This window comes from Lissotriton helveticus, chromosome 7 (assembly GCF_964261635.1).
Source record: "Lissotriton helveticus chromosome 7, aLisHel1.1, whole genome shotgun sequence".
NCBI lineage: Eukaryota > Metazoa > Chordata > Amphibia > Caudata > Salamandridae > Lissotriton > Lissotriton helveticus.
In genome coordinates, this window is record NC_136068.1 from 1,252,486,689 (window position 1) to 1,252,608,584 (window position 121,896).

At 46.8% G+C, this 121,896-nt stretch overlaps 1 long non-coding RNA gene across 1 annotated transcript; it reads right to left on the minus strand.

Annotated features, from left to right (window-relative positions):
- Positions 1–50,621: 50,621 nt before the first annotated feature.
- Positions 50,622–111,442, minus strand: LOC144767318 (uncharacterized). The gene is made up of 4 exons (XR_013598145.1): positions 111,380–111,442; positions 105,374–105,426; positions 105,211–105,272; positions 50,622–51,040 (listed from the first exon to the last, which is right to left on the minus strand). It is a non-coding gene; the product is annotated as an uncharacterized LOC144767318 (long non-coding RNA).
- Between the last annotated feature and the right edge of the window lie 10,454 nt (positions 111,443–121,896).

The window sequence follows — 121,896 nt, forward strand, 5'->3', positions numbered from 1 at the left end:
ACCTCGAAACACGTGTCCAGGGATGGCCAACGCGACTGATTTTTTCCTCAAGACCCAGGCAGAGGCGCACTCGCTGATGCTGACTTCAAGGACCACAACGCTTTGGGGCTACACGCTGGTAGGATAAGTAGTGAGCGACCCCTTGGACTTACTTTTACATTCAGGCTCCCTTGAGCCGGTGGGGCTGACGAGCCCGGGTTACGCTCCTACGTGCCACGAGCGGTACCAGACCTGAAGATATTTTTGGCAGCCTACGCAGCACCCCTATATACATTCCTACTCCCTGCTGACGAGAGGCAACAACCTCGAAACACGTGTCCAGGGATGGCCAACGCGACTGATTTTTTCCTCAAGACCCAGGCAGAGGCGCACTCGCTGATGCTGACTTCAAGGACCACAACGCTTTGGGGCTACACGCTGGTAGGATAAGTAGTGAGCGACCCCTTGGACTTACTTTTACATTCAGGCTCCCTTGAGCCGGTGGGGCTGACGAGCCCGGGTTACGCTCCTACGTGCCACGAGCGGTACCAGACCTGAAGATATTTTTGGCAGCCTACGCAGCACCCCTATATACATTCCTACTCCCTGCTGATGAGAGGCAACAACCTCGAAACACGTGTCCAGTGATGGCCAACGCGACTGATTTTTTCCTCAAGACCCAGGCAGAGGCGCACTCGCTGATGCTGACTTCAAGGACCACAACGCTTTGGGGCTACACGCTGGTAGGATAAGTAGTGAGCGACCCCTTGGACTTACTTTTACATTCAGGCTCCCTTGAGCCGGTGGGGCTGACGAGCCCGGGTTACGCTCCTACATGCCACGAGCGGTACCAGACCTGAAGATATTTTTGTCAGCCTACGCAGCACCCCTATATACATTCCTACTCCCTGCTGACGAGAGGCAACAAACTCGAAACACGTGTCCAGGGATGGCCAACGCGACTGATTTTTTCCTCAAGACCCAGGCAGAGGCGCACTCGCTGATGCTGACTTCAAGGACCACAACGCTTTGGGGCTACACGCTGGTAGGATAAGTAGGGAGCGACCCCTTGGACTTACTTTTACATTCAGGCTCCCTTGAGCCGGTGGGGCTGACGAGCCCGGGTTACGCTCCTACGTGCCACGAGCGGTACCAGACCTGAAGATATTTTTGGCAGCCTACGCAGCACCCCTATATACATTCCTACTCCCTGCTGACGAGAGGCAACAACCTCGAAACACGTGTCCAGGGATGGCCAACGCGACTGATTTTTTCCTCAAGACCCAGGCAGAGGCGCACTCGCTGATGCTGACTTCAAGGACCACAACGCTTTGGGGCTACACGCTGGTATGATAAGTAGTGAGCGACCCCTTGGACTTACTTTTACATCCAGGCTCCCTTGAGCCGGTGGGGCTGACGAGCCCGGGTTACGCTCCTACGTGCCACGAGCGGTACCAGACCTGAAGATATTTTTGGCAGCCTACGCAGCACCCCTATATACATTCCTACTCCCTGCTGACGAGAGGCAACAACCTCGAAACACGTGTCCAGGGATGGCCAACGCGACTGATTTTTTCCTCAAGACCCAGGCAGAGGCGCACTCGCTGATGCTGACTTCAAGGACCACAACGCTTTGGGGCTACACGCTGGTAGGATAAGTAGTGAGCGACCCCTTGGACTTACTTTTACATCCAGGCTCCCTTGAGCCGGTGGGGCTGACGAGCCCGGGTTACGCTCCTACGTGCCACGAGCGGTACCAGACCTGAAGATATTTTTGGCAGCCTACGCAGCACCCCTATATACATTCCTACTCCCTGCTGACGAGAGGCAACAACCTCGAAACACGTGTCCAGGGATGGCCAACGCGACTGATTTTTTCCTCAAGACCCAGGCAGAGGCGCACTCGCTGATGCTGACTTCAAGGACCACAACGCTTTGGGGCTACACGCTGGTAGGATAAGTAGTGAGCGACCCCTTGGACTTACTTTTACATTCAAGCTCCCTTGAGCCGGTGGGGCTGACGAGCCCGGGTTACGCTCCTACGTGCCACGAGCGGTACCAGACCTGAAGATATTTTTGGCAGCCTACGCAGCACCCCTATATACATTCCTACTCCCTGCTGACGAGAGGCAACAACCTCGAAACACGTGTCCAGGGATGGCCAACGCGACTGATTTTTTCCTCAAGACCCAGGCAGAGGCGCAATCGCTGATGCTGACTTCAAGGACCACAACGCTTTGGGGCTACACGCTGGTAGGATAAGTAGTGAGCGACCCCTTGGACTTACTTTTACATTCAGGCTCCCTTGAGCCGGTGGGGCTGACGAGCCCGGGTTACGCTCCTACGTGCCACGAGCGGTACCAGACCTGAAGATATTTTTGGCAGCCTACGCAGCACCCCTATATACATTCCTACTCCCTGCTGACGAGAGGCAACAACCTCGAAACACGTGTCCAGGGATGGCCAACGCGACTGATTTTTTCCTCAAGACCCAGGCAGAGGCGCACTCGCTGATGCTGACTTCAAGGACCACAACGCTTTGGGGCTACACGCTGGTAGGATAAGTAGTGAGCGACCCCTTGGACTTACTTTTACATCCAGGCTCCCTTGAGCCGGTGGGGCTGACGAGCCCGGGTTACGCTCCTACGTGCCACGAGCGGTACCAGACCTGAAGATATTTTTGGCAGCCTACGCAGCACCCCTATATACATTCCTACTCCCTGCTGACGAGAGGCAACAACCTCGAAACACGTGTCCAGGGATGGCCAACGCGACTGATTTTTTCCTCAAGACCCAGGCAGAGGCGCACTCGCTGATGCTGACTTCAAGGATCACAACGCTTTGGGGCTACACGCTGGTAGGATAAGTAGTGAGTGACCCCTTGGACTTACTTTTACATTCAAGCTCCCTTGAGCCGGTGGGGCTGACGAGCCCGGGTTACGCTCCTACGTGCCACGAGCGGTACCAGACCTGAAGATATTTTTGGCAGCCTACGCAGCACCCCTATATACATTCCTACTCCCTGCTGACGAGAGGCAACAACCTCGAAACACGTGTCCAGGGATGGCCAACGCGACTGATTTTTTCCTCAAGACCCAGGCAGAGGTGCACTCGCTGATGCTGACTTCAAGGACCACAACGCTTTGGGGCTACATGCTGGTAGGATAAGTAGTGAGCGACCCCTTGGACTTACTTTTACATTCAGGCTCCCTTGAGCCGGTGGGGCTGACGAGCCCGGGTTACGCTCCTACGTGCCACGAGCGGTACCAGACCTGAAGATATTTTTGGCAGCCTACGCAGCACCCCTATATACATTCCTACTCCCTGCTGACGAGAGGCAACAACCTCGAAACACGTGTCCAGGGATGGCCAACGCGACTGATTTTTTCCTCAAGACCCAGGCAGAGGCGCACTCGCTGATGCTGACTTCAAGGACCACAACGCTTTGGGGCTACACGCTGGTAGGATAAGTAGTGAGCGACCCCTTGGACTTACTTTTACATCCAGGCTCCCTTGAGCCGGTGGGGCTGACGAGCCCGGGTTACGCTCCTACGTGCCACGAGCGGTACCAGACCTGAAGATATTTTTGGCAGCCTACGCAGCACCCCTATATACATTCCTACTCCCTGCTGACGAGAGGCAACAACCTCGAAACACGTGTCCAGGGATGGCCAACGCGACTGATTTTTTCCTCAAGACCCAGGCAGAGGCGCACTCGCTGATGCTGACTTCAAGGACCACAACGCTTTGGGGCTACACGCTGGTAGGATAAGTAGTGAGCGACCCCTTGGACTTACTTTTACATTCAGGCTCCCTTGAGCCGGTGGGGCTGACGAGCCCGGGTTACGCTCCTACATGCCACGAGCGGTACCAGACCTGAAGATATTTTTGTCAGCCTACGCAGCACCCCTATATACATTCCTACTCCCTGCTGACGAGAGGCAACAACCTCGAAACACGTGTCCAGGGATGGCCAACGCGACTGATTTTTTCCTCAAGTCCCAGGCAGAGGCGCACTCGCTGATGCTGACTTCAAGGACCACAACGCTTTGGGGATACACGCTGGTAGGATAAGTAGTGAGCGACCCCTTGGACTTACTTTTACATTCAGGCTCCCTTGAGCCGGTGGGGCTGACGAGCCCGGGTTACGCTCCTACGTGCCACGAGCGGTACCAGACCTGAAGATATTTTTGGCAGCCTACGCAGCACCCCTATATACATTCCTACTCCCTGCTGACGAGAGGCAACAACCTCGAAACACGTGTCCAGGGATGGCCAACGCGACTGATTTTTTCCTCAAGACCCAGGCAGAGGCGCACTCGCTGATGCTGACTTCAAGGACCACAACGCTTTGGGGCTACACGCTGGTAGGATAAGTAGTGAGCGACCCCTTGGACTTACTTTTACATTCAGGCTCCCTTGAGCCGGTGGGGCTGACGAGCCCGGGTTACGCTCCTACGTGCCACGAGCGGTACCAGACCTGAAGATATTTTTGGCAGCCTACGCAGCACCCCTATATACATTCCTACTCCCTGCTGACGAGAGGCAACAACCTCGAAACACGTGTCCAGGGATGGCCAACGCGACTGATTTTTTCCTCAAGACCCAGGCAGAGGCGCACTCGCTGATGCTGACTTCAAGGACCACAACGCTTTGGGGCTACACGCTGGTATGATAAGTAGTGAGCGACCCCTTGGACTTACTTTTACATCCAGGCTCCCTTGAGCCGGTGGGGCTGACGAGCCCGGGTTACGCTCCTACGTGCCACGAGCGGTACCAGACCTGAAGATATTTTTGGCAGCCTACGCAGCACCCCTATATACATTCCTACTCCCTGCTGACGAGAGGCAACAACCTCGAAACACGTGTCCAGGGATGGCCAACGCGACTGATTTTTTCCTCAAGACCCAGGCAGAGGCGCACTCGCTGATGCTGACTTCAAGGACCACAACGCTTTGGGGCTACACGCTGGTAGGATAAGTAGTGAGCGACCCCTTGGACTTACTTTTACATCCAGGCTCCCTTGAGCCGGTGGGGCTGACGAGCCCGGGTTACGCTCCTACGTGCCACGAGCGGTACCAGACCTGAAGATATTTTTGGCAGCCTACGCAGCACCCCTATATACATTCCTACTCCCTGCTGACGAGAGGCAACAACCTCGAAACACGTGTCCAGGGATGGCCAACGCGACTGATTTTTTCCTCAAGACCCAGGCAGAGGCGCACTCGCTGATGCTGACTTCAAGGACCACAACGCTTTGGGGCTACACGCTGGTAGGATAAGTAGTGAGCGACCCCTTGGACTTACTTTTACATTCAAGCTCCCTTGAGCCGGTGGGGCTGACGAGCCCGGGTTACGCTCCTACGTGCCACGAGCGGTACCAGACCTGAAGATATTTTTGGCAGCCTACGCAGCACCCCTATATACATTCCTACTCCCTGCTGACGAGAGGCAACAACCTCGAAACACGTGTCCAGGGATGGCCAACGCGACTGATTTTTTCCTCAAGACCCAGGCACAGGCGCACTCGCTGATGCTGACTTCAAGGACCACAACGCTTTGGGGCTACACGCTGGTAGGATAAGTAGTGAGCGACCCCTTGGACTTACTTTTACATTCAGGCTCCCTTGAGCCGGTGGGGCTGACGAGCCCGGGTTACGCTCCTACGTGCCACGAGCGGTACCAGACCTGAAGATATTTTTGGCAGCCTACGCAGCACCCCTATATACATTCCTACTCCCTGCTGACGAGAGGCAACAACCTCGAAACACGTGTCCAGGGATGGCCAACGCGACTGATTTTTTCCTCAAGACCCAGGCAGAGGCGCACTCGCTGATGCTGACTTCAAGGACCACAACGCTTTGGGGCTACACGCTGGTAGGATAAGTAGTGAGCGACCCCTTGGACTTACTTTTACATCCAGGCTCCCTTGAGCCGGTGGGGCTGACGAGCCCGGGTTACGCTCCTACGTGCCACGAGCGGTACCAGACCTGAAGATATTTTTGGCAGCCTACGCAGCACCCCTATATACATTCCTACTCCCTGCTGACGAGAGGCAACAACCTCGAAACACGTGTCCAGGGATGGCCAACGCGACTGATTTTTTCCTCAAGACCCAGGCAGAGGCGCACTCGCTGATGCTGACTTCAAGGATCACAACGCTTTGGGGCTACACGCTGGTAGGATAAGTAGTGAGCGACCCCTTCGACTTACTTTTACATTCAAGCTCCCTTGAGCCGGTGGGGCTGACGAGCCCGGGTTACGCTCCTACGTGCCACGAGCGGTACCAGACCTGAAGATATTTTTGGCAGCCTACGCAGCACCCCTATATACATTCCTACTCCCTGCTGACGAGAGGCAACAACCTCGAAACACGTGTCCAGGGATGGCCAACGCGACTGATTTTTTCCTCAAGACCCAGGCAGAGGTGCACTCGCTGATGCTGACTTCAAGGACCACAACGCTTTGGGGCTACATGCTGGTAGGATAAGTAGTGAGCGACCCCTTGGACTTACTTTTACATTCAGGCTCCCTTGAGCCGGTGGGGCTGACGAGCCCGGGTTACGCTCCTACGTGCCACGAGCGGTACCAGACCTGAAGATATTTTTGGCAGCCTACGCAGCACCCCTATATACATTCCTACTCCCTGCTGACGAGAGGCAACAACCTCGAAACACGTGTCCAGGGATGGCCAACGCGACTGATTTTTTCCTCAAGACCCAGGCAGAGGCCCACTCGCTGATGCTGACTTCAAGGACCACAACGCTTTGGGGCTACACGCTGGTAGGATAAGTAGTGAGCGACCCCTTGGACTTACTTTTACATCCAGGCTCCCTTGAGCCGGTGGGGCTGACGAGCCCGGGTTACGCTCCTACGTGCCACGAGCGGTACCAGACCTGAAGATATTTTTGGCAGCCTACGCAGCACCCCTATATACATTCCTACTCCCTGCTGACGAGAGGCAACAACCTCGAAACACGTGTCCAGGGATGGCCAACGCGACTGATTTTTTCCTCAAGACCCAGGCAGAGGCGCACTCGCTGATGCTGACTTCAAGGATCACAACGCTTTGGGGCTACACGCTGGTAGGATAAGTAGTGAGCGACCCCTTGGACTTACTTTTACATTCAAGCTCCCTTGAGCCGGTGGGGCTGACGAGCCCGGGTTACGCTCCTACGTGCCACGAGCGGTACCAGACCTGAAGATATTTTTGGCAGCCTACGCAGCACCCCTATATACATTCCTACTCCCTGCTGACGAGAGGCAACAACCTCGAAACACGTGTCCAGGGATGGCCAACGCGACTGATTTTTTCCTCAAGACCCAGGCAGAGGTGCACTCGCTGATGCTGACTTCAAGGACCACAACGCTTTGGGGCTACATGCTGGTAGGATAAGTAGTGAGCGACCCCTTGGACTTACTTTTACATTCAGGCTCCCTTGAGCCGGTGGGGCTGACGAGCCCGGGTTACGCTCCTACGTGCCACGAGCGGTACCAGACCTGAAGATATTTTTGGCAGCCTACGCAGCACCCCTATATACATTCCTACTCCCTGCTGACGAGAGGCAACAACCTCGAAACACGTGTCCAGGGATGGCCAACGCGACTGATTTTTTCCTCAAGACCCAGGCAGAGGCGCACTCGCTGATGCTGACTTCAAGGACCACAACGCTTTGGGGCTACACGCTGGTAGGATAAGTAGTGAGCGACCCCTTGGACTTACTTTTACATTCAGGCTCCCTTGAGCCGGTGGGGCTGACGAGCCCGGGTTACGCTCCTACGTGCCACGAGCGGTACCAGACCTGAAGATATTTTTGGCAGCCTACACAGCACCCCTATATACATTCCTACTCCCTGCTGACGAGAGGCAACAACCTCGAAACACGTGTCCAGGGATGGCCAACGCGACTGATTTTTTCCTCAAGACCCAGGCAGAGGCGCACTCGCTGATGCTGACTTCAAGGACCACAACGCTTTGGGGCTACACGCTGGTAGGATAAGTAGTGAGCGACCCCTTGGACTTACTTTTACATTCAGGCTCCCTTGAGCCGGTGGGGCTGACGAGCCCGGGTTACGCTCCTACGTGCCACGAGCGGTACCAGACCTGAAGATATTTTTGGCAGCCTACGCAGCACCCCTATATACATTCATACTCCCTGCTGACGAGAGGCAACAACCTCGAAACACGTGTCCAGGGATGGCCAACGCGACTGATTTTTTCCTCAAGACCCAGGCAGAGGCGCACTCGCTGATGCTGACTTCAAGGACCACAACGCTTTGGGGCTACACGCTGGTAGGATAAGTAGTGAGCGACCCCTTGGACTTACTTTTACATTCAGGCTCCCTTGAGCCGGTGGGGCTGACGAGCCCGGGTTACGCTCCTACGTGCCACGAGCGGTACCAGACCTGAAGATATTTTTGTCAGCCTACGCAGCACCCCTATATACATTCCTACTCCCTGCTGACGAGAGGCAACAACCTCAAAACACGTGTCCAGGGATGGCCAACGCGACTGATTTTTTCCTCAAGACCCAGGCAGAGGCGCACTCGCTGGTGCTGACTTCAAGGACCACAACGCTTTGGGGCTACACGCTGGTAGGATAAGTAGTGAGCGACCCCTTGGACTTACTTTTACATTCAGGCTCCCTTGAGCCGGTGGGGCTGACGAGCCCGGGTTACGCTCCTACGTGCCACGAGCGGTACCAGACCTGAAGATATTTTTGGCAGCCTACGCAGCACCCCTATATACATTCCTACTCCCTGCTGACGAGAGGCAACAACCTCGAAACACGTGTCCAGGGATGGCCAACGCGACTGATTTTTTCCTCAAGACCCAGGCAGAGGCGCACTCGCTGATGCTGACTTCAAGGACCACAACGCTTTGGGGCTACACGCTGGTAGGATAAGTAGTGAGCGACCCCTTGGACTTACTTTTACATTCAGGCTCCCTTGAGCCGGTGGGGCTGACGAGCCCGGGTTACGCTCCTACGTGCCACGAGCGGTACCAGACCTGAAGATATTTTTGGCAGCCTACGCAGCACCCCTATATACATTCCTACTCCCTGCTGACGAGAGGCAACAACCTCGAAACACGTGTCCAGGGATGGCCAACGCGACTGATTTTTTCCTCAAGACCCAGGCAGAGGCGCACTCGCTGATGCTGACTTCAAGGACCACAACGCTTTGGGGCTACACGCTGGTAGGATAAGTAGTGAGCGACCCCTTGGACTTACTTTTACATTCAGGCTCCCTTGAGCCGGTGGGGCTGGCGAGCCCGGGTTACGCTCCTACGTGCCACGAGCGGTACCAGACCTGAAGATATTTTTGGCAGCCTACGCAGCACCCCTATATACATTCCTACTCCCTGCTGACGAGAGGCAACAACCTCGAAACACGTGTCCAGGGATGGCCAACGCGACTGATTTTTTCCTCAAGACCCAGGCAGAGGCGCACTCGCTGATGCTGACTTCAAGGACCACAACGCTTTGGGGCTACACGCTGGTAGGATAAGTAGTGAGCGACCCCTTGGACTTACTTTTACATTCAGGCTCCCTTGAGCCGGTGGGGCTGACGAGCCCGGGTTACGCTCCTACGTGCCACGAGCGGTACCAGACCTGAAGATATTTTTGGCAGCCTACGCAGCACCCCTATATACATTCCTACTCCCTGCTGACGAGAGGCAACAACCTCGAAACACGTGTCCAGGGATGGCCAACGCGACTGATTTTTTCCTCAAGACCCAGGCAGAGGCGCACTCGCTGGTGCTGACTTCAAGGACCACAACGCTTTGGGGCTACACGCTGGTAGGATAAGTAGTGAGCGACCCCTTGGACTTACTTTTACATTCAGGCTCCCTTGAGCCGGTGGGGCTGACGAGCCCGGGTTACGCTCCTACGTGCCACGAGCGGTACCAGACCTGAAGATATTTTTGGCAGCCTACGCAGCACCCCTATATACATTCCTACTCCCTGCTGACGAGAGGCAACAACCTCGAAACACGTGTCCAAGGATGGCCAACGCGACTGATTTTTTCCTCAAGACCCAGGCAGAGGCGCACTCGCTGATGCTGACTTCAAGGACCACAACGCTTTGGGGCTACACGTTGGTAGGATAAGTAGTGAGCGACCCCTTGGACTTACTTTTACATTCAGGCTCCCTTGAGCCGGTGGGGCTGACGAGCCCGGGTTACGCTCCTACGTGCCACGAGCGGTACCAGACCTGAAGATATTTTTGGCAGCCTACGCAGCACCCCTATATACATTCCTACTCCCTGCTGACGAGAGGCAACAACCTCGAAACACGTGTCCAGGGATGGCCAACGCGACTGATTTTTTCCTCAAGACCCAGGCAGAGGCGCACTCGCTGATGCTGACTTCAAGGACCACAACGCTTTGGGGCTACACGCTGGTAGGATAAGTAGTGAGCGACCCCTTGGACTTACTTTTACATTCAGGCTCCCTTGAGCCGGTGGGGCTGACGAGCCCGGGTTACGCTCCTACGTGCCACGAGCGGTACCAGACCTGAAGATATTTTTGGCAGCCTACGCAGCACCCCTATATACATTCCTACTCCCTGCTGACGAGAGGCAACAACCTCGAAACACGTGTCCAGGGATGGCCAACGCGACTGATTTTTTCCTCAAGACCCAGGCAGAGGCGCACTCGCTGATGCTGACTTCAAGGACCACAACGCTTTGGGGCTACACGCTGGTAGGATAAGTAGTGAGCGACCCCTTGGACTTACTTTTACATTCAGGCTCCCTTGAGCCGGTGGGGCTGACGAGCCCGGGTTACGCTCCTACGTGCCACGAGCGGTACCAGACCTGAAGATATTTTTGTCAGCCTACGCAGCACCCCTATATACATTCCTACTCCCTGCTGACGAGAGGCAACAACCTCAAAACACGTGTCCAGGGATGGCCAACGCGACTGATTTTTTCCTCAAGACCCAGGCAGAGGCGCACTCGCTGGTGCTGACTTCAAGGACCACAACGCTTTGGGGCTACACGCTGGTAGGATAAGTAGTGAGCGACCCCTTGGACTTACTTTTACATTCAGGCTCCCTTGAGCCGGTGGGGCTGACGAGCCCGGGTTACGCTCCTACGTGCCACGAGCGGTACCAGACCTGAAGATATTTTTGGCAGCCTACGCAGCACCCCTATATACATTCCTACTCCCTGCTGACGAGAGGCAACAACCTCGAAACACGTGTCCAGGGATGGCCAACGCGACTGATTTTTTCCTCAAGACCCAGGCAGAGGCGCACTCGCTGATGCTGACTTCAAGGACCACAACGCTTTGGGGCTACACGCTGGTAGGATAAGTAGTGAGCGACCCCTTGGACTTACTTTTACATTCAGGCTCCCTTGAGCCGGTGGGGCTGACGAGCCCGGGTTACGCTCCTACGTGCCACGAGCGGTACCAGACCTGAAGATATTTTTGGCAGCCTACGCAGCACCCCTATATACATTCCTACTCCCTGCTGACGAGAGGCAACAACCTCGAAACACGTGTCCAGGGATGGCCAACGCGACTGATTTTTTCCTCAAGACCCAGGCAGAGGCGCACTCGCTGATGCTGACTTCAAGGACCACAACGCTTTGGGGCTACACGCTGGTAGGATAAGTAGTGAGCGACCCCTTGGACTTACTTTTACATTCAGGCTCCCTTGAGCCGGTGGGGCTGACGAGCCCGGGTTACGCTCCTACGTGCCACGAGCGGTACCAGACCTGAAGATATTTTTGGCAGCCTACGCAGCACCCCTATATACATTCCTACTCCCTGCTGACGAGAGGCAACAACCTCGAAACACGTGTCCAAGGATGGCCAACGCGACTGATTTTTTTCCTCAAGACCCAGGCAGAGGCGCACTCGCTGATGCTGACTTCAAGGACCACAACGCTTTGGGGCTACACGTTGGTAGGATAAGTAGTGAGCGACCCCTTGGACTTACTTTTACATTCAGGCTCCCTTGAGCCGGTGGGGCTGACGAGCCCGGGTTACGCTCCTACGTGCCACGAGCGGTACCAGACCTGAAGATATTTTTGGCAGCCTACGCAGCACCCCTATATACATTCCTACTCCCTGCTGACGAGAGGCAACAACCTCGAAACATGTGTCCAGGGATGGCCAACGCGACTGATTTTTTCCTCAAGACCCAGGCAGAGGCGCACTCGCTGATGCTGACTTCAAGGACCACAACGCTTTGGAGCTACACGCTGGTAGGATAAGTAGTGAGCGACCCCTTGGACTTACTTTTACATTCAGGCTCCCTTGAGCCGGTGGGGCTGACGAGCCCGGGTTACGCTCCTACGTGCCACGAGCGGTACCAGACCTGAAGATATTTTTGGCAGCCTACGCAGCACCCCTATATACATTCCTACTCCCTGCTGACGAGAGGCAACAACCTCGAAACACGTGTCCAGGGATGGCCAACGCGACTGATTTTTTCCTCAAGACCCAGGCAGAGGCGCACTCGCTGGTGCTGACTTCAAGGACCACAACGCTTTGGGGCTACACGCTGGTAGGATAAGTAGTGAGCGACCCCTTGGACTTACTTTTACATTCAGGCTCCCTTGAGCCGGTGGGGCTGACGAGCCCGGGTTACGCTCCTACGTGCCACGAGCGGTACCAGACCTGAAGATATTTTTGGCAGCCTACGCAGCACCCCTATATACATTCCTACTCCCTGCTGACGAGAGGCAACAACCTCGAAACACGTGTCCAAGGATGGCCAACGCGACTGATTTTTTCCTCAAGACCCAGGCAGAGGCGCACTCGCTGATGCTGACTTCAAGGACCACAACGCTTTGGGGCTACACGTTGGTAGGATAAGTAGTGAGCGACCCCTTGGACTTACTTTTACATTCAGGCTCCCTTGAGCCGGTGGGGCTGACGAGCCCGGGTTACGCTCCTACGTGCCACGAGCGGTACCAGACCTGAAGATATTTTTGGCAGCCTACGCAGCACCCCTATATACATTCCTACTCCCTGCTGACGAGAGGCAACAACCTCGAAACACGTGTCCAGGGATGGCCAACGCGACTGATTTTTTCCTCAAGACCCAGGCAGAGGCGCACTCGCTGATGCTGACTTCAAGGACCACAACGCTTTGGGGCTACACGCTGGTAGGATAAGTAGTGAGCGACCCCTTGGACTTACTTTTACATTCAGGCTCCCTTGAGCCGGTGGGGCTGACGAGCCCGGGTTACGCTCCTACGTGCCACGAGCGGTACCAGACCTGAAGATATTTTTGGCAGCCTACGCAGCACCCCTATATACATTCCTACTCCCTGCTGACGAGAGGCAACAACCTCGAAACACGTGTCCAGGGATGGCCAACGCGACTGATTTTTTCCTCAAGACCCAGGCAGAGGCGCACTCGCTGATGCTGACTTCAAGGACCACAACGCTTTGGGGCTACACGCTGGTAGGATAAGTAGTGAGCGACCCCTTGGACTTACAGTGCTACAATCATGTTACGCCTCACTACATTCAAATGTCACCAGCCGCCACTGCTCAACACCTATCCCTTATACACCTACATACTTGTTTGTATTTGTTCACCCCCTCTGTGTTTTCCCATTGTTTACTTGTAAATTAAAAAAAATTTAATGTATGTTTCCTTCCCTGTACATGCCAGCCCACCTACTACGCCTCTCTGTCATGGCATCCCCTAACAGTGTTATTTATGAGCTTTTTGTCTGCACAGCTGCAGACAGAAAATGCCCATAAACAACTAGCTAATGTTTTAGTGGTACCCAAATCTCCTGCCACGGGGGCCGAGGGCCAGTCCTCGACACTTTAGCTGCTTAAGTGGGGGGTTGACTGCTCCTCAGGCACATACACATATTCGTTCTAATACATCAAGTTAGTTCTGTGGTGCCTTTGCAGTAATTAGGAGTACTGTGCTGCTCGTTCAAGATAAAAGAGCATTTGCAATGCAATAGGTATCGCATTTGCGAGAGTTTAACCTATTAGCATTGTAATTGACAATGCCTTTTATTTATGTTTTAAAAACCAATACATAAATAAAAGGCAGTGCCAAACCTATTGCATTGCAAATGCTTGTTTAAAAACTGTGATTGCCGCTTTGCACTTACCTAAATACTTCTTGCACTTTGCACCTTTGGGGTCTACGATCCCCGGTCCACCACGGTCTTCAGGGCCGCTTATGTGGAGGGACGTAGCTCCTCCTCCTGCCCTCGTCACTTCCGGGGGTAGGGGGCTACATATAACTCATGTGTGTTGCCGGCCGCGCTGAGACAGACTGCCGCGTGCTGGTAAGAAGGCCTATGCTGTTGTTTTAACCTAATTTCATTTCTTTTTAAAAACTGTGATTGCCGCTCTGCACTTACCTAAATACTTCTTGCACTTTGATCCTTTGGGCTCTACGATCCCCGGTCCACCACGGTCTTTAGGGCCGCTTGTGTGAAGGGACGTAGCTCCTCCTGCCCTCGTCACTTCCGAGGGGCACTGCATATAACTTTCATGAGCTGCCGGCCGCGAAGCAGGCACGCCAAAGGCAAGCCCGTCTGTGCCCGTCCGTGTCCGGACAGCGGCCAGGGCCAGCCATGCTGTCCGTTGTGCCTCAAACGACTCAATTATATGTTCCAGAACGATCTTGTGTCCCTGAAAAGTAAATCCTGCCTAGGTATGCCTGACACTAACCTTGGCATTGACATGTATCCCAGCCCCTGCGCGAACTGTCTATTGGTTCCAGAGAACATGACAGAGCATTCGGTTACCAGTAGTAGGGAAGGCTATAAAGCGGAATGTAGCAACTATTATTAAGGTGTGTCTGATCAATTGCAGATCTTTGGTCAAGCATGCAACGGACATATGGCTACTACTGGGGAGGGTAAATGGGACGCCATGTTTTTGACAGAGACATGGCTCAAGGAGGATGCCACACCCGCAATTGCCTTGGCTATCCCTCCTGGTTTTAAAATCTGCTGTGCACATAGGGACGGGTCCAAAAGAGGAGTGGGGTAGCAATTATATTTAGAGACTCATGGGAAGTTAAGTCCTCAGTGATGCCTAAAATGGATGCGATGGAAGGCTTACATGTTTGCCCAAAAATTGGCCCCTCCATTTCACTTTCAGGACTCTTGATTTATAGATCCCCTGACTGCGCAGCTAGCGCCACCTCAGAAGTCTGTGATTATATAGCACAGAAATCCTTGGCATATGCTAATTTCATGGTACTGGGGGATTTTAACCTTGACGGGGATAACCCGAATTGCACCCAGGCTGCTCAGTTGGAAGCTGCTCTTGCTGGAATCAATCTGGTTCAGCAGTTAAAACTTCCGACTCATAAGGCAGGGCACACCCTGGACCTTGTGTTTACAAACTTGCCATCCTTGGATACGAAGGACCCCTGCCAGGTGGTATGGTCAGACCACTATTTGATCCCTTTTTCAATCTGTCTGGACAAAGAAAGGGAGCAGGCCGGCTCACGCATGGTCTGAAAAAGGAACTGGAAGAAGCTTATGTCAAAAAATTTAGGACAGGCACTGTGGTTTTCTGTAGCCCTCAAGCGGACAAAAGTAGATGTAAGTGCCTAGAACGCCAGTGGCGCGCTAACTATAGCGAGATAGCTAAAGCTACATACAAGAAAGCCCTTAAAGAGCTACACAAAAGTATAAAAACGGCTAGAAGAGAGTACATATCAAAGAGCATTAAGTCAGCAGAGAACTCAAGTAGGGAATTATTTAAGGTTGTGAATGCCTTATTTAAGCCTCAAGAACTGCAAACTGAAGGCCAATCCTCTTCCTCACTATGTGAGAATATCGCCGACTTTTTTGATAATAAAACTCGGATCATCCACAACTCCTTCACGGATTATGTTGCAATGACTAAAACTGATATGACTGAGAGTAACCATTCACAAACTTTGCGTAGTGAATTTTCCCTGATTACATTGCAAGACGAATGGCTCTGATCCTTAGCTGCAAATCAGGATCACCAGAGGACCCCTGCCCCCCCGAAACTCTGGAAGGTAATGGCACATTCAACAGTAAAGATGCTGATCCACATTTGGAACACTTCCCTAACAACAGGCGCCTTCCCTGAGGCGTGGAAACACGCCATTGTTCTGCTCCTCAGGAATAAACTTAATGGGGTGCCTGGCTACTTGAACAATAAACGCCCTATCTCTCTTCTGCCAGCCCCCGTAAAAATGCTGGAGAAGTGGGGACAGAGACAGCTATCATCATTTGTTGAGGAATTTGTTATCTTGCATGATACCCAATCTGGGTTCCCACTGGGTTTTAGTACCGAAACAGCCCTCTTGAAGGTATCAGAATCAATAAGAATGACAGTAGACGCAGGGGCATTAGCGATGCTGGTGCTCCTAGTCTTGTTCCGCTGCCTTCGACATGGTGGACCATACAATACTGCTGCATAGACTCGAGGATATCGGCGTGGGGGGGCTTGTTTTGAGATGGCTGAAATCGTTTCTCTCCAACCGGATACAACAGATTGCCCTACAAGCACACAAATCCAAACGCAAGCAGATCTGGTGTGGAGTCCCTCCTTTTTAATATCTATCTGGCCCGCTGTTTTCGCTCATAGCCAATTGGGGTGTGAAGGCGATACATTACGCCGACGACACCCAGTTGGTGTTTTCTTTTAAAGAACAAGCGGATAATGCCTTTAAGAACTTTAAGGATTGCTTGACAGACATCGCCCTATGGATGAACAGTAACAAATTGAAGCTTAACGCCAAGAAAACAGAGGTACTATTTTTTGGAAATACTCTCCCGCCGCCTGCGGACCTATGGTGGCCACAGGAAATGGGTCAAACCACGGCAATCTCTGCAAAAAATTTGGGGTCAAATGGGAGATGGATCTCTCGCTTTCAGCTCAGATCATGCAGGTGTCTTCGACCTGTTTTTGCAAACTGAAAAGCTTACGAAAGTTCATCCATTTACTACTTCAGGACTGTCGCTGAGCCGTTATACATGCCACGGTGACAGCTAGATTGGACTACGCGAACAGTCTATGTGTAGGCTTACCTACATATTTGATTAAAAGACTGCAAATGGTCCAATATGCGGCTGCGAGAATGATTAGGTGAGTACTCTACCGCCATCATATTATTGTGTTTTTATCCAGGAGCCTAAATCAACATTACTATTTTATGCCCTTGTTCGGTTATAATCAATAATATCCCAATAACGGCATAGTAATCATATCCATATTCAATCGTAGCACATGCTGTCACATTAAGCAAGGCTACTTCCCCAGACTCCTAGAAAGCACAACGAGTTCTCTAAACAAACCAAACCTCCAGCAACCTTGGAAACCCCCCTTGCTTTTGTTTTGATTTCATCCTAGAACTCCTGTAAAGCACTGTAAGAACGGCCAGTTCTTAGTGACATCTTTATTGACGTCTTATGTCCAACCTTACGTCAAACCCGGCACCTTTCAGGTATAAATATACCAACGTTGCCTTAAGCAAACACACGGTGGTGGTTTTGGAGCAGAGCAGGGGCGTAACAAACGCCCCCGCAGCCCCCGCGGTGCGGGGGGGCCTCACTCCCTTCATTAAATAAAGGGGGCCCCCTCAGCTCTTCTGAGGGCTGTGAGAGAGGCTTGCGGTAAAGCAAGCCTCTCTCTCCGTCTCGTCTCCTCTGAAGCAGGTGCTGTACTGCAGCCTGCTCGGAGCCCCTCGCCCCCTCCCTCTGACTGAAGAGAAACAAAGTATCAACAAACATTGTTTCTCTTCAGTCAGAGCTGCGCTGGAAAGAGGGGGTGGGGGCCCCAGAGAGCAGGAGGCAGCACCGAGCACTGCTCAGGATGGGGGTGGGGGCCCCTGAGAGCAGGAGGCACTGCTCAGGGCCCTGACAAGGGTGGGAGTGGGGGCCCAGAGAGAACATTCCTCACAGATTCAGATTTCAGCGACTGTGGGGCAAGGCATAGCCAGTGACTGTGGATAAAAGCCATCTCCAAGAATTAAGGGTGAATACTCCAAGGAAGTCTGTGGGTTTTAAGTCCCAAAAATTGTAAATCTCTGCAGGTATTTTACAAAAACTCTTCCAGCCAATTCAGACAAGCAGGCCAAAAAAAAAACTGGGATTTCTTATTCTTCCAGTTTGAGGGGACATGGCCGGGCAGATTGGGTTGAAATGCCCCATTCAGGCAGGGCCAAGGCTGATTTCTGTATGACTAATCCATGTGTGTTATGGCACAGATGGAGCTAAAAAACGACGGAATAGAATTCAACGTGAGTTATTACCAGTGTTTTTAGTGAGTCAGAAGACCATACATTACCTAAATCTCTCATTAGCCAAACATATGCTACTCAAATACAAATACTTTTATATAAAAAGATACAGATATTCAACATATGTGGAATGTATAGAATGTGCCAAAATTAAAACCCTTCTGCACAGATAGAATGACTGAAAGGCTTAAAGTGTCATCCCTTCAATAAACAGGATACACATTAAACAAATCTCACACATCGCCTGCTATAAGTTAATGTACTCATGTTAAATGTAAACTATTTCCCACTTTATACTTTGTGTCACACAGTGTATTAAATGAAGTCTCTTGTGTTCAGGCTTGGCCATAGCTTACTATTTCTCCATTAATATGTTTTTTTTTTAAAAACTCAACTCTGAAAATGTTTATAGCCACAACCTTTCTAATGATAATACAATTCCTCCATAATTACAATAATTCTGAACGTCTCTACCCTTCCAAACAGTAAGAGCTTTCCAAGTCTTCCTTCTTAAAAAATAAGTCTGGTCAGTAACGAGCCACAGACAGGGGCGTAACAAACGCCCCTGCGGTGGGGGTTGGGGGGGGGGCACTCTCTTTGGTAAATGAAGGGTGCAAGGCGGAGGGGAGAAGGGTGCAAGGCAGAGGGGAGAAGGGTTCAAGGCGGAGGGGAGAAGGGTGCAAGGCGGAGAGGAGAAGGGTGCAAGGCGGAGGGGAGAAGGGTGCAAGGCGGAGGGGAGAAAGGTGCAAGGCGGAGGGGAGAAGGGTGCAAGGCGGAGGGGAGAAGGGTGCAAGGCAGAGGGGAGAAGGGTACAAGACAGAGGGGAGAAGGGTGCAACGCTGAGGGGAGAAGGATGCAAGGCAGAGGGGAGAAGGGGAGAAGTGTGCAAGGCAGAGGGGAGAAGGGTGCAAGGCGGAGGGGAGAAGGGTGCAAGGCGGAGGGGAGAAGGGTGCAAGGCGGAGAGGAGAAGGGTGCAAGGCGGAGAGGAGAAGGGTGCAAGGCGGAGGGGAGAAGGGTGCAAGGCGGAGAGGAGAAGGGTGCAAGGCGGAGGGAAGAAGGGTGCAAGGCGGAGGGGAGAAGGGTGCAAGGCGGAGGGGAGAAGGGTGCAAGGCAGAGGGGAGAAGGGTGCAAGGCAGAGGGGAGAAGGGTGCAAGGCAAAGGGGAGAAGGGGAGAAGGGGAGAAGGGGAGAAGGGTGCAAGGCAGAGGGGAGAAGGGTGCAAGGCGGAGGGGAGAAGGGTGCAAGGCGGAGGGGAGAAGGGTGCAAGGCGGAGGGGAGAAAGGTGCAAGGCGGAGGGGAGAAGGGTGCAAGGCGGAGGGGAGAAGGGTGCAAGGCAGAGGGCAGAAGGGTGCCAGGCAGAGGGGAGAAGGGTGCAAGGCAGAGGGGAGAAGGGGAGAAGGGTGCAAGGCAGAGGGGAGAAGGGTGCAAGGCACAGGGGAGAAGGGTGCAAGGCAGAGGGCAGAAGGGTGCCAGGCAGAGGGGAGAAGGGTGCAAGGCAGAGGGGAGAAGGGGAGAAGTGTGCAAGGCAGAGGGGAGAAGGGTGCAAGGCAGAGGGGAGAAGGGTGCAAGGCGGAGGGGAGAAGGGTGTAAGGCGAAGAGGAGAAGGGTGCAAGGCGGAGGGGAGAACAGTGGCGTCACTAGGGGGGTGCGGGGGGTGCGGACCGCACCGGGTGACACCCTCACATGGGGGTGACACCATCTGGTTGCGCCCCCCCAGCAGGCCTCTGTACATGGCACCCCCTGCACTGCACCCGAAGGCCTCGGAGAGACTCGATCCGCTTTAAAAACAAAAGCGAACAGAGATATTTTCTCACCTATACGAATTAAAATGTTCTCATTAGTTAAAGTTTGAAAAGTGTAGTAATGAGGGCCCCCGCCATTTATATGGAAAAAGACACGGTGCTAAAGAGGGGGGGGGGGGCCGGGGAGGGGGGGTATTAACCGCTTGGAAATTAGCTTTTACTTTAGCTGTTTCATATCGTAAAATTCTCACGTCTACAAACTCGCTGGTGCCTTGTACACAGATTTCTTTTTGTATCTTGCTTACTTACATCTACTTTGTTTATTTAAACATTCGTGTGATTAAGTGTCTACTTATATTGCAGTATTATACCTTTATTTGCATTTTGTACATTTTTTACTTACATCTACCTTGTGTATCTAAACATTTGTGTGATTAAGTGTCTACTTATATTGCAGTATTATATTGCCATCTGTGATTAAGTGTCTACTTATATTGCAGTATTATATTGCCATCTGCTACCTCATATATATTTATCCATCTGTGTACATTGTGTAAGTTACACCAATTCTCAATTCTCACTGTTTATTTTTGGTTTGCACAGATTGCTACCTCGATACTTTGGTTATTTTTTACTCACTAGTGTCACTTGTGTACCATGTAACTTACTGTCCTACTTACGACTGCTACCTCATATATATTTATCCATTTGTGTACATTGTGTAAGTTGCACCAATTCTCAATTCTCACTGTTTATTTTTGATTTGCACAGATTGTTACCTCGATACTTTGCACAGATTGCTACCTCGATACTTTGGTTATTTTGTTACTCACTAGTGTCACTTGTGTACCAGGTAACTTACTGTCGACATAGCGCCTTGCGCCTTGCACAGATTGCTACCTTTATATGTTGGCTATTTTTGTTACCCACTAGTGTCACCTGTGTACCCTGTAACCTACTGTCTGCATTGTTCTTGGCACATGTGCACCACTATCGTCCAACCTCCTATACCCACCTTACCGCCACACCGACCTATACCGCCACCCTAACATGGAGCCCATCGGCAAGCACACATATAAAATCAACTACCCACCCACGCTCACCAAAAAAGCCGCTAAACGCTTTAAACACAACTTCCTGAGGTCTCACTCTGAAATCCCCTTTGTTGACACCTACTTCTCACCGGTCAATGGATCTATGAACATCGATATCATCTTCCACACCACTCGCAGAGCCCAATGGAGAAAAACGTTCATCACCTTACTCACTGTCTCCACCACCAGGAAATCTGCTCATGGCTTAACTCTCTCCATCACACCATCCCAACTCTTCCTAGGCAGAACCACCATTAATATTTACAATAACGGGATTGTCCTAATTCAATCATCAGATAGGAACCTGGAACTTCTAGACAACCTGTTCCCCACTTTCAAAGAGAACCTCTCCAAGAGTGGAAGTCTGCAGACCTCCACTCACATCCCCTCCAGTAATATCACCCCGGACTTCACAGCCCCCACCGACAACCCTTCTAACCCAGCTCAGCACCAGAACGACATGCATCCCCTCACTTCCCCCATCACACCAGTCACTCACCCACCTGCTATAACCACCCCACATTCCTCAATCACAGACACAAACTTCTCCCCCTCATACACCAGCCGCCCTCACACCAGCCGCCCCCACACCTACATACCCGGGACCCTCACTCAAAACACTCCCACTCATCCTCTCCCCCCTGACATCACAGACCCCACCCACAACGCCTCTAACCTAGCACAGCTCCAGTTCGACACACATAGCGACAAATCCCACCCTCTGTCCCCCCCCACTCTCAGCCCCCACTCCCACACGCTAACTAACCATGCAGAGTTCTCCACATCTACTATCTTAACTCCCCCTCTCCACGACAGGACCATCTCTAACTCCAACCCCATCTCCCTCCCCACTCTCAGCCTTCACTACCCTTCAGGCTCCCCCATCACCACCATCATACACTCCACTTCCACCCCGCTCTCTCCGCCTGCCACGAATTCCCTCCTCCACGCCACCAACTTCCTCCGTTCTTCATTCACTCCCATCGCCCCCTTACCCTCTCTCCTCCCTAAAACCAACCCAAGCGACGACATCACGGAGCCCCGCATGAACACCAACCCTCCCCCCCACTCGCACGATAGGCCACAGGTCAGTCAATCACCCATGACCTCCACCCCCAGCACTAACACTTATCCCACGCTGGAAAACATTATGTCCTCCCTCCTACAACTCAAAGAAGAAATTCACACCATCAAAGAAGACATGCACACCATCAAAGAGCGACTCACCGCACCCCCTAGACTCGCCTCACTTACCACCACCCCACCTCTCAACTTGCTCTTCTCCCGTCCTGACATCGCTCCTAAGCCACGTCCCTCACACAGGACCACGATCCAGACCCACAATCGCAACAACCGCACCCGCCACACTCACTGGACCGCGATCCCTTCCCACAATCGCAACAACCGCCCCCGTCGCACATGCAACCCTCTTTCGGATCTCGACACTCTCTCCCTCCTCCGCTCCTACGACCCAGCTCCGATAAACCCCACAACCGCCTCGCACCTCCCCATTCCCACGATATACTCAAATCCCCGCAGACCCCCAAATCCAAACAACAGAATTTCCGTCCCGAATAACCTTAGAAAAGTCCCCCTCTCCCTAATACCCTCTTCCTCCCCGGACACACCACGTCTCAAATGCACCCTCCTAAACTGCAGATCGGCTTCTAGACACTCCTCCGCCATCGCCGACCTCATACTAACATTGGACCTTGACCTAATTATCCTGACTGAAACTTGGCTAACCGAATCTTCTACACCTATTATGGACATTCTGGTTCCCCCCAACTACCTCATCAGTAGGCTTGATAGGTCTGGCAAGATAGGGGGCGGAATCGCATGCATATACAGGAATAGCCTCTCTGTTCTGAAAATCTCCGAGCCTTCCCTACCCTCTCCAACATCCTACGAATACATGTGCCTCGATATCATCAGTGATGGCAAACCAATATGTTCTCTTCATGGCATATACCACCCCCCCAGAGACAACCTCATCTTCGTCCAACAAATCATGGACTTGATTTCAACCAACGCTGGAGGACAGCTCACCCAAATATACCTTGGTGACTTCAACCTCCATTGGAACGATCCCAATGATGCGGTGGTAAATAGTCTTAAAAGCTTCCTCAGCGCCCTGGACCTCACACAATTATGCAACAGCCCAACTCACGAGAAAGGTTCTATCCTCGACCTTATCATCGCCAAAGAGGACGCTACTCAACTTGAGTCTATCCAACCCTGTGACTGGTCAGACCATCATATTGTCACATTCCACATCAATGAAAAAGTCAAACTCAACTCGGCTCAAACCTTCAGACCTAAAGTCTGGAAAAGAGACCTGAAAAAACTCAACCCATTCTCCATACCCCCGAACAGCCGAGACCTCCTACTCCCGCCTATGGGCGCAACAGATGTCCAATCCCTGACTGACCACTATCTCAACACCATGACCTCAATAATTAATGAGGCTGCTCCCATGCAGTTAAAAAGAGTCTCCGCTAAAATCTCCAATCCATGGTACGACGGGAGTCTCAATGAAGATAGACGAGCCATGCGAATGGCAGAGCGCACCTGGAGATCAGCTCCCTCTGCACTGCACCTGAAAACGCTGAAGAAAAAGAGAAACGCCTACTTCAGGAAAATAAAGCGCTCAAAAGCAAACTTCTTCAGCCTCCAGCTTGACCAAGCAAAAAACCACCCAAGAAAACTGTTTGAATTAAGCAGAACACAATCCAAGGAACAACCCCAACCTCTCAGTACCCTGCACGAAGCACCCGCCTGTGAAGACTTCGCCGCTTTCTTTACCCAAAAAACTGACAACATAAAGAATGATCTCCGCACTGACGCAAGACTCCACACCACACTCAACTGCATAACACCCACCGAACCTAAAAACAATGCAACATGGTCGACCTTTGAAACCTACTCAGAAGAAGAAATAGGCAAACTGCTCAGCACCTTGAAACCCTCCAATCACCTCACGGATCCCCTCCCTGCTAACGCTGTCAAAGATTTCACCCCAATGCTCCTTCCACTCTGGACTAAAATTATCAACAGCTCGCTCCAAGAAGGAACCATCCCCGACTCCCTCAAAGTTGGACAAGTCACACCTTTGCTAAAGAAACCTACTGCAGACCCATCCGACCTAAACAACTACCGTCCCATTACCAATATTCCCACTCTCGCCAAATTATTGGAAAAATGCGCACAACTACAACTGACTAAACACATTGATCGGTTTGATCTCCTCAACCCCCATCAATCAGGCTTCCGAGCAGAACACAGCACTGAAACGGCTATGACTCACATAATTGACGACGCCCTGCAAATCCTAGATCAGGGTGATACCTGCCTCCTCATCCTTCTTGATCTCTCTTCAGCATTCAACACTGTTAAACATGAAAAGTTACTCGATCTTTTGAACACAAGAATGGGTCTTTCTGGGACTGTTCTCAAATGGTTCACCTCCTTTTTACACAACAGGTCGCAGAAATTCAAGAGTAACAACCTGTTGTCCTCTCCAATACCTGTTTCGTTAGGCGTCCCCCAAGGATCCTCCCTATCACCAACTCTGTTCAACCTAGTTATGGAACCTCTCACCACCTTGCTACAAGCATCCAATGTACTTTTTCACATGTACGCAGATGACACTCAACTATATCTTAAAATACAATCCCCCAATGACATCTTACTCCTGAACTCAACGATCAGAAGCACCCAATCCTGGCTTGCTGACAATCACCTCAAACTCAATGCTCTGAAAACAGAATTCCTGTTGATCTCGCCTCCCGCGAAGATCTCTACCACTCAAACCTGGCTTAAACAGCTAACTGCACTCAATGTCCAACCCACCATAGTGGATTCAGCGAAATCCCTAGGTATAACTCTCGACTCCAATCTCAACATGCAGCATCATATCAGCAAGGCGACTAAGGGAGCGAACTTCCAAATCAATACCCTGAGGAAACTCAAACCCTTCCTACCAGCCAAAGACTTCCAAACTGCAGTACAAGCACTAGTAATCCCGCGAATTGAATACGGCAGCACCGCCCTCTGCGGTCTCCCGTTAACCACTACTGCACCCCTAAGAGCCTCTCTAAACGCTGCAGCGAGACTCATCACTGGATCAAAAAAATACTCGCATATCTCCCCTGACTTGAAATCACTGGACTGGTTGCCTTTTGAAGCCAGAATACATCTGAAAATCGCCTGCATGACACACAAGGCTCTACACCTGAACTCTCCCCGATACCTCACTCAGAAACTGTCAATTTCTGGCGGCTCTAGAAACACTAGAGGCACAAACAATCTTTTGTTAAAACCTCGAAGATTCCGGAAGGAAAAAACCTATAAACGCTCTTTTTCAGGAATGGCACCCAGGATTTGGAACTCACTCCCTCCTGAAACCAGGCTCATCTCCTCCACCACACTGTTTAAGAAAGAAGTAAAAGCTATCTTTATGGCCAAATACACTTGACCTATTAGCGTGGATCTGTAAAGACTCTACACCGATCTGTTTTATTCTGCTCGAACTCTATGACTATGTATTCCACCTGTATTATTGACGTTACTGACTATCTATGCACACATTTATCTACATTTATCTACACCGATCTGTTTTATTCTGCTCGAACTCTATGACTATGTATTCCACCTGTATTATTGACGTTACTGACTATCTATGCACACATTTATCTGTAATATGTATATTATTGATGTACCTGTATTAATTTGCTCCCTCAAGTTCCTACCCTTCCCACTTATTATGTTTAATTTCACTATCCTGTTGGTATTCACGGCATTGTAAAGCGCTCTGATATCTGCAAAGATCTTGTTCGCGCTATATAAAACTTTCAAAATAAATAAATAAATAAATCTTGAAAAGCTTTAAAAGAGAAACCACATGAAAGCGGCAGAGAGTGTAAAAGGGGGGGGTCCTGCGCCCCCCCCCCCGGGTTTAATGTGCGAGAGAGAGGGAGCTAGAGGGAGTAAGAAGACAGAGAGAGAGAGAGTTAGAGTGAGAAAGACAGAGAGAGAGGGAGCTAGAGTGAGAAAGACAGAGAGAGAGGGAGCTAGAGGGAGTAAGACAGAGAGAGGGAGACAGAGGTAGCTAGAGGAAGTAAGACAGAGAGAGAGAGGGAGCTAGAGGGAGTACGATAGAGAGAGAGGGAGCTAGAGGGAGCAAGACAGAGAGAGAGGGAGCAAGACAGAGAGAGAGGGAGCTAGAGGGAATAAGAGAGAGGGAGCTAGAGGGAGCAAGCCAGAGAGAGAGGGCGCTAGAGGGAGTAAGACAGAGAGAGAGGGAGCTAGAGGGAGTAAGACAGAGAGAGAGGGAGACAGAGGGAGCTAGAGGGAGTAAGGCAGAGAGAGAGGGAGCTCGAGGGAGCTAGACAGAGAGAGGGAGCTAGAGGGAGTAAACCAGAGAGAGAGGGAGCTAGAGGGAGCTAGACAGAGAGAGGGAGCTAGAGGGAGTAAGACAGAGAGAGAGGGAGTCAGAGGGAGCTAGATGGAGCAAGACAGAGAGGGATGGAGCTAGACAGAGAGAGCGAGCTAGAGGGAGTAAGATAGAGAGAGAGGGAGCTAAAGGGAGTAAGACAGAGAGAGAGGGAGCTAGAGGGAGTAAGAGAGAGAGAGGGAGCTAGAGGGAGGAAGACAGAGAGAGGAGCTAGAGGGAGTACGACAGAGAGAGAGGGAGCTAGATGGAGTAAGACAGAGAGAGAGGGAGCTAGAGGGAGTAAGACAGAGAGAGAGGGAGACAGAGGGAGCTAGAGGGAGCAAGAGAGAGGGAGCTAGAGGGAGCTAGACAGAGAGAGGGAGCTAAAGGGAGTAAGACAGAGAGAGAGGGAGCTAGAGAGAGTAAGACAGCGAGAGAGGCAGCTAGACAGAGAGAGGGAGCTAGAGGGAGTAAGATAGAGAGAGAGGGAGCTACAGGGAGCTAGAGCGAGCAAGACAGAGAGAGAGGGAACTAGAGGGAGTAAGAGAGAGAGAGGGAGTTAGAGGGAGCAAGACAGAGAGAGGAGCCTAGAGGGACCAAGCCGGAGAGAGAGGGAGCTAGAGGGAGCTAGAGGGAGTAAGACAGAGAGAGAGGGAGCTAGGCGGAGCAAGACAGATAGAGAGGGAGCTAGAGGGAGCAAGACAGAGAGGGAGCTAGAGGGAGTAAGAGAGAGGTAGCTAGAGGGAGTAAGACAGAGAGAGAGGGAGCTATAGGGAGTAAGACAGAGAGAGAGGGAGCTAGAGGGAGTAAGACAGAGAGGGAGACAGAGGAAGTAAGACAGGGAGAGAGGGAGCTAGACAGAGAGAGGGAGCTAGAGGGATTAGATAGAGAGAGAGGGAGCAAGACAGAGGGAGAGGGAGCTAGAGGGAGTAAGAGAGAGAGAGGGAGCTAGAAGGAGCTAGACAGAGAGATGGAGCTAGAGGGAGTAAGACAGAGAGAGAGGGAGCTAGAGGGAGTAAGACAGAGAGAGGGAGACAAGGGGAGCCAGAGGGAGCAAGACAGAGAGAGAGGGAGCAAGACAGAGAGAGGGAGTAAGACAGAGAGAGAGTGAGCTAGAGGGCTCTTGAAAGAGAGAGGGAGCTAGAGGGAGTAAGAGAGAGAGGGAGCTAGAGGGAGCAAGACAGAGTGAGAGGGAGCTAGAGGGAGTAAGACAGAGAGAGAGCTAGAGGGAGCAAGACAGAGAGAGAGAGGGGGCTAGAGGGAGTAAGAGAGAGAGAGGGAGCTAGAGGGAGTAAGAGAGAGGGGGCTAGAGGGAGTAAGACAGAGAGAGAGGAAGCTAGAGGGAGTAAGACAGAGAGAGAGGAAGCTAGAGGGAGTAAGACAGAGAGAGGGGGCTAGAGGGAGCAAGACAGAGAGAGAGGGAGCTAGAGGGAGTAAGAGAGAGGGAGCTGGAGGGATTAAGAGAGAAAGCGGGAGCTAGAGGGAGTAAGAGAGAGAGTGGGAGCTAGAGAGAGTAAGACAGAGAGAGGGAGCTAGAGGGAGTAAGACAGAGAGAGAGGGAGCAAGAGGGAGTAAGACAGAGAGATAGGGAGCTAGAAGGAGTAAGAGAGGGAGCTAGAGGGAGCAAGACAGAGAGAGGGAGCTAGAGGGAGTAAGACAGAGAGAGAGGGAGCTAGAGGGAGTAAGGCAGAGAGAGAGGGAGACAGAGGGAGCTAGAGGGAGTAAGACAGAGAGAGGGAGCTAGACAGAGAGAGGGAGATAGAGGGAGTAAGACAGTACCTAGCACCGTACATTTCCGACAGAGGTGGTCCATGCGGTAAGTCGTGAGGGGGTGACACCATGAGTTACCCGCACCGGGTGACACCAACCCCAGTGACGCCTCTGGGGGAGAAGGGTGCAAGGCGGAGGGGAGAAGGGTACAAGGCAGAGGGGAGAAGGGTGCAAGGCAGAGGGCAGAAGGGTGCCAGGCAGAGGGGAGAAGGGTGCAAGGCGGAGAGGAGAAGGGTGCAAGGCGGAGAGGAGAAGGGTGCAAGGCGGAGGGGAGAAGGGTGCAAGGCGGAGAGGAGAAGGGTGCAAGGCAGAGGGGAGAAGGGTGCTAGTCAGAGGGGAGAAGGGTGCAAGGCTGAGGTGAGAAGGGTGCAAGGCTGAGGTGAGAAGGGTGCAAGGCGGAGAGGAGAAGGGGAGAAGTGTGCAAGGCAGAGGGGAGAAGGGTGCAAGGCAGAGGGGAGAAGGGTGCAAGGCGGAGAGGAGAAGGGTGCAAGGCGGAGAGGAGAAGGGTGCAAGGCGGAGAGAGGAGAAGGGTGCAAGGCTGAGGTGAGAAGGGTGCAAGGCAGAGGGGAGAAGGGGAGAAGTGTGCAAGGCAGAGGGGAGAAGGGTGCAAGGCAGAGGGGAGAAGGGTGCAAGGCGGAGAGGAGAAGGGTGCAAGGCGGAGAGGAGAAGGGTGCAAGGCGGAGGGGAGAAAGGTGCAAGGCGGAGGTGAGAAGGGTGCAAGGCGGAGAGGAGAAGGGTGCAAGGCGGAGAGAGGAGAAGGGTGCAAGGCTGAGGTGAGAAGGGTGCAAGGCGGAGGGGAGAAGGGTGCAAGGCGGAGGGGAGAAGGGTGCAAGGCAGAGCGAAGAAGGGGAGAAGGGTGCAAGGCAGAGGGGAGAAGGGTGCAAGGCGCAGAGGAAAAGGGTGCAAGGTAGAAAAGGGTGCAAGGTGGAGGGGGAGAAGGGTGCAAGGGGGAGGGAGAGAAGGGTGCAAGGGGGAGGGTGAGAAGGGTGTAAGGCAAAGGGGAGAAGAGTGCAAGGGGGATGGTGATGAAGTTAAGAATGTGCCCCCCCCTCCCCGGAACCATTTCTGCGGACGCCCATGGCAATGCACACTACTTTGTGAGAGAGAGTGGAGTGAGAGAGATAGTGGAGTGAGAGAGATAGTGGAGTGAGAGAGATAGTGGAGTGAGAGAGAGTGGAGTGAGAGAGAATGGAGTGAGAGAGAGTGGAATGAGAGAGAGTGGAGTGAGAGAGAGTGGAGTGAGAGAGAGTGGAGTGAGAGAGAGTGGAGTGAGAGAGAGTGGAATGAGAGAGAGTGGAGTGAGAGAGAGTGGAGAGAGAGAGAGTGGAGAGAGAGTGGAGAGAGAGAGTGGAGAGAGAGAGCGGAGAGAGAGAGAGAGTAGATAGAGAGTAGAGAGAGAGAGTAGAAAGAGAGAGTAGAGAGAGGGTAGAGAGAGAGGGTGGAGAGATAGAGTGGAGAGAGAGAGTGGAGAGAGAGACAGTGGCGAGAGAGTGGAGAGAGACAGTGGAGAGAGAGTGGAGAGAGAGAGTGGAGAGAGAGAGAGTGGAGAGAGAGAGTGGAGAGAGAGTGGACAGAGAGTGGAGAGAGAGTGGACAGAGAGTGGAGAGAGAGAGAGAGAGTGGAGAGAGAGAGAGTGGAGGGAGAGAGGGGAGGGAGTAAAGAGAGTAGAGAGAGTAGAGAGAGAGTGGAGAGAGAGAGTGGAAAGAGAGAAAGAGAGAGAGTGGAGAGAGAGAGGAGAGAGAGAGAGTGGAGAGAGAGAGAGTGGAGAGAGAGAGAGTGGAGAGAGAGAGTGGAGAGAGAGAGTGGAGAGAGAGTGGAGAGAGAGAGTGGAGAGAGAGAGGAGAGAGAGAGAGTGGAGAGAGAGAGAGTGGAGAGAGAGAGAGAGTGGAGAGAGAGAGTGGAGAGAGAGTGGAGAGAGAGAGTGGAGAGAGAGAGTGGAGAGAGAGAGTGGAGAGAGAGAGAAAGTGGAGAGAGAGAGAGTGGAGAGAGAGTGGAGAGAGAGAGTGGAGAGAGAGAGTGGAGAGAGAGAGTGGAGAGAGAGTGGCGAGAGAGTGGAGAGAGTGGAGAGAGTGGAGAGAGTGGAGAGAGAGAGTGTAGAGAGAGTGAGAGACAGTGGAGAGAGAGACAGTGGAGAGAGAGACAGTGGAGAGAGTGTGGAGAGAGAGAGAGTGGAGAGAGAGAGTAGAGAAAGAGAGAGTGGAGGGAGAGAGTGGAGAGAGAGACAGTGGAGAGAGTGTGGAGAGAGAGAGAGTGGAGAGAGAGAGAGAGAGAGTGGAGAGAGAGAGTGGAGAGAGAGACAGTGGAGAGAGTGTGGAGAGAGAGAGAATGGAGAGAGAGAGTGGAGAGAGAGAGAGAGGTGAGAGAGAGAGAGAATGGAGAGAGAGAGTGGAGAGAGAGAGAGAGGTGAGAGAGAGAGAGCGGAGAGAGAGTGGAGGGAGAGCGAGAGTGGAGAGAGAGAGAGAGTGGAGAGAGAGAGTAGAGAGAGAAGGGAGAGAGAGTGGAGAGAGAGACACTGGAGAGAGACACTGGAGAGAGACAGTGGAGAGAGAGAGTGGAGAGAGTAAGGGAGTGGAGAGACAGTGGAGATAGAGACAGTAGAGGGAGAGAAAGTGGAGGGAGAGACAGTGGAGGGAGAGACAGTGGAGGGAGAGACAGTTTAGGGAGTGACAATGGAAAGAGAGACAGTGGAAAGAGAGTGGACAGAGAGACAGTGGAGATAGAGTGGACAGAGTTGAGAGAGAAAATGGAGAGAGAGAGATAGAGTGGTGAGAGAGTAGAGACTGACTGACTCAGAGACTGAATACTGACTGACGGAGAGACTGACTGGCTGAGAAACTGACAGAAAGAGAGAGACTGAATGACAGAGAGAGAGAGACTGACTGACTGAGAGAGAGAGAGACCGACCGATTGACTGACATACTGACACAGAGAGAGAGAGAGACTGACAGACTGACTGACTGACAGACTGACTGACTGAGAGAGACTGAATGACAGAGAGAGAGAGACTGACTGACTGAGAGAGAGAGAGACTGATTGACGGAGAGAGAGAGACTGACTGACTGAGAGAGAGAGACTGTGATGGAATTGGGGTCACAGTGTGTATGAAGCTATGCAATGCCTCTTAAGATTGCTATTGTCTACTAATAAAAATGTATTATCAAAATGTGCTCTTTGTAGTTACATCTGTTTTTGAAATACTACATTGTCGCTTTGTCTAATGTTTTAAAACGGAAACGAGAAGGAGCAGTGGATGCACTTTTGTCAAAACTGAACGATGAATGAGCCCGATGTTGTATATCATGACAGGAGTCTGCATCAGGAAACCCACCTAACATTGGGCAAACTTCCCCGGCCTACTGATGGCAGGGACCCTGTAATGAATGGACCACCACCTACGACAGCCTGCTGGCAGACTAAGCCCATCCTTTAACTCCACCATCCAGTGTTACTTATAACGGCTGCATTGGTGACAGCGGCGTAACAATTGCCCTGCATCCCCTGCAGGATGGCGGGTCGCTGGCCTGAGTGACTGGCACGTAGGATGGTGAGGGGGGCCCCCTTCTTGTAGTTTGCAGGGGGGCCCCCTCAAGTTTCGTTACGCCACTGGAGCAGAGCAGCTATCTACTTGCCATAGAGCCCAGCTGATGCGAGAGCCCATGGACGCTGCCCCTCCTTTTTGACGCACTGAGAGAGACGCTGTCTTTTCTCCTGCCGAGAAATCCAGCTCTGGTGTTTCCAGATACCTTCGCGGGTTACTGGGATATCGAGTCCTAAGAGCGAGATACAAGACCTCCTGCTTTCTAATATCCAGGTACGGAGCTGACTAAAACCTTAGAGAGAATTCTTGAGTCAGATTCTTGGCAAAACCAACTTAACTTAAACTGCTACTTACTTACTCCTTCCCACGTATTAGGCTTAGGTCAGGTACACCGGGATAGGCGTATTTAGAAGCACCAGTTGAGTACGTTAGTCAATGTATATAAGTATGTATATATTTTATCTATTTTAAAGTATCTTATGGCTAAGAAACCATATCAATGCTTTTACAGTATTATTTCTTAATCCTTCTTTTACTGTACGCACTTTACTTTACTATGAGTATTGCAATTGTGGCAATTCATTTCTCTTGTATGAGAAAGAAGACTGCTCAATAAACAACAACCTTTTATTGAAAACGCCCGTCTTTCTTTTCTCTGCACTCTGGTGAAACGAAGTATGCACACTTGACTGAGTGAAATAGCTGTCTATTGTTTTCACACGACTCTAGAGATACACTCTTATTCTGAGGGAGCAAAGTTGTCATGTTATATGGTTGTCAGAAGCTAATCCCTTCTTGTCTATCCAGGGAGGTTAAACTCCTCCTCGTTTATTCGAGAAAGTTTCTAGTGACCTCTGAGGTAGCTGGCAAAAACCTAAGTCTAATATAGTCAGTAGAGATCTAGTTGACCTCAGTCCTACGTCTACACTGCTGAATATATTATTCCAATGCGCAGAGCCTATTGGGAATATAGGAACTACACTACATGGCGCCCAACGTTTGGTAAGGCGATAAATCTAACGCAAGACGTTAGAGTAACTCAGTCGTGCTTTTTGACACAGAACCCTTTTCCCGTAAATACTCCAAAAGACGTCTGGAGTGGGTAAAAGGTTAAAATCCGCCGGAACTTAGTAGGAAGAGATTTCTGTGTATAGTTTTTGGTTTAGTCAACTTTGAAGGATACAGTGTTCCAAAATATTGTGCACCTAATCTTTGTTTCCTTGAAACTTGATCTGCAACAAAAACCTTTCTGTCAGTAAAAATGTCAGAAAGTGAAGACAAAAGGGAGGCAGCTAGAATAGCAGCTCAACTCCTAGTGGATGACACAAGTCTCCGAGACAATGACCCGAATGCTATACTCATTCCGGTCAATATAAGAAAAACTATAACTCTTAAACTTATAGAAAACGGACTAACACCGAGAGGTGGAATAGTCGTATTCGTAATTGAGGCCCATGAATATCGGCAGACAGAGGTATTCTATTCATGGATAAACTTTCCAGCAGCAAACGCTGTCACACACGACTTCCACTATTACAAAATAGAGGAACCTCCGGAAGAGTACACCCCTTTCGAGGAGGTGGAAATCCCACTAAATTACCAAGAGCACCTGCTCTGGTTTAATGGCGCCCTAAAACATAACAATCACATCACCAGGCTCGGTCCACTAGGTAGGCCAGGAGTAACGTGGCCGGTTCTAGCCAGCTACAAACCACATCCAGACATTGAAAAAATGTCAAACGAAGAACTCTTAGTTAAAATAAAAGAATTAACAAAGGCATATAGAGAATTAGTTCAATTGGCAACGGAGGACATAACATACCGCCAGAAATTGAAAGAAACAGACATAGCAGACCAACCAATTGAACTTGCCAGAATCATAGAAAAATCCTATGAAGAACTAGGAAGAGATAGTTTGGGTGGAAAACCAGTAAAACCCCAACTAACTGAAAATCCTGAAAAGATATTTATTAAAAATAATCTAAACACTCCAGAAAAAGAGCTGGGATGGAAATAAACAATCCACTCCCAAAGAAAAAAGATTCCAGTCCAGAGGAAGGTCTCCTCGACGGAGAGAAAGATCTCCGGACCTAGGACACAAGTCTCCCCAGAGGGAGCCCTCTGAGAAAAGATACAACCTTAGAAATAGGCATAATTTGAAAAAACCTGATAGATATCAAGATATTGATACACGTCCCTCTCGATCTTTTCAGACTTCCTCGCAGAAATCGGAAAGAAGAGGACGGTCAGAACACAGGGAAGAGCACGTCAAGTACAAAGACAAGGAACCTGCTCAACAAAGTAAAAAGTTACAATTTCCCAAAAAGAATGTAGCCAGTATTAAATTAATCAAACATGCCGAGGATACTGAGGACACAACTGAAAAATGGAGAGTGGGCCCAGACAATGCTAGACAGCGCAGCAGAAGTGACCATAGCTCGCAAGATCCTAATGAATCATCTGGAGACAGTGGGCACGAATGAATACATTCAGGTGGAAACTGCGGATACCAGAGTTAGCAAACCTCATAAAATATACGAAATAACACTGCGTATAGAGGGAGATAAGACTAGGAAAGTAAGGGGTCTATTTTGGGATTACCTTTCCAAAGGCTATGACATCCTTTTAGCTGAGAAAGACTGGCCACCAGAGTTTGTCAGGGAGTGCCCTCATGGCGAAGAAATGATTATGCCTGCCTTCTCACATCATATTTCGATTCATAAAAAATATACATATGCAAGAAAATGGGCAGTAGCTCAAGCTCCTGCATTATATAAAAATCATGTAGGATGGGATGAGGACTCTCCTCCTCACAAAATCCAGTTAAAATGTCAACCAACTGCACAAAGGCAGTACCCAATTAAGCAAGAAGCTAAAAAGCAAGTCAGGGAGATCTTAGATCAACTTGAATACCAGGGAGTGATTGAAACATGCACCTCTCAAATGAACAATCCTTTGTTTCCTGTCTCCAAGCCAGATGATTCATACCGTCTAGTTTTGGACAACAGACACCTTAACTCATGTTGCAAAACATTTGCAGTACAAAACTCACACAGTGCAGCACTAATGAATAACATTGTGCGCAAAAAATACAAAACAACATTAGACATCTCTAATGGATTCTTTTGTCAAAACATTGCACCTGAAAGCAGGTATTTGACCGCTTTCTCAATAATGGGGTCACAGCTAAATTTCTGTCGACTCCCACAGGGATTCAAGAATAGCCCAGGATTATTCTCAGCAAGAGTAACAGAGTTACTACAAATATATGATGATGAGGCATTATCTTATGTCGATGACATCTATCTCACAGATGATGACTTGGACACTCACTTGAAAAGAGTGAACACCATAATACTTGGGTTCGCAGCAGAGGGTTACAAATTCAACTTTAAAAAGTCAGTAATTGCCCATCTAACAGTCCTGTTTTTAGGATATGAATTATCAAGGGAAGGCAAAAGCCTAGCGGACAATTTCTTAGAGAAATGCGCTGTACTCAAAGTTCAAAGTTCAAAGTTTATTATGATTTGGCTCTCACTGAGGGCCACATAAAAAGTACATACGTATTAACAATACAATAAAACATAAAAACAACACACGGCAACAGGACTAAGCACAAATTATCTGCAAGTAATGCAATCATCAGCATCTCCCGTACGTTCATTAATAAATATCTAAAAACTCTTTAAAATATTTACAAATTCTGGAACAGAACATTTCGTTAGGGGGACAATAAAGTGCAAGGAAAAACATTTTTACATTCACAATTCCCAATTGTAAACAAATTGGTTTTATCCATTTTTGACGCATAGGGCGCAATATCGGACAAATGAACAAAACATGGTTAAGATCTTGAATAGCATTATTACATAAATTGCATAGAGGAGAAACTCCATACCATTTTGCTAAGAGTGGATTAAGTGGAAGCAAATTATGACGTAAAAGGTACCATAGTCTACGGACTCCATGAGGAATATTCCAAATTAGATATTGTTGGGCTAATTTTGGTGTATAGGTTGTGACCAGGGCTTCCCTTTCTTTATGCTTCTGTTGGGCAAGCATATCCGACTTGTAACATAGTTCCCAGGACATATTTTTTAACTTCAACTTTAACTCTAGTGGAGAAAGCAAGAATAACGTGCTTTCATCCAGTTCAAGCAGCAGAACCGCTTTTCTAAAATTCTTTACCAGCTGCGAGAACTCATTAAAGTTGCCCAATAATTCCTTTTTTAAGATTGCTCGTAAGGTGCCCGGTTTACCTCTGGCCAAGCAGGCTACCCATCTTACGAGGGCAGCCAACCCCTGAGCCCAACAACTTCGAAGTCCGAATTCCAGCCTGCATGATGATGTAGAGCAGGCAGAATTAAATGAGGAGATTTTCCTTAGTACCTTTCCTTCAATTTTTTGCATGAAACCCCATTGTTTCAAGTCCACTAGTTCCATTCCATAGAGGAGGGTTGCAGGAATTTTCGCTCTAAATACATCCAAGCATAAGGAAAAATGCCTCTTCCCTGTAGCTTTATACAAAGAACATAGTCCCCTTCCATGTGCCATAGCTTTTCGTGAACTATGTTCAATGTGTGGCTTTTCACTGAGATTAGCAGATATTATTTTGCCTAAAAACATGTAGGATTTAACTACCTCAAGTTTTTCTCCGCTAATTGACCAATTATAGCTACTAGATCTGCACTTCTTCTTTCCAAAGATGCACATGATTTTACTTTTAGAGCTATTCATTTTCATAAAATGTGCATCAGCGAATTGATTCAGTGCATGAAGACGGTTAGAGAGACCTTTCGGGGTCAGATCTAAAACGAGTATGTCGTCCGCATACATTAGAATCGATATAGCTGTCCCTCCAATTTTAGGAGCTAATCCCTCACAAACTGCAACAGTAGTTGGTAAATCGGCCATATACAAGGAGAACAATATGGGTGCCAGAATACACCCTTGTTTTAATCCGTTCCGGGAGGGGATCGATCGCGAAAGACCCCTTTCGCCACCTTGTAACACCTTGCACCATGTGTTCAAGTGTAAAGACTTAACTAAATTCAATAGATGTCCCGGCATACCCAATGCCGTCAACTTTCTCCACAACGTTGGACGATCCACCTTGTCAAACGCTGTGGAGAAATCTATAAATGCTACGTATACGCCACCACCCCGTACACGAGCATATTTATCCATGATTACCTGTAACAATGTTAAATTATCTAGCGTTCCATGCTCTTTTCGAAATCCTGTCTGTTCCATGGGTATAATATTATGTAAGTTTGCCCAATCTGTTATTAACACTAATAAGAGTCTAGCAAAAATTTTCCCTATTGAGTCTAATAGAGCTATTAGACGATAATTAGAGGGATTATCCCGATCCCCTTTTTTAAAAATTGGGATTAGGATACTTCCCCGCCAAGATTCGGGGACTGTTTGTGACTTAAAACACGCCAGAAATACTGGAAGAAGAATCCTACTCCAGGTAGTTACATCTCGCTTGATTATAGACATGGGTAATTCATCAGGTCCCATAGCCCCGGAAGAGCGCATGCTCTTTATTACGGATGCTATGGAATGCTCAGTGGGGAGTTCCATTTTAAAATCACTATTAAGCCCTGGATCCCATGAGTCCTCCCCTGCCCCATTTGGCGCATATAGGGATGTCACAAATTGGGTCCAGGCATCTTCCGTAATAACTATAGGAGTGGACGTTATTATAGATCCACATCCTTGCCTTATTAAGGACCAAAAATCTCTAGAGTTTTTACGAGTTGATGCCTCTCTTAACTTGATCCATAAGATGTCTTCTTTTTCTCTTTTTAACTTGGATCTCAATCTTACCCTCCTTCTTTTTAATAGAGCTAACTGAGACTCATTTTCCCCTGATCTATTAAGGTATTGTTTCCTGACAAGTTTATTAATCTCATTATTTAACCTTAATAATGGACTAGGAGAAAAGTATTTCTTTTTGTAATTTCCTGTGATCCTCGCCATTGCGGTGACTTTTTTAATGAGAATTTCGAGAAACAGGAATTCCCTACCTTGCCAGTGGTCAAGCTCCGTTAGTAATTGGGTAAGAATGTTTTGTACATTCTTGTTGTTAGTAAATCCCCAATAACATCTATCTGTATTACAGTTAATAGAAAAACCTCTATTCTTTAGGGACCAGAGGCTAGTTTCAGGGGGAGTTAATGAGACAGTTAAGTTGATAGTTTTATGGTCACTCAGGGGGGTATGCGAGATCACTAAATCTTTAAGAAAAGAGAACATGTCAAAGTCTGTTATTACATAGTCCAAAATAGATTCTCCCCTAGAGGAGCCATGTGTATAATTAGCCGGAGTATCTGAAGGCATCCTGCCATTTATAATAATACCCTCCAGGGAACTAAGTTCCCCGAGAAGAATCTTGCCTCTTTTATTAGTTTTTATTTTAATAGGCAGGAGGGCTTGAGGTATATTATATGCTTCTTCCTTTACTTTGTTTCTAAACATGTCTAAAGAAGTATTAGACACTTTACAATTTAAGTCCCCCACCAATAGTAAGTATGGGGGGTGATCCACCTCTATTAGTTGTTTTACATAGGAAAACATACGTTTTAAAACTATCGTAAAATTATCTTCTGGGGGAATATAGGCATTTAATATTATAAGCGAGGACCGTTGAGCAATGGAGTCCAGGTTAGAAATGGTTATGGATTGGAATAGGTTACTCTCGTCTTTATAATGTGAGAATTGCCATTGTAATGCGTTAGATAGCAAACAGGCAATTCCACCTTTAGCATGGCCTTTTTTAGATGGAGTGGCAGGGGCCTCTAGGACGAAGTAATCATTCCCTCCATATGGGAGAGTTTTACACCATGTTTCCTGAATACATACCACATCTGCATTCAAGGAGAGAAGAAAATCAAATTTCTCAGGGCAATTAGACAAACCAGCGGCATTCCAAGAGACAATTTTTAAACCGGTGTTAAAGATGCGAAACTGGTCGTTGGTTTCCCGAGGAGGAATTAGAGAGAACTCCAGGTAACCAGTTCCACATCGAATTGTCTTCATTTAGAGGATTATCAGTGTTACCAGGTAATGGGAATACCTGGGAAACCATTCGTTTACCTCTGGAGAGCCAAATCTTTAGATCGTTATTACCCAATGAACAATCATCCTGTCCAGAGGTCAACTTTGTGTTTCTTTCAATAGAGGATAAACACAAATTATTATTAACACTGGGTAGCACGTCAATTCCTCTACATTGAAAGGCTTCGGCTTGCTGAAGAACTAAATTAGCAATTATTTTAGAGTAAAACTTTACCCTTGTTCGTTGCCCATTTATAGATCTTATTGGGAGAACTAAATCAATATCATTTGTTAAAACCAACTTTAAGCTATCTATCTCTTTAAAACAATTAAGGAGCCAAGATCTATTCATTTTTAGATCAGAATCAAATAATGGGAGAAAATCCAATGACAGAGTATCCACATATAAAATAGGGCTTTTTGCTAACTGCGGTATTACATTCCTAACTACCTCCGTCTGAGGCCGAAAGATAGGTGCAGCTGGATTAAATACTCTTGTTACTGTCGGCGAATGTATATTATCATCGGTACTTATAGATTGGGGAGCAGGAATATTTACTAGTGGGCATGGAACCACCCTCTTCATAGTTGCTTCAACCGGGGTGCTCCCACATTCTTCATTTATGATACCTTCAACTTCCACCTTATCAGGGATATCTGAAGGTGGGTTATACCCTCTTTCTATGAGAGCAGGTGTTTCAGATATTATGTGTTTTTGAAAGATGATTTGTCTGGGTCTTTTCTTTTTATATTTACGTATCAGTTTCCTATTTTTCCCTCTTGATTTTACTTTAGCAGCTCTGGGAGTCCCAGAGGGACCTTCTGGCTCCTTTTTATCATGTACAAAAATAGGAAAAGGATCACGACCCCCCATGTGAGGCTCTTCAATCACATTTTCTTCCTGCGCAACCAATATTGGTTCTGTTCTCTGTAGCAGAAGAGATGAGGAAGATCGATTAGGGGACTTATGAATATCAGCCTTTATAGTCAATCCCAAAGGAACATTTCCCCTCACCTCAGTTTTGTTATCAGCATCTTTTTGAACAGGAAGAACAGGGTTAGCAGAAGTAATCAAAGGATTAATCACATTTTCAACATTTTTCACATTTTGTGCCAACAGTGCCTGCAATATCTCGGTAACCGAAGACAAAATACAATCAGAGTTTACGGCAAATTTACCCATTAAAAGTAATATGGAAGACAGAATTTGCTCAAGGGCAATGAGTGACTCAGAAATAGGTTTGTCATTTTTTGGATAGCTGGATGATGTGAAAGCACAAATCCCCGATAGATTAAGTTGCGGAGATTGTACAGCACTCTGCGTAGAAAGATTATCTATGGATTTAATAGAGGGCGTGCTGCTATATAATAGCAGACCAGAAGGTGTTTCTCCACTGGGAGTTTTATTAGCCGCTAGATGGGATAAAGATGTCTTATCAACATATCGACCGCAGAGTTCTAAGTCAATGCTAGTAGCTATTGAAACATCACCCTTATCTTCAGCCAAATTATCATTTCCCTTAAGAATATTATGGCCCGAAGATTGCGGTGATATTATCAAAGGATCAGCGTCAGCCACATATACTGGACATGAAGGGAGGTTTACCTCACTAGACTGACTCAATGACCTTTTTATTTCCACCATAGGCTCCAACAAACAAACTCCCTCCACATTAGGACAAAGTTCCAGCTGAGTAAATTTATCAGTATCAGCTAACCTAGGAACTTCTAGGGATTTGTTCAGACTTTTCTCCCAGATTTGTACCAGTTGCATCTGACCTTTCCTGAGATCATTGGTAGCTTGTTTTTTCCTCAAATGAATAGGACCGGGTATTGTACCAGGTTTCTCCATTACAACTTTCCCGGAACGTAGTTTCTTTGCCTCCATGAAGCAGTAAAAGGAAAATCTGGTCCTACAGCGGAATTCCCAGACTTAAAACTGAAGCACCGTTTAAAATAATATGTGTTCACGGGAGGTGAAAACGAGAAACAAGCTTGCTAAAAAGAAACTGTGTGTCTATAATTCTATCGGCGAAATAACATACCCTTACAATATAGTCAACAAGCGCTGCCAAAATGCGCTGACAGATGAATGGCGCTGGGGCGGCTTCGGCGCTTTTTCTTCAGGGGTCGCTCCGCTGCTTCAGGAGCCCACTTCGTCAAGCGCGACCAACAGCAAACAGGAAAAGGTTCTCCACTACTCAGCGGACCTCACGCGCTAATGAAGGCAGGTGAGGGGGGCGTGTCAGGTACAGTTCCTGTTACAGGAGGCTTCTGGTCAGTGATGTTTCTTTGCGACCAGCCGTCTGCAGGCAGTCTCAGGCGAGTGTTTCCCGCGGAGCGGGAAACGCGAGCAGTAGTTTCAACAAGCGCTGCCAAAATGCGCTGACAGATGAATGGCGCTGGGGCGGCTTCGGCGCTTTTTCTTCAGGGGTCGCTCCGCTGCTTCAGGAGCCCACTTCGTCAAGCGCGACCAACAGCAAACAGGAAAAGGTTCTCCACTACTCAGCGGACCTCACGCGCTAATGAAGGCAGGTGAGGGGGGCGTGTCAGGTACAGTTCCTGTTACAGGAGGCTTCTGGTCAGTGATGTTTCTTTGCGACCAGCCGTCTGCAGGCAGTCCCAGGCGAGTGTTTCCCGCGGAGCGGGAAACGCGAGCAGTAGTTTCAACAAGCGCTGCCAAAATGCGCTGACAGATGAATGGCGCTGGGGCGGCTTCGGCGCTTTTTCTTCAGGGGTCGCTCCGCTGCTTCAGGAGCCCACTTCGTCAAGCGCGACCAACAGCAAACAGGAAAAGGTTCTCCACTACTCAGCGGACCTCACGCGCTAATGAAGGCAGGTGAGGGGGGCGTGTCAGGTACAGTTCCTGTTACAGGAGGCTTCTGGTCAGTGATGTTTCTTTGCGACCAGCCGTCTGCAGGCAGTCCCAGGCGAGTGTAGCGGGAAACGCGAGCAGTAGTTTCAACAAGCGCTGCCAAAATGCGCTGACAGATGAATGGCGCTGGGGCGGCTTCGGCGCTTTTTCTTCAGGGGTCGCTCCGCTGCTTCAGGAGCCCACTTCGTCAAGCGCGACCAACAGCAAACAGGAAAAGGTACTCCAAGCACCTAAAATGCTGAAGAGCTTACAATCAATACTAGGTTTCCTGAATTTCGGAAGAACATACATTCTAAATTATGCAGAGAGGGTTAAACCTCTCTATGAATTAATAAAACCTGATTTCAAACCAATCAATTGGACTCAAAAACACACAGACATTTTGAGATCATTGCAAGCAGACATGTTAGCTAAAACAAAATTACAAACACGCGAAAACATACGCAATCCGAGTCATCCCAGGAAGATGCGGATTCACGTACCTGACCTCTAATGAGGGAGAAAAGGTACCAATAGCTTACAAATCACACTTGTACACACAAGCTGAAAAAACATTCAGTATTACAGAAAATATTGTAAATGCGGTTCAAACTGCTGTAGCAAAAGAAAGAGCCCAAGCAAAAGGCAAAAGAATAACTGTTTTAACAGCAGAATCAGCCTTTGAGGCATTAACAAGCCCACGCAATTTGACTAATGTGGCATTAGATCCAAAATGGATCGAATGGGAAAATTCTCTTGCTGCAGAAGACATGAAATACTATTTTGACCCGGAAATGAAAAAATTAAAAAATCTAAAATATGAATTAGAATATCCTCTGCCAATCGAGATTCTACCTCTACAACTCTACGCCTGTGTAATATATACAGACGGATCAGCACAACCCGCAGTTGGAGGTAAACATAATTACAGTGCTGCGTGCGCAGTTGTTAAATGCCGGTGGGACAAAGGAAAATTGAGACCATTGGTAACTATGACTCAATCTGTAAAAGATAGTTCGGATCAACAAACTGAACTACTAGCTTTAAAAATGGCGCTCGATATTGCAGATCGCGAATTCCCCGCACTAATAGTGTGCGATTCGCATTACTGCGTCAAATCTTACAATAATGACTCGCAGAACTGGGATCAAAACGGTGGCACAATCAAGCATAAAACGCTTTGGGAACAGATAGTTCCTTTGCAGAAGGAACTACAAAAGACTCACGTGATCCATAAACTGAGTCATCAGCGTGATGTCGTTCACGTTGCAGGGAATTCATTGGCTGACAAAGCCACAGCGGAAGCAACTAATCCGGCTTCCATAGCCACAAAAAAAGCGTTCAGAAAAATACATAGACGGGGAAACCATGCTGGCGGTAAAAACGTCTTTACAAGGCAACTGTGCAGCACTACCCCTGAACTATCCACTCAATTATACATACGTCATAGATGCAAACTCCGTTCCTTTTGCTCGAATTCCTGGAGTGGGGGATAGAGTGATTCCAAACACGAACAGGAGAATCTTCTTGATTCAAGAAGCACATATGGGATTGGGTCTAAGGCACCAAAAGATTAATGAATCTCTGAAAGAATTACAATCAGAATATTGGTGGCCGGGAATGAGCCTGCAACAGCACAAATTTGCAATAAACTGTCAAAACTGCAACAGAGATCGCAGTGGCGAACCAGTCGGAGTATTGCCATGGCTCTTCGTATAGATAGCATAAGGCAATCTATACGCAAAATCCAGCAGGGAAATGCGTCCCATTTATGTTTAAGACTAGATTCACTTAAAATGTAGACCCCAGCGCTCGGCTGACGCCAGAACTGTTATAAAAGATTTGCGAGTCTATATCGGCACATACACAATTGGCATGCTACATTCTGACCAGGGTCCTGCTTTTAGCTCTCGAGCTTATAAGGAGGCCATGACCAGCATGGGCACTGCATTGCGGTACTCTTGTCCCTTCCATCCTGAGGGAAATGGGATTGTGGAAAGAAAAAACCGGGACATAAAGCAATCTATAACGGCGAGGGTATTAGGTTCGGGTGATGGGTGGGCCCAACATTTAACAAGTGTCCAACGTAGTCTTAATAATCTGCCAAGAAATTATCTAAAAGGTTTCAGTCCGTACGAACTATTGTTCGGGACTAGAATGCATATTCAGGACTTAGATAGTCAGACTTCAGTGGTAGAAGAAAAATGCTTTGATATCAAAGATCGTTTGGCTATTTTACAGGACTTAAATGAAACAAGAAAAGACCTGAGCAACGTAAAGTTAAAACAGCAGCCAACAGCCACTGAAGAAAAACCACCTGTCCCAACAAGGCCTGTCTGGATTCCAAAGATTGGGGATCTGGTCAGAGAGAAGATCGCGGTGAAGAAGGAATTTGGGCCTTCTTACAGAAAAGCAGTACCTGTCTTAGCTGTCAGCGGAACAAGATCAGTTGTACTACCGCCCCTTGCTGGTAAAAAGGAGAACCAAGTTGTATCCATCGATCTGGTAAAACCACAATCATGTGGCCAATAATAAGTAGTAGGCCCAGTGGACTCCCAAGATGTAGCAGAACACCAAAACTTGCTACAATACAAGAGGTTCAAACTGAGAGACTAATCACACTTGATAAACCTGCAGTGAATAAATAAGGACTATGCCACAATGCCATGGAACTTGTGCCTCTTGAAACCCAAATTGTAACAGTTCGTCAAGAAACACCAGTCTACAACGATGTAGCCTCAGACTATGCTAATGAAACAAAAGATGCAAAAGCAAATAAAAATTCGGAAGCGATTCCAACAATTGACAGAACTGCATCCGGCTACTTCATCAATTTTGATGACTTTTCTGAGGATCCAAGCGAGCCTGAAGAACAGCCAACAACAAAAACTTTTCAAGACAAAGTAACAGAACTCTTTCATCAACTCAAAGAAACCTATCTGATTTCTCCATGGATTGAATTTTGGATTTTGTTAGGTGTACTTTTCCTCCTGCTTTGGCTCATCATGGTTCTTTGTTTAGGAAGATTTATTGAGGGAAAATACAGTACAATGGACACAGCAAGTCAGAACATCAACTTGGTCCTAAAGCCTCACAAGTCATCTCACATCGAGAAAAGAGAACTATCATCAGTGAATGTCACAGCCAATCCAATACCCGGTGGTGTAGCATGGAACAAAACGGATTACGAAATCTATGGCCCGGTCGAGCTCTTGAAATATCCACATCAGTTGAAGGTTTCATTAAGTGACTTTGTAAAACCGAGTACATTCTCTGATGATTGGGACTTTGAAAGTATTAATGATATGATGTCAGATTTAGCTATGTCAGCAAAATTTACAGAACATGATTATTTACAGGGTTCATCAAATTATGAAGAAATGTATTGCTACAACCACTATGCACATCACTATTTGCACAAATCTGCTCAACCTAGAAATGTTTTTAATTATAATCAATGGGAACATTGTGCAACTCCACCGAAAGGTAGTTCAAAAATTTTTTGGGGGAAATTCCCGTACTTCTCAGGATTTAACACAAGTGATGCAGAAACGTTTTATTTCAAAATGTTAAATAAGACAGGAATGAAAACAATGCTGACAAATACTAAATTGATTTATTCAGAAACATTTTATGAAAAAATGATTACATTTGGTTTTTGATTTCTGGAAAAACAGCATTGAAACAAAAACCATTTGGGGTACCAAAGATTGGCAGGTCCAAGGTCTAGAAGCATTATTTAGAGCCTGCATGATCCCAGAACAAATAATATTCTTGAATGATACCATTCAATAGACAGCCTGTGTTGGCTTAGCCAAGATAAAAGACTTAAACAAACCGTCTATTCCAAAGCCAACACCTGACAGTAATAACACTACAGATGTTGAGATAGACGTATCCCATATTTTTAACCAAAACAGAACACATCCTGATTGGAAAAACTGGTTGATCTGGCCCACAGACACAAATAACTGTCAAAATAGATTCCTGAACAAAACACAGGGGTTAAAAATGACCAGGCCAGACCCAAGATACTCCCAGAGACAACATCCAGGGATAGTCACAACATACAGTGTAGGAAAACTCTGCCTCGAATGGTTACAGAAATCCACACTGGCTGAAATTAAGCAACACTTGACTTTACTTAAAGACGGTGCTGACTTGCGTGATTTCATAATGGGACCACGCAAACAGCGTCAAAAACGTTTCATAGCGGCCGGTATATACGCTACTTACAATGAAGCTTGGAAAGTGATTAAAATCAAAACAGCAGAAAAAATACGAGAAATTGATCGTATTAATTTGGAAAAATCATTTTCTGTTGTGGACAATGGGTTAATGGCTCTGTCCTCCAGAATATATTCACTGGACAGTATTGTATCCTCTGCTATTGATATCATAGAGCAGGACTTACTAATGTTACAACGCGGTCAGTCCCAATTACGTTCTATTGTACAGCTTGGCTGGACGTTGCAAAATCTGCGTTCAGGCTATGTGCCCTGGCGTTTAATCAACACAACGTCATATCAACACAACATCATTATTCTCTATCTTTAACCTTACTGATACACAAATCAGTTTGGCACAAAAAGGAGCAGACTATACGATTCTGAGCATTGAAAAACTTGAGAGATTACCATTGACAATGTCAGAAAGACCTGTAATTGAATGGATAATACATGGAATAATCACAATTCCGATAACAACTTTCCAATTTAAATACTGTCAAGAGTATATACCAGCGGGCCAGTATGAAAGGCTGGGTAAAGGTTACATTAGGTCATCATGGAAATTGCCTTACACACACACATGTTATAGTGAAAAGAAACAGAATGTATTTCTTAGTGGAAAAAATTGCAAACAATCACTAAGCGGTATACTTCTGTGTCAAGGTATTGACCTACATGGGGCCTGTGAGGGGACTTCAAATAACCTTTCATGTCACCAGCACGGCACACCTGCAACACAAATAGAGCCATTCTTTAGACGACTTTCTAACAGGAGTTACATTCTAATAGTGGACCACAGCTGTTGTGGCATGGTGCCAGGAAACGCCTATCTCATCAGCGTGAGTTCCATGGTCACTTGCTGTATGCAAGCATTGTATCCAAACAGCACTCCAGATACGGAGACTACAATTTGGCCTTCTTTGAATATCTCTTCTATTCGAATTGATACTTTAAGCAGAATAAAGTTTGTCCTTTTACAGACAACAGTGCCCTTGACGTCATCAAAAGAAACGTATGATCTGCAAGTTGCAAGGACAACGGCAGAGATACATACCCTTTTATCAACAAATTGCCCCGTGCATTTCGCAGAAATGCTAAGCCAAATCCTAAATATTTCTGATACCAGTGGTATCCACATAGATTTAAGATAATTTTTTCGGGACTGTTAACACCCTTCGAAACAGTTCTGGGCATTTTTCCTAATTTTGTCCATTCTGTCTTTGGCGGCCTACCACTTCTGTTGGGACTCGTAGCAGGCATTTTATTTTTGATCCTTCTGCTCCGATATGGCAAGCCAAGTCACAGACAAGACTCCAGCAACGATGGAAGAAACGATCCTAGCTATACGCTATCGGGACCGCATAACTAAAGTCCTTGGATTAGCCCGGCTAAGAGATCTGAATATGACCTGGTTTCTTTCATTCAGACCCATCTGGCAGAATTGCATCTTACCTGTGCTTCGATGTATGCTATGCGGAGAAGAATGCGTGTTGGACGTCTGTCTTACACTACCATCAGCAGTACCAATGGATATAGATACTTTGCTAAGTCCGATAACGGCTCATGCATCGTGTTGTCTCCAGCGGAGACCCATTCTGATGACGGCATTCGTTGAGACTTCACCACTACGATTAGGGGGTAGTGAAGTACGAGATGAGAGCAGCATCACCCAGGTACGACCTTCTGTGAGCATTGCTGATTCTGACATCGATGATAGCAATCATTCTCGAGACTGCTCAGTTGCGGCGTTTTCGAACTTGATCGAACTTTCACCTGAAGCCGTAGACAACTTTTTTGCGAGTCTATCTGAAATGATGTTCTCCCCTGAACAAAAAGAATAACTTTTTAAGCAAACAAGCACACAGCGTTCCCTGAACTTTGAATTCGGCCTTCTGCTTTGATAAACAAAAGCTACTGGAAATATTGGAACTATTTTTTCCCCTGAAGCAAAATTATTTTTTTTTCCACTTCCAAAATATTTACCTTTTTCTGGCACTTGTACTCTGCTTAAAGTAGAACTATTCTTAGAGAACATAGCTTCTATTTTTAGGAACTCTAGAGACAATATATTACCTCAGCCTCTAGCACATTTACAGCGACTGTATTTATATGTGATGGAATGGTCTCGACCTTCTTTTCTGTATTAAAGAGCCATTTCATGCGTAAATTTCGCAAATCGTTCAGCTAATCATATATATGCATCTTTTACTGAATGATTACACTGCTTGAAAAGCGTACAGTACCAATATCATTTTCGTGTATTTCGCATACACCATTTCAAATGCAAAAAATTTATTTTGGGGTGGGTTGGAATACACATGCACCTTTAAATGTTTACTATTGCTTAGTTTTAGTAATGATGGACATTAGATTGTGGAGTGGGTATTGTGTTTTTATCCAGGAGCCTAAATCGATATTACTATTTTATGCCCTTGTTCGGTTATAATCAATAATATCCCAATAACGGCATAGTAATCATATCCATATTCAATCGTAGCACATGCTGTCACATTAAGCAAGGGTACTTCCCCAGACTCCTAGAAAGCACAACGAGTTCTCTAAACAAACCAAAACTCCAGCAACCTGGGAAATCCCCCTTGCTTTTGTTTTGATTTCATCCTAGAACTCCTGTAAAGCACTGTAAGAATGGCCAGTTCTTAGTGACATCTTTATTGACGTCTTATGTCCAACCTTACGTCAAACCCGGCACCTTTCAGGTATAAATATACCAACGTTGCCTTAAGCAAACACACGGTGGTGGTTTTAGAGCAGAGCAGCTATCTACTTGCCCGAGAGCCCAGCTGATGCGAGAGCCCATGGACGCTGCCCCTCCTTTTTGACGCACTGAGAGAGACGCTGTCTTTTCTCCTGCCGAGAAATCCAGCTCCGGTGTTTCCAGATACCTTCGCAGGTTACTGGGATATCGAGTCCTGAGAGCGAGATACAAGACCTCCTACTTTCTAATATCCAGGTACGGAGCTGAATAAAACCTTAGAGAGAATTCTTGAGTCAGATTCTTGGCAAAACCAACTTAACTTAAACTGCTACTTACTTACTCCTTCCCACGTATTAGGCTTAGGTCAGGTACACCGGGGTAGGCGTATTTAGGAGCACCAGTTGAGTATGTTAGTCAATGTATATAAGTATGTATATATTTTATCTATTTTAAAGTATCTTATGGCTAAGAAACCATATCAATGCTTTTACAGTATTATTTCTTAATCCTCCTTTTACTGTACGCACTTTACTTTACTATGAGTTTTGCAATTGTGGCAATTCATTTCTCTTGTATGAGAAAGAAGACTGCTCAATAAACAACAACCTTTTATTGAAAACACCCGTCTTTCTTTTCTCTGCACTCTGGTGAAACGAAGTATGCACACTTGACTGAGTGAAATAGCTGTCTATTATTTTCACACAACTCTAGAGATACACTCTTATTCTGAGGGAGCAAAGTTGCCATGTTATATGGTTGTCAGAAGCTAATCCCTTCTTGTCTATCCAGGGAGGTTAAACTCCTCCTTGTTTATTCGAGAAAGTTTCTAGTGACCTCTGAGCTAGCTGGCAAAAACTTAAGTCTAATATAGTCAATAGAGACCTAGTTGACCTCAGTCCTACGTCTACACTGCTGAATATATTATTCCAATGCGCAGAGCCTATTGGGAATATAGGAACTACACTACAATATCTCTCCGCATATCAAAAAGCTCCACTGGTTGCCCATGGCCAGGAGAATTGAATCTAGGGCCCTGACATTTGTTTTCCGCTCCTTACATGGTAAATGTCCAAGCTATTTGAAACAGCGCTTATGCAGCTATAAACAGAATAGGCTCCTGAGATCGAATGCCTTGAACCTACTATGCATTCTGAGGTTCAAGAAAGCGCGGATTGGAGGGAGATCCTTCATGGTTAGGGCTGCTAAGCTACGGAATGCTTCGCCTAACTTCTTGTCACAGATAGAATCTGAGCCACTTTTCAGGAAAGCACCGAAAACCTGGCTTTTTAGCCTAGAACCGAAGGACTAGATTTGCGTTAGGATGTCTTGCTTTAGCGCCGGGACACCTCTGCTTGAGGTAGCTGTTCGCGCTTTTACAAATGCTGTTATTCTCGGCAGAAATTGCAATATTATAGACAGCAGGTTACCTATTTAGGTCACCTACTGTCTAAGGAGGGACGTGCACTTACACCAGATCGCATTCAAGCTATTTTAGACACGTCTGTGCCCTGCACTCAGAAGGAGGTTTGTGCATTGATTGGTCTTACCGCTTTCTGTAAGCAGTGGATTCCTAGTTTTTCAGATATTGTTAAACCTCTGTTGGCTCTTTTGACTAAAGACACTCCAATACCCCTTCCATGGACTACTGAATGCCAGAATGCTTTCCAGCAGTTACACCAAGCTTTATGTTCTGCACCAGTGTTAGGCACTCCAGACTATACTAAGGCCTTCACACAATATGAACACAACAGATATATTTCCCTCTTAGACCGTACTTATTCACTAATGATATAATTTATTTACCTTATTTTAACATTTTATCTCAGATAGTACATTAGTGACAATCACAAAAGGAATTCATTTCATTATTTATTATTTGCACAGGTACTCCTTTCCTTTTTCTTTTTTTCAAACCATTTCATATATATCTCATACTTTCTTTTCTTTTATAGAACAATATTTTACATCTCATATTTTATAACATTCAAAGATCCAAAACATGTTAAATTACATGAACACATTATAAAGTAATTTATATAAATAGAAACAACTTTTTTTTACATTTAATATATTCAAAAAAGGAAAGAAAAACAATTATCAAAGAGATAAACACAATTCATCAGAAAGAAATATTTTTTACAATGATCTCAATAGTATATACACAGTCCCTGGAATCAAACCACTCATACACCAATTATACACACACATTAAAAGCTTTTAAACAAAATCTGAACAGGGATGGAATCTGATTGACAAAGACGATGCTTTATCAATAAATGAATCTCAAAGCAATCGATGAGATTCCGCACTAGAATGGCCGACGCGCGTTTCGGTGGAGCAAGCCACCTTCCTCAGGACCTCTCCAGATGCAGACATACAATACCCAGGAAACCTAGAAAAATGTGCAAAATATCTGTCAACCATACAATTGCATATGCCTCTCCAACATAGTCCTACCCATGTGACCAACTAACATGTATGTGCAACGTTACCCAACACTAAAATTCCAAAAATTGTATATGTACACGAAAGGGATGGTTGTGATCTCTCGGTTTTAGTACAGACACACGGTGATAAGCAACGTCCTTGTGCGTATTTTTACAGCTGTCCTTGATCCAGTCGCACGTGCATTGCCTGGGTGTTTTCGTTCTGTGGCAGCGGCAGCTGTTTCAATTCACCAGAGTGAGGGTATTGTTTTGTCACATAGATTTCTGGTGTTAGTACCCCATGCAGTTGATGCCCTTTTGAACCAAACAAAAACGCAGCCTTTAACTAGTGTATGATGTACCATGTGTCTTTTTTTTATTATTTTGTTTATTTTCAAAATATGCAAAGTATACAGAGTTTAACATAGTGGTGTCCCCTCCCTCCCCCACCCTTTCTTGCACAAAAAATAGAGATAAGGTTCACAATGTTGATCAGGAACATTAAAGTGTACATGAAGAAAAAGAAAAGAAAAAACCAAACATCTTAAGGAAGTGTAGAACTGAGAGGAAAGAGCGAGTAATGAGACAAAAAAAGGGAAAAGTGAGGAAAAAGAGGAGTTAAGTAAGATAGTTAATCGGAGTGTTCAAGCCATGTGGTGATAGGTCCCCATATTTCCAGGCCCCTTTTTCTCCCTTTGCACCCTTTTTTGGCGTACGCCGCTTTCTCGAGATGGTACGTCGCCATTAACCTGGCTAGCCACTGAGAAAATGGTGGCGGGTCTGTATCTTTCCACCCAGAAGCTACACATATCCTCCATACCGTCATAGCTACAAACACCAATGCCCCTCCTTTAGACCGGCTGAGTACATCACATGTCCCTAGCATGATTGTTGTGGGGGTTAGTACATAATCCTGAGAAACAACCTTTCCTCGGAATTCCTGTATTCGGGATAGCACAGAGGACAGTTTCTGACAGGTGGCAAACATGTGGATAGAGTTGGCTCCAAACTCGGAGCACCGTGGGCAGGTTGTTCCCTCACCTGTGCTCCACTTGGCAATTCTGCTAGGAGTTAGGTACAAAAAAAATGGTTTTGAAGGGTTGCACCTGCAGTTTAGCTGACAATAAGTCACTCTGTGAGAGTTCTAATGATTTAAAAAACAGGCTGTCTGGCCCCCAATTTTGATAACAATTTTGATAACCACTTGTCAGCTATTCTAGGAAGATCGTCCGGTGTGTTCATGTTAAGAATTGTATATATAGATCCTATTCGTGGCGCAACCTGAGTTCGTAGCATGCTAATAAGTTTGACCTCTGAGAACCCAGCCACTCCCCCACCTTCCGCGAGAGGAAGCTGTGAATTGCCAAGTGCTTAAAGGCGTCTTGTGGTTTTAAACCATACTTGCTTTGAAGTTCTACAAACGTGCTCACTCTCTCTTTGCGATTAAGTCCCCTAGTTTTAAGATGCCAGCGTTATAGCCTTCTGCTAAGTAGCTTTGATCAAATATGCCAGGTAGGTCACAGTTTAGGCTAAGGGATGTGTAGTGGTTAAGCCTTCAAAGACCATATATCCTGCGTATACTGCAAAACACCTTAAAAGAGTTCATCAGTGTCTTAAACCGGACCCGCTTGTAGTATCCGTAGGATAGCTGTCTAAACAGACAACCACGCGCTTCCTCTCCCAATAACAGCAGAAATGGAGATGGCAATCCAGTCGCAGAAGTGCAGGGATGTGTCGTGATTAATTTGGTACTGTACTGTAAAACTGACGCCCAGTAGTAGAGCACAATGTTTGGCCGAGCCCAGCCCCCCCGTTCTTTAGGAAGTGTCAGTTGTCTCAGAGCCCGTCTAGGCTGTGCATAAGCCCAATTAAACTGTGTAAAGATTTGCTGGAACCTTGATAGCTGTGCCTTGGTAAATTCTAGCGGGATAGAGCGAAAGTAGTAAAACAATTTTGGAAAGTACTTCATCTTGATCACATTGCATCTTCCCACTATTGTCAGATGTAAGCTGTCGATTGCTTTAAGGGATTTCTTTGTTTCAGAGGCCAAAGAGACTAAGTTCTCCGTTACTATGTTATCTAAGTTTGCCGTTATTGTCACCCCCAAGTATTTTGCTGTTGTCACTACCCTGCTGCTGTTCCAGTGGACTTCACTATTAGTTATTATCTGTGTTTTAGAGCTGTTCAGCGCGTATCCTGAAACTTTTCCGAACATCTGGGATTCTGATTCTAGTGCTAACATAGCATTTTCAGGGTCAGGGGTTGTGATGGCCAAGTCGTCTGCGTATGCCAATATCTTGGTGTGTAGTCCCTGTGTGCTCATGGCTTGGATTGCCGGGTTTTTCTCTATTTTCTTAATTAGGGGGTCTATGTAAAGGGCAAAAAGTAAAGGGGAGGAGGGGCAGCCTTGCCTGGTGCCTCGTGATATACTAAAGTTCTTGGAAAGCCTGCCGTTTATCACTACACAGGCTGTCTGATGGTGATACATCCCTTGAACTGCCTGGTTGAATTTTGGACCAAATCCCATCCTCTCCATGATGCCCCACAGGAACCGCCAGGTGACCCGGTCAAAGGCCTTTTCGGCATCTAACAAAATCAGGGACATCGGCTCTCCTGACACCTGTGCGGCATCAAACAAGGTGATAGCCCTCCGTATGTGTTCAGTGGTGCCCTTCTTTGGAATGAATCCATGTTGCCACTCTGAGACCAGGGATTCTATTACCGCAGACAGTCTGATTGCCAGTAGCTTTGAATAAATCTTAGAATCGCAATTTATTAGAGTAATAGGCCTGTGTAAGATCCCATTTCTAAAGGTAATTTATCTTTTTAGGGGAATATGGAGATTTTTGCATTAGACCAGGACGCGGGGGTGGTTCTCCATTAAATATAGCAGTGAGCATTTCAAAAAAGATATGCTTTATTTGCAGCGCAAAGAACGTATACAATTTTACCGGGATACCGTCTATGCCCGCCGCTTTACAATCAGGCAGGCTGGATAGGGCGGCTAGGATATCATCTCACTCTGGCATGTTCTCTAGCTGCGCAGAGTCATCTGGGTTAAGTTGCCTGTGTTCAATGTCCTGCAAGTAATTAGTAATTTCTTGCTCTACCAGGTCATCGGGTTGGATGTTTCCTTCTGTATAAAGGGGGTTGCGTAGAAATCTTGGAAGCCCTCTTGAATCATGTTGGAATCACTAGTTTCTGTCCCTGAAGATAGACGGATTGTGCATATTTCGCTATTGACTATTTTTTACCTTGTTTTGACAGCGAGATGATGACCAATGCTGTCGCCAAATTCATAAAGTGTTTCGCGCGCAGCTGCCCACTTAGCTGCAGTTATCTCCGCGAATATTGCGCCTATTTTAGCCTTTATCAGCGCTACTTCAGCTTGGATGTTCTCCGTCTCAGCTCCATTTTGAACCCTTTGTATTAATGTGGTTTCTGCTTCTGTTAGATTTGTTTGTAGATCAGTTATCATCTGTTTTTCTCTTTTATTCTTCCTAATTGAAAATCTTAACGTTTCCCCCCGAATGCCGGCTTTTAATGTATCCCAAACTATCATGTTCGATGCTGACCCCATGTTTATTTCAAGGAATTCTGAGATCCAGGCTTGCATGTGGATCCGATAGCTAGCATCCTGCAAAAGTGCCTTCTCAAAACTCCACCTAGGGATATCTTTCCATTTCTCAATCCCCCTAATCGTCAGAATAAGTGGGTTGTGGTCTGACATGAAGCGTGGGGCTAAGCTTATTGCGCATTTATCTAATAGGGACGACAAAATAAAATAAAAATCTAGCCTAGCGAATGTTTGGTGTGGAAATGGCAAATATGTGTACCCAGGCTGTGAAGGATTAAGTTTAGACCAGGCATCCCTAAGTCCGTGTGTTTGTGCTAAGTTGATTAAAGCATTGTAAACTAGAGGCTTCCTGCCCTTATAGTTCCATTTGTTTCCTAGTTCCTGGTCATTGTGGTAGGTTGATGTTAAAATCTCCGCACAAAATTATTGGAGTGGGCCAATGGGCTAGCTCCCCGGATATCTGATTAATAATGTTTGGGTCGTCAGTATTGCTACCGTAGATTGAACATATAGTGAAGGGGGCGCTGTAGGAAGACTACATTCTGCTATCACCCATCTACCGAGTGTATCAGATTTAACTTTTGGGCTTTTAATGGGCAATCTTCTTTCAGCCAGTATTCCCACCCCTTTTGTTTTTGCTCCCTGTTTGGTTGCTCCTATGGTTTTATAGCCTAGTGTGTCCAAGAGCTGTTTTTGTAATCCCTCCAGAATAGTTTCTTGGAGACATATGACGTCCCTCCTAGCGACCTTAGTCCTTGGGCAACTTTCTGCCTTTTCCCGCTGTCATTCAGCCCAAAAACGTTAACCGAAATAAACCTAAGGGTTCCTTTATTAGCCATTAGATTTTCTTGAGAAATGACGTGTCAGATAGTCTCTACGACTGAATTGTTCCCCCTTCCTTCTTCCCTTTTTTACCCCTTTTCTCCCCTTTTTTCCCCCTTTCTTTTATTTCCAAAGCAGATCTCAACATTGTCTGTTATCCTTATGTGTAAGTAGGTGAATAATTGTGTGAGGTAGGATGTCCCTGATACGTGCTGTTTCCCTTCATGTGCCCCCCCCTGCAACCCCCCACCCCCCCTTGAAACCCGAGCAATCAGGTATTACCTGAGTGATGGTTACCGTAAGTGAAGCTCAGCCGCCCGCCACACCTTTATAAACATAGAGTTAGAAGCGGCTAAGTGTCTCCCTGTATCACTTGAGGTTACAGTGTATTCAGCTAACTTAAAGAGGGCCCCCCAAGTACTATGCCTTACAGGTGAGTAGGTGAATAAGTGAAGAGCAAGTGTAAAAACCGTAGATTACATAGTTATCAAAAATAATACAGTATAGTTTACAGAAAAAAGCAGAGGCGTTTCATAATGTTTATACTTGTAAAATTCCTTTGATGTTCATTGTCAGAAGCTTTTATCTAGGCCCTTTTTTTCAAATTTAATCTCCTCCAAGTACTCCCCGGCTTTAATTTCAGGCAGAAAAATCTTGGAGCTCCCGTTTGAAAATGACTTTGAGCCTAGCAGGGTTCATAATATAGGCTTCGGCTCCCAACTGCTGTAGTGGGGAAATCAGTTGCCTTAAGCGCCACCTTCGCTCAACTGTCTGATGACAAAAGTCTGGTTTAGCGAAGAAGCTGATGCCATTAGCTGATGCCATTAGCCCCTTTTCTGGAGTTAGGACGGGCTTAATCATAGATGAGCTGTCTCAGTAGAAAGTTTCCAAAATAGACTAAAAACACCCTTGAGTGCCGCTTTCTGTGCTGCTACTACCGTCACGTTGTCTCCTCAGATTGAAGGAGAAGCGGTGAGCCCTTTACACCTCTCGGTCCCAGTCCCAGGTTGAATGTTCAGGGAAAGAGTCCTGCAAAAGCTTCACAATAAATCTTCTGGGGTCCTCCCCTCTTTACCCTCTGGAATACCCAACAGGCGCAGGTTGTTCCTTCGCTGACAGTTTTCTTGCTCCTCCATCTTCATCATTAATTCTCCCAGGCAAGTGGTGTTGGGTTTGCTCTGCTTTTTGACCGCCGTGGCTTCGGTTTCTAGATATTCCGTGCGCCCCTCAATCATGGTAACACGGTCGCCTATATCTGTACATGTTTTATTTAGCCGTCTTAGGCCACCTTGGACCTTTTTAGCTGCACCCTTTGCTGCCCGGTTGGCCGCCAGTTCCTCCTCCTGAAACTCTTTGATAGAGGCTAGTATTGATGCTAGAGAGGGTTCGGCGGATTCAGCGGTGACCGGCAAGCCCTTGATCTTATCCCAGTCAGCTGGCTGTGTGTCCTCTTCCTCGTCCGGGGGATAGGACATCTGTGAGTCCGAGTAGTCCCACTTGAGTTGGCGCCTTCTTTTCCCTTTGCTTTTTTCCTTCTTGACGCGTTGCACCGTTCCAGTGTCTTTGACTAGTTCCTCGCTGTCGCCTTCGCTTGAGCCAAAGCCCCCTTCGTCCGAAGATGTCCCACTGCCATCCGAGACAGAATAGAAATGGTCGGGAAATGGTCGGGCCCTGTGTCTGGGGTCCAGGGTGCTTGTGAACCAGCAGCTGCTTCCAGGCCCTGAATGTAATTGAAAATACTGGATTCAGGCGTAGTCAGTGTAACTTCGGGTTTCGCTGACCTCTGTTCAAGCGAATCTTCATTGCATGTTACAGTTGGGTCTAACTGGTTTGCCTGGTCGAAGTCGGATGGGAGAGACGGAGGGGTAAGGTCTTCCGCTCTGTCTTCCAGCTCTGGTGCGTCCGCAGCGCTGCTTTCTGGTGAGGCCTCCAATTCCACTCCTGCTAGGTCACTCTCATGCTTCTGGGCTAGTGTGGGCACAGGGGTTTTGGTCAGGGTTAAATCCAAGTCCAAAGGGGCCTTCTCAGGGGAGACCGTTGGCGGGGGTTTAAAACTTACACTAGTATTCTGGCTTAGTCCTTTAGTCTGCCCTTTAGCCACTTTAAAGATTTTGGCAAGTGTAGGTGCACAGTTTGCGCTAGTACAGTTTTTGGTAACCCCTGCGTCACCCCCTACCCCGCCAGGTTTTCCCAGCTGTTTCTTAGTGCCACTAACCTCTTACCGGGTGCGACTGCTGCTGCTGATGCTGCCCTCTGATGGAGCCTTGTCTCTAGGCTCGGTAGCGTTCCTAGCTTTGTTCCCCCTCTTGGCGCCTCTGCCGCTCATATCCATGAAGTGATTGAGCCCCCTCTGGGATTCTCCTTCTCTGCTCCCCAAGCTGCAGCCAGGCACCAGCGTTTCCAAAATTGTAAGGGCGGCCAGAGAAAAAAACGCTAGTGTCCAGGTAGGTGCTTTGAGGAGGGAGGCTTTGTCAACCTGCTCCAGAAGGTAGCGATAATCGCGGGACAAAGCACAGGGTTTCCAAAAGTCAGGTCGTGCCAAGATTCCTATTCTGCTCCTCGGCGCGTCTCTCCTCACTGCCTGCCTCGTTGCCTGCCAGCGCCTCCACTCGCGCATCGCAGGCCGCCTAGCCGATCGCACGCAACTGGCGTGAGGCGTTAGGCTGATCGACCGCTCTTCACTTCGGTACCGTCATTGCTCCTGTACCTTGTGTCTTGATGAGTGGCTATCTGTCTCAGTTGACTGACAGCTTGCTTTCTATTCCTCAACAGGTTCGAGAAGCTCTTCCTGACAGGTAGCAGGGTGATGGCCATGACCTACCACCTGGCGACCAGGTCATGGTAAAGAATTTCCGAAGGTCAAATAGCCTGGAACCGTGGTGGCGAGTCCCAGAAACGGTCCTCCTCGCAACTAGAACTGCAGTCTGAGTCACCAATAAGAAGGCCTTGGTACATTCCACCCATAGTAAGAAGGTGCTGTCTGCCCTGGTGGAGCCCGCTGTACTCACCGACCATCGAGACCTCCTGGATACAGAGAAAGGCCAAGCCATATCACCTGAAGAACCTGAGGAAGTCTTCCCGGACCACACGATCTCTGGTGCATCTTGATATCAGCTGCGACCCAGGAGAGAAACTTTGTTGTTGAAAAAGACTGGTTGAGCAACCGTTCTGGGTCAGTAAAAGGCTGAGCTGGTGAGGGGGCGGGTCGTTTGCTTAGTGACACCCATCTCAGCTCTCAGTGAAGAAATCAACGGCTGCCCAGGACTTTGGAGCTCCACCTACTTTGTAGCTTCAACGTTGAGATAAACATGCCTACGGGGAAGATATCGACCGCTGCGAGAATCTGCGACAAGAAAACTATGTTCATTGCTGGGTTCACTTCTATCATGATTATCGTGGCAGTAATAGCTTGGGTTGTACAGGAAGTGGCTCCTGCTCGACAAACGCTGAATGCCACTACTCCAGCCCCTATTGAGCACCATTATTTCTCCCTTCCCTATCATGAGCAGCAGCATAGAATGTCCTCAATCAATAATACTTTCATCCAGATGCTGCACCATACTCACTATGCTACAAATGTCACCAACTTTTGGGTGTGTGGAATGATGTCAGCTCATCAGAAAAAGGGAGGAACACCTTTCATTCCTCTCCCATTCTCTCACAATGGTTCTTGTCGAGCCTGGTTTGTGCTCTTGTGGGCTTCTGAGGTGGCTAATATTACTGATGCTGGTGTAGGGAGAGTGAATTATTATCTTAATAAAGTGTGCTATTCTGATGAGGAAGGAGATCCACAGGCTAAAGGGACTGTATGGGAAATGGAGGAGTATCGACGAGGAAACTCTTATTTGTGTTATGTTTTCCCAAATACTCGAACATCTAAGGGTAATGGATCTCCTGTTATAGCTGTTACTAGAGCCCGAGCAGATTTATGTGTGAACAATGTCGGAAGAATTCCTGTGGGGAAGAGTGACTGTACCCTGGTACTGAACATTGCTGGGGTTAACAACAGTAGTTTTATGTCCTCATACAATACCTACTTTATCTGCGGGAATAAAGGATACTACCATTGCCCATTGGATGGTCAGGAACTTGCTATGTGTCCTTTTTATTGCCACCTGTATCCTATCTATTTATTTATTTATTTATTTAAAGTTTTGTGTAGCGTGGACATGACCCATGTGGGTATCAGAGCGCTTTACATATGTTTAGGTAGACAAAGGAAAGCAGCAAGGTGATAGAAATCATAGAAAAGGTGGGACAATAAACAACGAAAGCAGGATGAAATTGGGAAGTGCAGAGGAAGCAGGATGGGTGAAAGCAACAAGTAGGGCAATATAGATCAACAGCATATCAGTCACCTAGGTCACCTAGAGTCAATTGGAGAAAGCGTCAGGTTCAACGCAGAGTTCATAAGTAGAGTTTGTTCAGTAGTAGAGTTTTGACTTACCTTTTGAAGGCAAGAGTAGAGGAAATCAGTCTTGTTTCCACTGGAAGGGAGTTCCAGATTCTCGGGGCGATGCCGGAGAATGTACGATTGTAGGTTTTAAGCTTATTACATTTCTTGGGCTTGAGCAGCAGAGTGCCGGTGCCCCTAGTCAGTGGTTCAGGAATAGGTTGAAGAGAGTGGGTGAAATGAGGATCCTTGGGAAACACCAAGTGTGCAGTGCCTTGAGGTGGAGAGAGACTGGTTGAATTTGATTCTTTGTATTCTGTTTTTGAGGAAAGAGGCAAACCATTGAAGGACCATGCCAGATTGCCCCATTCTGTGTTCCAAGAGGAAGAGTAGATTGTCATGTTTGACATTGTCAAATGCCGATGAAACATCGAGCAGAATTAAAAGGCAGATTTCGTTTTGGTCCAGTAAATTGAGAGCGTCGTCCACAATGTGAGTGATAGCTGTTTCGGTGCTCTGGCCACTGCGGAAACCCGATTGGAATAGGTCGAGAAGTTGGAATTGCTCAATGTGTTTGTGAAGTTGTTCATGCACACATTTCTCCAGAAGTTTCGCCAGTGTTGGAATGTTTGTGATTGGACGGTGTAGGAGAGTGGGGTCTGCAATCCTATGGTCACCCCAGATTTTTGCTTTTTGCTTCACTGGTTTACGACTTTCCCTGGCTGTGGTCCTGCTAATCAGACCCACAGCCTAGCTGTTCTCTCTCTAAATTGACAACCATGTACTTTAGGTGCATTTACCAATTGGTACTGGGCCACCTTATCAGTTCCTGTACCCAGGGCATAGGTGTACCCAGGGCCTACCAGGGGCTGAAGCATGTATTATGCCACCCCTGGCTGGCCATCTAAATCTGACACAACTGGCTGCATGACAGCTGGGGCAAGGTGGTGTAAACACCCTTTGCTGTAGATATAGTATACCTATATCTCACCCTAAAATGGACACATATATTCCTATCAGTCACTCCTATGGAAGGCCTTATCAATCCTGAAGGCAGAGTGCTTGGAATTATGTGAGATGGTGCTCTGGCATGAGCTGAGCCCGTTTGCAGCTTGCGTAACCATGTCCTAATAGCTGTTCCATGATAACGCTATACCATATACTCTTAAGTGCATTATCAACCTCGCGGTTAAATGCTAACTCTTGTGTAACATTATCAAAACATGTCGAGTAAGGTGTCATACGATTTGGAATACTACCCCCTCGCCAATTCTGGGGACGGGGGTAGCATTCCACCCTTCTAGAGGGACACGACATGTATGTAACTGTGAACCCCGGTTAAAGTTAACTCGAGCCTCAGCATCACAAAATGGATGCTGCCACCACAGACACAAGTCTGACCTTCTACTGCTGGGAGTCCTTCCAGCGAGGATGGCTTGGACAAAGGGTTTCCTGCCTTGGGAGGTGCTAGCACCACCCCAGACAGGATTTTGTGTATTGAGGTAGGGAGGCCTGAAAGGAATGAGACATGCCTGGGGCACACAAGGTGCCCTGTGCATACACCGGTTCAAACCAGTTGCTGGGGCATCCCAGCCCCAGCTCTGGCGGGAAACCGGACAAAGGATAGGGGGTGTAACCACCCCCTTCCTGGTCCCACCCAGGGGAGGGACCTAGTCAGTAGTGCAGCCCCCTTTAAGAGAATAAAGGTAGGAGCTGGTCCCATTCCAAATTAGATTATCCTGAACTATTCAACAAGAAGAAACTCTGGCCTTCGACGTTCTGCTCCACAGAAGACTGAAGAATCTCCCTTTTGGACAAGGAGTGTCCACCCTGCAACTGCAGGCACCATCAAGCGTCCAGCGGCTTCACTTTGTCGTCTTCCCTCGAGGATCCAGACTTCAGAGCCCGACGAGACCCGGATTCCCAGACCTCTCCGACCTCTACCTACATCTACAGCAAAGCTGAGACCCTTGGGTGCGACGAGACATGTGGGACCGGCCATCTTGAACGAACCTGCACTTCGCTTCCAGCACGACTCCCGAGGTAAACTCGACCAAGTGCTTTGGGGACTGAGAAGCCCCAACCCCGAGCAGCCCCTGCACCGAAGATCAGCCCTCCAGCATCCACGAGATCTGCGTGGGGCCCTTCTGCTTGTTTGCTGCTCGACGCGTTGTCTGGTCACTTGCCGGCTGGCTAGTGGCCTCCTAGACAACGAACCTTTGAATCTTCACTGCTGGTCTGGTTGCTCCAGACTGGCCCTTGCTCCCTTCCAAAAGAGGGGCACCCCGGACTCTCCTAGTCCGCACCAGACGCTTTCTTCACTCACCGCGTGGGTTGCCTTTGCCAAGGCCTGTTGAGTCCAATCCCGGATCCAACACCACCGACAGCGAGAGCCTGCGTGGGACAGCTTGTGCCTCCATCCTGGTCGTCAAAGACACCTCCTGGTCCACGTGGCTGCAGAGTTAAGCGTCCACTCTTCACCTGATCGCGACGTCGACATCTGGTTCCTTCCTGGTTCCACTCCAGTCACGGGCTAGTGACTGTGAACATTGTCCCCTCTGCTTTCAGGTCCTCTTCTTCACCAATCCACCCTTGGATTGCACCGGACATCTTCCTCCTGGTCGCCTGCAGCATCTTTTCTTTCAGGCTCCATAGACTTCAACGCGAGAACCCGACGCACTTTGACACCTGTGCACCCGCAGTCCGTGGGTGAGGTAACAAGAGCATTTCGGTGCTCAAGGGTAGTTTAACTGTCCTAGTGTCCAGTTCCACAGTCGTTGTTGTCCTATCTAGTCAGGATTGTCCGTACTCACCTTTAACTTGAACTGTACTGTCCATAGACGTTGTTACGCATCTCGCGTGTGAGTTCACACTCTGCACACGCGTTCCGTGGGCCTCCTATTACTTACCTGAAGTTAGTGTAGCGTGGTCCCATCGATCCTACAGCCTCTGGACAGCTCCATTCCTTTTATTGACTTTCACATTCCAATTACTTAGTATATGGTTTGTCGTGCCCCTAGGGCACCATTGTTATTTTGTGCAACTTGTAGTATTTTTCGTAAGAGATTGTCATGTGCTTAGCCCTCAGACCTCATAAAGAGTTCAGAGGTGTTGTTATTAATAAATAGACTGTTTATTTTCATAACAACCTGTGTGGTGTCCTTTCATCTGGTATTCAAGGGGTTATATTGTGGTAAAACAGCTGGCTTCACATGCCAAAAGAGTTTAGCCTAAGACTGCTTTCTCCATGCTACCATTAGGATAGCTGGTCTATAAGGTTGACTTACAACCAATCACCATAAGGGTTGTTTGGACTGATACAAGGTGATCACTAGAACTAGTGAGCATCATATATCAGGCCAACTTCTCACAGACGGTAGTTGTTCAGGTCAGCAGGGTCAGCCAAGGGTTTATTGAGAATATGGTGCACTAGGCCCCCTGTGAGAAAGTGGCTCTATATATACTGGACTAGAAGGAAGTACAGTGTGTATAGAGTCCACCAACCCCAGAGGTATAACAGAGGTTAAAGACAGAACTGACCTTACTCTCCAAAGTGGTAGCTTGGTCGAGCAGTAAGGCAGTACCAGAGTACAGTGTAAAGCATTTGTTGTACACACTCAGTCAGCAAAAGGTTTCACACACTCAAGAACTGAACTCCAGGCCAATTGTTATTATATCCTCAGATATTGTTGTTTTATTTTTAGAACCAACAGTTATAAAAATCTACTTTTCAAGGTACGAGTACTCTCATGTAAATACTTTGCAGAGGAGCAATAAGTTTGTACACACAATAATTACAGGATAGATAATAAGCAACACAGTTCTGAAACACACTATAGCATTGAGCTCAATGGGTTTTTCATAGGAAAGTACAGTTGATTACTTTATGGATTACTTTGGTAGTTCCAGGACTAGATCTTAGATTCAGTCCTGGGGTCTAAGCTGAAACCAGATTAGCAAAAACGTTTTAGGTACTGTGATGAATTTTCCTGCATATAAAGCTGTTTTAAAAGTTCACACTTAGAAACTTTTCAAGGTGATTCTGACAATGTTATCCAATGGGAGGAAATTCAGGTTACAGGTAAAGTACAATCGTGTTACTTTTGTAACCCAGCAATAGTCTCCTAGGGCCAGCACTGGGGGCTTAACTCAAAACAGGTAGGTAATTGCGTTTCAGTATTTCGTACGATGTTTAAAGAATATTTGCAGCTTTCAAAAGTAGACACAGAAGAAATTTTATAGAAAAGCAGACAATAGGTCCCTACGGAGAAAATACAGGTTACTGGTAAACCCGCTAGGGATTACTTTTGCGGTTCAGTGCTGGGCTGAAAGGTACAGTACTGACTTCTCTCCTGATCACAGGTGAGTATTTTCGATTTCGGACGTTGGCTGATTTCATAGGAATATTTTCAGTTTTCAAAACTTCACACTTAGAAAATGTTCGAGTCAAAATGGGTCAATGTTATCCAATGGCAGTTAAGTGAATTACTGGATTCCAGGTGAGTACTTGGTTGGTGAAGTTAGGGTTCTGGGCGTAGACTCAGGGGTCCCCCAGGGTCAGGTGAATACAGTTAGTTCAGTCCCAGCGGCACAGGGGCGGCCGGGTGCAAAGGTAGGTAGGCCCAATGTTATCCAATAAGGGAAGGGGTGCCTTCGGTTGGTGGCGGCTAGCTAGCAGGCCACGCGGCTCTGGGAGCTGGGCTCCTGGTCACTTGCTCAGGGCAAGGGGGGAAGTAAGATAGGACAGAGAGGTCACAGCCAGCGGCACTTGGGCGGCTGGGTCCAGGGTGCTTTTGAGCCGTTGGGCGCTCAATGTTATAGAATGAGGATCTTGAAAAAGGAACAAAGGCTGCAGGCTCAGGGACGGTGACTCTCCCGGGGTGACCAGCACTTCAAAAGGTAAATTGGGATCTTGGAGCACAGGTAGGTACCCCAAAGGGAGGCACAGGGGGCCGCGAATGTAGTAATTGACTCCAGGCTGGTTGAGGTATTTCATGAAGATTTATTGTAAGATGTTAAGTATCCTGGAATAAGCCCCACCAGGAGCAGTCAGCAGTCAGCTCAGCCCCATCATAACTATGCTTATCTTCAACCCGCACCCAACATTCCGTAGTGCATCACAGTGCAGAGACATTCCACAAGAAGGGCATTAAGTGGGTTAAGGCATACATGGGAATATGCAATAGGTAGAATACAACATACCTCCTTTTCTTCCAAAACAAAACAATTAACAGAGGAGCATTGAAACTAAATTAAATATAATGTAAAACAACTTGACTTTAAGAGTACAAAACTCATAGTGATACAGAGAAGGAAATGAATAAACAATATAAATTGACCCATTCCTTTCCTGTAAACAACGATGTAAAATAACAAGACTAGATAAGTGAGAACTCATACAATAGACTAGAAACTAGATTGAACTGCAATCCCACCAAGTGAATACTGCAAAATTTATATTAAGACTTTTGAGAATGTACAAACTGGAAAACCTTGAGCAAAATACATTTTGACAAACGTTCCCAACAAGCCATACATTGAAATGTGCAATTATAGATAGAGAAAACGGCACAAATAGAAATTGAAAACATCGAGGAGTTGAACTTTGCAATACCTCGTGAGAATGCTAGGCTAATTGAGAAGCGTTGCACTAATTGAAAATAGAGGATAAAGGCATGCAAAAGAATGAGAGGGATGAAGGCATTAAACAGTATGTAATAGCACTTTTGAAAATGTATGAGTTTGAGAATGTGTAAACCTGGAAAACTTCAAGCAGAGGTCACCTGACATGTACAAATCGAAAAATATAAAGGATTGAGTAAAGTGCAACCTGGACAACCTCAAGTAGAAATATACCATTGTTTTCTTACAAGATTACACACATGCAACCTTGTAAGAAAACAATTTGAGAAAAACATTTGACCTGAAAAATGAAAGTCAAGTCCAGGCGTGCATGTGAATTAAAAAAACTAAAATAACAGTAGAACAATTTACAGTAACATTTGAAACCATACATTAGTAAATAATAGCATTTTGAAATTAAGAAGTATACCATCACACTGCACATAGTGGAGCATTGAAGTCCAAGGTAGATACAGTTAACAAGAACATCATGGCAGGAAAACAAAACTTTGCTGGTGTGGAAGAACATGAGGTAAACACCCTGGCTTGTAAAACATGTCCTAGACACACTGTCAGACACGTGAGGAAAAAAAATTCTCTTTAAAAGGTACATGAAGAGAAATAGAGTAAATGTTGAGGCAAAATTAATTCCAGGGAGTCAAAGTCGTGCTCATGTAAACACGCATGACCAGTGGACTAGACATGCACCACAACGACATAGAAGAAAGTAAGGCACTTAAAATATTTTCTTGGATTAGGGCTAGAAACACGAGATAGAACTCGTGTTCAACACTGCCATTATTTGAAGAAAACTTTATTGAGGGTGAACATCTTGAATGAGAAAGAGGACCAAAATCTTGATGTGAGGCGCCAATACTGAGATGGAGACACATTATAGAACTGTTTTGCCGGGTGGCTGTAAGGTCAACCACACACGAAAACCTCTGAAAATTTACTCACTGCAGCAAATGTGCTTGAAATGAAACATCTGCGTCGTAAAAGTTCATGGCTCTGTCTACCCACTGTATAAAATATGTCTACAAATAGAGTTGTCACCCTCCCAGGCACATTTAAAGTACAAGTTAAGGTGCATGTCCCCAACGTGTCTTTAATCTAGTTGATCTAAAGTCCTATGTCAAAACTTGGAGCACTGGTTGATAGACGGGAGGAGGTACTGCAAAATGGGAAGAATAGTAGATTCTTGAGGCACTGTAAAAGTAACTGGTAGGCAGGTACAATGGATGTGTGCAGGAGCACTTCGAGACATGCTTGCCCTCACCAAATCCACAGCACAGGTTGAATTGACAGACTTGACAGGTGAAATGGAGATGGAACTTCTAGAGTAGCAGGGACAAGGAAGTGAAAACTATGATTCAATAGGCTTTGATTCTGGAAGGCGGGAGCTACTGAACAACTTAAAAATTGAATCATAAAGACTTTGGCAGAAAATTGCTGCATAACTTGAAAACAAGAATAGAATTGAACCCTGTCCTGGAGTAAATGAATTGAAAATTGAACTGTACAGACCTTGGCAGAAAAATACTGCACAACTTGAAAACAAGAATAGAATTGAACCTCGTACTTGAGTAAATGAACACAGGCATGCACATTGATAAATAAACAATTGAAATTTACAGTCCAACTAGAAAATGCAATAGACACCCGTGCACATAGAAAAAGGAAATTTGAAATGCGCAATCCCAAATAGAGAAACCTGCAAACATGCATGCAAATAAACTTAAACCATGGAGTAATAGAATTATCACATGCATGTCCATTGATATAATTGATGAATTGAAAGTATGCAAGTACATTGATAAATAAAATACATTGAGAATGTAGAGTAATAGAAATCTTGAGAGCATGTAATTTGAGTAATATGGTATTTGACAATTTGGGAAGAACTTGAAATTTGATAGGACCTGAAGATGGCATGACTTCAAAAAGTACCTTTCAAGACAGCAAAACGTGGTCTTTGTAGTTGATTTCGAGTCAAGGCGTCCCTTTACTGGAAAGAATTAAAAAAAACACCAAGAACTCGAACAAGGAGCATGTACATGAATTTAAAATGGAGTTCACAGTCTACCATACATTGAGAATATAATTCTAAAATGTGATTGGTTTTGCTGCTATGCATTCAACCACCATCAGATGGATGAACTCCCTTTGGTGTTTCATTAATGTATCAGCCTGTTCAGATATACTTTTTCCGACATTTTGACAGTTACTAGAGGTGCGACAGAAGGTTTTATTATCCTCAATTAATTATTTCAAGACATTCGTTCTGCTTGCCTTTGGAAAGAAATCCATATTGAGAAGTGGAAGCGCTCAAAATACTACCAATATCCACCAAGTGTCGCTGTTAACAATAAATTAAGAGACTTTGTTTTGACTTGACTGTGCTTTCCTGTGAAGCTTTGACAACTGACAAGTCTCTGTGCTCAAAGAGATTTATTTTCCTCAGCGTTTTGCAGGACGTCATTTATATAGCACTAGAAACAGTCTCAATAGAAAACACAATAGGAGATCTTGAAGGGTCCTAAAGATAACTTAGCACGTGGAAATTGAAAAGTACTTTTGAAATGTTGAAGTAACGTTCGAGTAGATACGTGTCTTCACTGGGGAGCATCTACACTGGGGAATGACAGGTGATTCCCAAACAACAATAATTGAAAGTGCGTACCTTGCATGTGATTGGTAAATAGAATGAAAACGGCAGAGGCACAAGAGGAGAACGTTGCCAATCACAGTGTGGCGAACGCATTGTACGTTGCGCCGGATGGCTCCTGGTGAAGGCGTGCTGCAATGCGTCCATTATAAAGCTCCGGGTTCCGTAGCAACGGACCCTTGAGAACAGTGATCAGACTGGTATAGCTGAGCATGAAAAAAGAATGCCGGTGAGTGTGCACGTGCCGGGTGAGACTCGTGCTTGAATTCAAAAATATGCACTGCGGTTGACATGTACAATATTTCAAGTGTCTGAGACCGTAAAAGACAAAATTATGTCTTAACAAATCCGGATGCCACCGTAGATCAAATGTACTAGGTAGTTTGTAGAGATATCTTGAAGGTTGGGACTTTTACAAAAAAGATATTGCCATTTCTTCAGACTGCTTGAACTGCCCAAAAGTCGAGGAGAGGACTGGGCCACAATTGAGAAAAAATAGACTTACCCCATAAGTTCATAACTGGATAACTGCATACTTGCTTGATTTGAAGTATCAACGTTGTAAATGTGCACAGTTCTGCTTCGTGCGATGTTTACTTCGTCGAATATGTTCACAGTTGACAGTATTTTGACAGGTCCGTTTTATTGCAGGATCCTATGTAGAAGTTTCTGTTCCTACTTTAGACGCAAGGAGCACTTGAAAATGTCATGTAGGCACTCTTTTGTAGCGCACACAGCTAGACGTCGTGGAAGCAGGAGTTGGCAACTCTTGATTCTTGAGGCAGTTTAACATCATAGTTGAGGTACTGTGAGTGCAGCAGGAGGTGGCAGGAAATGAGATTCAATAACAGGGATGTCAGCCAAGTTTGAAGAGATGTATGGTGTGACTGAACCATCGATTGTCACCAGGCTTGTGAAACGTCTTAAACCACTTGAAGGCATAACAACTGGATGAAATCTGTTACAATCTTGAGATACTGTGGAAACACCGCCACTCCAGCACTGCACTTAAATCTTGATTACACTTGTTCCAAACAACATGGCACGTAGAAAGCAGCAGCAGTTTAAATGTTGAAAACATCCACAGCAGTTTTGAAAATACACCGTAGGTTGTAGAAATGAATCCCTGCCTTTATCATCCCTCTGGAGATATTGTATGAGTAGTAGGTACTAGGAGGCAGCAGGAATTGTAAAGTCTGCGTCTCAATTAAACACAAACCATTAGGGCTTTTTTGATGGATGGGGTTTTGATGTAAACAGGTGTCCTTGCGCAACATCACTTAGCTGGCAGTGCGAGGTAGAAGGGAGGCGTAAGCAGGATGAACTCCCATTTTTGGATTTGTTTGAGATTGAAAGGAACAGAGCTTGAATATCATACAACATATGGCAGGCACACTCAACAGCTAATCCATAAAGCCAAACTGGTTATGTGATATGGTTGAAAAGTCCAATTATTGAGACATGTGAACAGGAATCTGGCACGGAGAAGTTGGGGGCGACCGGTGAAATGGTCACTGGTGGGGATTGGTGCCAGAGTCTTTGTTTGAAGTTGGAAGATAGATAAAGATTTTGAAAGACTTGCCTTCTTGAAGCTTGATTTCTTGAGTTGAACACGTAGGTAAGATCAAACCGTCGCCATCAAAATGTAGTAATTGACTCCAGGCTGGTTGAGGTATTTCATGAAGATTTATTGTAAGATGTTAAGTATCCTGGAATAAGCCCCACCAGGAGCAGTCAGCAGTCAGCTCAGCCCCATCATAACTATGCTTATCTTCAACCAGCACCCAACATTCCGTAGTGCATCACAGTGCAGAGACATTCCACAAGAAGGGCATTAAGTGGGTTAAGGCATACATGGGAATATGCAATAGGTAGAATACAACAGCGGGGCGCCGGGTGCAGGGCTGTCTTTGGGGGTCGGAGAAGCTTAGCCTCGGCTGGTCGCGGTTGGGGTAGCCCCAGGTTCTGAGTCTCCAGGCGTCGGCTGGTTCGTCGAGGAGGGTCTTTGTGCACTTTGTGGACTTTGGGTCCCAGTCGCCGGGCGGACGTCCTCGTGCTCTTGGTTCGGGTTGGCCCGGCCCGGCCCGGGCTAGGCTGGTGCAGAGGTGGCTGGGTCCGGAGCTTCCTGGTGGGCACCGGGTGGGTTGTTGCAGCAGAGCCTCTGCTGATGGGAGTCCCAATCAAAGGCAGGCAGGTCCTCTGGGTGTCTGTAGTGATGTTAAATGAAGATCAGTTCACGTAGGTTCTTGTAGAAAGATGTATTTATTAATTAAGTTGACATGAGGTGGTAGTTCATATATAAGATAAGATGGTAAGAATAATCCTTAGTAAATTCCTTAGTAAATCCCCACCAGGAGCTGTCACCAGTCAGCTCAATCCTCAACTCCTAACTGACACTAGCATCAGAACTTAACATTCCAATCTGTGATAACATTCCAAATGATGACATATGTGAAACAACTAGAAAGCCAACACTACACATCTTCCCCTTATGCACATTTAACAATTGCAACCAAAAACTAAGATGTTAAAGAGCAATTACACAAAATAAAAGGATACAGAAAGGAGGTACGTAGAAATAGGAGTAGAAGATAATTAAGTAACAATGAAGAAAAAGAAAAGGTGAATTATAAGAAAATGAAAATTACAGTAACATCTAAGAGGTGGAAAATCAAGCAAGATCAAAACCAAGAAGAATCAACAAAGAAAAATAATGCAAGATTAGAAGCAAGAAGAATCAACAGAGAAAATCAAACAAGATTAGAACTAAGAAGAATGAACAGAAACTAAATGGAAATACAAAAGACAACACATCTTCTCCCTAAAGGAAAAGAAGAAAACGATAATAAGAATATGGACACCGAACACAAAATTCACGGAATCAGCAAACACACCAATTGGCCAGACTGGCGTAATTGTGAAACAATGAACCGAGTAGTGAGAGGTAGAACCAGGTAAAGCACAAATATGAGAAAGTTAAAAATAAAAAAATGCTCTTACACGAAAACAATTTGAAATCCCAGAATCATAGGGAAAAAAGTGAACATTAACATCAAACAAGAGCATGAACAGAAGAAAGGTTGCCAGCAAGAATAATAAATTCTGAATGAAACCTGTAAAAACGGTTAGAAACTGGCATAATAAACATAAAACAGAGCTACTCGCATATAACACTGAGGAAAAGTTGCCAGAAAAAAAATAATAGGTAGTGAAAAACTGGCATAATAATCTCTCAACAATATCACATGCATATAACCCTGAAGAAAAGTTGCCAGAAAGAATAATTAATTCTGAAAGAAACCTGTAAAAACAGGCAAAAAAACTGGCATAGTAATCACATAACAGAATTACGTGCATGTGACACTAAAAACTTTTAAGTAATAAATGAATAATGACAATTCATGTAACGTACGTCTACGCACATAAAAAGTCTTGAAAACCTTTGCGCAAAGGAGAAAATCATAGAGCTCATATATAATCAATAAAATAAGGTTTAGTGTACTGAACCTTTAAAACTGACGTCCGCAATTAATTAATAAACCGGTAAAATGTAGACAATATAGGTCCACTCATAAGAGAAACAGAACTATTTACTTTAAAATATTCTGTATACCAGAAAAAACATTGAAGAAGCAGAAAAGGATACACCAAATAATCACTTGTACTATGCATAGCTCATAAAATCCAATGTACCAAGTAGAGAATACATGTGAGAACAATAAAATAGGAAACTAAAATAAATAAGGTAGTCACCGTTGACTATAACCATCAATAATACAAGAAAATGGTATAGAAGTGCAAGTCACCATTGAATTATGATAGCAGCTGTGATATAAAACATCTGCGTAAATTTTAAGAAGGTGCAACCTGAATAAAAAAAAACATATTTGCTGCCTCGCCCCGCAAATACAATAATTATGAATAGCTGAACTAGCTGTAAAATATAAATGCCTTTGATGGTGTGCATGTCATCGAAAACATGCATGGCGTTGATGTTGTTGCACTGTCATAAAGCATATAATTAAAATAGAACTCGCTATCAAAAATAAATACCTCTCATGGTGTGCATGTCACCGAAAACATGCAACATTGAAGTAGTTGCACTATAATCACAAATGATGAGAAAGAATAAAACAGTACCTGGGATGCGAGTGAAGGAAAACCACTAAGATTACCAATATCCTAGCAACGTGGTTGTTAGCTAAAATCACGAAGGTCCGGTGGTGCCAGACAAAATGGAGGCACGCAGAGCGACGTGGCGCCAGGTGGTTCAAGACGGGTCTGCGCTCCTCGAAGCTTTTAGAGTGTAGGCACGTCATAGGAGAGAGTGCAGGCGTCATCCCGAAGAGAGGAGAAGCTGGAAGCCACATGAAGATTGCATGCGTCATCAAGAATAAATGACAGCTCCAAAGGTGAGCGCAAGCCCTCTTGCAGAATTTTAAACTTTGTTGAAGGCGGTTCAACTGCCAATGGATGTTACTCAAAAGGAGGCATAACAATATAATAAAATATTTTGTGTTCGGTGTCCATACCAAGATTCATTGTAAATGTTCTTCATACATAGAAAAAAAATGTGCGAGCAGAAAGAGACGCTTTTTTTCTTTTCCTTAAACTTCAATTGCACTTAAAAATGAATTTCGTTTGTAGGTAACAGCGAACGGAAGGTTCGTTTACTTGTAAAGATTTAGAAAGCATCGATAACTCGGCGTTTTTTTAAAATTAACATCCAGTAGAGGGCAGTAATAGATTGTCAACGATCTATGGAGCTGCTCGTTTAGATCTTAGGACATTACATGAAATCATTGAAATTGAGGCAGATGTCAGGAAACGAAAGCAGAGAAGCAGCACACGAAGGAAAGGCTCTTTATCAATACATCAGAAGCAGTCTTCGCTCATCAACAGCTATTTAGAAAACCAACACAGGCTTATTTTCAGGTGCAGCAGTGGATACATTAAAATCACACCTTTATAAATCAGGGACTCGCATGTCAAGTAGGCTTACACATAAGCAGGCTCATAAATCAGGTGCAACAGCTATTAAATCAGGTGCAGTCACTTTTCAAACAGGTGAACCAGTTTTTTAAATCATGTGGAGCAACTTTTAAATCAGGTGCAGAAGTAGATAACTTAAGATTTTAGAAAGCAGGGACTGGCAGATTAGTTGGAGGACGACCAAAAGAGTGGAATGGTCACTGGTGGGGATTAATAACATGCCAGTTTGCTAAGAAGTTGCTTGAAGAAGGAGAAACTTAATTGGTTACCTTGTTTGAAGAAAGTTTATGTTTCAGTTGCTTGTAAATATGAAGAAAGAAGTCCAAAACGTCGTCAATTGTAGTGATGTTAAATGAAGATCAGTTCACGTAGGTTCTTGTAGAAAGATGTATTTATTAATTAGGTTGACATGAGGTGGTAGTTCATATATTTGATAAGATGGTAAGAATAATCCTTAGTAAATCCCCACCAGGAGCTGTCACCAGTCAGCTCAATCCTCAACTCCTAACTGACACTAGCATCAGAACATAACATTCCAATCTGTGATAACATTCCAAATGATGACATATGTGAAACAACTAGAAAGCCAACACTACAGTGTCCCAAGGTTGCTGTCCGCGGAGGTCGCCGGGATTAGGCAGGAGCAGGTTCCAGGATCAACTAGCCAGTAGGGCTGGAGCCAAGTCAGTTGTTGTTGTCCTGTTGTTAGCAGCTGCGCGGCGGGTCTTCTTCTTATTGATCTTCTTTCTTCTTTTGATATCGGGATCTGAGGAAGGAAGGTTCAGGGAGCCCCTAAATTTAGGGGCATTACAGGTAGGGCAAGGGCAGGGACCAATGGGTCCCTGTCCTGGGGTGAGGACACCCCCTAGCCTGCACCGCTCCTGTGGGAGGGGGCAGGAGCCTAGCTGGGATTGGGCAGGGCTCCCCATTTACAAGATGGCCGGAGCCCGGGGTTGTGCTTCACCTCGCCTCCTCCACCTGAGGGGTGGGGTTGGCAAAGGTTGGCACACCCTCCTTCCTGACGTAGTTTTTCCCGACAGTCTTCCCGCCAGAGTGGGGGTAGAACGGGTGGGGGGCCGGTTGCTGGGTACAGCAAATGGTCTGGAGAAGCTCTAGGGGGCGGTATGCCTTTGAAGCTTCCCCCTGTCCATCCTGGGGGCGGAGACATATCACCTCACCCAGGATGTGCATTGTTGCAGGCCCTGGAGAGCGGGGGGCTCTCCACCCAGGGGTCCAGCAACATGTCTGCTGTGTGGCAGCCTCTGCAGCCACTCAGCCCAGACGTGGAATGTAGGTTCGGGTTTTGGAGGGCATCTCTAAGATGCCCTCTCGTGCATTTTACATTAAATCCCACACTGGCATCAGTGCCGGTTTAATGTGCTGAGAAGTTTGGTACCAAACTTGCCAGTCTTCAATGTAGCCATTATGGTGCTGTGGAGTTCGTAATGACGACCTCCCATCACCATATACTCTTAAATGGCATCACTGCACTTACAGTGCCCAGGAATGGCCCTGGGTACTCTAGGGGCACAGGGCTCATGCCCCTGTGCCCTCACCTCTGGCATAGGGCACCCAGCTAGAGGGGTGACTGAAGTATGCCAGGGCAGTGGGTTCTGTGGGCATGCCATGTCAACTCTTGTTTTAGCTCTGTACTTAGGCACTCAGCCTGCAAAGGCAGTGTGTGGGTGCCAGGTTACAGGACCCCTGAGGGTGGCACAATAAGTGCTGCAGCCCTCAGGGGTCTCCTCTGGTCACCATGCCCTGGGTACCTAGGGTACCATTTACTTGGGACTGACAGGTGGCCAGAGGTGCCAATTGGGTATTTTGTTTCAGCATTGCTTTTCTCTTTAGGGAAGGAACACAGGCCCTGGGTACCTGATTGGCAGGGACCCAGGGCACACTCAGTCAAGCACATCAGCAGTTCAGAAAAAAGTGGGGGCATACCAAGGCAAGAAAGATGGCACTTTCTCACACCCGCCTTTAAGCAGTCAGGGATCTCACCTTGAAGAAGTGAGGCGTTGATGATTTTGGACCAGAGGGGTGCTAGTGAACTTATCATTTCTTTAAAGCAGTTAGCGGGGAGGGGATCATTGAAGTGATTTGAGGGTAGAGAGAATGTTGAGGATAGTAGAGTCATTGAGGGGAGTGAAGTGACTCCATGTGGCATTGTTTTTGAGTGAGAGACCGTGAGGGGAGGACAAGGGTGTGGGGACAAAGGAGTCAGGAGAGAGCGGGTGAGTGCGGAAGACCGAAGGTCTGATTCGATTTTGTTTGTCTTTTCGAGGAAGAATTCAGCAACTGCATCGCAGTTTGGTTGCGGGCGAGCGGGGTGCTGAGAGTGGGTAGTGGTGTTGTTGGATTGAGATTTATTGATTTCAAAAAGTCGTTTCTGGCGATTTTTGGCCATTTTAAGTTGGTGTTTGAAGTTGGCTTTCTTTGTTCTAATGAGTTTGTTGTATCTACTTCTTTGGGATCTTAGAGATTTTAAGAAGATCTGGGGAGGTAGAGGATCTCCACTCGCGTTCAGCTAGTCTAGGACTGCGTCTGTCCGCATTTAGACTGTCATGGAACCATGGCTTGGATTCTTTTATGGGAATTCTTTTTAGTTGAAGGGGGGCCGTAACATTTAAGGTGGATAGCATGGTGTTGTTATAGTGGGTAGTGAGGTCGTGAACGTTAATCATGTCAGAAGGGGGCGGGAGAGAGAGATTGCAGCGTTCTATGAGCTCCTTAATGCTGGTGTTATGGAGCGGTCTTTTCCAATGTTTTAGTTTGAGTGGTTGAGCAGAATGCTACAATATGTTGACTTTAATTTGGGATTGTTCTTCTTTGTTGGTGCTGCTTTGAACAGTAGGAAAATCAGGCGTTTGACGTGTGTTGTAGAGGTTGTAACCAATCAGACAGCTATGGCACTTGGAAACCTCAAAGAAGAACTGCAAATAGCGAGGATTGTGGCGTTCCAAAATCGAATGGTCCTTGATGTTGTCTTGGCTGATCGAGGTGGTGCATGTCTCATCAGCGGGAGCAGTTGCTGTGTCTACATCCCTGATCATGCCCCATCTGTTTTTAACGCGATTTCTAAACTGCATAAAATTGCTGCTGAGATTCACCTTGACACTGGAACATGGACTTTATCTGGTTGGCTATGGACATTATTTGTAACTTGGGGCTGAAATCTCTTGACAGTGTTGTGTATATTTTGTACAATTCTACTATTTTGTTGCCTGTGTCTACAATGTGGTCCAATGCTTTGCTCCCTTTGTATTACTGCTTGTATACCTACCAAATGCAACGTTAAAACTGTAAATGCTCAATATGTACTGTACTGGATCAAGAAGTTAATGAAATGATGTGTATCGATTTACAAGATGCTAAAAGGGTTGTCTGTGGAAGTTGGCAGTGACCGCTGTTAGCATGATCTGCAGCCATTTTGTTTGTGGCAGCCATTTTAGTTAGCTATGTGCTTGCCATGTGCTTTTCCGTCCTCACTGTTGTCTGCCCTTATATTTCGCTGGAGTCATCAAGTATAGTTAACTGTTTCAGCACTGAGCTAGAGCCTTATGCATGCTCAGAAAGACTTGTAGTTGTTGGAATTCACCTGTTATAATCGTAACTGTCAGACTATTTTAGCTAATGTCAGTAGTTGTGTAGCTCCTCCCACCTTGTTGACCAAACGATTCTCATGTGTCCATGTATGTACAAATGACTATTTGTATGAATACTTGTACCGCCTCTTTTTGCTTATCCTGCAAATATTATGGTATAAAGGCACCACGGTTACTGCACTCTGTGTGCTGCCTCTTACATTGCCTGAGGGTTGTGTATAGACGTAGTTCCACCCCATGAGGTCTAATAAACCATTTGTTTAATATTACAGCTTCCGTGCCAATTTCTGCTTTGTCAATCTAAGGACTAGTGCGATAAGAAGGGCAAACCCCTGCACCGGTGGGCTCAGTAAGGCCCGTCCCACAAATTGACCTATTCCAAGAAAGCACAAGTCAATGTCTGGTTCGGCGAATCACTCACAGTAGCCAGAAAGAACTGCAAGGTTCCGTAACATGCTTGAAGGCGCTCATACGACTCACAGCCAAATCTCAAATTCAAACAAACTTTATTCAGTATATAGAAATAAAACCATAAAATCCCTGGGCCAGGGCGGTTCGTAAAATGACGGACACGGCGGGAAAGCCCATCCCTCTTTCCCCTAAAGAAGGAATTCTCAACATATGGGGTGCTACAGACCTTACGGAGCTAGAGCTTCAGTGGGTGGCCCTGGGTTTACTGTTAGTGAAGCGCGCAGTGGCAATGCGATGGGGTGCCCCCCGAAGGCCTCTCCTGGTGGGTTGGGTGGCCGAAATGGACAGATACATGCTGGCTGAAAAATCTGTATTCAAGGTTAGGGGATGTCCCAAGAAGTGGGATAAAAAGTGGGGTCACTGGAATGTGTATAGAGGCGAGATCTGTACCTCCCCCTCTGTGGAAAGGGCATTAGATAAGGCTGGACCGAGACGATATAATGATCCTTAACTGATTTATTTCTGTGTATGCCCATTCTATTTGATTATGTATTGCATTGCTTGCTTACTGAATGATGACTCTGCTGTTCTCTGTTTTTTCTTTTCAATAAAATATTAAAACAAAAAAAAACATAGAATCCTTCTACAATAAAAACATTTCGTCGTAAAAAAAATGTAAATACATTTTTGTATCGTAAATTTTCACAAAAGCACCGACATAAATGAAGCGTATCGTTCTATGTTTGCCAGTCTTTACAGTATGCACTAAAGATCGACAGGTAAGTCATACTTTGAATCATACAAAATAATAAAAGAATCTCAAATAGCAGCTTGTCATCATTAAAAAACTTTGTAACAGAATGTGTAATAGTAAAGTGTATATATTAAAATGCAATCTATTCAATTTCACAGTTCAAGATATCCAAATATGTAAGATCCTTTCTTCGTTTAATAGCCATCTGGATGAAAAGGATAACTGTATTACATATTGATGCATTTTCCAGACTACAAACATGAAAAAAACAGATTTGTAAGAACACAACTTATTAGTAATAAATAATGGTCGTAAAATTTGTTTTCTAATGTCACTATAAAAATTGCAGAAAAGTATAAAATGCAGAGTGCTCTGCGGGGTTTCACCATCACATGGCCACCTTGGTAAGTTAGGGCTCCACTTACCCATCTCAGGGAAAGCTACTTGGAAGTGGAGCGCACACAACCTTAATCTTGTAAGATAAAATCTATGTTGTACATTTCTTGTAAACATAAGATACGGTTGTATGCCCAAAGAAATCGGTCCTTCACAGCAAGATCTAACACCCAATTTTGTGCTGAGTTCGGCTACCCTCATTTTTTCTCTAGATTTCAAGAATCTCCTCTTGAGCTCCACTTTACTATAAGTTTGGATGCTCTCAGGATCTTTAAAGTTAGTTACCAGGTTACACACAGTTAATAATCTACCAATGTAATGTAACCATGGTGTATTCCTATACTAATCTAATTTAAGGCAATCCAGGATTATATCTTTAGTAAAGAGTGCTTCATCTTTTGTCCAAATACAATGCCACAGTATGAGGGCAGCCACATTGATCAGATAGCTCATATATAGTGCATCTAGCTCCTTGTGGGCTATATAAATGACTGTTGAGTTTGGGACCGATAATACCCTTCTAAGAAATGTATTCTCAAGGGTTTGTAATGGGGAGATATCTGCCATGCTCCATATTGCTCCACCATAGCAAACCCCTGTGATTCACTTGCTCCCATATAACTTTAAGATCTCACGTATCAGCGTATTGCCTATTTTCTGAGAGAATCTAAAGATAGGCTCGCTTGATCTCACAAATTTTAATTTACAAGAATTTACATGTACAGACCATGGTCCTTTGCTGTTAAAAAGTAACCCCAAGTAGGAAAAAGTAGATGTCCTTTCGATGGGTGTTCCCCCAACATTATGGGTTCTACTCTTAGTTTTAATTTTCCCACATGCCATGACAAGTGTTTTGCTCAAGTTTATTTTTAAATCTTTTTTAGTCATTTGGGGCCAGATGTAGGAGGCCAAATACCGGTCGGTAACGGCCGATTTTGGCCGTTACCGACCGGTATTTGGAGTTTCAGATGTAGGGGGCCTTAAATTTACTGATTCGGTATATTTACAGATTCGGTAAATATACCGAATCTGTAAATTACCGAATCTGTAAATTTACCGAATCGCAAATTTGTGATGTAGGTGGCACTGAAAACAGTGCCACCGGCCCTTAAGAATTTGTTATTTACCATGACATACTATGTCATGGTAATTAATGAATTCCTGTGTACATGCACATCTGTGCATGTACACCTGTGCCTATAGGGCATGTATGTGTGCCACAAGGCACACAAGCCAGAATCAGGGGTGCAACAGGGTGTCAAAGAGACACCCTGTCCCCCTTGCAAATTCGGTAATTTTACCGAATCAGTCCTCAAGGCCCATAGAAATCAATGGCAATTACCGAATCGGTAAATACCGATTCGGTAATTACAGAATCATACAGATTCGGTAAAAATTACCAAATTTTTTCCTACATCTGATTTACCGAATCTAGAATACCGAATCGGTAAAATTCGGTATTCTAGAGTCGGTAAATCAGATTTACCTACATCGGGCCCTAAGTCTGTAAAATTATCTATCAAGAGTTTGAGGCCATTTGCAGTCCTAGATATTAGGACAGCATCATCTGCGTATAATAAAACTGGGGTGACACGTTTACCAACAACAGGGGCATCGGCTTTCAAACTCTGTAATAAAAAAAATGAATACCGTTAATATAAAGAGAAAATAAAAGGGGGGCAAGGACGCAGCCTTGTCTAATTCCTCTAGTTACTTTAAAGTGCGTTGTGCATTCCCCCTTCTGGCCATAGCGTATTTTTGAGGTTAAGCGTGAATATTTATAATATCACGCGGGGGACACATCTCTGCTAATGTTGGCCATAACTTAGCGTGGTTTACCAGGTCGAACGCACTGGAGAGGTTGACAAAACAGAGATGGAGTAAATCTTCTTTAGCAAGTCTGTATTTCCCTATAAGCAGCTCGAGGTTGACGCACTGCTCAACCATTCCAATACCCTTTCTAAAACCGTAATAGGCGTTGGTTAAGATGTTTTTGTCTTTTGCCCAACATTCCAGCCTAGCTAATAAAACTCTGCTCATTAGTTTAGAGGTGGAATCAAGAAGGGCTATTGGTCGATAGCTACCTTTATCGCCTTTTTTAAAAATAGGGACAATCACACTTTCAGCCCAAATTACTGGTAACACCCAGTTAATAATAGCATTAAACAAGTTAACTAAAATGGAGGACCAGAGATCTACATTATGCTTAAAAACATCAATGGGGGCCTCATCCAAATATGCAGCCTTTCCTATTACGCTATGTCTTAAAGCCATTTTAACTCTTCTATGGTTATTGTTTCTATCTGTGGAGTAGATGTTATGATAATGGAGCGACTTTCGTCTACTTCTGCAGACTGTTGCATGGGATTAAAGATATTTAAAAAATGGGTTAGCCAATCTTTTGGCATAACTAATGTGTCGACCTTTGCAGATGATACATCTTTAAACAGAGGTTGGCCTATAGTTTTCCAGAAGAGGAAATATTTCTTAGTCTCGGCTGCCTGGATCAGGTTATCCCAAGCATTCTCCCTAATTTCAGTTTTTCTCAGCTTTAAGGCTTGCTTCCGAAGACTACAAATTTTGTCTCTATTCCTAGGTTTATTTTTTAGTTCTTCCCTCAAGTCCCTATTTAATCTAGAGCAGTGATGGTTAAACCAACGTGGACAATCATCACTGTTTTTCCTGTTTTTAACCTTCGATCCTTAGAAATATAATCAGAGATATTTTGGAAAGCCGAAACAATTTCAATATTACTGGATGATTTGTCCATGCATGTTTTTATGTGATGGTTATTTTTTTGGATTCCATTTTCCACAAAAAACTGTGGGGTCGATGCCTGTCCACTTTATCGCAATCCCATTTTTACCTTGCATTTTGATATTAGTTGCAGCGCCAGTTGTCTTTGCTCTATGATATAATTTGGAGTTTAATATTAGCAAGAGGGGTGATGGTCACTAAGCAAACTAGGTTGTATAAAACATTTATCAACCAGGGACCTACAGTTCCTAGATATTAAAAAGTGGTCAATACATGAAGAGGAACTAGCCCCCTCATAAGTATGTTTAACATGAGCTCCCTCATAGAAACCTGGCTCCATGATTTCTAAGTTGAGTTTATGCATACCATGATTTGATTGTTTCGCCAGAGATTGTGAGGGAAATGGGGAATATGATCTCCAAGAGCTTCTTCATAGCCACATTGGTCCCCTATAATATATTCACATAAGTCGCTATTAAAATCTCCTGCTCAGATTAATATATTTTCACCCCCTAAATCATTCAGGAAACCTTTTTTTTTTAACAAGTTTTATTGCATATACTGGATCGTACACAGCCTTTTTTTTTTGCCACATCCCTGAGGCCGGCGGCATATGTGTTTTCGTGCAATTTTAGAAAGCTATATTTGCCATCAACCCAGCGGGCAGGCAGCGCTATTGTACGAGTTTACCATTCCTGTCAGCAAGTATCCCAGCAATATAATCAATGTCTACTACAATTTTACAATGATAAAAAAAGAGAAACAAACCTTTATTGGTGATGCCAATAATGCAGGAATGGCGCCTGCGCACTGTAAGCGTATAATTCAAAATCTGGAGCGCCAGCCCGCCCTGTATGAATGGTAGTGTCAGTACCCACCAAGAAACCCTGGGTTGTCTTCCCGCCCATATTAATTCTAGTACGGTAGATCGTAATCTTTTTTTAAAATGCACGTTTAGAGGCATGGGAATATTCACAAATAAATAAAGTAATTTAGGCAGTATGACCATTTTTGTAATTGCTATTCGCCCCATCAGGGAGAGCAGTAGTCTCTTCCACCTTTGCACCTTGCCTTCCAGGTAGTCTATCAGTCGGCCATAATTCGCTAGCCATATCTCCTGCATGGACCTGCTCATCCAAATACCTAATTATCTCGTCGCCTCTTCTGCCCATTGAATCGGGAATTTCGTCAGTTAGTGGCATGAGCACAGATTTAGACCAATTTATCTGGATCCCAGTGAGACCCCCATATCTTATCAATTACCTCATTATCACATCAAAATTATCGTTAGGATTGATCACATATATCATCATATCGTCTGCATACATAGATATTAAGAGGCCCCTGGTTGTGAAACCTATGCTCCTCTGCGCATGATGCTGCCTAAGCCTAGCAGCCAACAGCTCTGTGGCTATAGCAAACAACAACGGCGACAGTGGGCAGCCTTGCCTTGTCCCTCTTGTGATGATAAAGGGATCAGATATATTACCGTTCACTCTGACTCGTGGTCCATGCCGCAAAATTTCAGGAGGACCTGACCGCCATTTCTGCCTGGATGGCAGGCAATTGTCTTCAACTTAACTCTACTAGATCTGAGATCTTTCTCTTAAGTAGAGACCCCCATCTCTGGGGCAGCAATTGGTGGCCCCCTGAGCTTGGTGCACCCCTCTACCGAAAACTGTTCTAAAAAATCTAGGCTTTTGGGTGGATAGCGCCCTTACCAATGAAGATCATGCCAAATCTGTAACTGGTACCTGTTTCGGCTTGCTCCGTGGCCTAAACCCCATATTGGGATTCTTTGACCCACACACACGCCAGCTTATTGTTCAAGCCATCGCCCTAGCCAGGCTAGACTATTGTAATGCGCTGCTCCTTGACTCTAATAAGTCTGCGACCAAAAGACTACAGCACACCCAGAATGCCGCAGCCTGTACGCTGTTTGCCCTCTCCAGGCACAGCTTGGTCTCCGGCTTTCTGCGCTGACTTCACTGGCTGCCTATAGAGCAGAGAATCCATTTAAGGTGCTTTTGTCTTCAATCACAAGATGCTCTCTGGCTCGAGCCCAGCGATTTTGAGTGATCCATACCTTCCTTACATCCCGACGCGTGCTCTACGCTCGGCCGGTCTCCATCTGGCACGGGTTCCCTGGTTTCATAGAACCAGAGCCGGAAAGCGTTCATTCAAGGTGCTCACGCCGGTTCTCTGGAACTCTCTGCCTCTTTCTATCGGAGGCATCTCCAATCACCTGGCCTTCAGAACGGCGGTGAAGACCTGGCTCTTTCACTGATGGATAGTTTCCTCTCTCACCCACCTCTCTCTGCTGCCAGCGCTGGGACGTCCCATTCCCGGGACAGCAATGCACAAATTTTATAACATAACATATGCTATTTTCCTAAAGTTTTGTCACACAAGTCCCACACTTCTGAATAATGTCTCTAAAAATCTACCGGTGTCAAATATGGCTTGGAATATTTGAGTGGACAATATCTGATCTTGAGGAGCCGCTGCCTGCTTCTTCTATTACTCAGTCTGCTGAGTGGCTATTGAAATTTTGGTGTAATTGTCAATTTTCTTCTGCTGCAGAAGAGCAGCTACCTGTGGATTCCCTATGGTTTTGATCGAGTACCGAGTATTCTTGATAATTATATAACTAGTAGCATACGTCAAGAGCAATAGCAAGGAGAGGTAGAAAGATCTGCGGTCATGCCACTGTGTACAAATGATTATGCTCAGTGGTTTGCTTAAATAGCAATCTCAGGTCCGATCAAGTGAGAGGCACTTTAACTAGGCGCAAGAGATTACATATCAGTTGCCCGAACCACTCTGCTCTCCTTGTTACAACATAGCCTGTGCAGCCCACTGCTGCAGATGGGGTCTCAGAATGTCAGGCTGTGTATTTAACACTTTGTCCCAGGGCCCTGGACTCCCTCTCACCATTTCATCATAGTGGGGTCTAAATTTCAGTGCTGCGCCCACTGCAGATGCTACTCCACTCACTCTTCAGGTATAAGCTGTCTCTGTGAGCCCATTACACCAGCCTTCCCTACCAACAGGCCTGGGGCTTGCTGCTACCCCCAGCTGCCCTGATCTCAATCAGCTTAATTCAGTTCACCACCTGCTAGGATCCAGCCAGAGTCTGTGATAAGACGCTTCTCCAATATAACACGGACCCCTTTCTCAGCTTCCTAGTCTCAGTTCTGGGTTTAAGCTGTCAAAGGAACTTTCTCCATATAATATGCCTCACTGCTTTCCCTAGAGAGGCCCAGTCCAGCCCTATGGGTTCCTGTCCAGTTCAGCAGCAGCTGCTCAAAGTTTCCCCAATGGCACGGTCCAGCTAAGTGTTTTTGTCGAAGGGAGGGCCTCCGACAGAGCCTTCAGTACTCCACGAAAGCCAAAGCGATTTGCCGGGTCAGCTGGATCATTGCTATATACAACAGGGTTCCACAGAGCTCCTCTAAAGTTTGTCCGCCATCATAATCATTTGTCCCTGCCCCCAATTTTTTCTATTCTTGAATTACTGTTAGAGGTTTTCATAAAGACATCTCTTTATCAATGTTTATGTCGCAATGGCTTTCGATAAAGCCTTTCCATGGTAATGATCAGACTCTCTTGTTTCAATGCTTTTCAAGATTTTCTCCATATCTAAGACCTTCATCTCATACTATGACTCTGTGGCGGGCTGTAATGACTCACGGGGACACGAAGGGAAGGTAAAGAAGGCTTTATTGGTTTTAGGAAATGCCTTCGTCGTACCACGCTTCTGTAATAAGGGAGAGGGGTATCAATGTCTTTCTTGGTTGGGGAAAGTCACTCCTTCCAGAGTTCCAGCCCACTTCTTCTTCTCTCCAGGGTGCTTCTGGGGGATGTAGACACCGGTCCGGAAGTTGTTGTCAGCATAAAAAAAGAAAACAAGGGACTTGCTTCAGTCTCGTGTGAGGTATCTTACAGTGTCAGGAAAAGGGAGTGAGAAGTCACACCGGTGCACAAACATTAAGCTAAACAAATGCTTTAACGTGGTGCCGAATGTGCAAGGGAAAAGGGAGTGTCGGGGTCGATCGAGTGAGGTCTCAGGGTGGTTTAAAACCCTTTCTACCCACCCAGTCTATGATACTAGAACGTACCTGGGAAAGCCACGCTTCCCCTGAAGCGTGGCTGGGCAAAGCGCCTTGACGTTGGCCTCCTGGCTTCTCTGCTCGGCAGGTCGCCTCTGTTGTCAACACGTTTCCGCTCTTCCTCTCCTCCACGCTGTCTTCTGCTCCTTCGCCTCCTCTCATGCCTTCGCTTCCTCTGGGTGAAAAACACACCGGTGTATCGTCTCTTCTGGTATTTACCTCGTCCTCTGCGTCATACCTGGGGGTGGGGTGTGTATCGTCTCTTCCGGTATTTACCTCGTCCTCTGCGTCATACCTGGGGGTGGGGTCATGTTCGAGTTCGGCCCAGTTAAAGAAACAGTGTTCACCTTCTCCTTCCTGGTCAGGCAAAAACATCGCTGGGTCGGAACATCTCCAGTTCTCGGGCTGCTGTGTGGAAAGAGGGGAGTACGTACTGCTCATACGTCGTGGTGTCATATATTGGTAAGTCTTGGTTCCGTCCTGCTCCCCCTGTCACAACCCCCCCCTGGAATCTCCCGATCGGGGAGTGGAAAATGTGACAGAAAGTCGGCACTACCATTATCGACCTACTTACGATGACAGACTTGGAAAGAAAATGGTTGGAGTGTCAAAAACCATCTTAGGACCCATGGATTATGGGAGATGTTACGGCTCATCCATTGTAGTGGAGCATGATCAGTGTATAGGGTGAATGGGTGTCCTTCGAGATAATATCTTAACTTATCTACGGCCCATTTAATCGCTAGAAACTCTTTCTCTATTGTCGGGTACTACACCTCCCTGGGAAAGAGCTTTCTGCTAATGTACAGTATGGGATGTTTTATTCCGTCTGGGGACTCCTGCGACAAACCGGCTCCCACCCCATAGTCAGAGGCGTCGGTGTGACGGATGAATGGCCTCGTAAAATAGGGGGAGGACAATACCGGACTGGTGGTAATGTCTCTTTTTAGGGAGTTGAAGGCTTGCCACATCTCGGGGTAGGGTTCTGATAGGCTATGGGTTTGTACTCTTTCTTGAGGGTGTCTGTGAGGGGAGCTGCAATGTCTGAAAAAGAGGGGATGAACCGTCTGTAATTTCCGATTCATCCAAGAAAAGCCCTCATCTCTTTTTTGGTTCTGAGAAAGGGGGTATCAGCTATCACTCTTATCTTCTCTATCTGGGGTTCAATCAATTCAGGTCCCAGCACATAGCCCAAGTATTTTACTTTCTGGTAGCCTATGCGGGACTTTTTTGAATTCACATGGAGTCCAGCTTCCTGCAGACTCCCCAGAATGACCTGTAGATGTTGTAGGTGACTCTCCCATGAGGGACTGAATATTATAATGTCGTCAAGGTATGCAGAGCTAAAGGCTTGGTGTTCTCTCAATACTTCATTCATTAGGCGCTGGAACGTCGCGGGGGCTCCGTGCAGCCCAAAGGGGAGAATGTTGAATTCATATAAGCCATCCGGGGTGGCGAAGGCCGTTTTCTTCCGGTCCTCTTCTTTTAGGGGTACCTGCCAGTAGCCCTTGGTCAGGTCCAATGTGCTGATGGATTGCGCGTCTCCGAGTTTTTCAATTAGTTTGTCTATGCGTGGTATTGGGTACGCATCGAAGGATGAAACGGAATTCAGTGCCCGAAAGTCCATACAAAATCTCCTACTCCCATCGGATTTGGGCACCATTACAATTGGTGAGGACCATTTGCTCCGGGAGGGTCGGATCACGTCTAGATTTAGCATTTTCCGGACTTCTTTCTGTATAGCTGATCTTTTGGCGGCGGGTATCCGATAGGGTCGTTGTTTGACTATAGTTCCATCGGGGGTTTCTATTCTGTGCTCTATCTTTGAGGTCTTCCCAGGCCGATCCGAAAAGAGCGAGGAAAAAAGAACCAGTACGTTATGAAAGCTTTCTTGTTCTGTTTGTTGAAGACCTTCATTAATCATCAGTTCTTCTAATGTTGAGGTGGACGAAGCCCTCGTGGGTATGGTGAGGTGATTGGCCTTAGGAGGAGGTCCGATCATTTTTTTAGGGTGTTAATGTGGTAGGTTTGCCTCTTTCGGGAAGAGATCTGTAATCTGTATGTCGTTTTTCCAATGGTATCAATCACTTTATACGGTCCCTTCCATTCTGCTTGAAATTTCTTTGTGGAAGAGGGCAATAATACCAGAGCCCAATTGTTCACCTCGAGCCGTCTCCATTTCTTCCCTTTATCGTAACAGACCTTTTGTCTTCTCTGGCTGGCCTCTAGGTTGGAGTAGGCTAGCTCTCTTATCTTTCCAATGTTGTTTTTAAGGGTCTGGCTGTACTCCAATAGGTTTTTTTCTTCCTCCGGCCCTTCTGCTTCCCAGGCTTCCGTAGTCATCTCGAGTAGGCTTCTGGGTTGACGTCCATATAGCATCTCAAAGGAGGAACACCCCAAGCTGCTTTGCGTTGGTCCTCTGATCACATATAAGGCTAAGGGAAGGATGAGATCCCATTCTTTTCCGTTCACCGCAAGCATTTTCTTCAGGGTGGACTTGAGGGTTCCATTATAGCGTTCCACCAGTCCGTCGGTCTGCGGGTGGTATACCGACGTCTGATCTGGCGCAGATCCAAGAGTTGGCACACCTCCCGCATTAACCGAGACATACAGGGGGTGCCTTGATCGGTTAAGATCTCCTTAGGGAATCCTACCCGGGAAAATAGCTCTAGGAATTTCTCCGCTATAACCTTGGATGTAGGGATTCTCAGTGGGAAGGCCTCTGGGAATCTAGTGGTGTAGTCTATTATGACTAGAGCATACTGATACCCCCGGCAGTTTTTAGGTAGGGGTCCTATCAGGTCCATCGCTACTCTTTCTAAAGGGGTCCCAATTATTGGAAGCGGTTGTAAAGGTACTGCGGGTGGTCTATGGGTGTTTCTCTTTTGACAGACGTCACAGGCCTGGCAATCAATCAATCAATCAATCATAGCATTTGTATAGCGCGCTACTCACCCGGGGGGGTCTCAAGGCGCTTGGGGGGGGGGGTCTGCTACTGCTCGAAGAGCCAGGTCTTGAGTTGCTTCCTGAAGGAAAGGTGGTCCTGGGTCAGTCGGAGGTGGATGGGGAGGGAGTTCCATGTCTTGGCTGCCAGGTAGGAGAAGGATATTCCTCCGGTGGTGGCTCTGCGGATGCGTGGAACGGCGGCGAGGGTGAGGCTGGTGGAACGTAGCTGGCAGGTGGGACTGTAGAAGGTCAGGCGGTTGTTGAGGTACATGGGTCCCAGGTCGTGGAGAGCCTTGTGTGCGTGGGTGAGGAGTCTGAACGTGATCCTCTTGCTGACGGGGAGCCAGTGCAGGTCTCTCAGGTGTCCGGAGATGTGGCTGTGTCGGGGGATGTCCAGGATGAGTCGTGCGGAGGCATTCTGGATGCGTTGGAGTCTTTTCTGAAGTTTGGCTGTGGTTCCCGCGTAGAGGGTGTTTCCGTAGTCCAGTCGGCTGGTGACGAGTGCCTGGGTGACGGTCTTCCTGGTCTCGGTGGGGATCCATCGGAAGATCTTACGGAGCATGCGCAGGGTGTTGAAGCATGATGAGGAGACGGCGTTGTCTGGTCATCAAGAGGGAGGAGTCCAGGATGAAGCCCAGGTTACGTGCGTGGTCCGTTGGCTTGGGGGCGGTGCCCAGGGCAGGCGGCCACCAGGAGTCGTCCCAGGCGGAGGGCGATGATCTCAGGATGAGGACTTCCGTCTTGTCTGAGTTCAGTTTCAGGCAGCTGTTCTTCATCCATTCGGCGACGTCTTTCATCCCTTAGTGTAGGTTGGTTCTGGCGGTGGCGGGGTCGTTTGTGAGGGACAGGATCAGCTGGGTGTCGTCGGCGTAGGAGATGATGTTGAGGTTGTGTTGGCGTGCGATGGCTGCGAGGGGTCTCATGTAGACATTGAAGAGGGTGGGGCTGAGTGAGGATCCTTGTGGTACGCCGCAGATGACTTCGGTGGCCTCGGATCTGAACGGGGGCAGGCGGACCCTCTGGGTTCTTCCGGTGAGGAACGAGATGATCCATTCCAGTGCCTTCTCTTGGATTTCGATGTTGTTGAGGCGCTGCACTAGGGTGCGGTGGCAGACCGTGTTGAATGCTGCGGAGAGGTCCAGGAGGATGAGGGCCGCTGTTTCCCCGTTGTCGAGCAGGGATCTGATGTCGTCTGTGGCTGCGATGAGAGCGGTCTCGGTGCTGTGGTTGGCACGGAAGCCGGACTGCGAGTGGTCGAGGGATCCGTTCGTCTCGAGGAAGGCGGCCAGCTGACTGTTGACGGTCTTCTCGATGACCTTGGCAGGAAAAGGGAGGAGCGAGATGGGACGGTAGTTCTTGAGGTCGGTGGGGTCTGCTGTTGGTTTCTTCAGGAGGGCGCTGAGCTCGGCGTGCTTACAGCTCTCTGGGAAGGTGGCGGTGTTGAAGGAGGTGTTGATGATGTCCCGGAGTTGGGGTGCGATGATGGAGTCGGCCTTGTTGAAGACGTGGTAGGGGCAGGGGTCGGTTGGTGATCCGGAGTGGATGGTGTCTTCGGTGCTGACCGGAGTCCAGGCGCAGAGGGTGGTGGTGGGGGCGTTGGCTCGGTGATAGGGTGCGTGGTCTGTGCGTCGAAGCTGTTGTGTATGTCGGCGATCTTGCTGTGGAAAAACAAGGCGAGGGAGTCGCAGAGGTCTTGCGAAGGAGTGATGTCGTTGTTTCCGGCACTGGGGTTGGAGAGCTCTTTGACGATGTTGAAGAGTTCCTTGCTGTTGTGGGCGTTGTTGTCCAGTCGTTCCTTGAACGCTGTCTTCTTCGTGGTGCGGATCAGCTGGTGGTGTTTGCGGGTGGCGTGCTTGAGGGCAGTCATGTTGTCTGTGGTCTGGTTGTTGCTCCAGGCTTTCTCGAGGGTGCGGCAGTTCTTCTTGGAGTTCTTGAGTTCATCGGTGAACCAGGAGGCTTTCTTGCTACCGGGTCTGCTGGGATGGGTCTTCAGTGGTGAGAGGTAGTCAGCGCAGATGGTGATCCACTGTGTGAGGTTGCTGGCTGCTTCGTTGGGGTCCGTTGTGCTGGCGGGAGGGTTCTGGCTGAGGCAGGTGGTGAGCTGGTCGTTGGTGATCTTGTTCCAGCTCCTGCGGGGAGCCTGTTGCGGGTGGTGGTGGGTTGTGGTTCTTCTGAAGCTGAAGTGGACGCAGTTGTGGTCCGTCCAATGAAGTCCGGTGGAGTGGCTGAAGGAGATGTGCATGCTGGAGGAGAAGACGGGGTCAATGGATTTTAATGTCCTTATATACCCCGGGCCAGTAACAATATCTCAAGACATTCTGTGTCGTCTTTTCGCTTCCAGTGTGGCCCGCCAGAAGATGGGTGTGTGCATAGACCATTATTTGCTCTCTAAATGAGGTTGGGACCAGGAGTTGGAGGGGTTCATCTGGGTTCCCTTGCCTATAGAGGAGGCCTTCCTTAATCATAAATAGTGGGAATTTGGGGTCAGGGTTGGTTTGGTTATAATGAGCCTGCTCCCAGGCATTAAATAAGGTAGCGTTGTTAGTTTGAGCAAACTTAAAGCTCCTGTCTGTTATCCAGGGTTCTGGTGAGACTAAAGCAGGGACGGAGGAGTGCTCTTTGGGGTTGGATCGCTGCAGGGTCTGGGTGACCAAGTCAAGGAATCTTGAACATCGAGAATTTCAACCTCCTAGATAATCACCAATCCGGTTTCCGTCAAGGTCACAGTACTGAATCAGCCCTCACACACATAATGGATGACATCTTAAAAATGCTGGATCACAATGAATCATGCCTATTGATACTTCTCGACCTATCCTCCGCCTTCGACACGGTTAAACACGACAATCTACTATCTATACTGGAACGAAGGATGGACCTAACCGGTCCAGTTTTACAATGGTTTACCTCCTTCCTAAGCAACAGAACCCAAAGAATCAAGCTGAAGCAATCATTCTCTCAACCTTCCTTGGTCACACTAGGAGTCCCACATGGATCAGCTTTATCACCTATCCTCTTTAATCTTCTCATGGAACCCCTTGCTAATGCACTTAGCTCTGTAAACATTTTGTATCATCTATACGCGGACAACACTCAACTTTATTTGAAAATGTGGTGAGGACTTCATCTCCCTCAACGCCATTCTTCATAATACCCAAAGTTGGCTCAATGGCAACCCCCTCATGCTTAACACCAAAAAAACTGACTTCCTCCTCATCTCCCCTCCCAATCATGCACCCAACTTAGACTCATGGCTGAAGCATCTTACTTCCTTTGATTGTGCCCCTCACATCATTGACTCCGCAAAATCCCTGGGAATCACCATCGACAAACATTTAAATATGCAGGAACAAATCTACAATACCACCAAAGGAGCCAACTTTCAGCTGAGCATCTTAAGGAAACTTAAACCCTTCCTCCTACAGTCTGATCTAAAAATGGCGGTCCAAGCACTAGTACTACCAAGACTGGACTACGGAAGCACCACTCTCTGCGGTCTTCCTAAATACAAACTAGCACCGCTCAGAGCTTCACTTAATGCGGCGGCCAGGCTGGTATCCGGAATAAAAAGAAATAACCACATCACCCCGGCCCTTAAGGCTCTGAACTGGCTACCATACGAGTCGAGGATACAACTAAAGATCGCCTGCATGACACACAAAGCCTTACATAGCAACACTCTCACCTATTTAGCACAAAAGCTAGAACGGTCGGGAGGTGGCAGACAATTGCGAAGCGCAAGCTCACTTCTCCTAAAACCTCAATCCTTCCACAAAAAGAGAACTGGATGCAGAGCTTTCTCTGGTATCGCACCGAAGATCTGGAACAACCTTCCCCCAGACTTACGCAGAATCCCTTCCTTTACCACCTTCAAAAAGGAAACGAAAATGTTTCTCATGAACAAATTGTCATCCTAAACCTATAACTCCTAGAAGCCTACCTGCCTTTGCTTGTATTCAAACAGCAATGTCTACCTCACCTATATTGTATTATATGTGATCCCCGATTGTCTGTATAACTTTTGATAATTATTTCCTGTAAAGCCCCCTGACAACCCCATAGACTCTGTCTGCACTCTGCCTCTGCTTTTAATCAAACAACAATGTCTACCTCACTTGTATTGTAATATATGCGATTCACGACTGTAAGTATAATTTGTGATAATCAGGTACTGTAAAGCGCTCTGATACCCCCGTGGGTCATGTCCGCGCTTTATAAAACTTTATAAATAAATAAATAAATAAAGGAAGTGCGGGTTATCAGTCCCTATAATTATTTCCTCGGGGAGCGTCTCTAAAACCCCTACTCTAACCACAAGGGTTCTTCCCTCCGTTAAGACTAGGGGTACATTAGCCACCGGATAACTTCTGATATCTCCATGGACACACTTTATATTAACTACGGTGTGTGGTACCACCTGATGGGACCTTACAAAGACCCCTTCAATCACTGATTGTTTACAACCCGAATCTAGAAGGGCCTTTAATCTCACCTCATTCACCCCTACACTTACATGATTAGCTCCTCCAAGTTCGGCCGAATACAAGACGGTTTTGGGCAGGTAGCCCACTTCCATGGGTTCTTCAGGACTCCTCTTCTGGGGACATAGATGAGCTATATGCCCCCAGGTGCCGCACACGAAACATTGAGGGCCCTTAAAACTGGGGATCTCGGGTTTTGAAGGGCGCGGCATATGCGGCTCTATTGGTTGTCTGGATTTCCTATCCACCCTGGGAGGGATTTTGGGATGCTTTTCCGTCTCCCAAGGGTGTAAACGAGGCTGAGCTCTGGCAAATGTGGAGGCCATTTCCATTGCTTGGGTGGTTCTTAGGTTGGTGTGTTGCCTTAACCACTTCTGGGTTCTGTAGGGCAATGCTTCCAAATATTGTTCCACATAGATCTTATCCATGATTTCCTCTTTGGAACTGAGGTTGGGAGTGAGCCATTGGTCCGCGGCCACTTTTAAGCGGAAGAACAGAGTCTTTGGATTTTTGGCACCGGTTCGGAAGTTGTCGCCATCATAAAAAAAGAAAACAAGGGACTTGCTTCAGTCTCGTGCGAGGTATCTTACAGTGTCAGGAAAAGGGAGTGAGGAGTCACACCGGTGCACAAAAATTAAGCTAAACAAATGCTTTAACGTGGTGCCAAATGTGCAAGGGAAAAGGGAGTGTCAGGGATGATCGAGTGAGGTCTCAGGGTGGTTTAAAACCCTTTCTACCCGCTCAATCTACGATACGAGAACGTACCTGGGAAAGCCACGCTTCCTGAAGCGTGGCTGGGCGAAACGCCTTGACGTTGGCCTCCTGGCTTCTCGGCTCAGCGGGTCACCTCTGTTGTCGACACGTCTCCGCTCTTCCTCTCCTCCACGTTGTCTTCTGCTCCTTCGCCTCCTCTCACGCCTTCGCTTCCTCCGGGTGAAAAACACACCGGTTTATCGTCTCTTCTGGTATTTACCTCGTCCTGTGCGTCATACCTGGGGCGGGGTCATGTTCGAGTTCGGCCCAGTTAAAGAAACAGTGTTCCCCTTCTCCTTCCTGGTCGGGCAAAAACACCGCTGGGTCGGAACGTCTCCATTTCTCGGACTGCTGTGTGGAAAGAGGGGAGATGGTACTGTTCATACGTCGTGGTGTCATATATTGGTAAGTCTTGGTTCCATCCTGCTCCCCCCTGTCACAGACTCTTTCTTGGCCTTTTCCTATGGTTCTGAAATGCTTGAAAGCTCACCACATTGAACACAAAGGACTTAAAATTTGTTTCTCTAAAAGTACATTTTCTTCTGGCTATTGCTTCTGCACAACACCTAGTTGAGCCTTTGGTTCTTCTGTGCTATCTTCATTTTTTGAGATGCTTGTATGACACAGCAGTTCTGAAACCAGACCTCTGTTTTCTACCTAAGGTCCATTCAAGTTTCGCTTTTCTTAAGAGGTTGTTTTTTTTTCTTCCCCCCTCCTACTCCTGAGAATGAGAAATTGTTACATTTATTGGATGTTAAATGTAAATGTAGACGTATTTGTAAATGTAGACGTATTTGTAAAGCGCACTGATACCCCGGCAAGCAGTGTGTCCTGGCGCTGTACTCATACCGCTAGGGAACCCATCCTGGCTTTTCCCCGTGAAATGTCCACTCCTGGGCATCCCCGGGGTGCAACCAGGCATCCCCAGCGCTGTAGGGGGCCGTTGTGGAGGCTAAGCAAGCTATTGCCCAGAGTTGCAGCGTGGGACTCATGCTCAGAGTAGGCACCGAGGCGGGAAATCAGGTCCGAGGAATTATGAGCCCAAGAACCGCCAAGATCAGCCGAGATCAGCCGAGGCGGGATTTGAACCCTGGTCCCGGCCAGACCTCTGTACCAGGGACTGCCGCTCTAAGCAGTGAGCCACACTCCTCCACTAAATGTGATTTGTCTTTTTACGTTGGCAAATCCAGTAAGTACAGACAGTCCAACAGTCTGTTTATCACTTTTGGTTTACCTGTTCATGGTAAGAGACGTTCCATAATGAGTCGCTGGATAAAAGAGACAATAGTGTTGCCTATACAAGTCAAGATTTGCAATGCCCAAGTGACATTTCAGAATGCACCTCAGCGTCAGTGCAGTATCATGGCCAGAATTCCTAGGTGTACCACTTGAAGATATTTGTAGAGCAGGGACTTGGGCATGTGATCACAGGTCAATTACACACTGCTGACTACTAATCATTTTGCAACTGACCAGTTGCAAAATTCCCTAATACTAATGGTGCGGAGTCAGGATTGCCTACGGGCGAGATATCTCAGAGTCACTAACTGGTCCTTGTTTCTCTTCTCTCTTATAAGCCTCCCTGGGAGAACCATTCAGCCTATAGAAGATCCAACATCCCCCGAACACGACCAGGAACCACAGGAACAGGAGGAGACCCGGAAAACCAACCAAGAACCCCCAAAGGCAATACTCAAGGACATTTATCCCACATTGTTAAATAAAACACACCGACTGGCTCATTACATACAGCCTCCACGTCAGTTGTCCGGCCCGCACTCCCACACAGCAATCTAACCTTAGCCAATAATAGCAGGAAATTTGGATGGGAAATCCTGAAGCAGTCACCAGGCAAGGCTGCTGCCCTTTATTCTTTCATTATTTCACCTTTATTGGCTAAGGAGGAGGCTGCCGAGACTCTCAATTCTCCTGACACCATCCCTCAACTCATGGCTATACATGTGGATCTGACCACTAGCCTGGCCAACATCTTTAATCCCCTGATACACTCCAAGGGTAAGAGGAGCCCTAAATCTGCTTGGTTTAATAATTCCTGCCGAACGGCAAAGGGCGCCCTTATCGAAGTTATAAAATCTAAAGACAGATCCCTGATAAAAACAAAGAGGGGTCTATATAGTGATAGTATACAGCTAGCCAAAAAGAACTGGGAGCTTGAAAGATGGGATGCAATCAAACAGGCACTTACCAACAGGGATATGAAGGTGTTTTGGATCCTGGTTCGTACAGATAGCTCCACAGAAAACTCACCTATTGAGCAGAACAGCGCTGCAGACGCCTGGAAACTTAATTTCCAATCGCTGTATTCTACACAGGAAACTTTAGAGCTCACTGAGGGAACTTTGTCAACTGCAGAAGGGAACCCCCTTGAAGATTATGTAGGGTTCACTCTGACTGAAGTGCTGAGCGCAATTGGGAAGCTACCCCTTGGAAAGGCTCCGGCTTAGATAAGATCCATGGGGATTTATTTCAGGAACAACCCAATATTTGGCCCCTATTTATGGGTAATATTTAACGCCATTTTAAAAGGCATGAAAATCCTGGATACTTGGCTAGGGGCTGAAATTTTTCCAGTATATAAGAAGGGCTCCCTCCTTCTGCCCACTAATTACAGGCCAACCAGACTGATTGACTTATCTCAGAAGTTGTTTTCCAGGATTGTTCTGGAGCGTCTCCAGTTCTGGGTGGACGAGCGCGAAATTCTGGGTGAGTACCAGGCTGGTTTTCGTAAAAACATCTCAACTATTGACCAAATCTTCAGACTTATTATGTTGGAAGACGGTGTCAATAGAGGGTGGGGGCCTCATTTGACTTTCGTTGATCTTAAATCAGCCTTTGATTTGGTACCTCGAGACAAACTGTGGGTGGTTTTAAAACAAATGGGCATTCCACCCTACTTGTTGTCTTTGATTAAGCGCCATCAATGATGTTTGCGGATAACACCTTGTTACTATCAAAGCCTCCCATGGGCATCCAAAGGATCCTTGACAGCTTCTCTCTATTTTGCAAAGACAGGGGGTTGGAGATCAACACATCAAAAACCAAGTACATGTTTTTTAACCCAAGCAATACATCTCGCCCAAATCCCTCCCTTATTGGCACCCAGCTAGAGAGGGTAGCTGTCTTTGATTACCTTGGTGTTACGCTGTCAGAAACATTTAGATGGGGCCCGCAGCAAGAAATGGCAGGATTACGGCAAGTACAGATGGCTGGGGGAATAGTAAAATCATTCAGGAACTCATCATGTAGACAGCCAGGACCCAGGGCAGAGATTTATAAAGTCCAAATTAGGAGTGCTATAATGTATGGGGCAGAACTCTGGGGTCATCTTCCTGCAGGTGGACTGGCTAAATCTGAGAACAAGTTTATGAGGCAGCTTTTGGGTCTACCGCTAAGTACCCCTCTCATCCCCCTACGAATGGATCTTGGGATTAGACCCATAGAGGATGAGATTGCACTGCGACCCTTGACCTTCTGGTGTAGACTATGGGCAACCCCTGAATTAACAGCCTGTCAGTCTGAACTCAAGGCGATTCTGGGACTCCTAGGGGTGGGAAAACTATCCTGGTTTGTACACATAAAAGACCTGTGGTCCAGATTAGGTCGGCCAAACCTATGGACCCACCCTGAGGAAGTGTCCCCGACAACATTGCGCCTGAAACTAGTTAAAGCTTACAGACTGCTTAGAGTGACTAAAACTCAGGGGAGCATAAAAATAGGCCGCATAACTTCTGATTTACTCAATTTTAAAGACCAGTATCTATTTGAGTCTTTCCTTGATGTTGTTCATCCATCCATGGCGAGGAAACTATATATATATACAGTTCAGATTGGGTTCCCTGCCGGTTCATGCATTTACAAGCAAATGGTCAAAAGCTTCTCCCATTGGATGTCCTGCTTCTAATAGTCAGGAAGAGACAGCCATTCATGTTTTCTTCTTTTGTCCTGGGTATAATGCAGCCAGGAGGTATTGGTTCTTGCCACTATGGAGAACTTTATGGTGTAGGCAGTGTCTGGAGGCCTTTAGAGTTTTGAAAACTGAGACCCATCCTCCGATTGTCTTTGCTGTGTCCCGTTTCCTCAATTCTATGTGGCATAGGCGCCATAGGTTTTTTAATTCCCCTCGCATATGTTAAATGTCCTCTTTGTATTTTCTACTGTTTTAACACTATCAATTCATAAAATCATTGCCTTCTTAAATTTTAACTTCTTTTTAACTGTTATGAAATGTGATTAACTCATTTGTATTCTGGTCATACTTTGTAAAGTTTACTGATGTTTTATTGCCCAAATCCAAGTGATGCATGTATTTTATTCTCTGCTTTTATGGTCTATAATGACCAAAATAAAGCTTGGTTTATATTTTAATTATAAATTAAAGGTGGTGAATATGATGCACTTTTTATTGATACAGATTTTTCCATTACAAAACATAGTGTGGCGTTAATGCATTAATTAGTTAGGAAACTATATACGTTTACATATATATGGTTTTTAAATGGCTTGACTATTTGTATTAAATGTCAAAGGACATATAGGCTTGTATATACCTCAAAGGTGATGACTAGATCAAGGAGGGGGAACAAGAAGTAATGGACCGACGATTTACTGTTAATCTTCATTACTCTTAATCCTACTCTGTCTCATCCCAGTCATCATAAACCCACCCACCTTTCCCTGGATCAGGCCTTTAATGAGGCTTGGTGTTACAGGAAGTGTTGCAGGGATGCTTGTCTATTACAGTTCCCATCTGAGGGTGTGGGAGTTTAGTCATAAGTGAGTTTAGTTATGGCTTTTCCTGTTTTTGTTTTCTATCCTGAAGCGGGGTGAAACCTCAAAGGTGATGACTGGGAGGAGGACTAGTAGAATTAAGAGTAATGAAGATTACCAGTAAGTAATAGTAAATGCATGCGCACATCAGGAATATAGCTGCTGTTTTTTTTGATAATCCATTTTATAATTTTTTTTACAACAGACAAATTCATTGGTTGCAGTTCAATATTCATCAGGAAAGCATGACAGTACATACAGTTGACAGAGAAAAGGGCGATCCATCAGGGTATACCATGGCAGTCCATACGGTAGGCAGAGGTGCATATATGAGAAAAGAAAAGACAGGAGGCACATCAGGGTGGAAGCATATAGAACCATTTACCCCACACTTCACTGAATAAATCAGGGCACCCCCATGCTTCCAATAGGGCCTCCTCCTGGGTTCCACACCAGTCCACTCCTCTCCTCCAACCTTTTACAGTAGGCACCTTAACCTGGGACCTGTGCGCCGCTATTTCCCTCTTGGCCACCGCCAAGTCTGTCCCCAACAGGCGCTTGTCCGCCCTGGAGCCATCCAGGCCATCAAACACCCCCAGCAGCAAACGTAGCGGATCATTTGGAACTTCCCCTCCCAGGGCCTGCGTGAGCTCACGCTCCCCCCCCCTCCCCTCAAAACGGCGCACCATACCATGTGATAAAAATCGGCTGTTGCGGAGGCACACCGTGCACATGCTGGAGAAGGTTTCAACCGGGCCTGAAATAGACGAGCCCGGGTGAGATAAGCTGCGTGCAGGTAATAAAGTTGGACTAGGCGCAGCTTGGAGGATGTGGTCAGGGTCTTGGGCGCCATAAGAGCATCTCTCCAGTCTGCCTCCTCTCGGGGGCCCAGCCAGCCCTCCCAGCGAGCCCGGAGCCGATCTAGGGAAGTGGGACCATTGTTCACCAGGGACTGGTAAATACGGGACACTCCCCCCACCTCCCCAGATTTCACATCATCACCTGAGCTTCCAGCGGACTGAACTTCGGAAGGGAGACAGGTGGTGAGACGTGTGTATGGAGGGCGTGTCTGAGTTGTAGGTACTGATAGAGTTGAGAGTGTGGAAGGGCATGGCGCTGTTGCAGGTCCGCGAAGGAGTGAATGTGGTCCCTCACCCAGACATCCCCGAGTACTGATATTCCAATGAGATCCCACCGGCGAAACCCCGGCAGAGATGAGACCTCGTGCATCCAGGACCCGTGCCATAGTGGCGTCTGCCGAGTGAGTCTCCGATCCCATCGCACGTGGCGAAGAGCCGCACGCCAGGCCAGAAACAAAGTCCTGGTGACCGAGGGCAGGGCCTGTGGAACTGGGCTACCATATAAAAATGCCTGGATCCGAGGGAAGTCCGACGTGCTGAGTTCCACGCGGTATGCCGGGTCAGACCAGCCGCCCGCATACCGATCGTGGATGACAATGAGCTTCGTGGCCAGGTAGTAGAGGTGGAGATTGGTTACCCCCATACCTCCATCAAAGGGGGGAATACGCCAAAGCACCAGAGATAAACGTGGTGTTGCCCCTCCCCAGAGAAACCGGGTGAGGACACCATCAAGCTCGTGGAACCAACTACCCAGGAGGTGGATAGTAGTGTTTTGCAGTATGTAAAGGAAACTGGGAAGGAACATCATTTTGAAAAGGGCACTCCTGCCCAGGGGATTAAGGGGAAGAGTTTGCCACCTCTTGAGATCCGCCCTCATCCGGACGAACAGAGGCGTAATATTCGAAGCCCATTCGAGTTCCGGCAGAAGAGCTATCCAAATGCCAAGGTATTTGACAGAGTATCTCCTGAGGGGGATAACCGACTGCCAGTCATAGCAGTCTCTGGAGGGATGCAGGGGGACCAAAGTTGACTTCGCCGGGTTGAGACGGAGTCCGGAGACCCCCTCAAAAGCGACAAGAGTCACCAGGCACCTGGAGCCAGAGCTATCCGGGTCTGCCAAATAAAGCAGGGCATCATCGGCATATAGGGCGATCTTATCCACCTGGCTCGAATCCCAGGCCCATCCACAAATAAGCGGGTCTTGTCGGATGAGGGCCGCCAGGGGTTCCATCGCCAGCGCAAATAAGAGGGGCGAGAGCGGACACCCCTGACGCAACCCCCGACGGATTGGGAATGCCTCAGAAAGCTCCCCATTAATGAGTACTCGGGCTCTGGGATTAGTGTATAAAACTCCGATCAGATGGCGGAACGAGGGACTGAAATCCGACCTGTCCAGCACATCTTGCAGGTAATCCCAATTCACAGTATCAAACGCCTTCTCGAAGTCTAAGAAGAGCAGTGCCAAGTATTGGGTTAAGCACTCCCGGTGGGCCAGAGCCAGGTGGAGCGGGCGAATGCAGTGGCGAGTACCCCTGGCAGGCATGAACCCGCATTGGTTGGGGTGAACAAGGTCCTGCAGGAGGGGTCAAAGTCTCTGAGCCAAGACGGTGGCGAAGATCTTGACCTCCGTATTGATCAGTGAGATTGGACGGTAGTCCGCACAGTTCAAGGAGGGCGGCTGCCTCATCGGAATAACCACTATCATGGCGACATCCGACTCGGGCGGGATGACCCCGTCTCCGCCACATGGCGGAAAAGAGCAACCAAATGGGCGGCTAAAATCTCCCGAAAGGTCGCATAGTACTCCTGAGGGTATCCATTGGGACCAGGCATCTTCCCGGGGTGTAGGAGCGAAACAGCGTCTTGGATTTCCTCCAGGGTGAGGGGGCGGTCCAAGGCTTCTGCAGCTTCTTGAGAGAGACACGGCAGTCGGGCACCAGTCCCGTCCAACAAGGCAGCCAGCGAAGGGCCTGGAGAACGAGCGGTGTAGAGGGACGCGTAATAAGCAGCAAAGGTTTGTGCCATGGCCAAGGACGTCACTTGGAGGTCCCCGGTGTCCGAACCCATCTCCGGAATAATACGGTTAACTTTGGAATAGGACACAAGGTTGTGGAGGAGCTTGCCATTCTTGTCACCCCACCCATAAATACGGGCCACCGACGAATGCCAAAGCATCTTAGCAGATTCCAACGAGATCCGACGGATCTCTTTGCGTACCACGACAAGTTGCCGGGAGGCATCCCTCGCGTCATTAATGAGTTGAGCTGCTTCAAGCTGCGCAGCCTGGGATTCCAGCTGGACAAGTTGGACCGTCTGCTCCAATCGTTTCGTATGGACCAGTCCCCTGGCCACCCCCCGAATAACGGCCTTGCTCGTTTCCCACAGCGTCCCCGGCGAGGGAACCGAGCCCGTATTGATGGGAAAAAACTACGCAACTCCTGACCAAGTGACTCCACCATCGCAGAGTCCTGCAAGAACCAGGCATTTAGCCGCCAAGTCGTTCTCGGGCCCGTCGGAGGGAATCCGAGACAAAGAGAGACGGGAGAGTGGTCCGAGATCCTCCTAGGCAGTATCGCGGCCCAGAAACTAGCTGGCATTCTGTGGCCAGCATCAGAAGAAGGTCGATTTGGGAGTGAGTAAGATGGGCTGCTGACTTGTGGGTGTATTGTTCCCCACGGGGGTTCCAAACCCGCCACACGTCACAAAGACCAAGGGCTGATGACCAGCTAGAGAGGATCTTCGCAGAGGCACCACGGGCTGCTGATGGGGTCCCCGTCACATCCCTTAGGGGCTGTATAACGGCGTTAAAGTCCCCTCCCACCACCATAAGACCCTGCGGGAGAGAGGAGATCACTTATGTAAGGTGACGAAGTGTTGGAGGCAGAAGTGGGGGGGAATGTAAAGACAGAGGAGGCTCAAGAGGCGCCCCTCAATGGTACCCGTAACAGCCACGTAGCGGCCTTGTGCATCAGATTCAGCTGTAGTTAGGGTAAAGGGTAGCCCTTTCCTAATTAAAATAGCCACCCCCCGGGAGCCCCGTGTAAACCCAGAGTGCCAGAACTTGTCAAAGCCATAGCGAGCGAGGAAGTTGCATTGTGCACCCAGGAGGTGCGTCTCTTGGAGAAAGAGAATGTCAGGCGCGTGGTGGTGAGCAGCGCGGAGGACAGCCGTGCGCTTAATTCGGTCCAAGAGGCCATTGACATTCCAGGAAAGGATGTGGATAGGTCTAGTGAGAGTGTAGGTCATCTAAGGGAATGGACTGTGGAGAGGCGGATAACTACCTGGGACCCTACCCACCCCGAGGGAAACGCCCACCCGAACCAGAGCTCAGAAACGGGGCCATGGAAAGTGGCGAGCTGCACATCAACTTTGGAAACCAAGCAAGGAGGGAACTCAACTAACTACAGAAGCCCCCGATGGCGGCCCGTAGGCGGCCAAAAATAACAAAGTGAGAGAAGATGTAATCTGTGTGTCAACTGTGAATCAGTCAAAGATGCATAGGTACCAAGAAGAAATGCAACCAGCGGCCCGTAGGCGGCTAAACAAAACAAACTGTCGAGGAACAACGGTCCCCCGCCCACCCCCAACTCCCGCCAACCTACACTTCTGAAGTGGAAGCATCTGTCGCCCAAAACCCTAACTACACCACAGAAAGGTGATTCGCTATTCTAAAACGGTTAGCAAACAATCAGTCAGGAGCATAGCTGAATCGGACCCCCCTCCATGTATACGGATGCATGCCCACAATAGATAAACATGGAGCAGATAACCAAAAGTCACAAAAAGGTTCGAATCTAGGCTGGCAGTGAGAAGGCAAACCATGGCCGGTTCTTCCAACGGAGCCAAGGGAGAGCCCCCTTCACGGGGCCAGAGCTAGGTTTCGCCAGTACAGGTTTGGAAGGGTGGAGTACAGGCACACAGCTTGGAACACTGATCACACCCCCTCCTCCCCACCAGAGCCCCGGATCACGGGACTTCCAGATAGATCCGAGTCCCACATGGTCCTCCGCCGGGTAACGTCTGATTGCGGAGCACTACCTATGTTGATAAGGGAGGATCCCAGAGTGGGGGAGGGGGCCCTCTGGCTTAAGGTCTGAATTGGGGAGTGCCGGGATTGTTCCCCTGGCGACCGAGAGCTCCCCCCAGGCGATTGCCCCGCTGTCTGGATCCAGTGCGGCGCCGCTGCGCCTTGGGCATCTCCCGGCCGGGCCGGGCCATCGTATTCGGGGTAGGGGGGAGACCGCACCAGGTAGGAGGGGCCGCTTCTCCATAAGCCAGGTCCAAGCCGCCTGTGGAGTATAAAAAAAGGTTTTATCCTGAAAAAACACCTTAAGGCAGACTGGGAAGAGGAGCCCCTATCTGAGACCCATAGCCCTGAGTTTCTGCTTGACCTCGTCGTAAGACTGGCGTTGTGACTGCACCTCTCTAGAGTAATCCGGGAAGACCATGATTTTAGAATTTTGGAAGTGCACTGGACCTTGCACCCTGGTGGCCTCCAGAATCGTATCCCTGTCCCGGAAGTTGAAGAGTCGAAGAATAATGGGGCGAGCGGGAGCTCCAGGAGGGGACTGAGGAGCAAGGGAGCGGTGGGCTCGCTCCACGGCGAACCAGGGGGAGAGCTTCTCTTTGGGAACCCAGGACCGGAACCATGCCTCTCCACCCCCTCCGGAAAACCTAGGAGGCGCAGGTTGTTTCTCCGGGCCCTATTTTCTGCGTCCTCTGCCCTGCAATGTAACTCCGCTGTTTGTGCCTGCAGACGGGCCACCTGGGATTTAACAGTGCCCGTGTCATCCTCCACCGTGGAAAGACAGGATTCCGCCTCTGTAATACGGGCCGTGTCGTTACGGAGGTCTTGCTGGATCAGTGCCACATCAACTCTCACTTCGCCAATCTTGTTTTCCACCGAGGCCTGTGATGCACTAATCGCCTGCAAGATAGTGGGGAGGTCACCTCCGGCCGCCCCAGGCGCAGCCGTAGACCCAACCGCTGGGTCGCGATCTGGCTTGGTGAATTGGTCCATTGTCGTTTGGGTTAAGGGGGCAGCGGCCTGAGCGGTGCGGTTCTTGCCCATGGCTCCAAAGAGGCAGGTGGAGGTGTTCGATTGGGAGGGGAGGGGGTGGTACGCAGCAGCGCCTATGCCGTGGCCCCGCCACCCGGTTTGGCGGCCGATCCCCCTTCCACCCCCCCACGATGGAGGGAGGCGTCCGTTCAGCGGGGTAACACTCCCCGTCAAGACCGTGGTGGCCCTCGAGGCGATCTCAATGGGCCCAAGACCCCAGGGCCCCTCCACAGGCCCCAACCACAAGATCCAGGGCCTCCAGGCAGGAAGACGGGGGCAGGCACACTCATGCGCTACCCGACACAGCAGCCGATCTGCCCCTCGCCAAGTCTCAGCCCCCCACTGAGCCCGCAGTCAATGGGGGGAAAGAGGGGGACCCTCCAGTTTGCAGGTCCAGGCAGGCCAGGGGACCCGACGGATCTCTAGAGCCGGGCACTCTCCCTCTCTGGTATCGGGTGGGTAAAAAAGGGGGGGTGGCCCACCTCACTGCATGGCCTGCCGTCCTCAGCTACACGCCTCTAGTGTGTGAGAGATCCGAATGACACTGGTGGTCTCCCCATCGCCGCTGCGAGCCCCCAGCGCTTCCAACACCTTGCACCCCGAAATGGCGCGGGGCGCAACAGCCACAGCTGGTCAGATGAGGGGGATGCATACGGAGGTCCGGCGGGCCCCACACAGGCAGCAGGACAAGTTTGGGCTGCAAGATCGGCCAGATCGGCCCACCCGCAGCGCTTAGATCCGCTGCCCCCCTGTCAGGCCCCTAACTCAAATCCTAGCTTTGACGCGCCCGGGGAGGTGCAGAACTAGTGAAGAACAACCAAAGAAGAATTCCTGGACTGCATTAGTTTGACATCGACGTTCCAAGATGGCCGCCGATGTTGAACATCAGGCTGCGGTCTAGTCTTTCTGCTCGCAGATACTCAATGGTCCAGTTGAAGCGCGAGCGCTGTGAGAAGTGCGCACTTCACCTGAGATTTTGCCCGAACAAGCAGCAATTCCGACTTCTCGAGTATATTCAGCCAGGAGATATCATAGTTTAGTTCTGAAGAGTGTGTAGTAGTATAGAATTAGGTATTTCGAGAGAACGAACCTTAGAGGTAGCGGAAATATTTCCAAGAAATTCTTCAAGAAAATACTTACCGGAGAAAAAGCAGACTACGCCACTGCCTCTGCAATAGAACGTGGTGGATGATCGCGAGAACCTAGAAGAACACAACAGCATAAGAAGCAATGAGCTAAGTGACTTAGAATATTGAGCATTGTATCGATAAGACATTGGAATGTATAAAACGATAATACTTACCAGCGAGGTTGAGTAATTGGTTTCCTCGAAGTTCAGTCATAGCATACGATTATCTAAGGAGCAAGAAAAGAGGAATTAGAAATTAAAAACATTATTTGAGAAGATAGAGAAATAACGACAAATAGAAGAGAAGATAAACAAGCTGTTTCAGAGAGTAAGTGTAGTAAACTTAGAGTTAAATAGATAATAATAATAAGATTGGGAGAAGATTAATGTAGTTGTGTATTTCCAGAAGAAGGAGCATTTAATTTTCAAAACACAAATAAGAATCCTCAGGATGAAGGAAAGGATGAACAGAAAAGAAAATATCTAATTAGTGAAGTAAGTGAACATTAAATAGAGAAACATATATAAATGGTAGAGACAAGAACACAAGAAATAATAGATATCTTATGGTTACAGGTACAACTAATTAGGCAAGAAGTTAACTAGAAATAAAAGACAGAAGCAGAAGAGAGGCACAGTTCTTGAGAGTTCCGGGTAGATGGTCATAGTTTACAAGATAGTATAACTAAGAAAGATAAGAGAAGGAATAGAGTAGATTACAAGTGTATTCTTTCCATAGGTTCAAAAAACGACCAATGAAAGTCGAAGACTATTAAGAACCAGAGGAGCAGCTCAGGACCAGTCTCTTCTTGTTTGTTATTTTATCCAATTCCCCCTTCCCCAAAGGAATGGTTTAGAGGCTCAGCACAACTTGACCTCCGGAACATTCCTGAGAGGGTTTTGGGACTTAGCATCCATGTTCCTGTGCAAGCCATTGTAGGAGACCTTAAGATAATTGGTAAGAAGTAAGTCCTGACAGAGTGAAGTGCCCACGTTGCACTCAGCACCCGAACAGAGATGGCGGAGGGAATAAACTTACAGACGTTAGGGGCAGTACTAGATACAATACAAAAAGAACTGGTAGCAGTCAGGGAAGAAAACCAGAATCTTAGGCAAGAAGTAATAAATTCAAGAAAAGAAACCGCAGAATTAGCACAGCGACTTAGGCAACCATTTGGCTCAGGATGAGATTCCTTAGATTCTACATTGGAAGATACAAATAAAATTACCACACAACTAATTCACTCCTTGTCCCCAGTGATTCCCTTAGCTCCCCCAGAGTGCTTCAGTGGAGATGCGCAGAAGGCGCAAATATTCATTACACAATGTTCATTACATTTCATGTGCCGCCCTTGAATTTTCCCTGATGCGCAATCCAGAGTGGCTTTTGTATTGTCGTATTTGAGTGGAAATGCAGCGTTGTGGTCAATGCCCCTGGTTGCTAGAGATGATCCTTTGTTGCAAAATTATGAAGAGTTTAAACAAGAATTTCTTTGGATATTTGATAGAAGAAGAATCTCTCAAGCAGTGGATAATGAACTACTCAACTTGCGCCAGGGAAACCGAGATTTAGTGGGTTACTTGGCGCAGTTTAACAAGTTTGTGGTAGAAACGGACTGGCCCGAGAGCAAGAGAGCAGCAGTGTTTTATCGCGGTTTAAGAGATGAGCTTAAGGATGTGTTAGCTCAAATACCGAATAGACCAACGGAGATTTCAGCAGTAGTGGACTTAGTTTTGGAGATCGATTTTCGTCAAGGAGAAAGAAAAGGAGAAAAGAGAAAAGATTTCCGATCTGTGGTTCCAAGATTCGATCGAGTTCGAACCGACAGTAACAGAAATACCGATGGACCACAAGGGGCGGAATCTATGCAAATTGAAACCGTGAGAGGTGCTTTGTCAAAAGAAGAAAAAGAGAAGAGAAGGGCGAGCAATTTGTGCATGTACTGTGGCTCTGGAGGGCATTTTGTTAGAAATTGTCAGAAGAAACCGAAAACCATTTTCAAGCCGAAGGAAAACTAGATGCACCACCTGTTGAACAGGTGGGTACTAATCAAAAGGCAACTCCAGGGGAATACCAGGTGGCTAACACCTTATAATCATCGGCCCCTCATCTTATTCTGTCTATGGTAATTAAGTTCAGGCACGTCACCTTGACAGAAGTTTCTGTGATGATAGACTCAGGGGCCACAGGAAACTTATGTGACTTGAAATTTGCAGATAAGATGGGAATACAAGCGATAAAGAAAACTAAAAGTGAACCAGTTCGAGCCGTAGATGGGATAAATCTCTCTTCCGGACCCATCGTGAGTCATACGGAATTAATACAGCTCATCTCTAACGATGGGCACGAGGAAAAGATTCAATTCAATTTAATAGATGCCCCCCAATTCCAGCTGATACTGGGGCTTCCCTGGCTTACCGAACACAATCCAACATTAATTGGAGCGCTAGAACAATTATGATGGATTCCGATTATTGTCAAGAGAATTGTTTTGGAGATAAGGAAAAGATTTGAGAACATAATCCCGCGCATTCTTTGTATTCGGCAGAAGCTTCGGTGTGCGTCATTAATGCACAAGAAATACCCGATGAGTAGAAGTCATTTGAAGATGTGTTCAATGAGAAAGAAGCTGAGCAACTTCCCCCTCATCGTGTGTACAACTGTAAGATTGACATAGAACCAGGTTCAAATTTACCGTGCAGTCGAGTGTACGCGTTAACAAAAAAAGTGCACCATCATCTAAAGGAGTATCTGGATAAATACTTAGCCAATGGTTTCATTAGGCCTTCGCAATCCCTCTCCTCTATTTTTTGTACCCAAGAAGGAAGGGGACTTGAGAACTTGCATAGACTACCGAGCCATCAACAAAATCACCAAAAAGAATCGATACCCCTTACCTCTCATATCAGTCCTTCTGGATCAAGTGAAAGGGGCGCAAATTTACTCCAAGTTGGATTTAAGGGGGGCCTACCATCTGGTACGGATGCGCGAAGGTGACGAGCGGAAAACAGCATTCAGAACGAGGTTTGGGTTATATGAGTACCAAGTCATGCCTTATGGTCTATGTAACGCCCCCGCTGCTTCCCAGCACTTCATCAATGATGTTTTGAAGGATTTTATTGACTAATGTGCAATTGTGTACATTGATGACATCCTAATCTATTCTTCAGATCAGAGTAAACATCAAGAGCAAGTCAGAGGAATCCTACAGAAACTAAGAGAAAATTGACTGTTTGTGAAATTAGAAAAATGTGCCTTCAACGTTACTCAAGTGGAGTTCTTAGGATTTGTCCTCTCTCCAACTGGTATACTTATGGATGAACGGAAAATTGAAGCAGTGGTAAATTGGAAGTCCCCTACTAGTGTGAAGGAGGTTCAAAGTTTCATAGGATTCGCAAACTTTTATCGAAGATTCATTAGTGAGTTCTCACGGAAAATCCTTCTTCTCACACGACTGCTAAAGAAAGGAATTCATTTCGAATGGTCAGAGTAGTCTGAAGAGGCCTTTAAGTCTTTAAAAAAAGACTTCACCACAGCACCAATCCTCCAACATGCTGATCCTTCGGAACCATTTTATGTGGAGACTGATGCCTCGGATCAGGCTGTCGGGGGAGTTTTATCCCAACGGAATAAGATGACCGGCCAACTACATCCTGTGGTTTATCGATCAAGGAAATTGAATCCAGCTGAAATTAATTACACAATTACGGAGAAAGAATTGTTGGCAATTAAAGACGCATTCAAAGAGTGGCGACATCATCTTATGGGAGCCCAGCACCAAGTAACGGTGTTCACTGATCATCGTAATCTAAAGTTCCTAAAAACAGCCAGGACACTCACACCGAGACAGCTGAGGGGGTCTTTGTACTTTGCGGACTACGATTTCGTAATCACCTATCGACACAAAAATGGAAAAGCTGATGCGTTATCCAGAATTGACACACAAAACAAAAAGATCAGCAGGGGAGAGCAAACAATAATTCCTGGTGCAAGAATCATTGGTTTTACGAGTTCCATTAGCTTAGAAAAACATGTGGCTGAAGTCATGAGTCCGGAGGACATGCAAAAATGGGCAAAAGAAGGAACAGGAAGAAAAATCATCCATGATTTACCCTATGTACAAGAAGCCTTATATCTACCTACCAAGAAGTTACAACAACAAGCTATGCATGAATGTCATGATGGGGTGTTAGCAGGACACAAAGGAGAAGCAAAAACTGAAGACATCATCAAGAGACATTACTGGTGGCCACATATGAACACGGATACAGAACAATACGTTAAGTCCTGTGAAATTTGCGCTCAGGGAAAATCAGAACGGCAGGCTAAGAAAGGGTTACTCCAACCACTACCCACACCACCTTATCCCTGGCACACAGTAACCTTAGATCTCATTGTACATTTACCAGAAGTGTGGCTCAGGGGTTAGAGGCAGCAGACCCGGAAGCTGAGATCGGTCCTGGACCAGGGTTCAATTCCCCGCCTTGGCGGGTCTTGGGCTCAAAAATTCCACGGACTCGATAATTCTCGTTCCGGTGCCTACTCAACTCACGGGTTCACACTCTGCGACTCTGGGCAATAGCTTGCTTAATCTCCACTACGGCCCCTCGCGGCGGGATGCCTGGCTTTCACCTTGTGGATACCCTGCTGGGGTTATCTCACAGGGGAATACCAGGACGGGTTCCCAAGGCAAGCGCCTTGATGCCTTCGGGTGATACGTGCGCTATATAAATTGCAATACATTTACATTTACATTTACCACTTAGTCAGGGTTACAACACCATTTAGTAGTAGTGGACACTCTGTCTAAGATGGCTCATTTCACAGCACTGAAGGGTGTTCCCACTGCTAAAGAATTAGCAGTAATTTTCAGCACACAAATAGTCAAGATACATGGAATCCCTAAGGTAGTTATTTCAGACAAAGGATCCCAATGTATATCTTGTTTCTGGAAAGCCTTTATGGAAAGGTTAGATACAGAGGTTAGATTCTCCACCAGTTACCACCCAGAAACAGATGGGCAGACGGAGAGGGTAAACCAGGAGTTAGAACAGTATCTGAGGCTATTTCTTCTGAAGCAAGATGGATATTGGTCAGATTATCTGTGGGCCGCAGAGTTTGCTCACAATAATGCCAAGAATGTTTCTACTGGGTTTTCCCCATTTTATATGAATTATGGAAGACATCCTAATCTAACAATAAAACAAATAGATCAGACAGTCCCAGCAGTCAAGGAGGTAGTCTCACATCTAGAACAAGTACATCAAAGTGCGATTAAGAATCTAGATCTGGCAAAAAGAAAGTATAAAGACTACGCAGATAGGAAAAGACGTCAGGGACCTGCCTTAGAAAAAGGAGATCATGTTTGGTTAAGCACAAAAAACCTTAGGTTAAAAAGTAATAAGAAATTCCAAACTAGGTTTATTGGACCGTATCAAATTGAGGAAAAGATGTCTGAAGTCACTTATCGATTAAAACTACCTGACAAACTGAGAATTCATCCAGTCTTCCATGTTTCCTTGTTGAAGAAGACACCTGCAAATTTGCGAAAAATCATACCCCCAAAACCAATTCAATTGGAAAACAGCACGGAGTTTGAAGTCAAAGAGATTCTAGATTCCAAGAAATCAAAAGGAAAACTGTACTATCTAATAGACTGGAAAGGTTACGGTCCCGAAGAAAGATCTTGGGAACTAGATACTGATGTTCATGCCCCAAGATTAGTAAGGTCCTTTCATCAGCGATTTCTTACAAAACCAAGAACGGCAGGACCTCCCTTGTTGGGGGGTACTGTCAGGCCCCCAACTCAAATCCTAGCTTTGACGCGCCCGGGGAGGTGCAGAACTAGTGAAGTACAACCAAAGAAGAATTCCTGTACTGCATTAGTTCGACATTGGCGTTCCAAGATTGCCGCCGATGTCGAACATCAGGCAGCGGTCTAGTCTTTCTGCTCGCAGATACTCGATGGTCCAGTTAAAGCGCAAGCGCTGTGAGAAGTGCGCACTTCACCTGAGATTTTGTCCGAACAAGCAGCAATTCCCACTTCTCGAGTATATTCAGTCAGGAGATATCATAGTTTAGTTCTGAAGTGTGTAGTAGGATAGAATTAGGTATTTCGAGAGAACGCACCTTAGAGGTAGTGGAAATAATTCCAAGAAATTCTTGAAGAAAATACTTACCGGAGAAAACACCAACTACAGACTACGCCACTGCCTCTGCAGTAGAAAGTGGTGGATGATCGCGAGAACCTAGAAGAACACAACAGCATAAGAAGCAATGAGCTAAGTGACTTAGGATATTGAGCATTGTATCGATAAGACATTGGAATGTATAAAATGATAATACTTACCCGCGAGGTTGAGTAATTGGTTTCCTCGAAGTTCAGTCATAGCATACGATTATCTAAGGAGCAAGAAAAGAGAAATTAGAAATTAAAAACATTATACAGAGAAGAAAGAGAAATAACGACAAATAGAAGAGAAGATAAACAAGCTGTTTCAGAGAGTAAGTGTAGATACCTTAGAGTTAAATAGATAATAATAATAAGATTGGCAGAAGATTAATGTAGTTGTGTATTTCCAGAAGAAGGAGCCTTTAATTTTCAAGACACAAATAAGAATCCTCAGCATGAAGGAAAGGATGAACAGAATAGAAAGTATCTAATTAGTGAAGTAAGTGAACATTAAATAGAGAAACATATATAAATGGTAGAGACAAGAACACAAGAAATAATAGATATCTTATGGTTACAGGTACAACTAATTAGGCAAGAAGTTAACTAGAAATAAAAGACAGAAGCAGAAGAGAGGTGCAGTTCTTGAGAGTTCCGGGTAGGTGGTCATAGTTTACAAGACAGTATAACTAAGAAAGATAAGAGAAGGAATAGAGTAGATTACAAGTGTATTCTTTCCATAGGTTCAAAAAACGACCAATGAAAGTCGAAGACGATTAAGAACCAGAAGAGCAGCTCAGGACCAGTCTCTTCTTGTTTGTTATTTTATCCAATTCCCCCTTCCCCCAAGGGAATGGTTTAGAGGCTCAGTACAAGTTGACCTCCGGAACATTTCTGAGAGGGTTTTGTGACTTAGCATCTCTGTTCCTGTGCAAGCCATTGTAGGAGACCTTAAGATAATTGGTAAGAAGTAAGTCCTGATACCCCACAATCACAGCCCCGGCATCACAGCGGCCCGACACGGCCGCCGAAGAGTGTGGGGGGGGAGGGGGCCAACACAGCAAACCCCCACACCTCCTCACCTCCTCCGGAGCTCCGCGCCGGCCGCCTCACACCCTAAGCGTTTCCCTCATCCCCTCGTCGGGCACCTCCCCCGGACCCAGCAGTCAAACACTCCAGGGGTGCCTCTTTCAGGCCGTCGACGTGAGCAGTGGCGGCGCGGTAATTGGGGGGTTGCCGCCACGGAGGTCCAGCGGGGCCCACACAGGCAGCAGGACAAGTTCAGGCTGGATGACCGGCCAGACTGGCCCGTCCGCAGAGCTTAGATCCACCGCCCCCCACAGTAACATTCCCGGTAGCACCATGGCCTGACACGGCCGCCGAAGAGTGTGGGGGGGAGAGGGGGCCCACACAGCAAACCCGCACACCTCCTCACCTCCACTGGAGCTCCGCGCCGGCCGCCTCACACCCTAGGCGTCTCCCTCGTCACTTCGGCGGGCACTACCCCCGGGGCCCGGCAGTCAAACACTCCAGGGCGCCCGGGTCTGGACTTGCTCTTTCAGGCCGTCGGCGGGAGCAGTGGCAGCGCGGTAATTGGGGAGCGTCCCCTCTGGTCACCGCTTGTGCCGGGGGAGCCTCGGGCGCCGCTCCACCTCACGAGCCCCACCGCTATGCTTCGGAGCCAGCCCTCTAGCTCCACGAGTACCGGGGTGGAGGCCGCCGCACGATTCTGGGCTGCAGCTTTGCTTACCGCCCCCTCACAGTCCGCCGCTGTCAGTGGAGCGCAGGGGAGCCGGGCGGAAAGGGGTCAGTTAGGGCGTTGTGCCAGGGAGTCCGGCCTCAGGAGCGGGCAGCACGGGGGGCCGCCATCTTGCAGCCGGAAGGCCGTTCGGAGCAAAGGCCAGTATGGGCAGCACCGGCACCGGGCAAGCCCTTCGAGGAGTCAGGGCGATGCGGGCATGATGGAGAAGTCGTCCCCGAGACTCTGGGACGTCGATGGCCAGGATCAGTGGGCTGATGTAAGGCGGATGACGGAGGGGGTCCGGTGCACTCTTAGAGTGCGACCGCCATCTTGACACCTCAAGCCACGCCCCATCCCAGGTCAAAAAGGAAGATCAGCCTGTAGTAATTCTGAAGTCCTCCGATGACTTCAGCTGAGCTATTCCTGCAATTATCTGGGGAAGTCATCCCAAGCCATCCTGAAGTATGCCTATAGGGATAAATATTTAAATGAGATGACTCCATCCAGAGTCATCAGAGTAACTACTTCAGGATGAGCTCCCGATTACTTCCTTGGAAAATGTGTGATTATCTTTAACTACTACAGGATGACTTCATGACAACAAAAGGATGAGGACAGATTACCGCATGATGACGTCATGACAACTAGGGGATGGGAGCAGATAACTTCACGATGGCCCCATGACAACTAGGGGATGAGAGAAGATTACTATATGATGACTCCATGACAACTAGGGAATCAGAGCAGATTGATCAATGAGGACTTCATGATTACTTCAGGATGTATTTGTATTACTTCACAATGACTTTATGACCACTTATGGATGTAATTTTATTACTTTACTACAGCGCTGTGAGCGCTTCTGAATAGGCTACTACAGCATGATTCCATGATGATTGCTTCACCGTCGCTTTCTGTGCTTGATAGGTCTACTTCCCATGGTAGTTCTTGTAGGCTTTAATAGCACTGGAGGTTACTGTTAAGCAAAAAGAGGCCCTCAATTAGTGTATACAAGACATCTGCCTGGCATAATGTTGTGGTAATACTACAATTGTAGTAACTATTACAGCAACTACAAACTGTGATAACCCTAAGCTTAGAAATAAATTGGGAATAACATATAAAAATCACATGTTCATACATCATTCCCAATCTAAAGGGACTTGCAGCAACTTTCAGTGATGTATAGTATATTTTTTCTCAAATTGAAACGTATCATGTAAATTTCACAGATGCAGGAGAGTAGCACTGAGGAGCTATGGATGAAATGGTGTTAAGTATAGTGAGTGGATTTCATATGAGTTTCAAGTGGGATGAGTGGGTAAAATGCTCAATGCAGTACGGTCACAGCTGAGGATTTTATTGTGAATGGCTTTGGTGTGTATGGACTTGCACGTTTATGATATTGTGTGGGTGAATGGTACAGTGAGGTAGTGAGTAAGTGTGATCAGCTGAGGAAAATGGTGGTCTTGCCAATGGCTGTTTGGCGTGAGGGTATCCCAAGTGGTATTCTAATTATCTATTGGCAAGTGTTCATGGATGTGGTTTGTTAAATCGTGCTGTGCGTGGTGCTGTATTGGGATTGCACGATTGGCAAACATATGGCTTAGGTGTCTTTAGTACTATAAGTGAGCGTGGTGATGGATTGTGGAGCTGTATATAGTTACAGAGTTACATGTGTGTAGTTAGTAAGCCATGCAGTGAGAGGTTTTCTAAACACCAGTTGGCAAATAGTTTAATTATTGTTCTGACTCTTTAAGAATGGGATTTAAATGCAAGTGGATGTTGAACTCTGCAGCTATATGGTATGAGAGGATGGTCATGTGGAAAGTCTATGTGGATAGCAGATGCTGACTGTAGAGAGGACATATTAACATATGTAGTGTGGAACAAAAAGCACGGGACTGTAGGTGTATACGTGTCATGCTAAGGCCGAATACTTAAGAGAGTTGAGTACCGTTTCTGAATGGTAGAACAGTGCAGCACTGGACAGAAGAGTAAGGATAAGGCGTGTGAAATACGTTGTGCAGAGTAAATTTGGACAGAAGATTTGAAGAGAGCTTGTATAGGGCATAGTGGATGTTGAGATTGGATATGGAGAGTTCTTTGAAGAGCATATCTGAAGATCGCGAGTGAGGGCTAGCAGCAAGATAGCAGTTACAAGAGAAAAATAGAGTGCGCTTTTGGGGGCTATAGATGAGTAAAAGTGGAGTGTCAGTGAATGTTTAGTGGAAATAGAAAGCTCCTATCATGGAAGAAGAGTCGATGTAAAAGATGAATTTAATGGCTAGAAGATTCCTGAAGAGGGAACTTAAATGGTGTTAGCAGCGGTCGTAATGCGGAGAGCATGAAAAGGGCTGAGAGTTGGTGAGGTTTATATATAGCAGATAAGATGGTGGAGAGTGGATGTAGTGCACCAAGAGCAAGAGTGGTGTTTGGAGTGGCTAGAGCAAGTGTTGCGAACAGATGTACAGGGATCAGAGTGGATACAGTACTTGGAGAGTGGATGCAGAAGGCTTAGATTGGATATGTGAGATAAACAACAGATGTAGATGGTGGATACAGAAGGTGAACAATGTACATATACAAGCAGTGCAAGTGTTGGGTAGAATACAATTATCGATGGTAGAAAGCGAACATGCAAATAAAGTGTGAACGTGGGGAATGCATGTTCAGAGTGTAGCACACATGTGGAGGGCAGATATAGTGTTTGGTAATCGGGTGTTATGTGTAGATATGAACAGTAGCAGTGGAGCATGGATAGAACATGTGGGCTGTAGAATGCAGACATATAGGGTGAAAAATGCATGTAGAGTCTATACAGCTGATACAGTGAACAGGATGTGACCTATTGAAAGTAGATATAGAAGGAAGAGGGTGCATGTGCAGAGTAGAAACAGCATGAGGTGGGTGAAGATGGAATTGTGGGAAGAAAGTAAATGGTGCAGATAACAAGTGATGGGTGAAAAGACAACAACAGGGGTAAGAAACGTATTTGGAAGGTAATGACCGTACGTGCAGGGTGACAAGCACAACTGGAGGCTGGAGAGAGCATGTGCAGAGTACTATACGACGGCTGATGTAGAGAGTGAATGTGCTGGGTAGAAAGTGTATATGGCAGACACTTTATGTATGTCATTGGTGGAGATCCAGCGTAGGAGTAGGATAAACAGTGTAGGTGCAAGAAGTAGAGGGCTAAGAGCCTATGTAGTGCACTGAGAGAAGATCTGATGTTCAGAGAGAGGATGGGAGAAATAGATCATGGGTATGGCGAGCCAATGCAAATGACGGAAAGAGGAGGTGAGGCTTGGAGAATGGGTGGAGAGGGGTTACAGTGGATGTTTAGGATGGAGAACACATTCAGATGGTGGAAAGAGAGTGACAATGAAAAGAATACATGAAGTGAGAGGAGCCAACATTTTTGAGCCCATAAACAGAGTGGTTTGGAAAGTGGAGATGGAACTGAGAGACAAATCCTGGACAGCGGGTGTATTGGGTGGAGAGAGATACGGCCTACATTTCATGGCAATATTTATAGAGCATACGTGTGGAATAGAGTGAATGTATAAGATGGAAAGTGCATCTTATAAATAAAGAGCATATGGATGGGATGGAAAAGGCAGGTGCAGGTTGTAGAGTGTATGTACAGTGTTTAGAGTGCATGTACAGAACAGAGAGAGGATGTACAGGGCAGAGAGCAAAAGCTGACCGAGAGCAAATGTGAACTTGGGGGGAGGTGAGCGGATACGCAGGTTGGCATGCAGATATCGGAGGGAAGAGTACAGAATGTGGAGGAGAGGGAGCAAGTACTAGATAAGTATCACATTTGGAGGGCAAATGCAGAGGGTGGAGAGCAGAAGTGGCAGCAAGAGAGTATATATGGAAAGGGGAGCCAATGTAAGAAGTAAATGTAGAGGGTGGAGAGTTAGTGTCAAGCATGAGGATAGGAAAGAATAGATGTAGAGAGCTGATGTACATGGTGGGGAGTGGAAGTGGGACTTTGGGAGTAGGTGCAGAGGGCTTTCAATGGATGTAAAGGGTGGAGAACAGTTACAGAGAGTGGATATAAAGAGACGACAATGGATGTATTACTGAAAGTGCATGTGAAGATTACACATGGAGGGTGAAGAGAGTTTAGAGAGCGGATATTCAGCATGGAGAACACAGGTAGAGTAGAAGGTGAAGAGGATAACGAGTGGTAGAAGCAGCTATACAGCATGATGAGAGGGTTAGGAGAGTGGATGTGCAGTGTAGAGAGAGGATGTGAACCATTGAGTGCAGATGTACAGGGTAGAGCCTGCACTGCATTTGTTGTATGGGGCTTGGAGAACACAGAGGTGGTGTGGACAACAGAGAGTGAAAATACAGAGCGGATATGCAGGGTGTGCATGGATAGCCTAGAGTGCATCTTGCGTTTGGAGAGCAGATAAAGGGTGTACAATTCAAGTGAAAGTTAAGGAAGGTATGTATATTGTGGATCAGAACACATTAAGACCCTTTACTTGTTGATGAACAAATAACATTCACTGAAACCCAATTTCCACACATTATCATTTGTGTGAAGTATAGTTTCATCAGTAAAAGTGTATGCCAGTGCGCATTTACTGACCATTTAAATGGAAAATGTGCGGTCTGCAAATAATGCGCTACCACATGATGCTTTAGTTACATTTAAAAAGTTGCTCGCCTCCTGACCATTAAAGTTAAGTGGGGCGCAATAGTTAGTTGTGGACAGTGGAGTAGAGTGTTGTTGCATAGAGTGTAGTAGATTGTTGATGTGGAGTAGAGTGTCATAGAATGGAGTGGCATAGAGTGTCATGGAGGGGGTAGAGTGTTGTGGAGTGGGGTAGAGTGGAGTACAGTGCCGTAGAGTAGAGTGGCATAGAACAGTATCTTGGGGTGGAGTTACACAGGTCGTGGAGTAGTGTGTCATGGAGTAAAGTGAGGTGGTGTAGCATAGAGAGAGTTGCTTAGAGTGGCAAAAAGTGAAGTAGAGTGTTGTAGAGTGACATAGTGGTGTGGCAGAGAATGGGGTGGAGTGGTGTAAAGGGAGGTGGAGGGGCATAGAGGGAGTTGCGTAGAGTGGCATTAAGTGGAGTAGAGTGTTGTAGAGTGGAGTGGTACAGTGTCGTAGAGTGGAATGGCACAGAGTGTTGTAAGGTGGAGCAGTGTGTCATGGAGTAAAGTGAGGTGGTGTGGCATAGAGGGAGTTGCGCTGAGTGGCATAAAGTGGAGTAGAGTGTTGTAGAGTGAAGTTGCGTAGAGGGTTGTAGAGTTGCATAGAGTGGAGTAGATTGTTGTAGTGTAGAGTGGAGTGAGGGGTTACAGAGTGGAGTGTTGTATAGTTGAGGGGCATAGAGAGTTATAGAGCAGAGTAGTGTGTTGGAATAGAGTGGAGTAAAGTGGCGTAGAGGGAGTTTAACAGAGTGGCAGTGTCGTGGAGTGGCATAGAGCGTCTTGGAGTGCAGTAGAGTGGTGTAGCGTATAGTGAAGTGTCATTGATTGGAGTAACAAAGTAGAGAGTTGTTGCAAAAAATTTAGGAGCGTAGAGTGGAGGGGTGTATCATAGAGTGGTATGTCATATAGTGTCAGAGTAGAGCGACAGAGTGGAGTGGCATGTTGTAAAGTAGAAGAGAGTGGAGTGTGGTAGAGAGGAGGGGTTTGGTGTGGTAGAGAGTAGAGTGGTGTAGCGTGGAGTATGCCTGGTGTGATGGTGTGATGGTGCACTTCCTGTACAGTCAAAACATTTCCAATTGAAATGACTATTACATTTGCTCAGGCATACAGTTTTACTGACTTAAAGTATACAGTGTACAAAACAATGTGTGGAAGTGTTGTCTCCTAGTGTACTGATTTGTTCTAAATCATATTGAAATATTTGTTTCCACCACACCTCAAAGAATTACAAAGCATGTGCTTCATTTGTGCTTTCCTTATTCTGATATATTGAGATCTGTGAAGAGAGCAAGTGAACGTTGAGAGAAAAACTATGGTGTAAAGAATATATAGATAGCGTGGCAATGGCGTGTAGAGGGTGGAGAGCTCATGTGCAGTATAGAGAAGATGCCTGATGTGGACAACAATGTGCACAGTAGAGATCGGATTTGGTGAGTGGAGAAAGTGGATAAAAGGTTAGAAAGTGGAATTACACAAAGTATAGGCATGAGAGTAGCCAGAAAATTAAAATACCCCCCACTTTGACCAAAACTTGTATGACACCAAGCGAGTGAAGCAAGTCATCAGGACCATATCAGATAGGCTTGCTTTTCTCTTACATCCAAGCATCTATCCATTCATCTATTCATTCTTCCATCCACTTGCTGATAGTCATCATTTTACCTTTACATTCTGTCTTCCATCCAATATTCAGTCCTTCACCATTCCATCCACCTATCCATCCACATGCAAACCTATTCATCCATCTTCAAACCGATCCACAAAACATATCTATCCTTTCACTCAGTCATCCATCATTTCACTTGTCCATCCCCACTTTCATCCATCGATCCTTTCACTCATCCATCCACCCTTTGCTCATCTATCAATCCTTTTACTCCATCCCTTTCACTCATTCATTGACTGATCCATCCTTTCACTCATCCAGCCTTTTACCCATCTATCCTCTCATACATCCATATACCCTTTCACTCAATCATCCACCCATCCTTCCACTCATGTATCCATCCATTCAGCCTTCCATTTAATACAGCCAGCCATCTACCCTTCCTTCACATATCCATGCATACCATTCACCCTTCCATTTAGCCCATCCATTCATCCATCCACCCAGTCCTTCCATTTACTCTTTCCCTCATCCATCCAGCCATAGACCCTTCCTCTCATCTATCCATCCTTTTACTCATCCATCTATTTTTCCTTTACTCATCCATCCTTACCTCCATTCTTTCACTCATTCATCCATGCATCCTCCTCTTCACTCACACATCCATACATCCTCCATTTACCTTTTCAGTCATCCATCCATCTTCCATTTCACTCATCCATCAATCCACCCTTTTGTTCAGCCACCCGTCCCCTCACTCATCCATTCACCCTTCGACACATTGATCCACTCATCAATTTACACTTTTACTCATCCATGCTCCCCTTCACTCATCCATCCACCCTTTTCACTGATCTATCAATCCACCCTTTCATCCAGCTATCGATATATTCTCCCTTTCACTCATCCATATATCCACTAATCCACCCTTTCACTCCGTCCATTCACACATCCACTCACTGATCCATCCATTTATCTTTAGACTCATTGATGCATCCTTTTACTCACTCATCCATCCTCCCATCATCAATCCAGCCTTTCACTCATCTATCCTTACATTTGTTTCACTCATTCATCCATGCATCTATCCATCCATCTTTTCACTTACATACATGCTTTGGCTCATCCATCAATCCTTTCACTCACTCATCCACCTTTCAATCTACCTTCATCTATCCTCCCTTTCACTGATTCATCCACCCTTTCAACCTAGCCATCCATCCTTTCAACCTAGCAATTCATCCATCCTTTCACTCCATCCATCCTTTCATTCAGCCATCCTTTCAGTTACTCATACATCCATCCTTTCACACATCCATTCATCCTTTCTTTCACTACTCCATTCTTACATCCATCCTTTCACTACTTCACCTATCCATGCATCCCTTCACTCACCCACCCCTCCACCATTTCACTCATCCGCTCACCTTCCCGCCTTTCCTGTGACGAGTTGCAGACAAAAGAGACCCACACTCACTGCATCTGTAAAGCAGGGTTGACAATTAACACCACTGAGTATAGGGAACATAATGCGGATGGACAGTCTATGTGGTGAGAAGAGAGCACATGCAGAGGATGGAGACCAAGAGTCCGGAGTATGTAGTTTGTAGAGCAGACGCATGGCAGGGCTTGAACAGAAAAAAAGACCCAGGCAGTAAAATTAAAGTGGCCCCATAAATCATCTAGTTAAATAGTGGCCCACAGTTGTAATCGGGCAGTTTTGACCTTGTGTAGCCATTTGTATATGTTCTTTACACGGTATGTGACCTGCATTCTTTAACCTTGCAGAATGCAATGTTTGTGGTACTAACTGGGAAAGTAACAGTAAAAAGTGGCCCACCAGAACCACGAAACTAGTCCACAAACAGCCTAAATAATGCCCCCACATACTGCCCTATCAGATCAGCTGTTGCGGCACTACCAGGCCAGTCTGACCCCGAGCAAACTTAAAAGAGAAGTAATGTAAAGGACGAGCAGCAGGAAAATGGAACAGGGGTAAGAGCAGGGGTTCAGGGGGAAGAACGCAAGATGCACCGGGACAGAGGGAAGTGTTGAACATGGAGAGCTGAAGAAAGATGCGTAGAACAAAGATTTTTTTAAAAGCGTATTTATGGCTCGAGTGTGGTGTGCAGAATGAAGAGAATGATTAGTAATCAGAACGAATGAAACAAGCTAAAAAAAACGCAAGACCGAGAGAGAAGTCCTCGACCCCTACTTAAAAGTGCAAACCTGGTCAATCTCTCACCTTGGGGGAGGGGAATTCAGTGCCTTATTTGCCTTTGTTTGTCCCTGCAATCGTGACTACACTCACTCCCTTCCTGCCAGAGCGCTTCACTTGTTTTAAAACGAAGCCCCATCCTCCGTTTGCATCCGAAAGTTGAAAGAAAGAGCCCTTTCTTGTGCTGCAGGTAAGCGCAGCTCAGAAGAACCGGCATTTCCCTTTGTTTCAGCAGCAGCACAGAGCACACACCACGACGAGCCGGGGTCGAGTAGCCCGATT